This window comes from Dipteris shenzhenensis, chromosome 4 (assembly GCF_047967505.1).
Source record: "Dipteris shenzhenensis isolate YYH24624 ecotype China chromosome 4, Dip_SZ_1.0, whole genome shotgun sequence".
NCBI classification, from domain to species: Eukaryota; Viridiplantae; Streptophyta; class Polypodiopsida; order Gleicheniales; family Dipteridaceae; genus Dipteris; species Dipteris shenzhenensis.
This window is the reverse complement of record NC_141599.1, coordinates 25,836,333-25,977,801: the sequence shown is the minus strand read 5'-3', so window position 1 is coordinate 25,977,801 and position 141,469 is coordinate 25,836,333. Positions and strand designations below refer to the sequence as shown.

Below are 141,469 nucleotides of genomic sequence, written 5' to 3'. Positions count from 1 at the left end.
GCAATGGAGGAGGAGCAGTCGTTCTCCCCCACGGTCCTCTTTGTTAAGCTCCTTCTTCACCTCCAGCTAATGCAAAATTATCAACTACATAAGAAGTGACAGAAAGACCATATCCTCCTTGTTTTGATACCCCACCTCATCTCCTATCTATGAAGTGTACCATGGAAGAGCAATCAGCAAAGATAGATCATCGAATTGGTTTCGGCCTCCAAGAATTTTGAAGTATCAGCTTCGAAAACTTTGAGGTACTGTTTTCAAGATTGTACCATCCCCCTTCCGCCAGTTGGGAAAGGACTTTGTATGCATCCACGGAATCTGTTCTCCTTACCGCACCCAACACAATTCGCACATTCCATGAGGGATTTCCTATACAATGCTCAATCACCTGTAAGAATTTGAGCGAACCAAGTACACATCAAAATCAATACAGTGGCCTTGAAGAATTTGAAGACCAACTTGTACTTTAAAGATCGCACGTCTCCTCGCTCCCTAAATCATTTCATCGTGCAAATCTTTGCCTCAACTTTGTTACTTTACAGCTTAGTTCAAGGTCATTTTTGTGACCATTACAGTTCAATTCAAGCCGCTCATCACATGAAACACTGCTACCCAAACAAGAGCAAGATTTGTGAGCTAATTTCAGCATTTGTAGGGATTCACAGACGGGTCCTTTGCCTCATTGATTCGTCTGGCTTCAATCATTCTCATCACCAGCGGGGCAAAGTTGAAAGGGGATGAGCGACAGGCATATGCAATAAATAAGCCCGAGCTATTGTTGTGTTTTGGAGGCCAATCTGACCCATTTGGTGCCAATGGACATAGAGAATTCCATTTACGTGGAGGCAACCAGTTCATTGTAGGCATGTGCCATCATAATTTAGGCATGAAATTTTGAAAGGTCAGTGGTTGTACGTAGCCTACATACTCATTAATCTTCAACATTCTTCATTCACTTTTATTAACGAGACAGTTGCTAATGATTGATAGCATTTATCTAACAGATCTACTTATTTGTCCCATGTATAGTAGATCACAAAAAGGAGGAGATGTTTCTGTCAGATTAAGAAAATCAACATCACAGTAGATCCATGGCATTTGCAAACACTGGCAACAATTTGTTATGGATCTAGTGCAAGGCTTGCAATGCATGCTTCCTAGAGCCATGGCCGATCTTCAACCCTCCACATACCATAACCTCTCCTGCACTAGCAAGCTTTGCGATGAATACTACTCCGATGGTAAAAGTTGCATGATGTTGGTTACACCGAGGGAGACATGGCAGTGGAGGGCTTGACGTTGAATGCAATGACTGGATCGTAGGAGGCACATCAATGATTTCGTGTTCAGCCATGATCACAATAACATTATTTTTGAACCGAGAATACTGGGACTTGGGCGAGCTCTGCCATCGCAACTTGGTAACCTCATCAACAAAAAAATATTCTATTGTCTCATTCCCTGGAATCAATCATCCAAAACAAGTCTCTTGATCTTTGGAAATGCATCCTCACTTTGCAAGGAAAGCTAGAGAGAAGTTCACTCCAATCCTCTACCAAAGATTCTACTACGTAGGGGTCGAGTGGATTAGCGTCGAAGGTAAGCTTCTCAACTTCTCGAGTAATATTTTTAACGTTGGCCCGAATAGCAACGGGGGTGTTATCGTTGATTCAGGATCGCCACCTTGGCTCACACTCTGGCTTGCACTACTACACACGGATCTTATTGCGATGTTTAAGTACCAACTTTTAGCACATGCGGGGTGCTAATCGTCGGTATTAGAAGCGCGTTCCACAAAGCGTCGCTATATAGCGACTTTAGGCAAACATCTCTATATAGCGACGATTACAAAAGTCGCTATATAGTGACTTTTAAGTGTTGCTATACAGCGACACTTATAGCGATGTTTTCCAAAGAGGTTTTTTACTCATATAGTCCTTAAAAGTTAGTTTTGTCCAATGACAAATTTTTTTAAATTTTCATACATGTTTGATCTTTTTGAGAGAATAAAAGTATGAGAACATGTACATCAAGCCTTTGAAGCTCATATATTCATGTCCAAGTTTGAGATGAAAAAAATCAATGAAGAGCATTTACATCAACTGTTTCATCTTGAGCCAAGTCTAAGGCACAAAACAAGTCTATTTCTAACTCTATACCGAGTTGATCTCCTATATCATCATCGTACTCTAGCATCGTACATTCACCTAAAAGTACTTGATCATCATCTTCAATAAAGTGTGGTGATTCTTGATGATCATTGTCTTCTTCCTCAATATCGTGATCTCCATCTTCCTCCCGTGCGATGTCATTATGCGCATCTTCCTCTTGGCTCATATTGTGATCTTCATCTTCTTCGCTAGATTCATCGGGATCAATTGGATCCAGCATTGGTAGTGGCATCTCCATATCCACATCTCTATCTTCAAAAATTTGCTTACTTCGTGGTGCAACTTGGATCACGTACCACCATCTTGGATCAGAACGATCCGGATGAAAAACCACCTATATTGAAGATGGGTGCCAGATGTCGTCAATTATATATATGAAATTATGCTCAAGTACATGTATCAATGGATCTTTAAAAACGAAAGCTTCGATTAATTAAATCATTAGTATGCACCTGCTCACAGTGCTCGGGAAGAACAAAAGTATCACTTTCATCGGTCCAATGTTTGGTGGAGTCTATTGCAAAGAAACTGCTACTATCTTTTCTCACTGTCGCATGGGGACCGTTGTAAATAGTTCTAAACCATTTTAAATCAAGAATGAAAATACTAAATCATCTGAAATCAACTTCATAGATTTCGCGTATGGTTCCACAATAATCCAACTGTGAGGAGAGAAGATTGGTATCCGAAGCACTTGCTTGGCTATTTTGTGTGAAGTTAGCCACGACTCCACAATCATACGTGACTCTCTTTGAATCGATGCGTTCCACGTGAAAATGTCGTCCATATGACCATAATGCACTGTACTTTTTGTACTGTAAAAGAGCATCATTAAAACAATGAAGATGCATCTATTTTATAGCGTATATTGCCACAAATAATTACTTAATTACGTCGAGGTAAGAAACTTACATGCATCATACATCCAAATGATAACTCTTGCTCACACTCATTTATTGTCTTTCCATCGCGTTTGGCTTTACGTAGAGCCAGTTGTAGCCAATCAAGTGACATGTGAGTGGGGAGAAGAGCCAGATCCCGTGGATATGGTTGCGATCGCCTGTACATTACTCTGAATCTCATCCTTGCATTTATTCTTTCTGCTTTGGCCACTTCATATCTCTCAATCCACTTCTGCATCTCAGGGCTATTGAGGATACAAAACTTATAGAATTTCTCCATTTGCTCTTCGCTCATCTTTCTTTCAATCCCTTTTCCTTGGGGAACCTCGCCAATGATGCGATCATCATCCTTGTTATGCCAAGCTTGCGGCATATCGGGATCCGTGGATGCAAGAAACTCTGTGATATATACTAATGACTCTTGCACAAGCCATCCCTTTGTCATGCTTGCTTCTGGTCTTCCTCTTTGTCTTATAAATCCCTTCAAAGTTTTCATAAACTGCTCGAGAAAAAACATCCATCGACTATGAACGGTACCTACAATAGCCACCTCATCAACTATGTGCACAAGCAAGTGGACTTGAGTTGTCATAATGCTCGAGGGAAAGTGCTTCTCAAGCAAGCACACGGCTTTGATGGATTCGACCCTAGCCTTCTCGATGCTTGATATGGAGATCTCTTTTTGAGATATCCACCTATTTCACATGTCCATGTAAGATATTTTCATAATCAGTCCCTCTTCCCTTTCCCTCTTTCCTTTCCCTCTTCTTCTCTCTTTCCCCTCTTCCAATCTCTTTTCCTTTCCCTCTTCTTCCTCTTTTCCTCTTCTTCTCTCTTCTTTCCCTCTTTCCTTTCCCTCTTCTTCTCTCTTTCCCCTCTTCCAATCTCTTTTCCTTTCCCTCTTCTTCCTCTTTTCCTCCCTCTTTTCCCCCCTCTTTCCCCTCTTTCATGCTCATGCTCTTATGCTCATGCATAAGCATAAGCATAAGCATGAATATATGTCTCTTTCTCTTATGCTCATGCATACGTCTCCTTCTCTTATGCTTATGCTTATGCTCACGCATAAGAGGAGACATATGCTCATGCATAAGCATAAGCATAAATATAAGAGAAGGAGACATATGCTCATGCTTATGCTCTTCTTCCTCTTTTCCTCTTCTTCTCTCTTTTCCCTCTTCTCTTATGCTCATGCATAAGCAAAAGCATGAGCATATGTCTCCTTCTCTTATGCTTATGCATAAGCATTTTATGCATAAGCATAAGCATAAGCATAAGAGAAGGAGACATATGCTCATGCTTTTGCTTATGCTTATGCATGAGCATATGTCTCTTTTTCTCTCTTTCCTTTCCCTCCTCTTTTCCTCTTCTTCCTCTTTTCCTCTTCTTCCTCTTTTCCCTCTTCTTCTCTCTTCTTTCCCTCTTTCCTTTTCCTCTTCTTCTCTCTTTCCCCTCTTCCAATCTCTCTTTCCTTTCCTTTCTCTCCTCTTCTTCTCTCTTTCCCCTCTTCCAATCTCTTTTCCTTTCCCTCTTCTTCCTCTTTTCCTCTTCTTCCTCTTTTCCCTCTTCTTCTCTCCTTCCCCTCTTCCAATCTCTTTTCCTTTCCCTCTTCCTCTTTTCCTCTTCTTCCTCTTTTCCCTCTTCTTCCTCTTCTTTCCCTCTTCCTCTTCTTTCCCTCTTCTTTCCCTCTTCTTCTCTCTTTCCCCTCTTCCAATCTCTTTTCCTTTCCCTCTTCTTCCTCTTTTCCTCTTCTTCCTCTTTTCCCTCTTCTTCCTCTTCTTTCCCTCTTCTTCTCTCTTTCTCCTCTTCCAATCTCTTTTCCTTTCCCTCTTCCTCTTCTTCCCTCTTCCTCTTTTCCTCTTCTTCCTCTTTTCCCTCTTCTTCCTCTTCCTTCCCTCTTCTTTCCCTCTTTTCCCTCTTCTTTAGCTCTTTTTCCTCTTCTTCCTCTTTTCCTTTTCCTCTTCTTCCTCTTTTCCTTTGCCTATGCCTATGCTTACGTTTGTTTTTTGTTTTTTGTTTTCATGTTTGTGTCTATGTTAGACATGGGATCACGTCGCACGTTTGACGAGGACGGACAGCCTCGTAGGAGGAGACATCATGATCTCTATGCTCCAGAGGACTTTGATTCCTCTCAGGCGACACCTGAGGGTCCGACTCCTCTCGGACGTAGCACTGCGACTACCCCTGCGACTCCTCTCGGACCTAGAACTGCGAGACTCCTCTCAGACATAGCACTGCGACTACCCCTCGGGGAACTCCTTTGCTAGGAGCACATGGCTTTGTCAGGAGTCCCGACGAGTTTGTAGCGCAGATGACCAATGAGGAGGCAGCAAGATTCTTCTCTCTGCTATCTCAGAGGACCTCAGTAATTCCCTCCCCTACACCGACGACTGGACCTACTGCCCAACCATCCCCTCGTGCCCTTTCGACCGAGGGGTCATCACAAGGAAGAGTAGGAGGGATCGCTTATGTTGTGCTGACTCGGGAGATGTAGACGAGTCAACACACTCACATCCCTACAGGTCTCCACTTGGTCCAGAGACACAGTATCAGTCAGGTCCCTTGCCCTCTCCTACTCCCACTGCTACTCCTCGCTCCAGAAGCACTCACATAGCTTCCACTCCTTCTAACTCTGCCACTACCATCAGTCCTCCTTACTCAGTCGATGACCTCTCCTATCAAATCACGGCTACCGAAGAGATAATAGAAGATAGAAAGGGCAAAGCAATGATGGCCACCATGAGGCGGTTGATGAGCCATCACTTCAAGAGTGGCATTGCTACTGATTAAAGATGACTAAAAGAAGCAAGCGGTCATCGATGAATTAAAACAAAAATCCCTAACCCACCAAATTGGGAGTTTAATGAGAATTATATGCGAGAGCGCATGGGTTTGGTCTTAAAGCATCGTAGATCAACCTTGCGTACTTCCATCGCAAAGGGGATGGCTAAACCAGCTAGGCAGACAAAGCTGATTGGAAGTTCTTCAAGAAGCAGAATAGGAACCACCCCGAAATGTTCGAGGGGCAGAGGAGGGCTGCGAAGAGACGGCTGGACACCGTAGGTACTTCGCACTTTGGTGCAAGTGGACGGTTGGCGTTCGAGGCAACCGTGGTAAGTCTACTTCTTCTCATTTAATATATTGTTCTATTTGTTTTACTACATATTACATGCACTTTATCTAACTCTAACTCTTGTAAATTGGATCCACAGCAAGCTGCGATGGGTCGTCTTCCTACAGATGCAGAGACGCGATGTGTGTTTCGCATAGGAACAAAGCCATGGTTTATTGAGCAAGAGGCGCAAGGAGCGACGGTCGATTGGGCTAAGGTGGCTGCTCGCATGGTATAAGTCTACTCCTACTTATAATCTCATTTTTTAAATTGTTTTATTCTTTAAGTTCCAATCTAATTTTCAATTTATATGGTTCACTCTTAGGGTCAAAGCTCGAGCGTCCCATCACTAATGACGGTTCTTTTTCGATGATTTTAATGACTTTAATAACGATGTTTGCGCCCGTTAAAAAAAATTAATGTAAAAAGCATCAGTATTTTCATCAAAAAAGGGCCTATGCCTTGTAGTGTTGGTAGATTCGACGATCTTCCACATTAATTTTTCACGTTCAGAAACGATCATAGCATTGGGTTCATTGTTGCGATGAAGAGTTCAATTTAGATTAGAAAGTGGTGCAGAGCTTGGAAGAGACAGTTGTCGTGTCAAGGCGGATAGTTTTACCATATGACTAAATTATCACAAACATTTAAGCTCTCTAGCTTCCCATATTTGCTGAGTTCTTCAAAAATATCTTCGTAGAAATCCTGCAAATCAACTGCCTCTTCTTTAGAAAACGAATGCACAAAAAGCATACCATAAGGTTATGAGAGAGAGGACTCAATGGAACAAATGAATACCGAATTAAACCGTGTCAAGTATAACATGTAGCAAAATATCTATATGTCCTCTCCTCTTCAGTATATTTCTCTATACGTCCTTTCCTCTTCAAAAAAATTCATCATTGGGCTACATAAGAGAAATCAAATTACTTGACCTGGATCCCCGCCTCCTTGGAATTGTTTTCAACTTGGTGAAAAGTGAAGCTATTCAAAGCCAAAGCAACCGGTGATGCATGGGCATCCTGCAAAGTCACATATTGTCGTCGTTGCTTGGTAAATGATTATCTTCTGTGACACGACAATCGATCAAGGGGAAGACATGAGTCTGAGTGTTCATCGTTCTGATGCGGATAATGTCATTAAGATTCAATTTGTTGAGCAGTGTGGCAGCATAGATTAGACAAGAAAGCAATGAAATCACAGAAATTTGATGAAGTAACAAGCGAATTGGGAAGCACTAAGGAGATGCAGCCGGGATGGTGCACGAAAAAAGCGATGGAAATGTGGAGATGGAGGGTGGGAGCTTCATGCTTAGGCCTCAAGATCTTTAATCTTCATCTCTCTATTGTTTTTTGAAGAGCTAGTTTCAATCAGCCACAAGCTAAAGCCTCATCGATTATTGTTTATGATGAACCCGCTTTTCAGGTGATCTCCGCTATCTTGTAGAAAAGATTAAACAAAAGAGAAAGTAGATAAATAGAGAAAAACAAGGCCTTTTCCTCCTCTTGTAAATTTTAAGGGGCATGGGACACTTGCATAGTTTGGAGTGTTCCACATGTACATCAAACCATGGAACACAGTGGAGACTCGAGAGAGATTAGTCCATGCCAGAATTGAGAGACATATATGTTTATGACCTTGCCTCGAAAATGTCGTTAACATTCCAACACTACATGTAGCAATTTATATATTAAATTTTGATAAAAGCTAGACTAATGATTTATTGTTCAATAATACTGTATTTTAATACTGTTTCAATTTCAGACGTGTTTTTTGCATCTTTTCAGAAACTGAAGCATACGTACATACTTGGTGCATATATGAATTTGGATGTTTAACTTGGAATACAAACATGCCCATTGAGATTTAGGTAATGTGTTAGTCTCTTACATATTCACAATACTCAATCTCGACGCTAATATTCTCGGCGATTCTAATCTCGATGCACGAGGAAGGGCCCATTCCCTCAGATTATAACTCTTTAGGGAAGGAAGCATGCCGCCTCCCCACCCACACTATGTGTGGTCATATAAAGTATATTATATATATGTATATATATGTTTTGAATTTTACCTTATTTCTTCACTTTTGCTTTTGCATATTCTAAATTCTTATATGTTTCTGTGTTGAGGTACTCGCAAGAAGGGAACGCTTAAACACACACGACATTTGCTCGGACCTACTATTGCTTGCTTAGTTTATAGTAAGGTATTTTCCTTTCTTGACTTTCAAAACTTACAGAAATCATATTCTTCGGTTTTCTTCCATCTCCTTCAGTCATGTGTAATGAATATGAGCCCCTAGATTGATTTTAGCCCTTACAAATATGAGCCCTTAGATTGATTTAGATTAATATCAGCTTACTTTTTTCATTTCAATTTAAAACATTGTTGATTTAAATCGACTTATTATAAGTTTCGTAATTCATTCCGCCTTTTCCCTTAGGCGGCCTACGGCACTCAATTTCCACTCATTTTTTAATTTGAATGCAGATTTCCATGGGTATTTTCAATAATCAAATTCTCCCGGATAGAGCTTGACGAGGCACTTAGAATCTAAATCCCGAATCGGTTCTTGTGTAAAAACACGGCCACACTTTTGCACTCTAGCTTTACACCTCACTGCTCATATCTTTTGTTCTATCTCAAGAGAGCGAGTGTGGCTTTCTCCAAGACATCGACGTGCATAAGCAAGTTGCAGATGCATAAGCAAGTGCAGATAAGTAACGTCTCCCATACCTTTCTTCTCATAAATCTTCATTTCCATACCGGTCTTCCTCATAAATCTTCATTTTCCTTAGGCCTTCATATTCGTTTGTCCAAGCGCTGTTTACGGATGATGTGCGTTTTTCACTTTTGAGTGCTACACGTTACGGAGATGCTCTAGCCAGAACCTTTTTCTGCGTGCGCCTTAGATGCTTGCACGGCTGGCACGGAACACAGTCCAGATGCTCTTTCATTTCTGGACTCTATATAAGCTCCTTGGCCCGATCGATTTAATTTTATGATCGTTTTTGCTTCAAGGCAACGTAAAGGGTCCTGTGATAAGCGCTACAAACTGAGGGTAGAAGCAAGCGAAAATTATGGCAAACGCAAGGAACGTGGGGGTTGCTCTGGATTTTTCGGCCAGCAGCAAGAGCGCCCTCAAATGGGCGGTCGAAAACCTGGTGAGAAATGGAGACAGTGTTTACGTGATAATCGTGCAGCCGAAGGGCTCTGAGCAAGCAGGAGCAGCCCATGTGAAGATGCTCTGGACTGAGAGCGGTTCACGTAAGAATTCTGGCTCATATTAAACCATCGTTTGTTTATTATATATATGAAGCGATGTAGCCATCATTAAGATCAGACCCATATGCCGTATGGTATTCGTTCTGTTGTCATTCTTGTAAGGTACTCACGGGTTCGGTTCGTGGCTTTGATGACAGCACTAATCCCATACCTCGAGTTTAAGGACAAGAAAATCCTTAAGGACTATGGAATTTCGCATGACACGGATGTTCTTGGCGTTCTCGATCATCTGAATCTCCAGAAGGATGTAACGTCTTTCTTTAAGCGTAGCTCTGCACCCATAAGTGATATTGCATTCAACTACGGCTCAGCCAAATCGCGCAATCGCTGATCATAGTAAAATTGATTTGAGGGATGCAGGTGACGATTTATGTGAAAATCTACTGGGGAGACCCAAAGGAGAAGATCGGCGAGGCAGCATCGAAGATCCCGCTACACGCACTCGTAATGGGTCACAGGGGACAAGGGGCGGTGAAACGGTAAGAATCGAGGTGCCAAAACTGTGACGAAAGCTTCAATTCATGTTGCAAGGTGCAGCAATCTTTACTGGCGAGAAATTTCGTGAGGGTGCCAAGGCTCCGATTTATTTGTGTTGAACCATGCAGGGCGTTGCTGGGGAGCGTGAGTAACTATGCAGTCAACAATGTGGAATGTCCCGTGACAGTTGTCAAGGAGTAGCAAGCTATAAGTTATGTAGCGTGTAGAAATCTATGGTCGAAAGTTGTCAAGGAGTAGCAAGCTGTAAGTTATGTAGCGTGTAGAAATCTATGGTTTTCAACCACAGGAAACTAGATCCGCACTAGGCAGACACTTTTAAATTATACTGTTGGACAAATGAACACTCATTTCTCGAAATGCTTTTTTGTTTTAAAAAATTATGATTAATGTAGGTAAATCATAACAAAAATAGTCCAAAGTAGCTGAATGTATTGATATCCGCTCAATGTTTTTGTACATGATTTCAAAAGGAGTAACGAAAATGTATAGTTGCGAGGGAGTTGCTCCAAAAACGGAGGCTACATTCGAGGCCAAAAAAGATGCAATTAAATAAGACTCCTCCGCTTTAAGTAGTAATACTTCCTAAGACTTGCTGGGTTTCCTTTTATGTTATTGTAACCCCTTGAGATTGATGTTGTTCCTAGGCGTAGAATGTGCTAACACTCCAAGATATTTGTCTCCTTTTTGCTTCAAGTTGACGCTAGTATGTCCATCTTAAAGTGGCTTTCAAATGGGGCGTACCATTGTGTACATCATTAAGCATTTTTAGCTGGTGGGTTAGTCTTGTGTTGTTGTAGTCACTTTACGGTGTTTGTAGTTTGGCCAATGTATTCCTTTCCGTTGTCAAGACAGTCAAGACAATTGATACAATAGATAAAATTCATTACCGAAGTCTCCTTTTCAGTTGTTGCGCTGTGGTCTGTCTCTGCAAGGTAGGCATGTTTACTTTGAAATAGCGAAGCCAAAATGTAAAAGCATATAGGTTTACCTCTTTTGCGCTAGCCATTTTAGATTGGGGGAGGATGACCCGCATTGGGGGTGCTCTCTATGTTTGATGTCATTGCTCTGTCATTGCAAGTGTCCAAGATGTCAAATTTTAGGATTAGATGACCAAATCATGGAATACATTTTGTTGACAATGTTGGATACATTGAAAGACACAAAACAGTCCATTTATGATTTGCCTCCTAACAAGAAGCCTTCCCGATGAGGCTGTGAAGCTTGGTTCAAACTTAGCTCTGGTGTTGCATGCAGTTGTTGAAGTCAAGGCCTTAGAGCCTGAGTTCTGCAGCCTGTTGTTGGAGCTTTGCTCTGTTGAAGGTAGATCTCCCTAAGGAAGAATCTCTCTCAAAGATCTCTCTCCCACTCTATCACACAACCTCACAAGAGAATATGGAGAAGTCTTCTCTCAAAACTCTCTCAAACCTAGAACTCTATCATAATGCATAAGAACACACGGAAATGAACATATCTCAAGCTCCAGCAAGCGGATTCCTAAGCTTTTTGATGCAAATCGCAGAGAAGGGCTTACAAGAAGAGCTAGGTGAGAGATGAAGATGCATCAATGAAGAAGGGATGGTGCCTCGGCTAAGCAAGGGCTTACACCTTAATGAAGCAAGGGCTTGACTCTCTCCCTACAGAAAACTCTCTCAATGGAAGATGCCGCACAAAAGGAGGGCTTGACACTCATGGAGTGGGAGCACCTGGTGCTCTGATACCATGATAGCATAATTGAGAGTGGGAGAGAGAGAGAGGAGTGCACACAATATAGCTACCTGTACACTAAGTGTGTTGACAATGAACATGAAGATATAGATGTGAACCCCTTAGGGTTAGGGTTTTTCCCTATGTCCTCAACACCATTATCTGGGAGGTCACATCATGCTCTTCCACAGTAAATAATCACCACAAGGGCCTATAGAGATGCTAAAGTGCAAGGCATTATCGTTGTTGAGCATTCCAACATCACTCAAAATGTCAACAATGTCATTTTGATCCACTGTGTGGCTAGCGTCAATGCATTTGTCTCAAACATTCATGGCATGGCATTGACAAGAAATCACTATGTCCTTGGTGGCAAGAGACAATATCCTTATGGTGTTTCTACCATGTTTACATCTAAGAATCTACACGGGGATTTAAAGACCCCTATTTTGGATGTTTTGGAATTAGCTAAGAAGAGAGACGGGCTATGAGGCCTCTTTGTAATATAATTTTCTATATTAACATCTATTTTTGATAATCTTATCATTTATATATTCTCATGGATAAATGTCTTTTGTATGTAAATCTACTAGTTTTCCTTCTTTTGTGTTACAGTTCTGTTTAAAATCATCATTGTTCTTGATATTATCTATTGTTATGTCGTATTCCATGCAATGTTTAAATCATATTCCATCCAATTAATTGTTGTTAATTTTGCATACATTATTTTAAATTCAAATTAAGGAATTAATATGTAATTTCAAAATCAATAAAATGCTTTCAGCACACTCGAATGATCATTTCTGATAAATCTACAAGGAATTTGACCATGTCACAGAGGGCAAAGTTGATCGGGATAGCGTGCTCTATTTGAAAATACTAAACTCACCATGGCATGAATTTGGGAATTTGGAGAACCTCCAAATGTCAAAATTTGCACTGTGTTAGATTTAGGTGTTTTCAGGCGGATTACATCTTCTTGATCAACTTTGTTTCTAAGGCATGGTGAGATTCCTTCTAGATTTATCAAAAATTATACCACCATGGTGAAATTCCTTCATTTATCCCTTCAAATTTTTCTTTTTTATGAAAAAGCATCAAATGCATCATATTCAACAGCTCTCTTTGATCACTAGTTGCTAGTTGTTTGTCACTTTGTTGCCACATGTTGCTTGTTTGTTACTGCTAGTAGAAGCTTTGTCACTTTCTTTGCCACATGTTACTTGCTTGCTTGCTTTTGCTAGTAGAAGCTTTATCACTTCCTTTATCTTATTGTTCTTTGGTTTCATGGTATTGTCATTGCTTGTTAGCCTTTGATTCACTCTGGTGCTATGTTGAGCTAGCCACTCTTCGCTGAGCTGCTGACGTTGTGCTAAACACTCTACACTAAGCTCATTTGAATGCTTTGCTCCATGTTTTGCTACCATCTTTTGCTCTACAGTGCTGTTACTGCTTTCGTCCAATCAACATAATTCCATTATATAGGAAGCTCCATATGGGGGTGCATTCAAACTCAAATAAAAGATATACCATATGCCATCGCCATTTAGCTTCAATGCCATACACAACTTTGCAATGTGAAAATAAAGTAATAGCTTAATGAGTGGTAAGCCTACAAACGGAGGGCTAATAACAGGCTCAAGCCTTTTTGGCTCCCTATGGAAATGGAAGTTGAAGTAAAAGCTTGGTCTAAGCCAACACTGTTAAAAGGCACTCAACCCATTTGATGACATGGTCTTAGGTGATGGCCTTTGTAATGCCGTGTCCTTCAATAATCAATGGGTTGAATAGGCTAATCAAGTTGGATTTGACCAGGTGGTCAATGTGATAGTGACCAATTGAAAATGTAAGTCAAACTTGAGTTGCTACTACTCACGGGGCAATCAAGTCAAGATCAAAGGTTGAGGTCGAGCTACCCAAAATGGATGGCACTAAGGCATCAAAATTAACACCCATTGTTGGGGTCTAGCTATGTTGTGGCCACTAGTTGAATCAATGGTCACTATTGCCCTTGATGTCATAGTAGGGCCATTCATAATGTCAATATTGATGTTGTTGTTATAGTTGAGCTGAGCATTCTTAAAGGCATAATTATGACATTTGTAGACAGGCTACACTTGGCCCCTTATGACTTTTGACTTTAACGATGACATGGAATATAATTTTGGTATATACGTATATTTGTAACATATGTGACTTTACATTTGGGACTTATGTTTTGTTTAGTTGCATGAAAATATTCATGAGTATTTTCAAAGTTGGATCAATATATATGGCAAACCTTCCTTGATAAACTTATAATGGGAGTGTATCTATGAAAGATGGATTTGTATATATGGAAAATTTTCAATAATAAACTTAGAACAGGAGTAAAATTTTCAAGCGAATGACTAAGGAGTAATGAGAAAAGATGATCTACATTTAGTGTTGAGCCTAATCGCTGGGGTCACTCTTGTGCTAAGAACCTATACTATGATTTTAAGTTATATGTGCATATGTTGTCACAAATGGCTTAATACCAAATAGTCCTTGTGGCTATGATTTTTCACAAACCGGCGTTGCTCATGTTATAATACAACATAATCTAAAGAGGGATATTAATGAGTATTTGTAAAATATAATCAATAGATATCACAAACTTTATCCAATCACTTCGTAGTGTGAGTGTAATTTCCAACATGGAACTAACAAGTTGACTTACATTTCATGTGAACTGATTGCATGGGCCCTTGCTATGATGAGAAACTGTACTATGCTTCTAAGTTATACATGCATATGCTATCATGAATGCCTTAATATCTTGTATTGCTTGTTCATGTTGTGTAGCATAATATAAAGTGGAACTTGCTCTTGAAACTAACTGAAGGTATATGGATATGACTTTTATAGCATGACTAAATAGGGCTCCCCAGCAAGAAAAACCTTGCTATTAATTAATTTGTGGATGGGGGGGGGGGGGGTGCAAAGAATTAAGCTAAGGCATGTCAAAGTATTAAATGGACTAAACGTAAGGCGAGATATAGAAGTTTCATTTTGGAACTTTCGTTTGGGATGCGAGCGCCTATATAAAGAGGGGAGGGATATGCTTGGAGCAATGGAGGATGAGAGGGGGAAGAGTGGGAGAGGGAGTGGAGTGAGCAATAGACACAGGCAAAGGAAGAGGAGAGGAGGGAGTGAGAGGAAAGGGGAGGGGGACTGAGGTAGTGCAGACAGAGCGTAGTGAGAGAGGGGAGGAAGGGAGGCTGAGGGAGAGGAAAGGGAGGAGGTAGAGACAGGGAGGGAGTGGAGGAGGGGAAAGAAGGAAAGGCGAGAGGCAACGCGACGAGAGGGTGGCAGGAGGTGGAGGGAAGTGAGAGCGACGAGAGGGTGGCAAGAGGTGGAGGGAAGTGACAATGACGACGAGATCAGAGGAAAGCAAGAGGCGGAGAGAAGCAAAGTAAATAAACAACTTAATACTTTCGAATTGCCTTAGGTTAATTCGATAATGGAAGAGAGATGATTCCAAGCGAACTAATTAATTAATCGAAATAGGTGCAAATGCGAATAGCAGAGGCAGCAAATGATCCTTGGACCGAGCAAATCTTGGCAGCCACACAAGAGCAGAGGCCTGGCCTAGACACCAATGTAAAGATAGTAGGCAGAGTTGATGTTGTAGGGGCTAAAGTAGGAGGAGGTGCAGAAGCATAAACACCAGTGAGAATAGGGATGCATGGCAATAGTAGCATAGGTAGTAATAGGGGCAATGGAGGCAGCGGTACTAGGTGTGGCAGTAGATGAGATCCTTGGACCGCCGAGCAAGTCTTGGTGGTCACACAAGAGCCGAGGCTGGCCCAGACACCAATGTAAATATAGCAGGTAGGGTTGATGTTACAGTGGCTGAAGTAGGAGGAGGTGCAGAGGCACAAACACCAGCGAGAGTTAAGGGGCACTGTGGGCCAAGGGTCCTGGATAGAGGCGAAGTAATATCGAATCATACAAAGATCAGGGCCAATTTTTTTATGGGCTTGCCCCTTAGGCACTTTTTGGAGATCTTGATGAGATGCCTTTGTAAACAACTATCTGGCTAGAGAGATACCTTGCTATGATATACACCTTCTTAGGATTAACTACCTAGTACAAGTCCTAACTATAATGATGACATGCCTAGGGCTCTAATGTTTATGTATACTTGCTAAAATATTTGACTTTATATATAGAAGTACTGGGACTTATGGTGTGTGTGTGTGTGTGTTCAAGTGCCTAGTATTTTCACTCCTATAATAGGTAGCATATATCTAGAATGTACAAATGCATTTTGATTAAAACAATTGGTACAAGCAGTAAACATGAATAATTATTCAACCAATGTTCTTGAAGCTACTCCAAGGTAACTCTTTAGGGAGAGAACCAGTCAACCGGTTTTATGCAAGTTCCAAAATCGCGTTTGTGGAGCAATTCGATGAGAGTGAGGGATTTGACCTTTGAGATCGGTCCCATACAAGATTAAAACTTGCAACTGAGCAAGCTCGGATAGGATGACCCCTGCCAGCCATTTCTAAACATGGAGAGATAAGTAAGGCATGTGCAATTGCCAAGTGACTTTGGGAGAATGATGGATTGAATAAGGCTGAGATTGCCGAGGGAATGAGGAAGAACACTGGCAAGTGAGTTATAGATAAGGTTAAGTGTGGCAAGGGAGGGGAAAAGGCCAAACTGAGGAAGGACAAGACCCATGAGGTGGTTGTTGGAGAGGTCCAAGATTGAGAGAGAAGGGAGCATGCCAGTGTGCGAGGGGGAGAAGGAGCCTCATAGAGATTGAGGGAGGAGACTCAGGCAGTGTAGGGTGGCATTGGACGTCTTGCCATGCATAGACATTAGAGATGTTAGGGATGTTCCAGGAGTGGATGAGGGCGAGGGGATCACTTGTACTCGCAGGAGCTAGGGGCGATGTCTGGACCATTGGTATAAAAATTCCAAAGGAAGAGAGTATGCCCTTCATGTGCTCGCAGAAAATACAAAGTACTTATACTTGAGGAACAATTGATCTTGAGATTGATTAATAAGTTGTGGAAGAAAATTCAAACAAACACAATGAAAGTCTTGATGATGTAGAAGTCCAAATCCTAAGGATGGATTTGAGAGAGCAGATTTAAAGAGATCAAATGCATAGGTTTTACTTGCACCTTTGTATATATGGACAATGGTTAATTGTTTAATGACTTATTGCATGTGCAAATGGAATTGTATGATCTCTGAGATAAGTTGAAACCTCTAAAAATGAAGCAACAGAAAGAGAAAGGAAGAGTTGACAAGATAAGGTGCCTCAAATAGAAGAGAGAGAAGCACTTGTTTTCTTTGTAGAGGGCAGAGAGGAGAATTTATCTTGCAAGAGTTGCTGACATGCGGTATGAGGCTCTCTCTAATACATTGAAGCAATGATTTAAAAAATGGAATCCGACAGATTGTCAAATGAAAACAACATGCTTAGTTAAACTATCGGTATGGATCAAATCACTGAGGTAAAATTAGAGACATCCAATTAGGCATTGAGCAGCACAATGCTCTTTTTCAGCCTCGCAAGATTTGAATGTGCATCTAAAGTGATGGTTTATCCCATGTTTATTGTAATTGTAAGTGACAAACCGTCTAAAACAGCTGCAAAAGCTGATGAATTACAATTAATAGCATGGAACTATCCCATCTAAAGTGATGGACTATAGACCTTCGTAGAGCTACATTGAACCAGAAGATATATGCTTGTTGGCTAGAGGGCAGCGTGAAGATGGCTGGAGATGGTAGCATGGAGATGGATAGAGAGGACTATGTCATTGAATTTATCTAAATATGTGGCTGCAAAAAGGGTTCCTTCTGGCAAGGTGTTTAATGGCGAATGTATCCTCCAAGTTTTTGTTAGCACTACCCCTAAAAGGGGCAGGCTATAGCATCGATTCAGATGCCCTTTGAAATCAGATTATTAGCCACTTGGCAACCATGTACTTGGTGAGACTCCACTTTGCCGGAAGACATGCCAATTTAGTTTTCCTGGACTTTGTATGCAATTCACGTTCAAGCATCGTGTACTCAAAAGAGCATGTTTCGTCTTTCTTTCTGATTGTGACCTGCTTCTTAGTATCGAGGTTCGATGAATTGTGCCCTGCTTCTAAGTATCGAGGTGTGGCTTCAGCAAGACTCTAGAGTGCATGTAGTACGGCAACTTATGGTATCCTTCTTCTGCAGTTTCTGCTAAGAAATTGAGGCTATTCAATCCTGGTGACATCTCGTATTGTTTGTGTGAACAAAAAACGAACTGTAGGGAATCACAATAGCTTCAACAAATACGACCGCCCTCATCAATAGCCTGCAATACAATACACTTTGCGAACTGGTAAGCAAAGTATTGAGATTGAAGGGATCCTAAAACTAACTGCCTTCACACTATTGATGAGTGACTCTTTACCTTTTGAGATGAATTTTCTACGCTAATCTTGGGATTTAGGAAGTACAGAGGCTTCGGGTTGCAAGATTTCTTGTCAATTTTGTCATAGGCGGAGCATTAAAAAGTGCTTGATTAAAAATGAACTCTAGATGAACCCATCACGCCTCCAGACTCTCGAGTCGAGTCTGCTTGCACTGTGAGCAACTCAGCTTGCAGTAGCATACCCTTCGATCAATAGCTTCTCTCTTTCTCTTTCCTATTGGCTCTCTCACTACTACTTGAGCGAGGCTCAAAAGTTTGTGTCTTCATGATGCATGCGTCTCAAATTTCACTTCCTTGCATATTCTCTCGTGAATTACAAGAAGTCAAGAGATTAGACTTTGTAGAGAGCCCAAATTTTCTACAGCTTGGTAAATCCCCAGCTACCCTCTTGAATCCTAATGGCTTCTATTTTATCTGGAACCACTTCAAGCCCTATGCTGGCAATGGGATGGCAAGGCTGTAGACACTTTTCTATTTCCACAAGTAGCGCATTCGAAGAAGCGAGAACATAGAACTGATACTCATAAACAATTTCGAAATGAACAGAACTCGAAAAAAGTGAAGCCTCCCCAAATCGTTACATCAATCTTGATGAAGCTTGCTCATGTGGCTCAGACTCAGAAGATCTTGCCGACCAATAGCATAATTGACCTTATGGCAATTCTTTGACGTCTTCTTATGTCCCATTTGTAAGTGGATAAAAAATGCCAATATATTCTCTTCCTAGAGTCAAATCACTTTTGGAAATAACATTACATCCATAGAATCTTCTTTAGGTGCACAAATTGAAATACAATTTGCAAATTCAACACGTGATCACTACTAGCATCTTCCATGATAAAAAAATTCCACTCACCTTTGGGAAATGGGCATCTCTTATAATTTTTGGCCCCCTTAAATGTACCTATAGATTTTGCAAAATGAGCTCATGTATACTTTGCTCATATCGAATGTGGCAGAAAATGTATACTTTGTCCAAATTCTATGTGGTTAGCTCATGTATACTTTGGCTTCAAAGATCCATTGAACGAATGCTCAGCTATAGATGCGATCGAGTTGCTACAAGACGTTCCAGTTGTATCCAGGCATGTGGCACGAGGTAACGTTCGGGGAGCTAGATGACAACACGGAGAGGGTACTTCGTGATGTCACGAATTAGCTCAATGAGAGGTCGAGTGATGGGTCAAAAACATTCCCAGAGCTCTTGACGCGGGGGGCAATCTCGTGTAGCTCAGCTTGGCAAATAACGGCCTTAATGGAAGTATACCCACGCTATTACAAAGTTACCCCAGCTCTAGTTTATTAGGCAATGTACAACTCTACAGTCCTCCCCTCATCGCAGCTTGCCCCAATCCGGCGCTTCCTCCTCCCATTCCAAGTTTTCTTGCCTCCGCTGCAAGTCCTCCTCCTCCCATGCAAGGTATTCCCTCTCCATCGCGGTGCAAGTCCACGCAGCTTGGTACCCTTGACATTGTGCTGATAGTTCTGGCAGGCGCTGCAGTTCTCGTGCTTATTACCACGTGCTGTCAACAAACTCTAATAGATTTCCTCCCAAGCTTCCATGACGCGTTATAGAACATAGTCAATGGGGCAGTGCTGTCGGGCACCCAAATTGTGCGCCCTTGTTTCGAATCCATAATTAATGTCTAGGTTTTGCAAGCCCTCTGCCAAATTTGAATTTTAGGACCCTCATGTGCTTTGCTCATTTTCTAATTGTAAGCACAAGTTAAGATGCGAGTCATCAGGGAGATGTGAGATTTATGCCAATATAGAGAAACCAAGAATTGGTATTTGGATAACGAGCTAAATGCAACTAGCAATCACCATCTACTGTCATCAACAAAAGAGTAGTGGTGATTTTGTTGACATTTGGCTACGATTACGACTATTGACATTTAGGTAATATGCCAGTATCTTATCCATTCGCGAGACTTATTCTCGACACTAATGTTCTCGCTGTTTATATTCTCGGTGCACGGGGAAGAGCCCATTCCCTCGGATTATAACTCTTTGGGGAAGGAAGCGCGCCACCTCCCACCCACACTATGTGTGGTTATAATAAGTATGTATTATATATTATCATATAAATAATTTCAATTGCTCGTCCATTCAAAATTGCTTCTTTTCCATCTAAATTCTTTCAACATTCCTCTCTTTTGATGCATGTTCTCGATGCAAGGGAGCAACGAAAGCCAAGCTCGATGGAAGATCGAAAGATATCAACATCCTTATTCATACGATTGTAGTCCATGTGACAATATTGTATAGACTACAATGAGGATCGGTTATGAGCTCTTGTGAGCATCGCCCTATTCATGTATTTGTTGGGCTTCAACTCTCAAAACGCACAAACAATATGGCCAAGTCAATAATATATCACCACCCCTGACATTAGTAGGGAGGATCGAGTCCTAATGAACCTTGTGTCATGTCTCGTGTCCACATTTTTACTCATTCACTTTTTTCCTTAAAATTTTGATAAAATGCTAGAATTTAATGATGATGGAAAGGCTGCCTACCGCAACCTAGTTTTCTTCAAGATCATGGTAGAAGTATGAGCTTGAGTTGTAGTGCCTTGAATCAAGACTCTTCCTTAGTGCATGTCAATTCAACCCACTATTGTCTTCTTGTTAATGTCTTCCTTCACTTTGTTTGCTTATCAATTTGACTTGGCTGATTAGTGTCACATGAATGGAGAAATCTTCAATTGGCCATGTGCTTGCAACTTCTCAAAATACGGATTCTAAGAGTGTAGAGAAGGGCCAGATGAAGGAAAGTCATGGAGCATGTAAGAGCTGGTTCCTACTCATCGCCGCTTTAGTATAAATGCCACAAAGTGGCATTTTTTCTCTACACTAGAAACATTCCCACGAGTGGCCTCGATTAACTGCCATTTTAGCTTGTTGCAGCCAATCCTTTTGCAGCTTTTTTTATGTAGATGTGGGCCTATTGAAAGTTTTTTTGTCAGAGATGGGCGAGGAGTTGTTCACGGGAACCATTGTTCACCGCCGGCCACAAATGCTTGAGAATGCTTCTTGAGCATTCTGGAGTGGTGACCCCTAAGGACTATTATTATGCTACAAGGACCCGAGGGGTTGACGATTTAAGAGATGTGTTCATAAGAGCTTGTTCATGTCAAAGGCTTGAATTGCAAACCATAGAGCATGGTTTGTAATTGAACACGTGGAGCTATTGGGTTGCAAGTTAGAAAGTAACCCTACTTGCAAGGAGGGCTCACAAAAAAACCAAGGGTAATGAATACTTTTAACTAGCTGCAAACGATTAATTTTTGCAATTTAGTGTTTGGGCTACACAATTTTGTGCCTATGTAGGGAAACTAGTTGCAGCCCTCGAAAATTTGTTGGAAACCGTTGGAGTGTGAACTGAAATGAAATTGCAACCTAGTTTTCGGTGAGCAAAGATATTCGAAACCAAGTTTCAAACCAGCCTCTCTGGGTGAAGAGGCTCTTAAGAGTCTGTTCACGCGAGATGGGTGGTTTGCAAAAACGACTGTGGCGTTGTCCAGTAGGTTGACTTAGAGCCGGTTTGGTTTTTCTACTGGACCCTACAGTAGAGCAGGGGGCGAGAAGCAACTAAAACCACCCTATCGTCGCTGTCGAGGCTAATTTGGAACTGTTTTTTGTTCCGCTGGACCGAGTGGAGAGGAGGGGCGCAACTAAGATTTCCAAAAGAAACTAGGCAGGGATGTGGTTTGCAAACCAGGGCCTGTGATTTAAAAGGGCCAACCGGAGATCTCTTAAGTCTTAAATCTTAAACCCTCAAGCCCTCAATGATTTATTGCAAAAGCTTACAACCTACTTTTTTTCCCATGAAGACACCATAGAATTTGTTTCTGTTGATTTTACCACCATGCCTTCCGAGCTCTCTCTCCAAGCAGTCAAGCGTCTTGCCACTCAACTCCTCGCTTCTCGATCTCACATCAATCATGCTCCTTTGCTTCTCTCCATCCTTTCCAATTCTCTCAATTCATCTTCCTTCTCTAATCCCGAATGCCTTCTCGAAGCCTCGCTTTCTTTGCAGGCTTTTTTCGTTCCCCTCCTAAGCAGTGGAGAGCTCTCCCTTTCGGTCTCGAGGAAGGCTCAGGTAAGCTTGCAAGCAAAGACTGCAGCAAGCAGTGAAGTTGGGACTCCAGTCGACGCGGATGCTATCTATAAGAGCTGGCTTTGGGACAAATACAACGAGTTTTTGGATATCTTGCTCCAATTTATCAGCAAAGCTGAAAGCCCGCCGTCGCTCCAGGTTTGTGTGAATTGTAATGTTCGTATTGCTCCACCATTCGGTTTCTTGCAAGAGTATGGATCGCTACTTCCGCTTTCTAGCTGGTCATATTCCCATAGTCAATGCTCGCCGGTATTGACGCGTGTAAAACATTGATTGATTCATTTCTACAAGTTTGTGATTCCCGTCATTCTTTACACTCCAGACTGCAGGAGTAGATGCGTTAATGGAATTCAGCCGCAATGAAAAGCAAGGAGCGTTCAGCAACAGGGTCTATAGCAAAGTGTGTTCTACGTTGGTGAGTCACCCCTTCCGACAGTTCTAGACAAGTATCGAATGGGCAACTCATGCTTCGTGCAGCTTCCTTGGAATAGATGCCCAATATGTACTATAGTCGAGCGACTCTTTTGAGTAGACGATCAACCGATAGCTTATTACGTATGATCTCATTAAATATTTCCCTCGATTGAAGATTTTCTTAATTACTGACTGTGGACTAGACGGGGGTACTTTAAAAAAAAATTTAACTTGATGCTCAAGCTAAAACGATGGCGGTTTGGCATTACAGTGGAACAAGGAATTTTCCTAGCAGCACTAATATAATTTTCGTGGAAAGGAAAGTCAATACATTAATGCTGCTCTAAAGAATCCACATCGAAAGGTGTAGGTTAGGCAAGGTTTGATGTGATCTATAAAGCAAGCAGGCTAGAGGAAGATATATGGTGTACCAAAGGACTGCATGTCTGCATTCAGATCATCTGTTGGGGAATGCAGAGGAGGTGGCCCAATTGTTTTGCCTACAAATGTTTTAGTAATGGCACATGAAGCCCCTTGGAACGGGTGGCAACTCCAAGTGATATGCCAAATCTCCAATCTTGCCTATAGTCCTGCGTGGCCCAAAATACTTAGCTCGTCTTGTTATCTACTTACAAAAGTCCATGGCACTGTGCAGGTGTTCTCTGAAGGTCTCAATAGCAATGTTCTTGAGCTTCTTGCAGCAAAATATTTCAAAAATTTTGATGTCTGGTAACGTCTGTATAGCTCTTAAGCCATACTTGAATAATGATATGCTATAGTTATTGTTATGGTCTTGCATAAACATCTGGAATTAGTTGATAAAAGCTTATTGGATATTCATTTGTTGTTGCTGTGATGAGATATTTGTTATACTGTTTTGTGTGGTATACAGTGGGAAATCTTTTGTCATTGTATACGTCAATCATGTTATGCTTTCACTCTTTCTAGTCATTAGAACCATCGTAATTAAATATTTTATAAACTTTTAAATTTCACTATCTGATCAGCTTATTGATCAAGTTTACTGATCACATCCCAGTATACCGCTCAATTAAGAGTGGATTCTTGATTGCAGTTGTTATACTTGTGTCAACTTGAGGAAGCTGGCTGTCAAATGTCAAGGCCAAGAACAGACAGGTATGTTTAGTAGACTCACGTCAAGAACATGATAGGCTTTTGCTGCTAATACATATGATAAGGTACAATTGTACAAGGGGGCTTGATTTACAGGTAATGGAATATGTGGACCTTTTGTGTCCTTGTGGCTGAGCTGCCCACACTAAAGGTGCGCGATGTAGGTTATAATTGACAGTGCACTCGTCGTCTACAGGCAAGGCGATGATCTCAAGTGACATTTCTACCTCAGAGATAAGGTGAAGATCTCTGTCAGAGAAAATTTTATTACAAAAGAGAATGGTCATATATCATAACATGATGGAGGGCTAGATGAATAGAATTGTCAAGAAGCCAAAATCACATCTTTCTCTATAATCAAACTTGTGGTACCATGAAATTTATTGACACCTTGTCCTGACAGTATCATAATAGGATTCTTCTGTTTGTTGCCTCGTGGAACCTTGTTTTATAACATGTATTTGTGCATGCAACACTTTTATCAATATGGCAACTGAGAATCTGATCTGGATTCCAGTTTGCAGTCAATCACATGCAACATATATGATATTCTTGCTCGTTTGAACTCTCCAAAAGTGAGTGACAAGGATTCCGAAAATATCATGGAGACTTGGAGCAAGCATAACGGCAAGCACCTTATCCATCTCAAATTAGTCATTTTCTAAATGTTTCCTTGATTTATGAACTAATTTCACTATTCCTATACTATTACAGCAGAGAAAGACTAACATTCTCGTCTTCAGTCTCTTTTTGCCTCACCTTTTAAACCCTAAGTCTTTGGTTGTCCCACGTTATCAGTTTTTTTTCATTGTTTTGCTTCACCTTTGCATTCGTGGTTAAGAACAAAGTCTTTATTTTATTAATAGGCCGATTTATTTTGAGAATACTTTTCAAAATGCTGGATAATTGTGAGGAGCAAAATGAAAGGAAGGTTTATTAAAGTCCCCAAGAGACCAAAATGGCCTATGAGACAAATTATGGTGCTGATATATGGTGCAATATAACTCATGTAGGCTGAGGTCAGCCCTGATCAGCCGATACAATGGATATTTATCCAGCCGATTTGCCTCTGGAGGCATCTCCTATGTATATCGAGGATTGTAGAGTGTAGAGCTGATGGATTGAGTGGAAAAGGTTTGACCTCGCTTTGTCTCTGGAGCATGTCCATGATGTGCTGTTGTTGACTGGTGACCCTCTCTCAGTGGTGAGTTCGTGCGCATCTGGCTGCTGCTAGTCTCTGTGGTGCATTGATCCTTACCCATTTAGTCGGATGACTCATGAATATGGACTGGCCATGTATATGATAACTGAGGTTTGACTTGGTCTGTCTAGTCTGTTGTATTAGAGAATAGGGGGGACGAGCATTTTCTGAGCGAAATCTTCCGAGCGTCTGAGCGAAGGAAAAAAAAAGCTTCCAACTATGCATAAATATGGCAAAAATCGATCAGAAGAAAACATAGTTTCACTTAGAAATATGCAAAGTATTATAGCAATGCCTATTTTATACAAAAATCTTTAGGTGAATCTGTAGGAATGGTGAGAGCATAATGGGATGGCTTTTGAAGAAACCCACATGTAGAGTAGACTTCTCTATGAAAATTCCCTTATGATCCTTCTTACAACTTTTACTTAATAGGGGGTGACATTGAAAACCCTCTCTCAACCTATCTTCATGAAAGAGTTTCTTCAAAGAAAACTCATTGAAGCAAGCCATCCAGGTAGTTTCGCCAGCGAAACCCCTTTGAAGCAAGTCTCCCAAGGTAGTTTCGCTGGCGAAACTACCTTGGACAGCACTTTTAAAAGTGACATAACTTTCATATCCAATGTCCAAATATAGTCATTCAACCACTCAAATTGATCGGAACACCCCATTTGAGCACATATATGAAGTTATATTTTGGAAAATCTTCCATATATAGTATTAAATATTACATGTATTTTATGAGAGTGATATATAAGCCCAAGTTAATACTTATTTATAGTAATTTAAACTTCTTTAGAAACATGTCCATAAATATGCTATAAAAACACTAAAAAGATATTGCCATATGATATAAATGTGTTAATAAGTAATTATATATGCATAGTATTATTACATTGAGAGTGATTATGAGGAATGTTTCTTAAAGGAATCAACACTTTTTAAAGGTAATAACACGGGTACAAAGGGATGTCTCTAAATAAGAAAATTATGTTGTGTAAAAATGAATGAGTGACTAGTCTGTATATTTTTATGATAAAGGGATCTAGTTCTAGTGAAAATAAAAGTGTAAAAACCATGTTTCCTAAAGAAAAACATTTTTAAAAATCTCTTGAAAAACACGCTCGGATAAACCTGCTCATAGGTTTTTGCTCGTAAAATTGACGCATCCGAGAATAGGGAAGCATGTCTCTACCTACTCCTGCAGAGGAAGATGTGGCCCCAGGGAACTCTCAGATCCAACTGAACACATGGACACAATGTTGGAGAAAGAGAAGCTATGCATGTACCAAATTTACCAAATGTTGATCTGAAACCATGATAGAATCACAGGGACCTCATAGCCTAGACCTAATCGGAAGACTTTTGCCAGACTCAAGCTTCACCTAGGCTCACTCACAGTTGAATTATAACTCAAACGCAAACACTCAGATCCGAAGAAGTATTCACAGCAAATAGCTCCCTCAGGTGACGTAAAATCACCCCCTCCTCTGCTCAGAATCTGCTGCATGCTCTAGTGAACTTTAGTGGCTTCTTGCTCCTCCAAGGGCCCAAGTACCCCTTTATAGGGGGAGGGGCCAGTCTGCTGCGCCCCCCCCCCCCCCCCCCCCTTCTAGATGGCCAATTTGGCCTTTCGAGCTGGTTGACCCAGTCTGTTCATTGTAGATGGCTGACTGCCACAGATTGGCCGACCTATATCTGGTCCATGTCATTACAAAGGGCTTTTGCTGGGATTTTTCCCACTTGGAGGGCAGGTGGTTGCCCCCCTAGGAGCCCATTTGCAGGGCTGTGTGCCCAGCCCTAGGTGCTGCAGTCGGCCCGCCTACCAGCAGGGGTCAGCCCTGGTCTACCAGCTGACTAGGGAGGGGGTGGGGGCTATTTATAGGCCCCCCCTCAGTCTTCATTTCTCATCTCATTGTGGAGGCTGTTGAGCAGTTGTGCCCAGCTCTTGTGCAGCCTGTTGTGCAGAGGTTTTCCCCCCAGGTGTAGAGGGCTTTTGCCAGAGATTACTTGCAGTCCAGCCTGGTGTCCCATACCACCAGGTGGCACTGTGAAGCCTGGGATCTGTCACTGGGCCTTGGGCTACGCTAAGATGCAGGCGCGCGTCCGCGACTCAATCCAGGATCAGACCTAGCACCTGGGAACGAAACTTGCTCCCATCGGCTCTCTGAGAACTGAACCCCCTGGGCCCCTTTTATAGACTTGGGCCCCAGCGCCAAAAATAGCGAAGACCTATAAATGGTTCGTACCCTTGCCAGTCAACCCGAGAATCAAGCCTGCCTAGCTCTAAGCCTCCCCAGGCTACCTGAGCTAGTCTTGTGTACCCAGTACACGTCAGATACCAATCCATGCACATGACATACTCCCCCTCCTCTAAGAACTCACTCCTGAGTTCGCTAAAAAACTCGGAAATGTTCTCTGGAGGTTTTGTAATGTCTCCCATGTTGCATCCTCCTCAACACGATCCTTCCACTTGATCTTGTATTCCGTGATAGATCGATTACGAATCTGTCTGTCACGAAATTCAAGAGTACACTCAGGTTCGTGTGGAATAAAAGTCAAATCTGTAACTTCTATTATCTCGTGAGGAGAAACAAGTTGATCATCCGCACCCAAGACTTCTTTCAGTCTACTGACATGAAAGACTGGATGTACTTTAACATCAGGAGGCAATTCTAGTCGATATGCAATTGGTCCAATTCTTTTAATGACCTTGAAGGGACCACAGTATCTGGGGGATAATTTCGGAACCAAACCAGTACTTAAGCTCTTGGATTCCTTAGGAATTCGCAAATATACCATCGTTCCTTCAGAGAACTCTCTAGGCGAACGATGTCTATGAGCATAAAATCTGTCCCGATCTTGGGCACTTCTAATAGACTCCTTGGCAAACTGCAACATTTCCTGCATGTCTAGCAAGAAGTTCTTAGCAGCATCATTTTGAATCGCTTTTAACCCAACCATTACTGGTGACTTAGGTTGAAACCCGTACATAAGCATAAAAGGACTGTAACCAGTACTAGAATGCTTTGCACTGTTGTAAGCAAATTCTATCATAGGTAGATAATCCTCCCATGAAGACTGTCTCTTAGATACATATGCCCGAAACATGTCTTCAACCAACTGGTTAACCTTCTCTGTACTGCCATCGGATTGTGCATGATCTGAGGAACTCATACTTAGAGTAGTTTCTAACTTCTCAAAAACAAGTGTCCAAAAGTTACTTGTAAACTTTGAGTCCCTGTCACTGACTATGTCAGATGGCAAACCATACAGCTTAAACAAGTGGTCCACAAACTCGTGAGCCAGCTGAACAGCTGAAATAGTTGTTCTAGTAGGTAAGAATCTAGCCATTTTTGTCTAACGGTCAACTATGACCCAAATGGAGTCATGACCCTTGCGCGTTCGAGGCAAACCAGTAATAAAATCCATGGAAATACTTTCCCATTTATTATCTGGAATCTGTAATGGCTGTAATAACCCCGTGCTTCTAAGGCGTTCTGCCTTAGTAACCTGACAAATCCGGCAACCTACTACATAGTTTTCAATAAATGCACGCATCTTAGGCCAATAAAAGGTATGCTTCACAAGAGACAGAGTCCTATGTATACCCGGATGTCCAGCACTAGGAGCATCATGACACTCCCAGAGAATCTTGGATTTAAGGTCCAGAACATCAGGCACACAAATCTTTTCATTCCGGAACAGCAAGCCGTTCCTAATCATCCACTGACCTCCCGCCGCCTGTATCGTAGGTGGCACAATCCCTGAGTCCTGGTCAAGCATGGAGCTCCCATCCTGGACTCTCTGCCAATAAGAATTGAAATGACTATCAGTTGCGTATAGCCCTCTCAAGGATTGAAATAGGTCTGAGGATATTTCCGTAAATGACAGAGCATTTACAAACTTAACTCGACTTAAGGCATCCGCCACACTATTCAACGAACCCTTACGATAACGTATTTCAAAATCAAAATCTTGCATTAATTCTATCCATCTAGCTTTCCTTCCCCTCAATTCAGATCCATCACACACATACTTAATTGACTGATGATCAGTCAATACAAGGAACTTTGAACCATACAAGTAGTGTCTCCAAACCTTAAGGGCATACACTACAGCATAAAGTTCCTTTTCTAGTGTGGGCCAACGATATTGGGTGTCGTCTAGCTTCTTACTCTCGAAAGCTACAGGTCTGCCCTCTTGGAATAGAGCTGCCCCAATCGCATAATCACTCGCATCGGCCTCTAAAACATAAGGCCGGGTAGGATCGGGTAATGCAAGAACGGGTGCTTCCTTGATAGAAAACTTCAAGGTTTCAAAAGCCTTGTTCAATGCATCATTCCAAGCGATCGGCTGGGTAGACCTGCGTCCACGACCTTTCAATATGTTTGTCAGTGGTGCCGTGATATGTGAATAATCACGCACAGACTTCCATAGAAATACCGTAAATCCTAGGAAAGAACGAAGTTGTTTCACAGTCTGAGGAATAGGCCATTCTAAAACCTTCTGAATACGATCCAGATCAATGCTAATACCTTCAGAAGAAATCTTGTGTCCTAAGTAAATGATCTCCTTCATAAAGAAGTCACATTTACTCATCTTGGCATAGAGCTTATGCTGTCTTAGAATAACTAAGATAATCCGGAGGTGTCCAATGTGATCCTCAAGCGTTCGACTATATACCAAGATGTCATCTAAGAACATTACAACAAATTTGCCCAGATAATCCCGAAACAAATCGTTCATCATCTGCTGAAAGGTGGCAGGAGCATTGGTCAAACCAAAAGGTAATACAAGGAACTCGTAGTGACCATACCTAGTTCGGAATGCGGTTCTATCTATGTGTTTAGCATAGATACGGATTTGGTGATAACCCGTACGCAAATCAATCTTAGTGAAATACTTCGCTCCGGCCAAACGGTCTATCAGATCATCGGAACGAGGGAGAGGGTATCGATTCTTAATTGTCACTTTATTTAATCGTTTATAATCTATACACATCCTCCATGTAGAATCTTTCTTCTTTCTTAAGAGGACAGGTGCACCCCAAGGTGATTTACTTGGGCGTATATAGCCCATATTCAGGTAATCCTGTAGCTGGGTAGCTAACTCATCCTCCTCTAGTTGGCTCATCCTATAAGGTGGTACACTGATGGGTTGAGCCCCTGGGACTAAGTCTATGCGATGATCTACTGCCCGTTCTGGAGATAAACCTTCCGGCAGTTGAGCAGGGAATACATCCTTAAAACTATCTAACAACATTCTCAATTCACGGTGTTCAAACACACTTAAATCATTCTTGTTAATTACAGAGACAACAAATGAAGAAAGCGGAATCAAAACACACTGATAGACATCATAATGAGAAGTGTTTAAGATATTCCGAAGCTGCATCGCAGATACAATAGGTCCCTGGGAAGAGGGAATTTTATCACACTGAATACAAAATTGGGTGTCCTTATCTACAAAAGAAAGTGTATGCTCCGTCCATCCAATCTGAATATTGTGGGTTTTAAACCACTCTATTCCGATTAACAAGTCTACATGCTCCAGGTGCATAACATAACACGTAAGAGCCCTTGTGTAAGCTTGAATCCGGATAGGAAGCGCTTCAACCTTGCGATCCCAAAAGTGCTTCTCAGCTGGAAGCTGCACCTCATAGGTGTGATCGCTAGGTACTGTGGACAGCCCCATCTTCTGCACAAATTTGTAATTAACAAAGTTGTGAGAGCTGCCCGGATCAAAGAGAATGTGAACCTGTTGGTCCATAACTTCTCCATAAACTCGGAAAAGATCATGGGAACCAAACAACGAAGTATTGAAAGTGCAATTACAATAAGTGGGCAGGTAATGACATTTACAGAAATACCTGTCATCGAAACTTGGTTCGCTCCCTTGGCTTTGGTACCTGGACCCGCCTGGAGCTTCGGTCCAAGCACTAACTTTTGATTCTTGCGCTTTGGACATTCATTCTTGGTGTGGCCCCGCTCCTCGCAATAGAAGCAACGTCCTTCCTTCTTGAGCTTCAATGTGCGAAGGAAACGGGCTCGACCATTCTTTGCCTGAGTCAAGTTTTTCTTGGAGGCGTTGTCCGTAGACTTCGTCTCCCCGGTACCAGTCGTATGTTGAAAGAACTTGTGTTTGTTCTTTCCACTCGTGTCGGAAACTGTAGTTGCTTTTGCACCGGCCATGGTATCATGCAGGTCAAAATTTGCATAGATACCATGAGGGATATTTCCAAGATGCATGATGGTGGTGACATTGAAAACCTACAGAAGATACTTGCGGGCAGCAAGGACGTGGATTGTAATGCTATGCTGCAAAACATGGGTACCTCCATGGAAGAGGAAATGAACAAATGGAAGTCATAAATACGCGCGTAGTTCATGGCCTCTTGCAACGTTGTGCATTTGTTGTTCTTTATTTGCAACTTGTACGAATCTGGCAAACCATCCACAAAGAAACCTAACAAGGTCACTGGATCCATCTTTGTGGCCCTGGTCTGCAGATCTCGAAACCTTTGAAGATAAACTTCAAATGACAAGTTCAGCTTTGACATATCGAGGGCTTTAAGCTTGCCAACGATATCATAATCGTCCTCCTTCTTCAGGAACTCCTTCCTGAAGACCCCTTCGAAGTCTATCCATGTATCCGGCTTAGGCTGGAGTTCCTTCCACCATAGCAGAGCCTTACCTGACATGAAACCGGTTGCAAGCTGAATTTTCTTCTCATCTGGGTACGGGTGGAACTGGAAGTGTACCTGCCACTTGTGTAACCAAGTGTCAACCACCTCCTTAGTTCGAGACTTTTGATCTACCGTCCCAAGAGATGCTGACGGAAGAAGATGCTGAAAACTGGTGAACCGCGGGCGCAATAAACCCGGAGTCTTCCTCTAGCTGAATTCGCTGCAGGCTGCAGTGTACGGAATCCTCCTGCTGACCGTACATGTGATGCAAACTGGACGTGGCTGTACGGCTGCTGACGCGATCCGTACGGTTGCTGACGTGGGCGTACGATAGCTGACGCAGGTATACGGCCGATGACGCGGGCTGTACGGCAGCCTGTCGCAGGCTGTCCCGAATCCCTATGGCGCAATCAAGACGTTGGGCAAAGAGGGCTCTTCACGCAAGGCTTGTGGCTGAGCTTGGAACCTTGCCTAGCTATATAGGGAATAGGGCAGCCAAATTAGGAAGCCCTGCTTCCCAGAAAGGCTCACCCTCCCAACTTTGGAGGGTGGTGCTTTTTCGAAAAAAGCAGCACCTCCCATAGGGTGGCCGCACCCTGTTCCAGCCCCTTGCGCATCTCCTTGCCCTGGCCGAAACTCCTTCCAGCCATGGTGCACCAACACAGCCTCACGCCTCGGCGTTCTCCCACGCAGCCCCGATCAGCCTCGATCTACATGCCTGCACTCAGCTACTCTATCGCATCTCCTTCCTGCACCTCCGCTCTCTCCCAGGTACGCTCATCCTTCTCTCTCCTAAACCCTTCAGTAAATTCGAAACACTCTCCTTCTTCCTCCTACCTTTTCCCTACATCCTGACCACCCCTGATAACCCATGAACCAAGTAGAATTTGCAGCAGCAAATTTCGAATTTTAGGGCATACCTGGAGGAAGAAATCGTCCAAAGTTTCCGCATCAGAAATTCCTACCTCAGGAGCTGGCTCTGATACCAACTGACACGTCCCAGCACTCCTGAAACCTCTGATCTGCAAACACACACACACACAACGTGAGAAACTGAGCAGGCTGCTCACCACCCAACCATGACATCTACGGGATGTGATCCCGAATCAGGAGATGTCCCCTCCGAGCCACAAGCTGAGCTACTGGCACGAACTCCCAACCAGATCCAAACCAGCCTGGTGTCCCATACCACCAGGTGGCGCTGTGAAGCCTGGGATCTGCCACTGGGCCTTGGGCTACGCTAAGATGCAGGCGCGCGTCCGCGACTCAATCCAGGATCAGACCTAGCACCTGGGAACGAAACTTGCTCCCATCGGCTCTCTGAGAACTGAACCCCCTGGGCCCCTTTTATAGACTTGGGCCCCAGCGCCAAAAATAGCGAAGACCTATAAATGGTTCGTACCCTTGCCACTCAACCCGAGAATCAAGCCTGCCTAGCTCTAAGCCTCCCCAGGCTACCTGAGCTAGTCTTGTGTACCCAGTACACGTCAGATACCAATCCATGCACATGACAGTTCTCCTGTTTCCTTCTCTCCCTCTCAGTGTGGTGTTCTCCCCCCCTCTCTCTCTCTCTCTCTCTCTCTCTCTCTCTCTCTCTCTTTCTGTTCATTTGCGCTGCACTTCTCACAGCCTCACAGGTGGGCCAGTGACCCTTCTACGTCAAGACACCTCTTTGCTGCTGGGCTCTTCCATAGCCCTACCATGGGCCTTGTTGTGCTGCAGATATGAGAGCTGTCCTCATTCATGCCTATCCAGTCCTTGCACACGATTCCATAACCAGCCCAGGTGGCTGATCATTATGTTGCCCATGTGGCAGCCCCACTGTCACTCCTGTGGGCAGGCCCTCCGATTTGATGAGCGTGGAGGGAAGGATCCCTAATGTGATCTGAGCCTCAGTGCACCGACAAGTCTGGTGTGTCTCTAGCTCTGGTCTAGGTCTTTGAAGCCTCCGTCTCAGTGAGTCCTGCTGGTTACTCACATGAAGAGGATAAAGATGAACAAGGAAGGTCTCAATAAATGCTGCCTTACCAAGTAGCCATGCTCTCCCTACTGTATTTAGTAGCCTTGAAAGCTCCTTCCTAAGGTGGGATAGGAGATGAATAGCCAAACTATGGAAACTGCCAAGTGAGACTTGCAACTCCACCCTTTGGCAGAAGGTTTCTGACAGGATGCAGCCGAAGTGGGGGCTCTAGGACAGGTCCAAGACATCCATTAATGGTATGATATATCTTTGTACTCCCTAGGCAGGCCGAGAGGAGAGTGATTGGAAACCTTGGAAGATGATGTTTTGTTTCCATGTCATCCACTGTAAACCCATGGTACTACTATGAATTTGAACCACTTGTGAGCCTTAATAGATAGGGCTTTGCTGTAGCAGGAAGTGTTGGGCAGGTGTTCATGAGGTAATTTTGGAGAAAGAAAGAAAGTTTATTAAAGTCTTTGAAAGACCGATGGGTCTATGAGACTGTGAAACATCCTGATACAAACAAGCTGTGTGGGTGGAGCTACTAAACGAGCATCCACTCCAATGTAGAATGCAAAATGATAAGTGCTGAGTCATGTCAGAATGATGATCGTCTATGCAACACTAACATCCTCATCATCAAAGCGTCAAGGGGGATGAGGTAGTAAGGGCATAAAGTCAGAGATAGAGTGCTGGTGGCTGCCCGTGGACGTGGTCCTGTGTCGTCTCCTGGTCATAGCTTGCGTCTAACAAGGGCTACTGTAACCCCTATCGGTAGAGCCCCAACTTTGAACAAGGAAGGAATATCCCCAAGTGTAATCTGTGCATCCACCCTCTGTCTGAGCTGCCGCGTCGTTGGCTCTGTGTCACGATCATGACGAGGCTTCGTGGTATGAGAGTCCGCATGGTCTGGCTGGAAGAAATCAGTGATCGAGCTCTGAGAAGAGTCTATCAAGGAGGTCTGCTCCTATGCCTGTGATCGAAGTAGACGCTCCCGGTGTCTGACTTCCTCGTGAATGAAGGTGGCTAGGGATATCTGGTTTGGAAAGGAGAGAAAGCTGGACAATATCCCTGAACTATATCTAAAGAGGCAATAGAAGCGTCCTCATATCTCATAGTATACTGGGCATCTGAAAATGAAATGCTCCTCCGACTCAATCTCCTGTGTGTCACATAATGTACATAAGCGCCTCTCCCTGAGCAAACTCTCAGCCCTGCCACCATGGATGTTTTTATCGAAGCTATGCTTATATATTAATATAAAATCTTGGAGAAAGTTTATCAAGCTCATTTTTTAAGTTTCACAATATTGATGGAATGTAGTGGACTTTTATATATTTTCTTTTTAATTTTGAAGTGAAAAATGTAAATCCTAGCGAAACTTTTAAATTTTTTGCATAAAAGGTTCAAATCCTGGCGAATGTTTCAAATGTTTATTTCTATTAGGGCATACAAACTTTCGGCGCCAAGATAAAAGTCTAGCTTCTTAACGAAAATAACTTGAAAAAATCATCCATGCCTGCCACTCTCAATGCGAAGTCTATGCGAAGACACCCGAAACTGCCCAATAGAGATCCTCAGTGAGTGGGGTAGGTGGATCTGCGTATATCCTAAAACCCTCCGCTGTGATATGTAAACAATGATCCTGTAGAAGCCGAGATTCACTGGAAGCTTGCTCGGTCCAAACCAGGTCCTGAAAGTGTGTGTAGCAACAAAGGATCCTCACAAATGACCTGGTTGACCTCATGAGACAAGAGAGGGGAAAAAGGCGCATCAATGCTATACTGGAAGGGGGGGAGTCTATCCATGTGGAGTCCCAGTCGTCAAACCATCTTTGTGTGCGTGCAAACCAGCAGCTCTGATCACTTGCTGCTGATAATGCCATAGAGGAGGACAATGCTAGCCACAGTAATCTACTGCATCCAGAAGTGCAATCTCCGTACCCCCTAACCCGATATAGGTAGGTGATAACTTGAAATGCTCAAACTCAGCCTGAATGATTTGGTGAGGAATTGACGGCTTACTACGAATCATTCGTGATAGCATAAGAATCTGTAGGCACTCCACTCAAGCCCACTCTGTATCTAATAGATGCGGTCCCCAACTAGGGCTGCCATACATCCCCACTGGGAAGACCAAGGAGTCAAAAAGCAAGCGTTTGGTCCGAGGTCCTGGAAATGTGAACGGAAGCACTGCCTCTCTAGTCTGGCCGATGAAGCGTATCCTCGGCTCAGTCGGGCCTGCATCGTCGGTCTCATAGTAAAGATAGGTCCAAAGAAGAGAACTCCTAGGTATGTATATGACAAAACAATGTCAACCGGCGACCCGTCGAACGTGGTGCATAGTAGCTCGGGATGTGTTGAAGATCATGACCTTGGTTTTACCAAGGTTGACCTTCAAATCATGGGAATCACAAAAGGACTGTAGTGCATCTAGGTGTCTCTAGAGACCCTCTGCTGAGGAAGATAAGAGTGCCACGTCATCTGCGTATAACAAGATCTAAATCAGAGTGCCAGCGAGAGAGCATCCCTCCCCCCCAATGTCTGCATAATTGTCTCAAGCTCATCAATGTAGAGGCCAAACAAGGTTGGTGATAAAGGACACCCTTGTTTGACTCCAATAGTACTCGTGATCTCATTGAAGGAAGACCACTCTCCCATAGATGATGACCCCTTGGATGTGGTCTCTTTCTAGTACTAAACTCACATGGACCCAATCTTGAACCTTAAGGCATGTGGTGTGAGACCAAGGATGTATCCCTGTTAGAAAATTCACTGCCCCACCTGTGAGCCCCTGTTTTGAGGGGACAAGGGGGCAGGAGACTATAGGGGGGTAGGGGAAGCAAAAGGGCAGAGAACCCACCTAGTTGGAACTCGCGCAGCAAGGAAGAGTGGCGCGGCTTTCTAGGCGACTCATGGAGCAGATATTGGCGGGGCCTACGGACTGCATCAGCAGCCCATGTGCTGGGCACATGGGCCTATTTACAGGCCTGGCCGAAGCCGGCCAATACAGCCTCCAAAGGCCGACCAGCCTGGTCGGTGGAGGGGCTCATAAAATTGGTGCTGCAAGCAGGAGGCCGACCCCCTGCTAAAGGTTTTCTTCAGCCCAGCAATGGGCCTATAAAAAGCCCCCTCCCCCCCTCATTTCTCATCATCTGCACAGACAAGCCTTGCACAGGCAAGCGCACAGGGAGAGGAGTAGGCTCAGCATCTTGGACAGCTTCTGTTGGCTGTTGTACATGCTCATCTTTTGAGCTTTTGTTTGCCCACTATTGTGGAAGAATATATTTGAGTTTGTGCTATCTCTCTCTCCGTCTCTTTGAGTGTTGTATGAGCTAGATCGGGAGTGAGGTGTGAGTGATTCTATCCTCTATTTCCAACAGCTCTAGATCGGAGTACCTCAGCAAGTAGATCACTCCAATCGACACTCAGGTTTGCTGCGTGGTCAAGTTCTCCATTGCAAATTCAGTTTTCAGTTTGCTGTTCTTTATTACAGCAAGGATGGAGGACAAGGATTCTATTGTTGCCCCTTCAGCCCCTTCTCTTCCTTCCTCCTCCAGATTTCTCTCATTCACCATCCCGAACTTCGGAGAGTCAGGGAAGCTAGACGAGTCGAACTACCCGATTTGGAAGTAAAATCCGAAGCCATTTAGTGGCTCGAAAGTTATTGAAGTTGACAACCGGAGTGGAGGCAAAGCTGGAAGATATGATGGATAGCAAGGGGAAGATTCTCATTCTAGTAGATGGAGAAGAGCTTGAGAAGTGGGAAGAGAGAGATGCCCACTCCCTAGCATTAATCATTGGGACCACGGCGGACTCTGTTCTTCCGCACATGCAAATGGTCGATACGTCTGTAGAGGCGTGGGCTATCCTGAAGGATCTGTATGAAACAGACAACGCATCTTGTATTCTGATGCTCCAACATCAACTGTACAATCTGGACACAATGTTCATGACCATATGACAAAAGTCAAGGTGGTAAGGGACCAGCTCGCGGTAGTTGGTTAGAAGGTAGACTCAAGTCACCTAGCATTGTTGACATTACACAAGATACCTCGCAGTTTTAAGAGTTTCGTGACTATGGTCACTGCAAGATAGAGGACCAAGCCTCTCACCTTCGAGGAGCTTGGCCCTTTGCTATTGTAGGAAGAGGCTTGGGAAAAACGATTTACTCAATCGGACGAGAAGGCTCTCGTGGCAAGGGACAAGCCTGACAAGGGTAAGTTCAAAGACTCCAAGAACAAAAGTAAGACCGTAGGATAAAGAGAAAAAGAGGCAGATGAAGTGCTTCTACTGTGAGAAGCTTGGTCATTTTGCTAAAGAGTGCCGCAAGAAGAAGGTGGATCTCGTTGCTGAGAGGAAGCACAGGACCATCACAGAGACATGGTATTCAGCAACTGAGCAATCCCCAATTTACGGGGCAATCAAATGGCTCACAGGCCAGTCAAAATGCCAGCTCTCTCAGTCAAACAAATGGCCAGAAAGTCCAGCTGGTCTGGCCGACCAGTTGGCCGACCAGCTGGCAGGCCCACCGACCAGCTGGCAGGCCCAACCGACCAGCTGGCCGACCAGCTGGCAGGCCCACCGACCAGCTGGCCGACCAGCTAGGTCTGGCCTATAAAAGGCCTCTGCCCTCACACTTCAGGGACAGGACAGGACCTGCAGCTGCTCCTCATCTCCTCCATCTTTTGCTGCAGGCCCGCCTGCTCCATCTACCTCTCCTCTCCACTTCTGCCTCCTCTGCTGCCTCCTCTTCTGCCTCTCCTTCCTGCCTCCTGGCTGCTTCATCCTCTCCTCCAGATCTCTCTCCTTCTGCTCCTCTTCTCCAGATCAGCTCCTTCTGCTCCAGATCTGTCCCATCTTACTCCAGATCTGTCCCCTTCTGCTCCTCTGCTACAGATCAGCTCCTCCTGCCCCAGATCAGCTCCTTTTCTTCATCATATTGCTATTCCAGATAGCCTGAAGGTTCCTTCCTCAGAGCATGCTGGTTTCAGCCATTTCCTAGGGCAGCTCCAGCTCCCATCATCCTCGTCATCATTGAGCTACATGGAGGACTGCGTTACGCTCCCTCTGCTGCTATCTTTTCTACTGTCTCTCTACATGGAATCATCTTTCTGATTCACCTCAGCCACGGTCCTTCAGACACGACGGCTTGAGGTTCTTGTATTCAGTTTTTCATATTACCAACAGGCACTATGTTTTCTGAGTTCCGTTCTTCAGTTGTATCTGAGTATTGTCTATTTTCTGATCGCTCCACTGCAAACCCTATGGTTTCTCTATCGTTTCTCTATATGGTATCAGAGCCATGGTGATCTAAAGACCCCAGATCTCAGGTGATCTAAAGATCCTGCTTCTTCATGGAGGCCATAGGTACAGGGAGCATCACTTCTATGAACATATCAGTTTCCTCTTCATTCCGCTGCGCACTAAGGGAGAGAACTCCATCTTCTACTCCCATCCCTCCCTCCCTTTCAGAACTCCATCTTCTACTCCCATTCCTCCCTCCCTTTCTTACCTCCATCTTCTACTACCATCCCTCCCTCCTTTTATAGGTTTCTGGCTTGACACTCCCCATTCCTTCGAAAGAGGGGGTCATGATACTTCACCTCTACCTCCATCGGCATCGACTTCCAGGATCTACAAGTTCTCCCTAGGCGGGATCCTTTTTGTTCACATGTGTCTAGATGTCTGTTGCTTCGAATCTTCTACCTGCATGGAGGCGGGGATAGACTCCTCTCTCCCGAGGTCCAAGATCGGACACACACTGGCTCACTGTTCAGCTCCGACCTCTTTGGATTATCAGTACTGCTGCGACAAATTTGTTCTTTCCCTTTGCACTTTCCTCCACCTTTTCGGCGGTGAGAGGGGGTGGCTTATTCTCTCAAGCTTCACAGTGTTCTTATTTCTATCTGGTATCATACATGTAACTACGACACTTGAGGAAGTGAACAATTCCCTTGCAAGGGCACTCCTCTTGTGATCTTCTATTGGGCATTTCACAGGGATAGCCAGCACTACCATCGACATCCCTACACGAAGCTCCAAGCACACGATGTTTGCCCCTCAAAATTGGCAATTGAGAGGGGGTATTCAGCAACTGAGCAATCCCCAATTTACGGGGCAATCAAATGGCTCACAGGCCAGTCAAAATGCCAGCTCTCTCAGTCAAACAAATGGCCAGAAAGTCCAGCTGGTCTGGCCGACCAGTTGGCCGACCAGCTGGCAGGCCCACCGACCAGCTGGCAGGCCCAACCGACCAGCTGGCCGACCAGCTGGCAGGCCCACCGACCAGCTGGCCGACCAGCTAGGTCTGGCCTATAAAAGGCCTCTGCCCTCACACTTCAGGGACAGGACAGGACCTGCAGCTGCTCCTCATCTCCTCCATCTTTTGCTGCAGGCCCGCCTGCTCCATCTACCTCTCCTCTCCACTTCTGCCTCCTCTGCTGCCTCCTCTTCTGCCTCTCCTTCCTGCCTCCTGGCTGCTTCATCCTCTCCTCCAGATCTCTCTCCTTCTGCTCCTCTTCTCCAGATCAGCTCCTTCTGCTCCAGATCTGTCCCATCTTACTCCAGATCTGTCCCCTTCTGCTCCTCTGCTACAGATCAGCTCCTCCTGCCCCAGATCAGCTCCTTTTCTTCATCATATTGCTATTCCAGATAGCCTGAAGGTTCCTTCCTCAGAGCATGCTGGTTTCAGCCATTTCCTAGGGCAGCTCCAGCTCCCATCATCCTCGTCATCATTGAGCTACATGGAGGACTGCGTTACGCTCCCTCTGCTGCTATCTTTTCTACTGTCTCTCTACATGGAATCATCTTTCTGATTCACCTCAGCCACGGTCCTTCAGACACGACGGCTTGAGGTTCTTGTATTCAGTTTTTCATATTACCAACAGGCACTATGTTTTCTGAGTTCCGTTCTTCAGTTGTATCTGAGTATTGTCTATATTCTGATCGCTCCACTGCAAACCCTATGGTTTCTCTATCGTTTCTCTATACATGGTTGACCATGTTGCGAGGGAGGAATCTCTCGAAAGCTTATTGGGGTGAAGCCGTGAACATTGCCGTTCACATCATCAACAGAACCAAGACCAAGGCTGTTGATGACAAGACTCCATATGAATCTTACTATGGTAAGAAGCCCACAATATCTCATTTACGGGTTTTCGGTTCTAATGCATTTGTGCATGTGCATAAAGATGAGCGGATGAAGCTTGATTCCCATAGCCGAAGATGTATCTTTGTGGGATACAGTGAAGAATCCAATGCCTATCGCCTTTTTGACCCGGAAAAGAAGAAGATCCTTATCAGCAGCAGGGATGTGACCTTTAAGGAGTTCGAGCCACAGCCTACAGAAGAGGTTCTTGAACTTTCGGCATTACCCCTACCCAAGGTCACCATCCAAGAGGTGGAGCCGATTGAAGATCCCAAGGAGGAGGAGGAGCATGCCATTCTAGAGCCAGCTCCCAAGGCAACTCCATCAAAGGCACCTCCATCAGAGAAGAAGCTACCTCAATGGTATTTGAAGACTTGAGCAGACTCACGGGTCACGGACATTCCTGAGAGCGGTTCCGGAGTGCGGCGGTCTCAACGAAACATGAAGACTCCCTCCGTGAACTACGCTTTGGTGGCTCAGCTTGCGGACCCCGTTCCTTCCAGGAAGCGAAGGATATTCCAGAATGGCAGGAAGCCATGCAGGCAGAGATGGATGCCATTTTGAAAAATGACACTTGGGATTTAGTGCCCGAACTAACCAAACGGAAGGTCATTGGGACTAAATGGGTGTACAAGCTTTAGTTCAAGTCAAATGGGAGCTTGGACAAGTACAAAGCAAGAGTGGTGGTGAAAGGCTAAGCACAGTCATAAGGACTTGACTTTGACGAGACCTTCGCCCCCACAGCTAGGATGGTGACTATTCGGACAGTCATTGCCTTGGCTGCTCATCACAGTTGGCCTATTTTTCATATGGATGTCAAGTCTGCATTTTTGATTGGTACCCTGGAGGAGGAGGTATATGTGGCACAGCCACCAGGATTTCAGATTCCAGGATCCCCATCAAAAGTTTGCAAACTGAAGAAGGCCTTATACGGGCTGAAACAGGCCCCCAGAGCTTGGTACCAGCGGATAGATGTTTTCTTTCAAAAGATCGGCGGGCTTCAGCAGAGTCCATCAGAGGCAAATCTTTATCTCGACACAGAGGGGGATTTGCGGCTGGTATTGATTCTATATTTGGATGACCTCATCATTACTGGGGATCATACGAAGAAGATTGCTTAGGTCAAGAGACTTCTCATGGAGGAGTTCAAGATGACTGACTTAGGCATACTTCACTACTTTCTTGGGATTGAGGTGAAGCAGGGAAAGAGCAGTATCTTTATTTCATAGGAGAAATATTGCAGGGAACTACTCAAACGCTTTGAGATGGAAAATTGCAAAGCAGCAGTGACTCCCATGGAAACTGGTCTGAAGCTGAGTTGTGCGTGATCCATCTCAGCCGGTTGATTCATCACTGTATCGATGCTTGGTGGGGAGTTTGCTTTACCGCACCAATACTCGACCGGATGTTTCCTACGCAGTTGGATTGCTTTGTTAGTTCTCCGCCACACCCAAGAAGGCCCATTGGGACGCTGGTATGAGGGTGCTAAGGTACTTGAAGGGTACCTGCACCTACGGCATCACTTATACGAGAGGCATTGAGTTGGGAGGTTTCTGTGATAGTGACTGGGCAGGTGACATTGATATCCAGAGATCGACCTTTGGATATTGTTTCTTACTCTCAGAGCTGTGTCATGGCTGAGTAAGAAACAACCTACTGTCGCCCTTTCATCTACAGAGACGGAGTACAGGGCTGCCTGTACATCGGCATGTTAATCATTGTGGCTCAGGTGGATCTTGGAGGACATGAATGTGGCCCAAGAAGATGCGACTGTGGTTATGTGCGACAACCAGAGTTGCATAGCGATCGCCAACAACCCCGTGTTTCACGCACGGATGAAGCGCATCGAGGTCCACTACCACTTTGTTCGAGAACTCATCGACGAAGAAGTCATAGAGTTGATGTACTGCCTGACCAACGACGACATCTCAGATGTCTTCACGAAGGCGCTTCCTAGGGAGCAGATGGAACACCTCATTCGACGCATGGGGATCGGCTCACAGTTGTGCCATTGAGAGGGGGTGTTAGAAAAGTCAGTACCCCACTTGTGAGCCCCTGTTTTGAGGGGACAAGGGTGCTGGAGACTATAGGGGGGTAGGGGAAGCAAAAGGGCAGAGAACTTACCTGGCTGGAACCCGCGCAGCAAGGAAGAGTGGCGCGGCTTTCTAGGCGACTCATGGAGTAGATATTGGTGGGGCCTACGGACTGTATCAGCAGCCCATGTGCTGGGCACATGGGCCTATTTATAGGCTTGGCTAAAGTCGGCCAGTACAGCCTCAACGGTTGACCAGCCTGGTCGGTGGAGGGGCTCATGAAGTTGGTGCTGCAAGCAGGGGGCCGACCCCCCAGCACATGGGCCTATTTATAGGCTTGGCTAAAGTCGGCCAGTACAGCCTCAACGGTTGACCAGCCTGGTCGGTGGAGGGGCTCATAAAGTTGGTGCTGCAAGCAGGGGGCCGACCCCCTGCTGGTCAGTTTTCTTCAGCCCAGCAATGGGCCTATAAAAGGCCCCCTCTCCCCCCCTCATTTCTCATCACCTGCACAGACAAGCCTTGCACAGGCAAGCGCGCAGGGAGAGGTGTAGGCTCAGCATCTTGGACAGCTTCTGTTGGCTGTTGTACATGCTCATCTTTTGAGCTTTTGTCTGCCTACTATTGTGGAAGAATATGTCATGGGGGCGTGAAATTCTAAGTACTTTAATGTACTACAAAACCGTGACAACTTTGGTTTTAAAAGTCCAAGCATGGGCTTAATAATGTGTAATTAAACGCGGCATGGTGCCTATCACATAAGCGTAATTAATCCCTAGGCCCAAAGGCATTCCAAGGAATTAAAAGAGTGGTTGTTGGGAAATGATTGTACCTTCAGTGGCCCCCCTAGAGTTCCAGGTGGCTCTAGTGCCTTCTACATGCTCCTTTGCCATTCCTGGACCTTCCTGGGCCTTCTAAACTTCACATGTGTGGTTTTCTCTCTCATCTTCTCCCTTTGTTGAGATTTTGGACTGGTTTTTCAGCCTCCTTCAGCTGAATTCCGTTTTTCTTCATAACTCCTCACCCGTTTGGATTCCTCGACACCCGTTTGGCCCGATGGCTTCCCCTCTGCCTCCCCTTCGTAGTGATATGCTTTTCCCTTCGTGCGTTTGGTAGAACGGGCAGAGCTGAGCACTTCTTTTGCTGGTCGAATTTGCAAAAGTGGCCTTTTTGCTTCTACTGCCTCCTGGGCCTCTCCTCTTGCAAAGCTACAGCTTTTTGTTGAATTTCGAGTGGTTCCACGCGTTGGTTGACTAGTTTTTCTCAGTTTTGGAGGACTTTCCGGCGATGAAACTTTTCCAAAACCTTCTCAATGCATTCCTCTCTGAAGCACGCTTCTTTTGAGCCCAATAACTCCCATTTCTTTACGATAGAAGTGCTTCTTGTCGGATTTTTTAGTGGAATTCTTGCTGGTCGGCTCTTGTAAATGCTCTTTCTTTATGCTTTTGCACTCCTCTTTAGCTGAGAATGCAATTGGGCATTGGCTACTATGTCCTCTTGGCGATTGAGGACTTGGTTCGAGTTTTCAGGGCTTGGTGAGTTGTGATTTTGCTGCTCCAATTTCTTTTTGCCATAAGCTATTGGTTGGCCTCGTGTGCCGCCTCTTTCTTGGCTCACAGGTGCCCAGGCAGTGCTACATGAGTCATTCTTTGGTTGGGTACTTTGCTGATTTTATTTTGGAGCTTTGAAAAGCTTTGTGAATGCCATCTGGAAACCACTCAAAGAGAGTGCAGCTGGGGTGCAGTGTGATTGCATCTGGACAGCCAATGGAATTGCACTCGGAAAAGAGAATGCCTTTGGATTGAGCCTATGGGTTAAGTGCACTTATGTGATGGTGTTCTATGCTTGAAAGCCTTGCGAAGGCTTAGTGAATTGGGGCTGCGTGCTCAGTTGCAGGGAAGGTCTTCCAGATGCAACTTGTAATCATTTCACTATGAAATATAAAGAAATACCGAAAGGGGCGCCACAGTGTTTGGGGCCAATCGGGTGTACTTGTCTATGTTTGTTGAGCAGGGGCATTCTAGCCTCCATCCCTTTTTTAGTGGTTTTGTTTGTGAACAAATGGGTAAATGCCAAATGGTGATCATGCAATGGTTAATGGTTGTGATATATGCTTTGTGAGCTGTAAATAAGTGCTGAAGTGATTAAAGGTTTAGTTCCACTGCCCTCTGAGTGATTAGAGGCCGGTTTCACATAGATTTTGAGCAGTGTATATGGATGGATGCATGCCTCTCCTAGTCATATTTTGACTGTCTCTGTATACTATAGCTGCGGCTTTCTTGTATACTCTTTCATGCTATATTTCATGCTCACTTTTGTATTTTGGGGCAGCAAACTGTGGTTTGCTGTTTCAAGAGAGGGGTATGTCACGGGGGCGTGAAATTCTAAGTACTTTAATGTACTATAAGATCGTGACAACTTTGGTTTTAAAAGTCCAAGCATGGGCTTAATAATGTGTAATTAAACGCGGCATGGTGCCTAGCACATAAGCGTAATTAATCCCTAGGCCCAAAGGCATTCCAAGGAATTAAAAAAGTGGTTGTTGGGAAATGATGATGTGGCATTTTTAATGGGCCCCCTAGAGGGCCATGTACCTTCAGTGGCCCCCCTAGAGTTCCAGGTGGCTCTAGTGCCTTCTACATGCTCCTTTGCCATTCTTGGGCCTTCTAAACTTCACATGTGTGGTTTTCTCTCTCATCTTCTCCCTTTGTTAAGATTTTGGACTGGTTTTTCAGCCTCCTTCAGCTGAATTCCGTTTTTCTTCATAACTCCTCACCTGTTTGGATTCCTCGACTTTCGTTTGGTCCGATGGCTTCCCCTCTGCCTCCCCTTCGTAGTGATATGCTTTTCCCTCCGTGCGTTTGGTAGAACGGGCAGAGCTGAGCACTTCTTTTGCTGGTCGAATTTGCAGAAGTGGCTTTTTCTGGACCTTTTTGCTTCTACCGCCTCCTGGGCCTCTCCTCTTGCAAAGCTACAGCTTTTTGTTGAATTTCGAGTGGTTCCACGCGCTGGTTGACTGGTTTTTCTCAGTTTTGGAGGACTTTCCGACGATGAAACTTCTCCAATGTATTCCTCTCTTAAGCACGCTTCTTTTGAGCCCAAGAACTCTCATTTCTTCGCGACAGAAGTGCTTCTTTTCACATTTTTCAGTGGAATTCTTGCTGGTCGGCTCTTGTGAATGCTCTTTCTTCATGCTTTTGCACTCCTCTTTGGCTGAGAATGCAATTGGGTATTGGCTACTATGTCCTCTTGGCGATTGAGGACTTGGTTCGAGTTTTCAGGGCTTGGTGAGTTGTGATTTTGCTGCTCCAATTTCTTTTTGCCATAAGCTATTGGTTGGCCTCGTGTGCCGCCTCTTTCTTGGCTCACAGGTGCCCAGGCAGTGCTACATGAGTCATTCTTTGGTTGGGTACTTTGCTGATTTTATTTTGGAGCTTTGAGAAGCTTTGTGAATGCCATCTGGAAACCACTCAAAGAGAGTGCAGCAGGGGTGCATGTGATGGTGTTCTATGCTTAAAAGCCTTGCGAAGGCTTAGTGAATTGGGGCTGCGTGCTCAGTTGCAGGGAAGGTCTCCCAGATGCAACTTGTAATCATTTCACTGTGAAATATAAAGAAATACCGAAAGGGGCGTCACGGTGTTTGGGGCCAATCGGGTGCACTTGTCTATGTTTGTTGAGCAGGGGCATTCTAGCCTCCATCCCTTTTTCAGTGGTTTTGTTTGTGAACAAATGGGTAAATGCCAAATGGTGATCATGCAATGGTTAATGGTTGTGATATATGCTTTGTGAGCTGTAAATAAGTGCTGAAGTGATTAAAGGTTTAGTTCCACTGCCCTCTGAGTGATTAGAGGCCGGTTTCAGAATATATCTGAGTTTGTGCTATCTCTCTCTCCGTCTCTTTGAGTGTTGTATGAGCTAGATTGGGAGTGAGGTGTGAGTGATTCTATCCTCTATTTCCAACAGTCCCATCACTGCTCCAGCTTGAAGTCCTTCGACAACGTGCTCTCATGTTTGTCTTTGGGTGACAGGGCATCACTCTCTTCTTCAGTGCACCTGGGCTGCCCAAAGCACTGGGGTATTTCCAAGCTGATCAACAGCACTTTGCTGTTCTGGCACCCCTGTATAATAGCCAGCCTACATAAGTCCTACTTCCCCTGTTGTCTGGGTTAGCTTGATGTTGACTTTTTCTACAACCCTTCTAATTTCATTCACGTCTTTGCCATCTCTCCCTCACCTTACTTCCTATCCCCCATCCTTCTATCTCTATTCTTTCTACTCCCTTTTGCTATTCAATTCCCTTTCTACATCTGTCCCCTTCCCCATTATGGACAACTACTTCACCTTCAAGGTGAGCATGATACACCTATCACTCCTCTCTTTAATTTTATGTGGTTGGAGCAATTGGTTCTGAGCATGATAATGCCCAAGTGTTTCTTGTGATTTTGTTTTTTCTAGTAGTAGATCATAGGATAGAATCACTGCAAGAATAGTTCTGGTTGCTTTGAGTCCAATGTGATGATGTACAAGAGGTGTGGGAGCTTTGATTTGAATACGATGGAGGCTTGGTCATGTGCCTGAGAGCTCTTTTACAAGAACCTAGAGGCCTAAGCTGTAGGAACTCGGGTACTTGCTCGCCACAAGGCTATAGCCAGGAGACCACAGTGGACCACACGTGTCGACAGTTGCCAGTGACCTATCACAGGTTACATGCCATCACAGCAGCCTCACACATCCAAACATGCAGATTCCTGAATCACAGCAAGGCTGAAGGGAAAAATCGGTTGTATAGAAAGCCGATCCTTCTTGATCTATAGGAATTAGAGAAGGTTTTCAAACTGCGTATCATATGATCTATGGATTGGAAGAATTTTCTCTTGATATTTCAAGGAGTCATTTGTGTATTCTCTTCTGGACAAAATCCACAGATTCTTTTTGAATTTCAGGAGTTTTTCAAACTGCTTATCATACGATCTATGGATTGGAAGTGTCATCTTTTGATATTGAAAGGACTCAATTGTTATTTTCTTCAGGACAAAATTTATAGATTATTTTTGAAATTCAGGTGGCACACATTATAAAATACTAGATTCTTCCAAAACAAAAGAGCAGCAACCAGAGGAGGCTATGTATGACAACTCTTCTGAGAAGGCAAGGAACTAACTTTTTATAATCATAAATCTGTGACCATAAATCATAAATTGTTTCTGGCTTTTTGTGTTTGGTTGGCATTTGAACCACATCTTTTTTCCTTCTTGTTATGGCTGTGGTGTTGATAGGTAAAGCTCACTCAAAAGGATGCAAGGAACTTGAAGTCAAAGATTACTAAAGCGTGGCTAGATTTTTTCCGGCTTCCTCTTTCCCTAGTGACTTATGAAAAGGTTTGAATAGCACATAATTGTTGAGAAAGATGATATTATCAATAGCTCATGTTTCTATCTATTAACAATCTATTTTGGGAAAATTAATTCTTGAAGAACTAGAGTTTGTTCTGTAAAGACACAAATATGCATTACCTAGACATGCAGATAATGCTGACTTTCTCACTAGATTCATCATTGCACACTTAGCACGAAAATGAAAATCTCTCCCTCTTCCTCTCCATCTCCGTCTCTTCTTGCGTAGGGGGAGGATTGATAGGCCTGCTCTCAGTGGATCTCCCTCTTCTTCTTTGATGACCTCACACTGTTTCCTTGCAGGGCAGCCTCTTCATGAGGTCTTTTGAGAGTTGGGCCTTGGAACTATGTGGACATCCTCCCAACTATCCCCATAGTTTCTCAATTATAGTCATTTGCATTCGCCCTAGGAAGGGGGATGTGTTGAGTGCCTCAGGCAGCAAGTTGGCCTAGGTGTTTTGTTTACAGGGCGGTCTGTGCAAAGTTCTGATTAGATTTTTAGGGATCAGATGATGTCTTTTATGAGACGTTGGCTGGGACACACAGGACACACAATGTGGATCACGTATAGGGATAATGTGAAGTACAGGGATAATGTGAAGGGCCAATGACGTTCTTCCCTGTCATGCCCGTTATGGGCAGATTGTTGATTGCCGCGAGAGTGGATGGTGCCCTATTCTTAGGCTTCATCGAAGGCAACTACTGACCCCTAGCTACCTGATTGGGTGTCTCTTATCCAGATTTACTGACTTGGGCCCACACATTTAGGTGTGTCGTCTGTGATGCCCCTTTTAAGGCAGTGGATGATTGGGCTTAATCGCCCTACCTCCCCATGGGTTGGACTATAGCGAGTTGGGACATGCATGCCTTCCAACGACTGTAGCAAGTTCTTGTTGGGCGATCAGTGGATGTTTTGATGCTTTAGGAGCACATAATCTCATCTATGGACATCAAGAAACGTAGCTGTTAACCAACCATACACATCAGCAATCCTGAGGCGTTGATTGTGTGAAAATGACGAGGAAACTGGATGCCACCCAACATGTCTTCAGAGAACCCACCTCACTGCCTAGGGAATCTCTGGAAATAGGGGTTACAACGAGGTTGGGGGATTATACGTCGAGGGAATGCATTGCTCTGTGAATACATAAAAGTCTCGTGCAAGCCAAGCCTTGAGGAAACGCACCCGCCTCTCGACGGTCAGCCTAGATCCCGATGCCCTGCGCTCCCAAATGGCGCGCAGGGTATAGATGATGTCTTGCCAAATGGCGACTAAGGTAGCTGTGGGGAAACCTCATGGCCTTGCATCACCAAGCTGCAACATGCGACACAGATGCTCCAAGTAGTGATGTTGGGCACCATCTCCCAAACACTAGTTCTGGGGAGGAAACAAGGCATTTTGGAGAAGGGGAAGCTGCATTCTGTACCTCTATCTGGAAGAGTATCTGTCTCTGGATCCTATAAGATGAGGTGACAATGTAGATGGAGAAGGCGTGGCCCTCCTTTGTCAACTAGGCTGCCATACCCAGGTAAAATTCTGCCTGCAGCCTGTCCGTCTGAGCCATTATCCAAAGGCCCCCTGCCAAATCCTCTGTGCTGCAGGGTACCTCTAGAGATAGTGAGGGATCGTCTCAAGGTTTCCTTCCATGCAACGGTGGCACCTCCCATCAACACGCATCTGTTCCAACGATTGGCCAATGGGTAAACCCCCATGGCCAACCCTCCAAAAGAAGTAATTAATCTTTCGTGGCCAGCGGCTAGCCTATAAGCGTGACCGAAATCTAGAAATGACCTTGGGGGCACCTGTTGCTTAGTCCAGTGCTGCTCTTTTGAAGGAGTCCAGGTAGCTACCTTGAACTAGGTGACGACCGATGCGTGAGGTACAAGAGAAAAAGGGCAACTCCTCACAGCCCTACTCTAGATGCCCAAAACCACTTGCCAGGATCCCACTATACCTCCTGAAGGGTCTGATCCTCTCACTACCGATGGCATCATTGTGACCCATCCTACAACCGGTGCTGGGTCTATGGTCCACTCCTTGCCCAAGCGGCCCACAACTCAAATCCTCTTCTAGTCAAGCAAGTCTAGGGTCCCATCCATCTCCTAAGCTCCATCAAACACTAGCGTTGAATCCTCAGGGGCACCCCTATTTTGGAGAACTGTCCATACGAACGCGGGGGGTTGAGGGTCTGTGTAGCTTGACTCTCCAAGACTCAGGGATGGTGGAGTCTATCTCTAGCATGTGTGTGCTTGCCCCGCTAGGTGGGAGAGGGCTCTTGCACGTGCCTCTGCCTCAGTGGGAAGACACCTTGAAGGCCCAAAAGGACTAGTCGGGCCAATGTCCCAGTGCACCCAGCCGATGTGCATTCCGCTGCCCTACCATGAGGCCATCCTGATCCCGAACCTCTAGGTTACAAAACGAGGGGCTAGCGCTCAAACTCTCGGCATCAGGAGCTGATCTAGATGAGTCCTCCTGATAGTTGTTGCTGCACCCTATTTAAAGTCCTCATCAGGTGAACCCTACCCAGTGAGAAGGGCCTTTGAGAATATCCATCAAGGAGATTACTGCCACTGACCACATGCACATGGGGTATTCCTGAGAAGCCCTCGGTGAAGTAAGGGCTTATAGGGCTTTGAGCCTGGAGTGAGCCCGCACACTACAAGGTTGCCCAAGAGGGCTCTGCTGTGCACGCCCGGGTCAATGATGCCAAGTCCTCCCTTTGCCTGGGGCAAGATCACCGTCTGTCAGGTCCCTTGGCTCTAGTGTTTCTCATGCCATTTGATCTCGCACAAGAGTTGCGTACTGAGCGCCTGATCTGTCCCATGTTCCTATGTGAAAACACCATCATGAGGCTATGTATTAGGCCGGGTCCAAAAGAAAGGGCCCGCCCTGTTAGGGAGAGTCGAGCTCCAATATAAAAGCTTGCGCCGCACACTCTCTAGCATGGGGGTGATGTACTACTCCACCAAACTGTTAATGCCCACCTTGCAACATAAGTCGCAAGATCCAATGAAAGCCAAGAGAAGCTCCCCAAGTCCACAAAATCCTTAAACTCTCAGTTGTTGGAAGAAAACCGAACTGATTTGGCCAAGTTGTTCCTAGCCCTAGATGCTTGATAATACAGGTTCGAGGCACCTTGGACTCCCTCTAGGCTGTCTATCGTGCTATCCACAAAAATTGCCCTGTCGTATACAATCTCCAAATCTAGAAGCTTGTTCTCTTGGTGGATTGGTAAATACATCTTTGTGAGGCTAGTCGATTGAGCGCACAGAAAGTAACCCAAGGCCTCTGCACGAAGAGGAAAATAAATGGAGCTAGAGGGTCGCCTTGACGCACTGAGTGTGAGAGAGAGAAGGCCTCCCATATGTGTTTCCCGATAAGCGTTTGACTGGCACTCCCCATGTACATGGTGACAACTCCCTGGATTAGTGCTCTGAGAAACCCATCCTTCTCAGGCCACTCCATCTTGTCATAAGCCTTCTTGAAATCTAAAAGGGCTGCGATAGGCCAAGACTCCTCCCGCGCCCAATCCACGGCCTCTCAAAAGGTGAAGATGTTGAGGATGCTGTGCTCTTGGACAAACCTGTTTGCTTGTCGTGGATAATGTTAGCAAGATGGGGACATAACCACAAGCTCAAGACCTTGGCTAAACTCTTAAAAGGCGGTGTCCAAAAGGGTGATCGGGTGCCATTGGCGGATATTAGATCTTTCTCCCCCTTTCAGGAACAAGCAAATCCAGCCTCGAAGCGTATCGGAATCAAAGATCTCCTAAAAGGCCAACTGCAGGGGAGCATGAATGCACTCCCAAAAGTACCTGAAGAAAGTCGTGGTTAGGCCATCCTCTCCTTGGCCCTTCTAAGGGGGGGCTTTGAGGGCCTCCTCAAGCTCCTCATGTGTGAATGAGGCATCCACTGTTTGCTCATGCCTTGCAAGACCACGAGAGGGGTGTGAGCCCCCGCGTATTCTTAGTGTGGGGACCTGTGGGGTCTTCAACCATTGACGATAGAAGGGCATGGTCAGCTCTAGAATTGTCAGAGGTTCTGAGAGGATTTGCCCACTCTTGTCCGGTAGTCGCTGGAGGTGGGTCTTGTAGACCGTGGGCCAATGCTATGAAAGAATTACCTAGTCATCCTATCCCCTTGCTGGACCCAGTGTGCCTTGGAGGAGTATTGCTAGCTCATGAGTTCTACTTGGAGGCCCTCTTGATCCTTGGCTGTCATTTTGTAAAATTTCTCAATGGCCTCTTTTAGACAAATTGGGTTGAAGAGTGGTATTGGTATTGCGCGGGATGTCTTCTAGGATGGGCACAAATTGGTGAGGAACGTCGTAGATTGTGTCTGTATAAGCTTTCAAAAGTCTAGGGTCCTTGATAGGACTAAAGGCAAAATGGGCATTGAGGCCTTTTTGTTGAAGAGCATGAGGTAATTTCCCCTTCCGAAGATGAAGATGGAAGTGGATTATGGAGGGACTGAGCTCCCCTCCAACCTAGCCTCAGCCACCAAATCTAGACAGACATCGAACCGTGTGAAGTGGACGTCGATTGATGGGACTACTTGTTCGCATGAAGATCTTCGTGATGCAAACTACAGCTCCATCAGCTTTGTCCCAGAAAGGTTGGCTGATGAAAGAAATTTTCGTTTCCCAAGCTTCACTTAGAACAAGGAACTCTTCTCACATCTGAATTTCCCACCCCACCTTGGACAGAAAGAGTTCTACAATGGAGGAGCAACTCTCGGAGCGCCGATGGCACGGAGGACAGCGAGCTCCAACCAGGAGTAGAAATACTTGGGAAGAAGGCAGAGGAACCTCAGATAAGACTACACGGTCCTTGTACTCGGGCGTGGTTTAAGAGTTCAAGGGAGGTCTTTTTACCCTCCCATTCGGACACAATTATCCTTGCATTGCTAGTGGAGACTAGAGGGTCAGACGAGACGCCTCAGGAAATAGAGACTTCCTCTTCTCCTACTACAGAGCAGACAATCTTGAGGGAAACCTAATACTCGCGCTCTCAGAGCGGTCAGAAGAAAATGCTGAACAAGAGAGGCGCTAAAACAGATACTGAAGCCCAAGTAAAATCTCAAGTCCCATCGGAACAAAAAGTGGTGCAGGACAACGGCTCCTCTGCCACTAATTCCGGAAGAAGCCCCTCTGGAGCAAGAAACCCAGGGAAACGATGAGAAGCCAGCCGGGAGCCTCAACTGGATGCAGAATAGATTACTCCATTAATGGAACCAATCCAGGAGGATCGCCAAACGTTCCGGGTTGCCCTCAATCACACCAGTAGACACACAAGCATTTCAATAGACGGGCAAAGACTCTTGGGATGAAGAGAGGTCATTTGCGGTAATTATGCCCCTCTTGCAGCAAATAATGCCTATGAGTCATTGATTGATCAAGAGACAGAGAGGTGGATTCAAGAAAATGCCATGGATGAAGATGAATTCAGAGCAGGATGGTCAAAGGAGTTTGAAAAGGAGATCAATCAATCATGAGTGCTTTTGATGTAGGGGAGTCAGAAGAAGAACTGCTAGGACAGTCACAAAGAGTATAGAAAGATTTTACAGTGCAAGGCAAGCCACATGCCATTGTACAAAATAAGAGGAGAATTTCCCAAGTCAAAGGACAAGGAGCCCCTCATACAAGCCCTCCCCCAAAGGCTGAAAAGGGGAAAAACATGAATGGTCAGTAAACCTATTTCATTCCTCAAGCTTAATGTGTGTGGGCTCACTGACTCATAAAGGAGTCAGGAACTAAGCAGATGGCTAAAGGAGAATTCCCTCTCCCCAACCTTCTTAGCTATTCAAGAGGTAAAGGTAATTGGCTCTAGATTGGAGAACATACTGAAATTCATTGGTAAAAGAAGAACGTGGTTCTACTCCGCTCACGAGGAAGGTAGGGGTGGTATTGCCTTGGGTGTACTTTCTCTTCACCAAGCCAACATTAGGTAAGATACCAATCAAAGGTGGATTTCTTTAATTACAGCAACAGAAACATATTCTTCACAATTGCATCTGTTTATGCTCCTACTGGGGTACAGTCCAGAAAGCTTACGTGGCAATCTGTCCAGGAGCTGGACTGCAACTGTGTGATACTAGGTGATTTTAACATGGTTGAAATGGGTGAAGACAGATGGCTACAGAAAGGCTCAATATTAAGGGGTTTAGAATTTTTCTGTTGGGAGGAACTTAAAGAAAGTCATGCTGGGGTTTTCACTTGGTGTAATCGACAGATTGGAGAGTTCAGAAGGGAAGCCAAACTAGACAGTCTATATCTCCCAAGCCATCCTAGATCTTCTATTCATATTGCCCAGAAACGCCGTTTTTGGGCCACCGAAACGGAACGGTGTTTTTGTGACGTTTCCAAAAACGGAAACGGCGTTTCCGGGGGGCAGTTTTTGCACCAAATTTTTTTACTTACTGCGCGGCGCCATTTCCTGCTGCTCCGCTCCCGCGTGCTGCTCCTTAACCCTCGCAGCCCTCTCACAGCTCACCCTCTCAGCCCTCACCTCTCTCTCCTCTCCGCCCTCTCACCCCACTCTCAGGCTCTCCTCTCCTCCTTGCTCTCCTCTCCAAAGTGGGTACTACTCCCGTTGAAGTGGCTGCAGTGTCTTCTTTACCCGAGTCCCTCTCTCTCTCTCTCTCATCAGCCCTACATCCATTGTTCACGCTCAACCCTCTGTCCATCATTCAGCCCTACGTCCATTGTTCTCTCTCTCTCTCTCTCTCTCTCTCTCTCTCTCTCTCTCTCATCAGAGCCCTCCGTCGATCAGCCCTCCGTTCTCTCTCTCTCTCTGTTCTCTCCGTCGATCAGCCCTCTGTTTTCTTGGTCTTGAATTTGCTCCATCTCACTCCGTCGATCAGCCCTCCGTCGATCAGCCATCTCTCTCCGTTCTCTCCGTCAATCAGCCCTCCGTTTGTCCGTCGTTCACGCTCAACCCTCTGTCCATCATTCAGCCCTACGTCCATTGTTCGACGTTCAATTACTCTCTCTCTCTCTCCCATCGCTCCTCGCTAGCCGTCACTCTCCCTACGCTCTCCCGCTGGCCCCCGCTCTCCCTACGCTCTCGCTAGCCATCGCTCCCGTATGCTCTCCCGCTAGCCAGCGCTCTCCTATGCTCTCCCGCTAGCCTCTCAGCCTACGCTCCCCTACGCTCTCCCGCTAGCCTCTCAGCCCACGCCAGCCTACTCTCTCTCCCGCTTGCCTCTCTACACGCAGCCTACGCCCCCCCTACACGCCTACGCCATCGCTCAGCCTCCGCTCAGCTTGGTTAGACTAACTCTAGTTAGACTAACTCTAGGTAGTCTGGTTAGTGTAACCCAATAGTCACTCACCCAGTTACTCCACCCCCTCTCCCCCAAAAAAAAAAAAAAAAAGGGGGGGTGTCACCTGTCATTTTCTGTCTGTCAGAGACAATCTGTACCTGTCAGAAAACAACAGAAAAATCAGAGAAAATCCTCCATTCCCCTCCACATTCACCCATTCTCCTCTGCCCCAACCTACAGCCCCACCTTTTGTCCCCTCCATTGAGTTCTCCCGCTTCTCGCCTTTTTTCATCCCCTTAGGGGTACCTCCCGTCATGGGGGGGGGCTCATGCTCCCGCTCCTGCACTAAGACCTGCACCGAACATGGGTCAGTCAAACGAAATGGGGAAAGGTGGCAAAGATATGGATAAAGCCACCAAGAAAGATGACAACAAAGCCAAGAAACAAAAACAGTTGAAACTCGAGGATGTGAACACACGCTACAACCGTAGTGGACTCGGAGTTGACAACAAAGCAAAGGCAGGGTCCACCTCTGCCTCAGCTTCAGTTCCAGCTTCAGTCTCAACTTCGATCTCAGCTACATCCTCATCCTCAGCTTCAGCGCCAGTCTCAGTGTCAGCTCCAGTTCCAGTTTCAGCTCCACTTCCGTCCACAGCCTCTACAGTTACAGCTACTGGCTTTGATATACCCCTACCCATGACATTGATTGCTCCACCCTCCCCTAAGATAGATGGGTTGTCACTGACACCATCTCTTTCATCTCTCCCTTCCTCTCTCGCTACAGTTCTCTCTTCGATTATGACACCTACTTTGGAATGGTCATACACTGTTCCGCACTACTCGACCTTTTTCTCCCCTCTGCCTCTCAGTCAGCCCACGTTCCCACACCCTACTGGGATCGCCTTCTCCAAGCCACTATCATCTCCATACCGCATCCATCTCACCCAATCAATGTCACCCAGCCTCCAGTCTCATCCTCACACTTTCGTGCCACGGTCCTTTCAGTTTCCGCCAGAGCACGAACGAGTTGACCCATCAGAGGCTTGGGAGAACTTGCTGATGGAGGTTCATAGCATCCGAGAGCTCGAGAGGGAGTTGTCACGCTTCGCACAGGAGCAGACACGCTTCACCCAGGAGTAGGCGCGTCTCATACAGGAGCAGTATCAGGCTATCCAAGACCAGGCTGATCTTATTCATGGGCTTAGACAGGAGATCTCGCAGCTCCGACAGGTCACTGCTATACGTACAGTCCTAGGGAGCACCCTAGTTGTGGAGGCACAGATTGCCAGCATTCAATCTGCCATCGAGGAGAGTCCAGATGGGTCGACGTAGCCAAACGAGAATCTGCAAGGGTAACCGTTTCGGTTACCCTCCTGGAGCAGCAGGAGAGAGCCAGCAAGGCTCTCAACATCAGAGTACGTGGGATCCCACGCACTGAGGCTACATCGATGGCAAATGCGACGGCCTTCGTGGCCAATACTCTAGGGGCGACTAAGCACAGGATTGAGAGAGCATGGCGGGTTGGAAGGGACACCAACTGAGAGCAGCCCCTTATCATACGGTTCCATGACGCTCAGGCACGACTTTTGGTTTTACGTCGTAGGTTAGCCTTACGAGACCAGCCAGCGATCTCCATGGATGAGGACCTCACTTCACTACAGGTTGAGGAGAGGCGCTTTCTGTTGCAACAGCGGGATCAGGCCCGCAAGGTGGGGAAGTGGGGAGTAGTACGAGATGGACGACACTAGGGGGGGGATAAAGGATGCTGTAATGAAACTTCATAATGGCCGAGTGAAGGATCATGAGGGACTATGCACCGAGTTCATTGCATATGGGATTAACCTCCTAGCCCCGATCTTAGCAAAGCTATTCAATGAAGCTGTTTGCTTGGGGTTTCCATGCACCTGGACCATTAACACTATCTCACCCATTCACAGGGCAGGGGATCCCATGAGCCCGGAGAACTACAGGACCATTATGATTGGACATGTCATGTCCAAGATTTATGCATCAGTACTTGATTCTGAGGTCAGCAGATTTGCGGAGTGTCGAGGACTTAGAGCAGCAGGACAGGCCCGTTTCAGGTTGAATCATGGGATCATGGACTACATTCTCGCGCTCAGATGTATCATCGAGGAGGAAAGGGCACGGAAGCAGAGGGTTTATTGTTGCTTTGTGGATTTCCGCAAGGCATTTGACATGGTTCCAAGAGGCCGCCTCATACGACGCCTACAGAATTTGGGTTACGACCAAGAGATCATTTGGGCTGTCATGGCACTTTATGAGCGAGTTTCAGTCAGAGTTTAGACAGGATCTGGATGGACAGACGAGATCATGAGCACTATCGGGGTCAAACAAGGGTGTCCATTATCACCTACCTTGTTTCGCCTCTACATTGACGAGCTTGAGACAGTGATGCAGACACAGGGGGGTAGGTTGCTCTCTCGCGGGCACGTTGATCTAGATACTGCTTTACGCAAATGACGTGGCTCTCTTGTCTTCCTCAGCAGAGGGGCTCCAAAGACACCTTGACGCACTACAGTCCTTTTGTGAGTCTCATGATTTGAAGGTCAACCTGGGTAAAACCAAGCTTATGATCTTCAATACGTCTCAAACCGTCATGCGCCAGGAGGAGTTCGCATTTGATGGGTCCCCTGTTGAGGTAGTTTCATCATACACTTATCTTGGGGTCGTCTTTTTGGACCCATCTTCACTATGAGACCCGCGATGCATGCACATCTGAGCAGAGGATATGCTTCATTGGCTAGACTAGAGAGGCAGTGCTTCCGCTCTCACTTTCAGGATCCACAGACCAAAGGATTGCTTTTTGACTCCTTGGTTCGCCTAGCAAGGATGTATGGCAGTCCATGCTGGGGGCTAGACTTGTCGAATACAGAGTGGGCTAGGGTGGAGCGGCTACAGGTTCTCATGTTATCACACATGATCCGTGGTAAGCCATCCGTTCCTCACCAGATCATTCGGACGGAGTTTGGGTCACCCCCATTACAGCTAGATGCTACATTTCAAGTCATCACATACCTATACCGAGTCAGGGAGTATGGGGATTACACCTCTAGGCGTAGCAGGATACCATGGCTAGCACTGTCCTCTTCTATGGCACTTGCAGCAGGGGGAGACCAGAATTGCTAGTATGCATGCACAGAGAGATGGTTTGAGGGGCTAGGGCTCCACATGAACAGACTACCTCCATTCCAGTACAACATGGATGCTCCGTTCTCTTCCTTCCTATCACACGAGGTCAACCAGGTTATTCGTGAGGACCTACTACAGCTACACACATTCCAGACTTGGTTGGGCTCGAGTGATCTTCCAGTGAAGCTGGGCTTCTACAGAGATCACTTCTTAGAGATCACAGCGGAGGGTTTCATTGATCCACCAAGATACACGCAGATTCACCTACCCTACTCGCTGCGGATCTCTCTTGGGCAGTTTCGGGCCTCTTCACATAGACTTCGTATTGAGAGCGGCAGAGCAAAGCAGAGCGGTTACTCAGGGAGAGGCGCATATGCACACTGTGTGACATGCAGGAGGTTGAGACAGAGGAGCATTTCATCTTCAGGTGTCCTGTTTACTATGAGATCCGAGGGCGTTTCTACTGCCTCTTCAGAGATAGTTATGGGGTTTTGGCCCGTCTCCTCTCCTGCCCAGACCAGCGTTGTTTGGCTGGTTTCATTCATGAGGTGCTTAGACACCGCGAGAGGATACTCCGAGCACGGAGACAGGAGCAGACTTCTTCCTCGACTGATATCTCTCAGAGCTCTATCACGGAGTTCTTTCAGCCAGATCACATAGACCCCCACGAGACGAGACCTCGACATGACCGTGACCCGGAGCTTGTCACCCGACAGCTCAGACAAAGGGTTGACGAGATTTGAGGCATTTATCCCCAAAGGCACTGTCAATCTGTCCTTGCTCTTGTGACTGTGTTTGCATCTGTTTTGGCCCCTTGTTTAGGTATTCGTTGAATTGGCACAGAAACTCAAGGAAAATCATGTTCATGTGCTGAAGATGAATGCCAATATCGATAACAAATAGTAGCAGATGCTACTGGAAATAATCAAGTACAACTGTGCCTCAACTTGAGATATGGAACAGATTTCCTTGACTTAATTGCTCAGGCAAAGCCTCCACATCACGCTGCTCCAAATTTTTGAAGACAGAAGAGAATCAAAGTGAGAAGGCAGAATGGATGTAGTAGAACCAAAAAAAACATGGCAATATACCCAAGTGCCTTCACAAGGAAAGGTAAGTTTCCAAGCATTGAAACCCCATATTAAAGACTTGCAGGAAAGTTTTTCACTTGATGAATACCACTTTGGGGATTCAAGTAGCCTGTCAGGGACGAAAATCCTCTGGCTGCTGCCACTATGTACAGCAAAGTCAAACAGAGCCACATCTTGGATGTTTTCCTTGAATGCTTGCATGAAGCAAGAGAGAAGAAGAAGGTGGGAGCTCTGCTATGCATGATGACATCCCATATAGATGGTGCTTGGATGCAGAGCATGTGTGGGAACAATGATAGGATATGGGTCTAGGAAGAGATGTATTGCTTTCTCTCTTTCTTTCTGTCTATGCTAGTTCCACTGCAAGCATGTTCGTAATGTCAAACCTTTTATTGAACAGCTGGTTTATGAATTTTGATGGTGTGTTCTTGATTTCATAGACCTTCTGGGTTTCAAGACATGTCTGAAAATTGTTTTTTCTTAGCTTCAAACTGGTTGCATAACCCAAAAAAAAAAGAAAAAGGAAATAATAATAATAATAATAATAATTATATGTGTGTGTGTGTAAATATAAATATAAATATAAAACAAGCAGAGTTGGACTATGACAAGTGCCCAGATAAGCACATGAAAATTTTGTGCCTGTGTTTAGTTTTCCTCTTTATTATTTAGATTGTGTTTACCAAGTCTACTTTGTATGCTTATCTGTATACAGGTCCTGGCACAGCTAGACAAGACAGTAATTCCCAACCTTACAAATCCTATTCTTCTCAGGTATGGCCTTGTAGCTTAGGATATTTTAAATTCTTTGGAGAAATGTCTACTCAAAGCATGGGACCCTCAACCAATGAGGCGGTTTAGCTTAGGATAGTTTAAATTCTTTGTAAAGTGTCTAGAGGACTTTGATGACCTTACTTTTCATGTGCTCATCCAGTGACTTCCTCACCAATTCTTACAATAAAGGGGGTGTAATAAGTGTCATGGCTCTGAGTGGTCTCTTTGTACTTATCACTCAACATGGGCTGGAATACCCTGGGTTCTACAACAAATTGTATGCATTGTTGGAGCCCTCAATTTTTGTGGCTAAATATCGAGCTCGCTTCTTTGAGGTATGGCTGGTTGCTTTAAAGTTGCACTCTCATGAAGTTACGTATCCTGTGGCTTACCTTAGTTGAATGGCATAGCTCATCTGAGATCCATGTGAAAAAATCCATTTTTCATGTAACTTCCTTGACATGTGAATTTTCTTGCAGTTGTTGGATGTATGCTTGAAGTCCCAACTTTTGCCATCATATTTGGCTGCTGCTTTTGCTAAAAAGCTTGGTCGAATGGCACTTATATCTCCACCTGGTGGTGTACTTATTGTTATTGCAATTGTGCATAATCTGCTTCGGCGCCATCCTTCCATCAACTGCCTAGTACATCAGGTAAGCTGCTCAATATGGTGCCAATAAGTACGTGCATATTCAGTTAAAATTCTATTGACGTAATGCAGATCATTAAGTAAGTTAGATTAATCGGTGAATTACCAGGTCTACTCTCACAATGTGTAGCATGCATGTGAGTGATGAGGGCTCAGAGAGCCTCAGTAGGTGCAAGTTGCAACTGCTGCCCTTCACAGGAAAAGTGTTACAACTATTGGTGAAGGCTGAGAGCCTTCCTGTAGGGAGGAGTGGAAAGAGGCAAACAACTTTTCTTTACTGGACACTCTTGCTTTAAATCCTCATTGAATTGTGGAGGCTTGAAGCTGAAGGTACAGTGAGAAGAGATAGTGTAGGTACGAAGGAGTCGAAGTAGAACAGCCGTCACGTCAAAGTCTTAGATAGATGAAAACCACACAAGTACAAAGTACTTGTACCTAGACCTAGGACTAAGTGTCCTAGGTGCCACATAGGACTAAGTGTCCTATGTGGCCTAAAAGGCACTAACACTATAAGTGCCTACACTTATGCCTACAAGGCACATATAATGGCCTATAGGGCATCACTAGAACCATCAGAAGATGGCCTACAAACCCCCCTCCATGGGATGGGCTGAAGTACTCTGGAAACGTCTCAGAATACCTGGTAGTTTCTGGTCATGGTGGCACATGTTCATCTGTGGGAAGATAGGACAACTCTATGTCTCCTGCTGACAACCGCGCCTGAACATAATGATAGTGAACTTCAATATGCTTGGTACGCGCATGAAACACTGGGTTACGCGCAATGGCCAAAGCACTCTGGCTGTCAGTGTAGACAATAGTGGAGGATGTCTGGCAAATACCAAGATCTGTAAGTAACTGTCGAAGCCAAACACACTCTACTGTAGCGGTGAAAGCTGCCCTGTACTCAGCCTCACAGCTAGACGTGGCAACTGTCGGTTGCTTCTTGGTGAGCCAAGAAATACATGAATTGCCAAGCAAAAAACAATTGCTAGTATGTGACACTCTGGTGTCGGAACATCCTGCCCAGTCACTATCCGTGTAAGCATGCATGGTAAGTGAACCCTGATCACCATAGAAGAGGGCTAAATCTTGAGTGCCTCTGAGATATCTGAAGACTCTCTTCACTGCCTGCCAATGCTGTGACCTGGGCATGTGCATGAATCTGCTGAGCTGAGATACTGCATACTGCAAGTCAGGTCTGGTGTGACATAAATAAATAAGGCATCCAACAGCCTGCTGATAAAGAGTGATATCACATGGTGGGCTCCCATCATGAGCTGAGAATTTGAAGCCAGGGTCCAGTGGAGTAGAGATTGGCTTGCAATCCTCAAACTGAAAACGATCAAGGAGCTGTCCAATATACTTGGACTGAGATATCATGATACCCCCCTCAACATGAGCAACCTGAATGCCCAAATAATAATAGAGTTGTCCCATGTCTGACATGTCAAAAATCTGCTGCAAATCAGCCTTGAAAGCTGCAATTTGCTGAGTATCTGGGCCCGTTATGAGCATATCATCCACATATAAAATCAGCACTAAAAAATCAGATCCACTCCCACGGACATAAAGAGTGGGTTCTGTGGGACTATTCTGAAAACCAAGGGATAGTAAGTGTGCATGAATTTTGGCATACCATGCCCTGGGTGCCTGCTTCAAACCATAAAGGGATTTTCTAAGCCGGCATACCTTATTTTTAGAATTAACAACCTCAAAGCCAGGAGGTTGTGTGACATAGACTTCTTCCTGTAGATCCCCATGAAGAAAAGCGGTCTTGATGTCAAGTTGGTGCACTTGCCAATGATGATGGGCTGCAATGGCAATGACACATCGAATGGTAGTAATCCTAGATGTGGGAGCAAATGTCTCCTCAAAGTCAATGCCTTGTTGTTGGGCATACCCTTTTGCAACAAGACGGTGTATCGATCTATGCTGCCATCAGATTTCCTTTTTAATTTGTAGACCCACCGCGTTCCAATGGCATGCTTGCCAAGTGGGAGATCTACTAATTCCCATGTGTCATTTTTGGCAATAGATTGTAACTCAGCTTTCATTGCATCCATCCACTCTTTGCTGTCAAAAACATCTTTATGGCACAAAGGCTCTTCATTGCAAGCTGTAGCAAGGAGTGCAAACTCAAGAAAGTGACCATGCTGTCTATTCCCTGATCTTGTCCGGGCAGCAAAAGGCTGATCTTGTTTGCTGTCCCTCAATGTATCAAGAAGCCATCTGGGAACTTGCCTGTGCTGTCTATTGACACAGCTTTCTTCAATGACTGCATCATGAGTAGTGGGATCATTTTGTGCTGGAAGAGAAACCTACAAATCAGCATGAGGTTGAGGCTGATTATTGCTTAGTGGAGGGCCTGCAGGAGGCTCATGTTGCTGCTCAAAATCCTCTTCTGATGATGGCAGAGGTAACCAAGATTTAAAGGCATCAAACATGTCAACATCTGGCTTTGCTTTGCAGTCCACAAGAGGAGAAGCTGAATGTTCAGCAAAGATCACATCTCTACTGACAATAATCTTCCCAGTATTTGGTTGATATAACCTATACCCTTTGCTCTCCTGGCTGTAACCAATGAATATGCATTTGATTGCCTTATCATCAAGCTTATGTCTTAGCTGAGATGGTACATGAACATATGCAAGAGACCCAAAAACTTTCATGTGTGAAAGTGAAGGCTTCCTGCCTTTCCATGCTTCATAAGGTGTAATAGTCTTCAATGCCCGTGTAGGTGATCTATTCAGCACATAGTTGGCACACATTACTGCATCAAGCCAAAATTTATTGGGCAAAGACTTGGCCTTAAGCATGCATCTGGCCATCTCCATTGTGGACTTGTTTTTCCTTTCAGAAACAGGATTCTGCTGAGGAGTGTAAGGAGTAATGCATGAGTGAATAATGCCCCGTGAGGATAGAAATGCATCAAACTCCTTTGACATATACTCACCCCCCCTATCTGTGTTGAGGGTGACAAGCTTGTTTCCTGATTCATTCTCAACCATATTCAGCCATCTCTGAAAGCATAAGAAAACTTCAGATTTGGCCTTTAAAGGATATACCCAGCAATACCTTGTGAAATCATCAATGAGAGTCATGAAATACTTGTATCCTCCAATGGCATTTGTCCTGGGCCACAGAGATCACTGTGTACTAGCTACAATTTCCTTTGTGAGAGTTTTGGACAATTCTTTTGAAAAGGAAATCGATGCATTTTACCCAAAAGACAACCCTCACACACATGTTTGGAAACTGTGTGAGTCTGAGGTACATCATTTGCCATCTGCTGTGAATGTAGCTTTGCAAGAGCTCTATAATTGAGATGGCCCATTCTCTCATGCCAAAGATGAGTTTCAGCAAGTTGTGAATTTGAAATAGCCAATGCTTCAATAGAAAGTGCAGCTGGATGATGATCAAGGTGATAAAGCCCCTTTTGCAAAGTGCCAGTGAGAACTATGGCATTGTCATCACGAAGATCATATACTAGGCATCTGTAGCCATCAAAAATTACTATGAAACCTGAAGTAGCAATTGCTGAAATTGAAATCAAGTTGACTTCAATACCGGGCACAAAAAGGACATTTGTTAGAGTGACAGGATGGCTGGAAATGGATGTGAGCTGCACATCTCCAACTCCTTTTACAGCATATGAAGCATTATTAGCACATGTAACAGTCCCCCCTCGAGGTGCATCAGCTAGAGAATGAAACAACTGTCTGCAAGATGTGACATGCTTGGAAGCACCACTATCAAAGTACCAGGACTGAGCATCATTAGCAGTAAAGAGTGCATCAGCTTTGGAGGGATCAAATGAGCAATGGACAGCCCATGCCCAATCATCCTGAAGAGCATGTGCATGTGAAGCATCTGCTGGCTCATGGGATTCAATAGCATGTGAGGCATTAACTGTCAATCCTGCTTTCTTTTTCTCCGAAGCAATGCGCTTCCTGCATTCTGAAATGTCATGTCCAGGCTTGCGACAATAGTTGCATCTTTTCTTCTTTGCCTTATCTGCTGTATTTTTAGATGCATGGGAGGAATTGCAGCTGCTATTCACAGAGGAATTGCAGCTGCTATGCGCAGTTTTTGGCTTGTCCATAGGCTTGGAAGCCTTGCCTCTTCCTGTCTGCTGTGAAGGGAATAATGGCTTGTCTGTTAGCTCTACTTTGCTCTTCCTGCAAAAGCAAAGTAACTAGCTGATCAAAAGAATAGAGGTCAGGATTACCCATGGCCACTAATCGAAGGGTTGTAGCAAACCCTTGATATGTATCTGGCAGTCCATTCAATGTGGTACTGACAAGCTGTGAATTTGGCACCACCTCATCAATGTTGGCAAGCTGTTCCATGAGGTCCTTGACCTTTGTCAAGTATGCATCCATTGACTCACCTTCATTCATATTGACTTCCTGTAATTGCCTTCTCAAATATGCAACACGAGCTTCATTGCGAATCTGATAGAGAGAAGCCAATTTGTCCCAAGCATCCTTTGCTGTCCTGGAAGACCGGATGTGTGGAATAATGATTCTCTTGCATGATAAAGCAATGCATGAATGTGCATTTGCATCTCTTGCATCCCATCTTGACTGTTCTTGAGTTGGAAGAGCAGCAGCAGGAGTGCTAGAGAAAGAGGCATCAGGAGGAGTACCCCCTGCAGAAGGACCAATAGTAGAGGCAACCACTGTAGCATTGGCTGGCCTCAGATCAGCCCCAGAAACAATATTCCACAAATGCTTTGCAACAAGAATATGTTTCATGAGATAAGACCACATCGGATAGTTGGTGCCATCCAACTTATCATCTTCACGAAGAACTCCAAATAAACCTTGATTGTTCCCAGCCATAGCAAATGTGATACCCTGAAAAAGACCTGAAAACCCAAAAGCCTCAAGGCTATCACTGCAAAAAGCTGGCTGTCCCAAAAATGACAGCAAATATCTGCAAATTTCAGACCCAAATCAAAGGGCAAATGCAAATCTGACCCAAATGTGACTGTGACAGGCAATGTTCACTGCAAAAAACAGCAAATTTGGCAAAAGCCCCAAATTTATTGAGGGCAAATAGGCCAAAAAGAGGGCAAATGCAGAAAAGCCCCAAGTTTTGCTGAGATTTTGCAAATGTGACCCAATTTATTGCAATCTGACTCAATGACCTGCAAAAGTGACTCAATGTTCTGTAAAATGACTCAATGTCCTGCAAATGTGACTCAATGTACTGCAATCAAAAAGAAATTGCAGACCAAATCCCGAATCTCTCCTGAAGGTATTGAAAGCCCCAAATTTTGCCAAAGTCCTGCAAGAGACTTCACACGTGCAACACCTGTATTGCAGTCTCGAGAGAAGTACCAGCTGTACGGACAGCTCAAGTACAGTGTACGGCTGTACGGTCAGCTCAAGTACAGCTGTACGGTGAGCTCAAGTACGACTGTATGGCTGTACGGTGTACGGTTGTATGACCGTACGTTGTATGGGAATCTGTAGTACTGAAGTTGTACGGAGGCTCCCACATGCAGGTATGGCGATGTACGTGTACGACGTACGGCGATGCAGATGTACGACGACGCGCAAGTACGGCGATGCGCGATGCAGTACGACGACCATTGAAGGTACGGTACGATATCCGTACGTGGTTGTACGGACATCCGTACTGTTGTACGGACAGTACGGACAAGAGGCACAGGAAGCAAAGTTGGGCTCTGATACCACTGAAGGTACGGTGAGAAGAGAGAGTGCAGGTACGAAGGAGTCGAAGTAGAACAGCCGTCACGTCAAAGTCTTAGATAGATGAAAAACACACAAGTACAAAGTACTTGTACCTAGACCTAGGACTAAGTGTCCTAGGTGTCACATAGGACTAAGTGTCCTATGTGGCCTAAAAGGCACTAACACTATAAGTGCCTACACTTATGCCTACAAGGCACATACCATGGCCTATAGGGCATCACTAGAACCATCAGAGGATGGCCTACAGAAGCTCTACTGTAGGGCTCAGAGCCTTGCGTTGGGGAAGGAGTGGAGAGAGGCAAACACCTTCTCTGTTACTACTTTACAGCTGCGGTACACGGGGGCACTCTTGCTTTAAATTCTCATTGAGCTGTGGAGGCTTGAAGCTCTGCTGTAGGGCTGAACTGTAGGCTGAAGTGCTGCGGAATGATGCTGGCAGAATAAGGGGAATGGACCCTTTCATAGCGTGGAAGGAATTGTCTGCAACTGCCATTTTACAGATTGGTCTGTCACTGCCTTTTCACAGACTGAACAGTTTGTAAATGCCATTTCACAGACTGGCCTGGTCTGTAAGTTTACAGATCAGATGTACGGCAGATATGAGCCCTTAAAACGCCCCTTCCCTTGTAAACTACTCGGTGCTTTCTATCAACTCAGACAACGGATTTTGCAGAGGCATTTGAATGAGATGATTGCAAGTTGCCAAACATATATACTTGAACTTAAGAGTTTGCAATTAAGCTGGAATTAAGACTTATACAGCTTAAACACAAAGTGACATCATTGGAAAATGCAATATGATTGAGGGGCCAAGACGGCCCCCCCCCCTTATCCAGGCTCACTTTATTCTTGAAAATGGAGATACAAAACCAAGGTGCAATGCACCTTCCAAACTGATGAACTCAGTGAAAAACCTAGGACCTAGATACAAGACTCAAGAGCATATGTACAAGGTAGATAACAAAAAAAGAGGACTCCAAGCTCAGGTTTCAACTCTTGGCTTGCCCAATCCACAAGGAAGAAGCCTGCACAATCACCACTTACATCCAACATTAGAGGCAAGCACTAGTTTCTAGAAAGATAGTAGAAACAACATGAAATAGTGCTGTAAATGAGATAAACTTGACAATACAAGCTCCCTTCGTGACTTGACCCTTTTGTAGATGAGTCCTTGATGCCTCTGAAGCTACCTTGGGTGAGGAGAGTGTGGAAATGGGGCTGGAATGAGAACAGCTTAGAAAAACAGCCTGTAGGCTAGAGAGAGAAAGCTTTTATGGAGTGATAGCTGTAGAGAGAGAGTGCCAATGCTGATCCCAAGGGAAGGAATGTAAGAGAGGAGTTGCTGTTGTTCCAGAGGTGCACAGAAAGGCAGATTTCTGCAAGGGAAATGGGCTGGAACAGTAGAGAGAGAAATTCTGCAGTAGAGAGAGAAAGACTGCAGCAGGAGAGAGAAAGGGGCTGTGGCTACTCTAGGCTAGGAGAAGGAGAGAGGATGCTGCTGCTGTTCCAGAAGAGCTGAGAGGGGGCAGATTTCTGGAGAGGAGGGGCTGGAACTGTAGAGAGAGAATGTGCTGTTGTAGAGAGAGAAAGTGCTGCTGAGGTGAGAGAATGGCCTGGGGAGAAGCTGGCTGCACCCAAGGAGCTGGAGAGGTTCTGTTGCATCATCCGAAAGGAGGGAGAAGAAAAGTGACGAGATTTTCATGTGTGGAATGAAGGGGAGAGGCCTTCTTTTATAGGCTCAGCCCCCCCCCTAGGCCTAGAGTGGAAGGTGGACACTTGTCCCAGATTTTTGGTGGGCTGCAGTCCCAAAGAGGACAGCCCACAACCTGCCCCAAATCTACCAGATTTGGGGCCAAACACTTGGCCTGCATGCCCTGCCACTTGCCATGCATGCTGCCACATGTGTGGGACAGGTGGACTGACCTGCCAGCTCAGATTCCATGTGGCAGTCTGCCACGTGTCAGCTGCCACGTCACTCCCAAAAACCCTAAAATTTTCAAGTTGTCAGAATTTAATTCTGATCGCACCCACGGGTTCCTAACAGCTTAGACTATCTATTGACGTACTCTAAGGTCATAACTGAGCCATACTGAGCTCATTTGTTTGTCGTCTTATCTTGTATCTCCATTACTCTTGGCATGCTGCCAGGCCCACACCCAAAGCTCAGGGAACATTCTCTTGAATGGTTCCTAGGTCGGTATGCAATCTGTGCATTTGATTGGTCCCATGTTTGGGTACTCAGGTGGGGTCTGGTTTCCAGATGTCCCTCTCAAAGAGAGGCCATCACTCTTGTGGGTCACTAATGCCCATAACCCCAAGCAAGGGGGTCCACCCTCAAATGCTAGACCTAGTCCCCATTGTCCGTAACTGAACAGTAGGAAAACATTTCATTTCTTAATAAGCATACTATTGAAAAACAAAAAGAAATAGTACCAAGCAAGTGGATACATGTTGAAGCAGGATGACATCCCTGCTCTGAACACTGCTGGAGTTTTGTGCAAGGCATTGATGTTAGAAATAATGACAACAGACGGTATACGCAGCTGAAGACTAAAGACTAATAGAGCCCAAGAGCAGACAGTGGTATTTACATGTGGAATCCAAAGCTTCTTTCCTTATGTGTACTTAGCATAGATTTGCAGCAAGTAAATAGACAATGCACAGGAGAGATGTACAACCAACAAAACTTGTATTTCCGTCCACAACGGGCACAATACAAAAGCAATCAGAGTGCTATCTAGATGTGAACCCCTGTACATAAAGCATGGCCGAGCCTACCTTCCTCCTCTTCACATTCTCTCTATCCTCGAGTTGGGCTAAACCCCCAACCCAACCCGGGGGTTAGGTTAAGCCAGGGGGGTTCATCATACCTCCAACTATGGATTGGCCTACCCTCTCCTCCAAGTCCCCCTCAACCCCCTCAACTCCTTCAACATCCACTAGGACTCGGTACTCTACAGTTGCAGCCATGACACCCTCTCCATACGCATGGAATTACCAACAAGAAGGCTCAAAACGGCCCATCCTCGGGCAATAGGATCAGATTTTTTATCTGCAGCAGGCAGTGAGAGAGCTACGATTGGAGCTAGCAGAAGTAAAGGCCCGACTTCACATCTTGGAAGGGCTTGGTAAGCAAGCAGTAATTGATGAGGCTGTAAAATCTTGTAAGGATCCCCCCCTACCCCGCAGCTAGTCTCTACAGTCAAAGATCTTGTTCACACTGAAGTACAAACTGCTAGGAAGGAGATGTGATAATGCGCTGAAGATTAGAATAGGGGGGCTCCCAAAAGATTGGTACAAAGAGGAGGATACATATAGTGAAATATTGACAAAGATCAAATCAAGTTTGCCCAACATCGAATGGGTGAATGATGATGAGCAGGATGATGACGACTCCAGGCCAGCTTCTATTTTACACTATAGAGGTCATGCAATCCTTACACTGAAGTCAAAAGATATGCGGATCAAGCTTCTTCGACAATCTTACAAGTTGAAGGGCACCAAAGTATGGATAGCAGAGGAGCTTACACAAACCCAACTCAAGATTAAGGCAACTGAATTAGCTAAAGTCAGGGCTGCCAGAAAGGATGGAAAATGGGCAGTTTACCGTGAAGGGGTAGCACTAATCAGAGAGTTTAAATCAAAACCAAAAGACTCTCAGTCTTAAACTGATGTATGGCTGTTTACTCTCCAGAATATCATGTAGGTACTCTAAATAATTGGGATTGCTTTTTGCACTCCTTGGGAGCTGCCATGTGCCCTCCGTAAAGCAGATGTACTAGAGGGTTTCTTGCTGTCCCATAGACCTTTTGGTCTCCAGTGGACGTTAATAGACTTTCTTTCTTTCTTTCTTTCTACATAGCTCTACAATTGGTGTACTCTGTCAATTCTCCACCAAGCCAAGGGAGGATCACATGAAACTTGGATTCAGTGTTCTTAAGTACCTCAAAGGCACAACCAGCTATGGAATCACGTATCGCCTTGATAGCGATCTTGGAGGATTGTGTGATTCTAGAGATTGGGGATACACGGCTCAACTTCAGGTTACTGCTTCATGTTTGTAAAGGGTGCGATATCTTGGCTAAGCAAGAAGCAACCTATAGCTGGGCTATCTTCTACGGAGGCTGAATATAGGGCAGCTTGGTTGGTAGCATGCGAGTCTGTTTGGGTCAGATGGATATTGGAGGACATGAGAGTTCTTGAGGAGGAGGCGACGGTGATCATGTGTGACAACATGAGTTGTATAGTGATTGCAAAGAACCCGCTGTTCCATGCGCGTAAAAAGTATATTGAGGTTCAATATCACTTCATTCAGGAGACGAGATCGTGGATGTGCTTTATTGCCCAACAGAGGAAAACATCTTTGATATTTTTAACAAGGCTTGTCCTAGAGAGCAGCTTGAGCATCTCATCAAATGCATCGGCATTGTCCCACAGTCGAGTCATGGTGAGGGGGTGTTAATGTCACTAACCCCCGTATGAAGAGGACAAGGGGTTAGGGCACTTAGGAGGGTGTCTAACTTGGACAGAATGTTTGCGCATGATTTGTAGTAGGTTTGATGGACTGGAAGTACCTGGAAGAGAAGCTAGAGTAGTTGCATGTCCATGTGGCAGGTCTGGTTGGAGCAGGGCAGTAAAAAGAGCTTGGTTATTGGGCTGCCAGGGCCTATCTATAGCCCAGATGGTAGGCGCCTACTCATCCAACCCAACCAGGTCGGGATCCAGTCAGCTAGATCCATAGACCCAGTCGGGTTTCTACAGCAGACTAAGTTGGGTATTTTGGGTAGACTCCAGGGTCCAAACTTTCCATAAATAGGTGACTATTTTTGTGTCATTCGTACACAGCAAGTGAAGCCTCCTAAGGCCCCGCAGATTGTGTAGAGTGTGAAAGATCTTCTATTCTATAGTTCTTAGTAGGTGGCAACCGCCCTTGACTTATATTTTTCCCAGCCATAGTTGCACACCGAAATGGGAACGGGGGATTTGGAAACGGTAGAACAGAGTTTTCTGGCCAAGCCGAAACGGCAAAACGAGAAACATCAATATGGTACAATTTATGTGTAAACATAAATTTATGAGGAAAAGGGGGAGGGAGACTATGAGGAGTAGGAGGAGGAGGACTCAAGGAGGAGGGTGGAGAGGAGAAGGAGGAGGAGGAGAAGGAGCAGTAGGAAGAGTATGAGGAGGGGGGGAGAGTATGCGGAGAAAAAGGAGGGAGAGCAAGAGAATGAGGAGAGGAGCAGGAGGATGGAGAGGCTAGAGTAGGAGCGTGTAGAAGAGAGGAGAGGGTAGGAGGTTGGAGAGGCTAGAGGAGGAGGATGGAGAGGGTAGGGGAGTGGAGAGGCTAGAGTAGGAGAGTGGAGAGGGTAGAGGAGAATGGAGAGGCTCAAGGGTGTTTTAGAAAAGCCCAAAAAATTTAATTTTTCAATTAAAAAAAAAAAAGCAACCAGAAACGCCGTTTCGGAAATGGCTGGCGTTTCCATTTCTGCCGCAAGAAACAGCGTTTCGTGCAACTATGTCCCCAACACCATTGGCTGGATGTACTTGGCTCTTCCCGAGCAGTTTTCCCATGCTTCGTGGATGATTATACTGAGTTACTCTTCTCTCTCTACTTGCTGTATTGTCTGACTGAACTTCGATGCTTATCCTTCTTCTTTAGTGCTAGCCTTCGTCATGCTTAGTCTGCCCTTCACTTTTGGAGTGCCGAAAGAAACTCAGTACAAAGACTTTGTATGAATGGATGCTCAAGTATGTGTACGTGTGTGGATTTCTATGTGTGAGAGCATATGTTTATACTATGGTCTACACCCACTGTTGGCTGCTGATGACGTCAGTGGGGATGTCAGTAGCTAGTCCCTGCTATGCGTGTTGGAGTTTATGGTTTTCAACCTTATGAGTGACTATCATGAGATTGAAACTGCACTATGTTGTGTTTTTAGAGGATGAGTTTGGGCATCCTCCTGGATTCATCTAGATATTTGCTGTATTGTCTGAGTGAATTTCAATTAGTAAGTGCTGCTGTTTCTAATTAGGCTTCTTAATCCCTTTGTGCATGTTTAAAATACAAGGGACGAAATTAGATGTGGTAACTTTTTGTTCTGAATAAGCACAATGACCATGATGGATATTTTTCCCAAACTAAAAAATATCTTTTGAATTGGTTGGAATGTAAGTTCTTGTCAGGTAAACTAATTTGCTAGGGTGTCTTAATATCTCTTTTGAGGCAGATCAAGGAGTGAAGCATGTTGTGGAACAGGTTTGAGATGAAAAAAAGTAAGAAGATCATGGTGATTTATGGGATCATGTTGTGTGATTTAAACTGCAGCAGGATGCTGCTGGTGCAGAGTTCCAAGCCCCTGATTCCTACGAATTAATTGAATCTGCGGTAAATGAAGGCCCAGACATGCAACAGGCAGGAAAAAGGCTAGGGGTTGATCCATTTATTGCTTCTGAACTGGATCCAGCCAATTGCAATGCCCTAAGTAGGTGCAGTAATCCTTTGGTCTATTACATAGATGGGCAGGGTGACTCTTTGATGCTCATTGAATGGCCCTGATCTTTGTTATACAGAGTGACTCAATCCATGACTTTAAAATTGTTTTTTTTTCCCCTTACTGGAATTAGAGAGCTCTCTATGGGAGATGGAGGCAATTCGTCGGCATTATTGTCCAGCTGTATCCAGGTACCTTGATTGGTTCCTAGTTTCCTAGTTTGTTGGTATTTTTCTAATCTTTCTATTTGCAGTGCTCAATGCTGATAGTTTTGGTTGTTTAAAAATAAATCCTTTCTGCATTTAATTACAATAATGTGGATGGTTATGCATGTTAAGAGTTGAGGGCCTACTGGAGAAGTAACCTACGCAGCAGAATAAACTCAACCTCTCCCTAATCTCTCCCACACTGTTGGTGCACACACGCTGATCCCATACTTAAAGAAATGACACAGAATATAGAGAGGAACTTTGACTTTATTCATCCACAAGCGGGGGAACACCACGTAGAGAAGTGCAAGAGACATCCAGCAGAGATCACAGTCAGTGCAACTGTATTGCTAAGATCTACAAGGAGCCTAGATGCTCAATCAGTCCTCCTGTGTTGCATGTATGCTCTAGTAGCAAAGATGGATTCTGGGTGGAAGCATGTAAATGTGCTACGCTTTTTGTGCTTGTTAGTAGTAGTAGCGTTTGCCCTCGGCTTAGGCCAATAGGTAGACTTACCAACACAGATGCAAGAGCAGGTGAACCCCATGATTGGCGATTAGGTGAACCATCTCATTAGTTAACTTTTGAATGGCGAGCATTAAAACAAGCGGTGATCATTAGTTAACTTCTTAATGGCGAGCATCAGTAGTAGGAAGCGGTGACCCCGCGTCTGAAGCAAGGCAATCTAGAACTAAGGGGGGTAGACCAATTGCGAGCATTGGTCTGTTAGAATTATTGGCATATTCTAGGCAGTTGCCAATGTAATTCATAAGTGAGTTAGGGGCACTTTTCCCTCATTAGAGGTTTTTTCCCCTAACCACAGTTAGTGGGTTAGTATGGTTTCGTCACTTGGACAAAACCATCTCTTCACTTGTACTCACCTTATCTTGTCTATTGCATTCTATGTTTTGCTTTGCTCTCTAGCTCACTCTTGCTTCTTGCTCCCTCTTTTCAACATTTGGTATTAGAGCCTCGTTGAGCTCTTGCTCCAGCCCAAGCTCCATGAGTCCGTTCCGCTCGTGCTTGTGCTGCTGCTGGTCGTCCGTACAACGTACGGAATTCTGTACCTTGTTGCATTCCGTCCGTACGCTGTACTACTCTAGCCCTTTCGTATAGTCGCCATTCCGTACCAGCTCGCCGTCAAACGTCGGCCGTACAACTGTACGGCTCTTGCTCTAGCTTCGTGTACTTTGCTGTACACAATCCATACAAGTCTGCTCCATACAGTCCGTACGTTTCCAGCACAGACCGTTTGTACAAGCTATCTGCACGTGGGAGCTGTACCTACACCGTACTGCGCATCTCTCATCCGTACAAGCTGCATCCCGTCAGTTCCATGCATTCGACGTACAGGCTGTACATCCGTACATTTGCAGCACTTTTGCCGTACACTTGCCATGCATTTCATTCGGTCAGTTCCGTACATTGTGTAGGCGTCCGTACAATTTGCAGATTTTTCTTTGCAGGGCCTTCTTGAAGGATTACTTTGTAGGTTTTCCTTTGCAGGTGCATTTGCAGATAGCCATTGTTTGGCTTAAATTTTGGAAGCACATTTGGGGCATCTTATTTGTTGCAGGCATTGCAATCAGGTTGTAGAATCTGCTCCAAAAATTTGGGGCTTTTTGGTTCTGCTTGCAATCTTGTAGACAAAATTTGAGGCTTTTGCAGATAATTGCAAAAGTTGGGGCTTTTAGTCAATCTGCCCTCTTTCAGTTGCAATTTCTTGCAAGAATTTGGGGCTTTTGCACTTTGGATGCAATTTGGCAGTGGACAGATTATTTGGAGCTTTGCAAGCAGTTTTGGACTTAGTTTGAGTCACATTGCAGACATTTGTCATTTTTTGCAGATTTTGGGCATTTGCAGAGCATTTTGGTGCATTTCAAGCCTTTGATAGGCTGCGACAGCAATTGCCATTTTGGGCGGATTTTTTGCAGACTTTGGTTGTGCATCTTACATCCCAAGAAGGGATTTCACTTGTCTACTTTGCTGCATTTTTGAGTTGTTTGGCAGATATGGCTCAGAACAATCCCAATGAAATCTTTGGAGTCCTCACACATGAGGATAAGTTGGATGGCACCAACTACTCCTTGTGGAGTTTTATGGTTCACAACATCTTGGTTGGCAAACATCTATGGGATTATGTCAATGGAGATAAATCAAGGCCTGAAACTGTGGCTGCACCTATCACTCCCACTCAAGGTGGAGGTTGGGGTAGAGGTCAAGGTGCAGGACAAGTGATAGGAGCAACAGATGCTACTTTGGTGGCTCCCACAATAGAACAGAAAAGGTGGGGTTCACAGGATGCACAAGCTCTTTCAGTTATTTCCCTTTCTGTCAAGAGGTTATCGTTCCTCACATTCGGTCATGCAAGACGACCTCGAAGGCAGCTTGGGATATTTTAGAGAGCATGTTTGCAGCAAGAAATGATGCCAGAGTATCATTCCTGAAGAGAGAGCTATTATTTTGGATTCAGAGATGATTACCACCACTCTGAATTCTCTTCTGGAGTCCTATCTCGGTTTCCATACCTGGCTTAATTTGTCATTGAGGGGGGGTAGCAATCCTGTTTCTTTTCATGAGTTGGTAGGACTCTTGTTGCAGGAAGAGCAAACAAGAAAGAACATGGCCACACGGGTTGGCGAGCATGCCATGCTTTCAAAGTTCAGGCCCAAAGGGAAAGGGCAGCAAAAGCAACATGGAAATCAGCCCACACATCAGCATAAAGCTGACTTTGGACATCCCTCTCATAAGGCTAAAGGTGATGCAGAGAAACCAAAGAGGAAGGGCATTTGTCACTACTGCAAGAAGCTAGGTCACTACATTGGTGAATGCAAGAAGCGAATAGCTAAGGAGAAGAAAAAGGATTCGGATTTGGCTGTCTCAGATGCATCAGCTCCTAATGCACATGAAGAAGGGGATGCTACAGCCAACTTTATGGAAGAGGATTATGCCTTTTTGTCTTGCATTTCAGATTTTCCAGTGGTTGGTCCAGATACTACAGCCACTCTTATAGATGACTCATATGCTTTCTTGACTTGCAGCTATGACCCTTCAAAGGATACATGCTCTTTCAGTGTCAATGAGACACTGAACACATGGTATTTTGATAGTGGTGCTTCCAAGCACATCAATTCAAGGAAGAGTCTTTTTGCATCTCTGCATGCACCACCCGCTAAAAAGAAGGTGACATGTGCAAACAATTCTTCTTATTCAGTGTGTGGAGTGGGTGACATAATACTTACATCCACGGATGGCAAAGATTTCAGAATTACTGATGTTCTTTGTGCCAGGTATAAAGAAGAATTTACTTTCAGGTCCTCTCTCAATCGAGGAGGATTTCAGGTCATATTTGATGATGTTAAGTGTGTAGTTCGAGACAAAGAGAATGATTATGCTTTGATGTTGTGTGGCACTTTGTAACAGGGTCTTTTTCAGCTTGATATTTATGAGAAAAGATCCGATCTTGCACTTGCAGTAAGCACTCCCACTGCTGCCATGCAGAATGTGGAGTTATGGCATGCCAGATATGGGCACATGAGCTATGGCAGCTTGATGACACTTCAGAAGCATGCTATGGTTGATGCATTGCCTCCTTTGGAGTCACCTCCTCTTCATGCCTGTGAGGGATGCATCCTTGGTAAGATGCATAGATTTCCCTTTAAAAAGGATGGTGCAGTATGAGCTACTCGAAAATTACAGCTGATACACAGTGATGTCTGCGGTCCCATGAGGACACCTGCTTTTGGTGGTTATCTGTATTATGTTACATTTATAGATGACTACACCAATTATACTTGGGTCTATGGCTTGAAGAAAAAATCAGTTGTGTTTATGCATTTCAAACACTTTGTGGCCATGGTTGAAAATGAGACAGGACTCAAGGTGCATACACTTCGCACTGATAGAGGGGAGGAGTATATGTCTCATGAATTTGAGGCATTTTTGAAGGAGAAAGGCATCGCACATCAGCTTACAGTGAGGCTTACCCCTCAGCAAAATGGCAAAGCTAAGTGAAAAAATCGCACTCTCATGGAGATGGATAGATGCATGCTTACTAGCAAGAAGTTGCCTCACAGATTTTGACTCGAAGGCCTCATGTGTGCCAATTATGTTTTGAATCGGGCTCCCACTAAGGCTTTGAAGACAATCACTCCCTATGAGGCTTGGCATGGGAGAAAGCCTTCAGGGATTACTTTCGTGTTTTTGGATGTGTTGCATATGCTCACGTGCTTGTGGAGTTTCGACATAAGTTATCAGATAAGGCACTAAAGTGTATCTTTGTTGGGTATAGTGCACAAAGCAAAGGCTATCGTCTCCACAATCCTGCCACATGCAAGATTTTTGTGAGTAGAGATGTTATTTTTTCAGAGAATTCAGCACATACACACGCTGAATTCACTATTCCAGCTTCTTCAGATGATGTTTTTGAGGAGATGCTTCCTAAAGCTTTTGGTTCCCCAACTGAAGCTCATGCTGAAAATCAGAATTTACAGCAACCTCCACCTGGTCCACATGCCCCGATTCAGCCACATGCTGATTTTGTTCCTCCACAGGCAGTGGATGATGTTGTCAGGCAAGCGATTCAAGAGATACATGTAGCAAAAAAACAGTTCCGAACTGGTTGCTACAGACTCTCAGGGAGAGTAGACTTGAAGCACCTTTGTCTGGTAGGACTTGTAGCGCAGTAAGACACGCAAGGGGGCTTTTTCTGTTGAGACAGCTGATGCCTGTGGAGAGTGTGTTGGGGCTGCATTACATCAAAATGGACATGTGTAGCATACGAAAGCCGAAGATTGCATAGTGCTGAGAGATATCTGGGAATCTATGAAAAGGAATTGTTGGCTGTAGTTCATGCTGTGAACACATGGAAGCATTATCTTTTGGGTGCAGATTTTACTGTTAAAACAGATCACCAAAGTCTGAGATATTTTTTAACTCAGACAAAACTTTCCGAGAAGCATATGAAATGGGCAAATATGCTGTCAATGTATCATTTTCAGATTGTCCATACTCCAGGAATTCGGAACAGAGTGGCAGATGCCTTGTCCCGAAGACCCCAGGTCAACAATATGACCATTGCTTAACATCAGGACCTGGAAGGCATGAGGGAGCAATATGCTAATGATGCAGATTTTGGTGAGATATTACAGCAAATGCAAGAGAGGCAGTCCACCAGTCACTTTTCCCTGAAACATGGGTATTTAATGAAATATGACTGCCTATGCATCACCAAGGAGATGAGGAAAAAGATTTTGGAAGAATGCCATGCACCTCCCTATGCTGGACATAGAGGAATTACAGCAACAACTCTAGCACACTAGAGGTATTTCTTTTGGCCAAGGATGCGAAAAGATATACATCAGTTTGTTACTGAATGCCTTACGTGTCAGAAAGGGAAGAATGATAGAGGGAAGGCGCCTGGCCTACTTATGCCTCTTCCTGTGCCTCAGGCACCGTGGGAAAGTATTACAATGGACTTCATTTTTGATTTGCCAAGATCAAAGTCAGGGAATGATGGGATTTGGACTATCATTGATAGATTCAGCAAGCAAGCTCATTTCATTCCGGTTTGAAAAACCATAAGGTAGATCATATGGCTAAGCTTTTCATGGCACAGATCTTTAAGCATCATGGTATGCCCAAGTCCATTGTCAATGATCGAGATCCCAGAATGAATGACCAGTCTATTCTGGAGAGCTTTATTTGATAATATGGGGACGAATCTGAATTTTTCTTCTTCTTTCCATCCCCAGACAGATGGTCAAAGTGAAGTAGCAAATTCTGCTGAGATGGTTCAGGGGAGGTGTGGAGATGTCAGAGGAGGTGATCAGAGATAGACACGGGCCACTTGGACAGATTGCTACCACCAGATTACTGATCATGAGAGCTATTCCTCAGCAGTGGAGGGATATACTTACAGATCCAGCCTATGTTCACCCTATCTCTACTTGGTCAGGTTGTTTTAGTGAGGCTGGGCTATGCATTGGAGTTCGTTTAGGACCGGCACCGTTTATTTATTTTGAGACGGACTCCTCTCACAGATTGTATCCCACTCAGCCCCTGGATCGACAGGAGCTCCTTTGGCAGAGAGTCAGGGTCATTGGTTGCCTGGGTAAGGAATGGGCCACAGATCCTTCCAGGTTGACCATTGCAGAGGATACTAGATGGAGACTTTGGATTTTTCAGGGTCGACCTCTTGCGGAGCTTGACTGGGACCCAGGTGAGTGGGCATGGCCTACTCCGGTGGCAGGCGATCGTTGTCTTTCCTTTTTCCAGTACTCGACGAGGGCAGGTTACAGGCTTCAACAGAGAGACTCTCATCACCTACCATCTGCCTCCCAGCATTGGCACGCACAGGGACTTGCTGCAGAGCTCTTGCTGAGCTACTGGACTCACTTTTGGGGCATCAGTAGAGCCAGGAAAGTCTCCTACTTTCTTTGGCTCACTATACATAGGGGCATACCTGTGGGTACTTGGCTTCAGCAGATGGGTAGACCCTCCTTGTGTATGCGTTGTCAGCTTGCAGAGGAATCTAGCAAGCATTGTTTATGGAGCTGCCCCAGCTCTAGAGTGGTCTGGACAGGTATCTTCAGGTTGTTCTCACATGTTACATCCGAGTCCTTTCTGATGACATGGGGCGCTGCCCTTTGGGGGAGAGGATCTGGAGCCTTTACTCTCTTTGAGTCAGAGCCAGGAGACCACGGTTTCTTCATGCAGTGTCGCCAGAGACGGGGTCCCACAGAGGCCAGCATCATGGAGCCGCCGGATTTGCTTTTGGTACCTGTACTAGCTCAGGATTCCCTGCTTACTTCAGCTGCAGGGTCAGCCTGGGAGGTGATTTCCAGCATTACCCTATGGCGGATATGGTGTTCGCGATGTTCTTTTGTCCTTGGGGGCAGGCTGACACTCTCGCTTCCATTTGGGCGGAGATTATCTTCACTCTCAGGAGTCAGTGGGAGCGGTGTACAGGCACCTCTTTGGCAGCTCGTGGGAGACTTATATCCTTCATGAGGACATGGGACTGCTCATTATTTTTTCATTTGACCCCTTTTGGGTCGTGGCATTTTAGACCACCACCATGGCTTTTTTGCCACATTGTTGAGGCTAGGGATAGAGTACTTTCTCTCCCACCTATTGTATGATTCGTTTTGAATGGAATATATTTTGAGTCGTTGTGGAGAGGTAGAGACACAACAATACATAAAATTTGCGATAAAAAAAGCAAACACTACTCAGATTGAACATCCACACAGCAAGATAATGATAGATCACAAGGTAGAATATATGACTGAAAATATGTAAACATGATCATGTGCTACATATACATATCATGTCTTTTATGCTTGCAGAAGATCGTCCATACATTTGATCCAAAAACATGGAAACAGAACCAACTATGTCAAAAGAAAAAAAACACATTTTCATCATAAGGATTAATTTTGCTTAGTGAAAATACCTATGTAATCTGGACAATACCATGCTTTAAAAAACTTAGGGAGCCAAAAAAGGATTTTAGCCCTCCATTAAACTCAATACGTGACCACAAACTCAAGCATAAGAGGAGCATGATTCAAGTGAAATAAGTGGCAAAGACACTCTGTAACTAGTATCCTGCTGCATCTAACGGAAAATATGCACCAGGCATTAACAAGCTTCTATTTCCACCCCTATAAGCAAACTCGTATCCTGTAGTATGAAAAACTTTAAGGAAAACATTGCACTTAATGCATCAATTAAGCCAATGACCACTCATCAGGCACAATCGAACAATCATCAAGGAAAGTATAGTCAAGCATCTATTCGGATCTATGCCGTGGTGTATCCGCCAACCATGAGTAGTAAAAGAACCTATGAAAAAAGCAAAATAGGGATTATGCCACTCTACCATGATCACTTCCATGCTACAAATAAGGGAATACATAGTCGTTTTAGGGTACTTTTAGGGTTCATTCCCAACCACTAAAAGGAGAGCCAATGCTATCTATTTGTATTCATAAAATCTTTATGAACATTATCATGTTCAATATAAGGATAGGAGCCAGCTCAATGGATAGTCTTAAACAAATATAAATACTATTCGAATTTTAACCTTATGCAAACGCTTTTTTTTAAACACAAAGTAAAACTTGATTATACATATGGATGGGAATCAGGTCACCATTGTAAGTATGTATTTAGTAATTAAGTTGAAAATATTCCCTTAGGAAAGGGTCATGGCTCAATCAACATAGTACCCATATTATATATCCAAAATTTACAAGATCTCATTCATACCATTAGAATGTTTTCATCACTTGTCATAAGTACTAACCTCAATTGGCATTATGTATTTGGGTCAGAATAGTTTTTAGTATAGGATATAATGGAGCAATACATTTATGTAATATCTAGTGATCATAGTTTCTAATATAGGATAAAATGGAGCATAGAGTAATGTTGTCATTCAAAAATGATAATACACCTTCTTTGACCATATACAAGTATCATGCATTCATAAAAAAAGTTAGTCATAAACTGCAATATAATGTGCCCATAATGCATGTACATTAAATCTTCACATGTAAGAATGTGAGAAAGAGAATAATTTAACTATGAAATCAGGGATCAATGTAGGAAATGGTCTTCTATGCACACATGTATGCTAAGGGTCCATCTAATACAATATTGGAAATTGATGTGAGTATAAGTGTATGCATCCATCGGTGATGTATATGAGTGTATGCATCCATTTGTGATGTATATTGTTGTACTAATCCATGGTGCTTTACGGCTTGAGTTGTTTGTAGCGCAATTAATCACAACAATGTTGTATTTTAAAAAAGAAAAATGCCATAAAAATTTCATGCTGCAAAACACACACAAAAAAAGGCATTTGTAGCATTAATCCAAGCATTTCCTGCAAGCAATCTCCATCCCTCCCTTTCCTGCTTACTCTTTCGGCCACCTCCACCCTCTTGTTGCCCTTCAAGACTGCCTCTTGCCTCCTCGCCTCCTTGCTTCCTCACCTCCTCACCTCCTTACGTCTTTGCCTTCTCACCTCCTTGCATCATGCTTGTTGTTGGCAATTCCAAGGCTGTCCCTCCCCTCATTGGCCAGCTCCTCTACTCCTCACGTCATCCTTCCCCTCATTTTGGTGTCTCCAATGAATAGCTTGGGGGTCTTGTTTTTGGAGGGGGGAAGCATAAGAATGGCAACACGTTAATGCACTGTCATTTTTCATGCTTTTGCCACCCAAAAACAAGACCTGCAAAGCCCTTGCTTAAGCTTGAATGAGCCTCTTGATTTTGAGCGTGTTAAGCCATTTTTGACCATTATACCCCCAAAATCAAGAGGCTCATTCAAGCTTAAGCAAGGGCTTTGCAAGCATTGCAAGTCCAGTAAATAAAATCAATCAGATTAGGAATTGGCAAACTCGATTTGGGAATGGTCAGAAATACTTTGTCTTTGAATAATGGGATGGGGTCCCATAAACCTGTTGCCTATGATGACGAATGGTTCTGCCCTCGACTAAAGGTGACGTGTGTAGTAGTAAAAGGATAGCCCTCATGGAATCTCTAAGGGGTCTTGATTTTGGCCATGATTTGCACATTCTAGCACTTGAGCCATACATCAATTTCCAACACTTGAGACATATAGTGGCTTTGCCCACGCAACGTTTCCAGGTGCAATCCAAGCATCAAGCAATCTCATATTCTGTATCCAGAGACATCATGAGAGGTAGAGCCTCTTTTTGGTAGTCTCACTAGCAATATGTATTGATAAAAAAATGTATTCAATTATTATATTCTTCCTTGCTCTTAATGCATCCAAATTGTAGAACTACTGCAATACTACTTCTTAGTTATATTGTATAATAACCTCCATATGTGTGCTCGTGAGACAACAAAAAAGAGACCTGGCAACCTAAAAATGACAGCATTGACGCGCTGCCATTTTTGGGATACCAAGCCTCTTTTTTAATGTCTCACGAACATAAGAACAAGCACTTGTGTTCCTTACCTTTCTTTCCAATGGGGGTCTTGATATTGGGAGTGTATGCCAAAAATTGATAAAAAACATTATTTGATGCATATAGTTTTATTAAATAGATAAAATAGGCATGAAAACATCTAAATTGGCTCTTGCCATTCGAGTTGATGTATGACATGACCCCATTTGGATTTGTAATTCCAAAGATACGGGGTCTTACTTTTAGGGCTTGAATGCTTGAAATCGGCAGCACGTCAACGCGCTACCTATTTCATACATTTAGGCCTCAAAAGTAGGACCCCATGTAGGACCAAATGAGGTCCTACTTTTGAGGCCTAAATGCATGAAATAGGCAGCACATTAACAAGCTACCTATTTCAGGAATTCAGGCCTTAAAAGTAGGACCCCATATCTTTGGACTTATAAATCCCAATGGGATCATGTCCTATATCAAATCGAACGGCAAGAGCCAATTTAGATGGTTTTCATGCCTATTTTCTCCATCAATCAAAACTGTATGCATGAATATATACATCAAGATATATACATATGTATATATTGATGCATATCTTGATGTATATATTCATGCATACAGTTTTGATTGATGGAGAAAATAGGCATGAAAACCATCTAAATTGGCTCTTGCCGTTCGATTTGATATGTGTGTGTGTGTGTATATATAGATAGATAGATACATACATACATATGTGTGTGTACACACACACACACACACACACACACACACATATATATATATATGTATGTATATACATACATATATACATACTTACATACATACAGCAAAATTAGGGCCTCATTGGTTGCCTATTTCATGCATTTTGTTGTCTCATGAGCATAAGATCAAGCACTTGTGTTCCTTACCTTTCTTTGCAATGGGGGTCTTGATTTTGGGGGGGGGTATGCCAAAAATTGATAAACAACATTATTTGATGAATATAGTTTTAGTTGATGGAGAAAATGGACATGAAAACCATCTAAATTGGATCTTGCCATTCGATTTGATATATGACATGACCCCATTCGGATATGCAAGTCCAAAGATACGAGGTCCTACTTTTAGGGCCTGAATGCATGAAATAGGCAGCGCGTTAACGCGCTGCCTATTTCGGGCATTCGGGACGCGTTACCTATTTCATGCATTTAGGCCTCAAAAGTAGGACCCCAGTTAACGCGTTGCCTATTTCAGGCATTCAGACCCTTAAAGTAGGACCCCGTATCTTTGGACTTGCATATCCGAATGGGGTCATGTCATATATCAAATCAAACGGCAAGAGCCAATTTAGATGATTTTCATGTCCATTTTCTCCATATATCAAAATTGTGTGCATCAATATATACATATATGCATCAACATATACATACATACATACATATAAACATCAAAAGTAAGACCCCATTGGTTTCCCATGTCATGCGTTTTGTTGTCTCATGAGCATAAGAACAAGCACTTGTGTTCTTTACCTTTCTTTGCAATGGGAGTCTTGATTTTGGTGGGGTATGCCAAAAATTGATCAACAACATTATTTGATGAATATAGTTTTAGTTGATGGAGAAAATGGACAGGAAAACCATCTAAATTGGATCTTGCCGTTCGATTTGATATATGACATGACCCCATTTGGATATGCAAGTCCAAAGATACGGGGTACTACTTTTAGGGCGTGAATGCCTGAAATAGGCAACACGTTAACGCGCTGTCTATTTCATGCATTCAGGCCTCAAAACTAGGACCCCATTGTGTTGCCAATGGGGTCCTACTTTTAAGGCCTAAATGCATGAAATAGGTAGCGCGTTAACGCGTTGCCTATTTTAGGGAAGGTCTCTTTCTGACTTCGTCCTTTAAACAGTGTGGAATCGTAGATTAATTCATAAAGGAAAACCCCAAAAGTCCACCAATCTACTGCAAAACCATGCCCAAAACCGCGTAGAATTTCCGTTGCAATATACTCTTCTCTTCCCACAAAATAGATGGTGCCTAAAGATTTAGCACGGGTGTCTGTTATGTTAGTGTCGAGGGAAGTGATAACTATATTGAACCTTAAAGGAAGATTTGATGATGATGTAGTCATTTTACTAAGATTGATGAAATTTCAGGGAAGTTCGGCAACGTATCCGACATAGTTATAAAAGTACAAACAAACAAGAGATTGCAGACCAAACTCCAAAGTCCCAATGCTCTTGCAAGAAATTGCAACCAAAGAAGGTGAAAAGAACTGGAAGCCCCAAGAAATACCAATGTCCTGAATATGACCTTGTACGTGCAAAACCTATATGGAGATCTCGAAATAAGTACTAGTTGTACGGACAGCTCAAGTATAATGTATAGTGACTGTACGGATCAAGTCCACCGTACGATGTACGGTCGTACGGAAGAAATACAGGGTACGTTGTACGGAACCCTGGAGTATGGCAGTTGTACGGAGGATATTAATTTTCATTAAATTTGAGACATGTTAGATATAACTTCATAAAATCCTAAGTCATGAAATTAATACATTACAAGTTCAAGCATAAATAATAGTCGTGAAATTAATGCATTAAATATTCAAGCCTAAAGAAGCATTAATCAAGACCTTACGTTTGGCCCACTTTTGGCGAAAAAATTTTATTCTAAAGAATAGGTGGAGTGAAATTGTGTTTGATAAATACAAATCAATGCTCAAGTTTGGACATAAATAAAGGTATCCTTTTGAAGATATTGGAACACATGAGAGAAATAATATTGAAGATACATGAATTTTTAGACATACTATTAAATATAAATGAACATATAATGGATGGAATCCTATTGATGATACATGAATTTTCAATAGAACTGTCATTCAAAAGATTTGATGGATTGAATGTAGCTTTAATACATTATCCCTTTTACAAGGGTGTTTGAGTTTGAGGCTTGAAACATAAGAATGAATCTGTGTTGAAGCCTAGTGGTTTGTTAAGGATATGTGAAACTTATAGTAAAAGTACTTACAATGGAAGGGATTATATCAAGATCCTATTAAGGACATGTGAACATATAGTAGAATAATTCTACATAAAATCAGTGGATCAAACTTAATGGCTCAAAAGCAAAAAAGGATGATGGTGCAACCTAGGGGCTACTCTACGGCACTATGGCAGCAATCTTTGTAGTTACTATCAAAGGTAGTGTAACTTTTTTATCAAGGAAAGAGACACGAACCACTCCACATGAGCTAGATCTGTATTGCCTAGGTTGCACCGACTTGTTTCTTTCATGGATAAAAAGTGACCCTTAGGTGATGCTATAGCACTCTCTTTTTTGATCCATTATTATAGCACAATTGGGGCCTTTTGACCTAATACTAGCTACCCATCAAATATTTGTTGTAGATGTTAGGGGTACTTACCAAACTACTAGTGGTAGTTTTGTCACTACCATTAGTAATTTTATTAGAGTGTTCCTTAATGGTAGTTCTCCTACTACTACATACAAATTATCAATAGTAGTCCTAATCCCAATGATAGTACACATAATATTATTACGACTGTCCAACTTTAATCATCATTATATCTATGAATGCATATATATAGGTCTATCTATATCTATACCTATTTATTTCTTATCCAATACGTTTGCATTTATTTTTGGTGCTTTGCTTGCTTTGAAACTAAAGATAATGTGATTTCATTATTGTTTGCATTCTTGTCAAACATGAGGAGCTGGAATGCATAAGAGTTGGGAGGCACATTATAATTTTTGTGCAGATCTGAGCCATTGAATAGCCTATTGATTCTGATTGTTTTCTTTCTTATTAAATCCTTAATTTGGTTATTTCACACCGAACATCGCCATATCAATTCATATTTTTTTTGTTCTAGTAATGTCCTATCGCAGCATAGTCCAGGGTTGATCATACAAGATAAATGGGTGCTCACATTTAATATATTTTTGAGAGTCAGAGGATAGTGGTTGTAGACTACAAAATCATCACTTTGAATAAATTTGGCAAGATTCTTCTGATAGAAGGAATAATTTTTATTGCACTAACGATGAAAGAAAATTATTGAAAGGCTGATACAAGGCTCAAAATCACACTGGTGCTACTAGGCTTAATAGTCGTAGGCTAGTAGTAGTACTAGTGTATTTACTAAGTAGTGTGCGTGCCTCTCCTCATTAAAATTCATAGTCTTCAAAAATATATAATATATAAGTCAGAATATTCTAATTAGTTTTATCATCCTAATGTTGAAACTGACTTAAATTCATAGTCTTAAAAAAGGTATAATACATAAGTCAAAATATTCCAATTAGTTTTATTATCCTCATGTTGAAACTGACTTTCTCTTCCTTCGTCTCCTATGAGCTTCAAACCTTCAATCCATTAATCTCTCAAATAGTAAGAATGGTCTTGTATTAAGAGGCGATGATATCTAAAGTGATCTACAAATACTAAGAATGGTCTTATATTAAGAGGTGATGATATCTCAAGTGTTATACAAATCGTAAGAATGGTTTTGTAGTAAGAGGTGATGATATCTCAAGTGTTCTACAAATAGTAAGAATGGTTCAAGTGTTCTACAAAAGTATTAGGTACCTCTTAGTGGCTGAAGGGAAGGAGTGATGATATCTCAAGTGTTCTACAAATAGTAAGAATGGTCTTGTATTAAGAGGTGATGATATCTCAAGTGTTCTACAAATAGTAATAATGGTTTGGTATTAGGAGGTGATGATATCTCAAGTGTTCTATAAAACTATTAGATACCTCTTAGTGGTTGAAGGGAAGGGGTTGGAAGTATGGGCAAAATCTCTAGGAACTACAGGATGGTTGCAAGAACAATTTTGAATGTCATAAATGACACTTGAGTTTTTCAACATATTAAACATTCACTTTTTTTATGGTTGATAACACTTTTAATAAGAAGAACCATTTTGAATGTCATAAGTGTTGATGCAATCCCATGCTATGAAGTCTACGGACAGTTTTTTTTCCCCGCATATGGGTGAAGTGATATTTACGTTACTAAGTTCAACATATCAAGCAACGCATTTGTTTTGATTATTGAAGGAGTTTGATAATAAGACCCATTTCAAATGCAAAAGAATTGTTGTATCAGTAATGGAATTTGCTTTGGAGTGGAAATTCGGTTTCTTTCAAACCCACATACTATTGTTGCATAATGTGAGTATGGCTCCAATTGGAAGTTAAGGTAGACTATAATTCGCAATGTTGGTATAGTTACACATAGTAACATAAGTTTTATTTTCGAGAATCTTCCCAAATAGTGGTTTCCACAAAGCTATGTTGAGTACCTCGATAAGGAAATTGTGGAAAAGCTCGCTCACTTTTTTGGGCCCGCTCGCTTTTCCTCGCTCGCTCTATCGACTGCCTCCTTGCTCCCTCTTTTCAACGTGGTCTAGCGAATCAAGTGCACGAGCTTTAGTTCGTTCGTTCAATAGTCTTACTACCTAGTAGAAGAAGCATTGCAATAGGGAGCAGAGAAGAGCCGAGTGACATTATGTGGCTCACGCACTCTCTCTCACCTGGCTTGCTAGGTTAGGAGTTTGCTATTGAGTGCTCAGTTCAAGCCGAGGCAGCTTGGTTATAATAGACTTCTTTACTACAAAGTGTGCCTTTTACTTCAATTGGTCGATTTTGGTTTTATTCTATTTGTTCAACTGTTAAAAACTCCATCACCCGCCGTCATATGGTTTTTCCTTCAGCAGCAACCCTGACCTCCGAGTTGTTTTGTTGGCATCTGCTTCCATCACATCCGAGCACGCATGTACACAGCTCACAAAGGATTGCAAGAGCGAGCATCTTCATCCAAGCATTGGACAGGGTTTGGTTAACAGTTCACGAGCAATGTACACAAAGCACTCGTAAGTTAACCATTGGGGAGTGAGCAAAGCAAAGCATCATCTTTTGGCGATCTTGCTGGGGAAGGGTTAGTTGAATTTGCGAGTAGACGTGCTGTTAGTTAGGGGTATTGAGTGGATTGAGTATAATAAGCCTAGGATTGAGTGCACAGTCATTGAGAGAGGTTCATGCTGACCAGCGACGAGTTGAAGCAGTTGTTGGGTGTCGTGAGCTACTACAAGAAATTTCTCCGAGCTTCACAATGGCTTACTTTACTAGGCAAAAGCCTAGGTTTAAGAGCCTATTCTCTAGGGATGGAGCAGTTTTAGTTGCCTGTCTTGCTGGATGACTGATTTTGCTCTTACAAATTTTCTTTTTAAATGGTCTCCCTGGATTGTAGGCAAGCAGAGCTGTAAGAAATGTTTTTTGTAGGGCCAATTGGTCAATTAATAGCTGTGTATTTTAATGTAACGTTTGTCATGGCTGAACCTGCTGTCCATATGTGAGAAGTGATGGACATGGGTTGAGCTGATCTGTGTCTGAGTAGTTAAACACTGCCGGATGTATTATTGTCCTACACATTGCGAAGCTGATTGTGCAATTAGTATGCCGTGTTTGTTGTTTGAAGGTTCATTTGTGCACTGTTATGCTTGGATTTCCCATGAATTGAGATCTTATGAAAATCTTTTCTTGTAGGCTTACATGGAAATATACTCTTTTTTGAAGCTTTAAGAGAGTACACTATTTGTTTAAAGTCTTCCAACACTGAGATTTGGAATTGATCAAGCTCGACTTCCATTAATATTATATGATTATAGGCCTTGTTAAAAAAAGGTCATCCATAGCTTTTATGCTTCATTCAATGCACAATCTTGAATTTGCAGGCTTGTAGCATCACTTGAGACAGATTTGACAGTGAGAGCAAAAACAACAGAATTGGAAATCAAAGATTTCAGTTCAGGATCGTATGCAACAATCTTTGCTGCAGAGGTATCCTAAATATGTCTGAGCTTCAGTCTTGGGGTTTATTTTTGAAATAAATCTAGATGTACACTGCATTGAAATTTTGATTCTTTCTTTTGGTGTTGTGTGTGTTTGTTGGGGGGTGGTTGTTGGGCTACACAGGTTGGCAAAAGGATGAAGCAGGTACCACTTGCGTTCTACAGCTCCACTCCAACAACGCTCTTTCCAAATTGGCAAAGTCAATCTCCAGGAGAACCTGATTTTCCAGGTTGGAGCTTTAGTTGTGGACAGAATGATAGAAGTGCTGGAGAGGATGACATTGATAAGGGTTGTGATGTCCAACTTGAATTTGATACATCAGCTATCGAAAGGAATGGCAGGAAAAATAAGCTTGATGATGCTGGTAAAGATCTGCAAGAGAATTATGGAGAAGATGAGCATAACAAGAAAAGTGAAATTTCCTTGCCCCGTAAAAAAAGAAAGAGCCATTGAAGGGTGTATCGACATTAATCCCAGTCAATTTAAAGGAAGTTGAGATATATTTGGATCCAAGTTTTAACATGTAACGTTTTAAGATGAAAAGACAACTGCTGTGTATGTTGGTATCTGCTTGGGATCCCTCCTTTCCTTTTGTATCCACCATTTGAGGAAAGATGCGCTCCTTGTCAGTAGTGCACTTAGGTGGAGGTATTCTTTACAACTTTGAAGGCTGCCTTTCCTTTCATGTGCATGCAGTATGCTGGCCTTGGACATGTGTATACTTGTCTTCAATATGATTCAATCCATGAGAATATAATAAAGCTGGGACAAAACCAATGAGAGTTTTTATACAATCCTCTATATTTTATGTTCGGTAACTTAAATCTATGAGCCTTGCAATGTAGCAAAGTTGATGTCTCCGTGGTCTTAATTAACAAAACTGAATGATAAGGCTTTATCTATTATCAATAAGGATATACTCACCTAAAAGGAATTCTTATTGATGGTTGAGCAAATCCATTCTGTTTTGAAGAAGTAGCAATCTTATTTGTTTTGTTTAACTATGAAGAAGGATATAATGTGTTAGATTGAGGAAACTTAATTGAATGTTGTATTGCATGTGCACAAATAACTGCATCGGATTAGTAATTTTCATGGTCGAGAACATTTGAGTCGTTAGTTTGATATTTTTTGTCCATATGATGCAGTTTTTGCATTTATTTCATGAACGCGCATGAAACTTTTGAAATTTGCACTTGTTCCTGCTTGTCTTACTGCTACCAAGCTCTCTCCCCCTGCCTCCTGTGTCTACTTCTCCAACCTTTCCCTTCGCCTCTTCTCCCTAGCTTCCGCTCCTCCCTTCAGTCTCCTTCCTAGCTTCCACTCCTCCCTAGAGTCTCTCCGCTCCTCTACTCTACCATCTATCCCCTGTCTGGGCTGCGGATAGTAGCTCCATGTTGTGAGTGGCTACCCCTTTCTTTGCTTTTCCCCACTCACTCCTCTCCTCTAATGTCCCCACCCTCCTCGTTTCCTCCTCCAATGAGGTGCACAGGTGCCCCTCGGCCGCTCTTTCGGATTGCCTCCTACAGCCTTCTAGCTGGTTCTCTCCCCTTGGCTCATCAACGGCCCTTCCTATCCCCCTCTTCTTCGCTTCCTTTCTTCGTTTTCCTTCAATTCCTCTCCTATCTTGTTTTTTTTCTCTCGCGCTCTCTCCCTTCCTTCCTTCCCTTCCCTGCCCCACTCCTGCCCTCCTTTCTTCCCCACTCCTTCCCTTCTTTCATATTCCTCTCTGTTGGGAACACTTTGCATCCAAGTTTTTGTGTTGTAGATAAAATGATCCTTGCAGGTGAGGCTAGAGGAGCTCAAATGGTAGCATCTTGAACTCCCACCTCTTGCCACATCACACTTTCCCTAGAGATAACTAGGTTGAGATTGCAGTACATGAGCTCAATGATAGAGCAATCATTGGGTATCTATTGGGCCTTACTTCGAGTTTTGAGAGTAGATTCAAGCAAGCTTCTCTCTAGGTGGTGTATTCAAAGTGTGATCATATATTGACATGGGGTTTAGATGTCGACTCGAGAGACAGTTCATATACTTGTCCAAGTTTTCCCACATGCCTCAAAACAATTTTGATCTTCATACTTTGATACCACGGATTCATTCTTGATGCCTTTGCACATTGAAAAGGCATAAGATGGTTGATGCCTTAGATCCAGTAGAATCACGAATGTCTTTTTGTGAGCACTGTGTGGATGGAAGATGCATATACTTTCATTTATAAAGTATGATTGAGGGCTATAGATCCCCTTGATCTTATGCAAGTCTTGTCGGCCTATGAATACAGCTTCATTTGGCAGCAAGAGTCCTAACTTTCATTGAAGAGTACTCTTGAAAAGTTTGCACGTATAATCTCAACAAGCAATCAGAAACTTTCTCAAAATTGAGAGAGTTTATGGAGAATTTAGGAGATTAACAAGATATTGAGAGTTAGCAAGAAGAAAATATCAACACATAATTCTCGTTCATGACTTCTTGTGATCATAGTAGAATGGAATTGTTGCTGAAAGGCATCTCATAGACAACTATGTGTATATGCCTATGTGTAAGTTGAAAGAAATGGGTATACATAATGTTGAAAGAAAGGCATCTCGTAGAGACAACTATGTGAATGCCTTTGGAATTGTTGCAGAGTTGAATCTCGTAGAGATAGCTATGCATATGCTGAAAGAATTGGGTGTATCTAATGTGCTTTTGACTAAGGCAATGTCTATGGTTGACTGCTACCTATGTTATCACCTCGCAGTGGTAAGGACCATGACATCCCCATATGCTTGGCCAAGCAAGAAGTCTAGTGTGTTTATGAGTTTTTTAATGCATATGTTATGTCATGTGCAAAAGCGTTGATGATAAGGCAAGCAACACTTCTCTCTCCTTTCCTCCCCTGCAAGCTCTCTACCTGCGTTGTCTTATCTTACAAGATCTTGCTCAGGAGGTTGCCCGCCTTGCTCGTTACAATAAGAATCAGATCTCGAGAGATTCAAATCACTGTCACTCGTATTTCTTTCTTTGTCAGCTAAACATTGGATTTTTTGTTCTTGATTGATAATTCAGAATGACACTATGAAGGTGGCATGTAGTTATCCAAGTTTATGTTTCTTTTATGCAGGTGTGTCTAACGTATTTGTCTTCAGCAACAAAGGATGTCAATGCAGGATGCTCACGAACAAGAACAAGAGGTAAACTTTGTCAAAAATTATGAGGCTGCGAAGGAAAGAAAGCATCGACAAAAAGCAAGGCAGAAGCAAACAATGGTAGTCAGGCTAATGTTGTAGTCGACGTGAACAAGAGGCGAACGATAGCGAATGAGGTTGTGTCGTTCTTTTAGAAATAAGCAAGCCGAATGGAATCAGTAGTAGCCAAAAAGGATATCTTTGAACAAATCGTTTTTCATCCCAGTGTCAAGCATTTGCACAATGGCAACGACGAAGTTCTACCATGAAGATGGTGATGAATTCTGATGGACCAAAAATTCAACATTACAAAGGCGTTAAGCTTTTGGGTGTCCATAAAAGGAAATTTTACTTTGCAAAATCTCGTTTGTTCATCAAACATCAAGGAATGTTGTTGCTATCCTCGTATTGGAGACAACAACGACGATATAGTTACATTACAAAAGAGGTTCAGGATATTGTCTTTGCATTTTGGACTCAGGAAACAAGAGTGTTCCTTAATGAGAAAGATGTTTGTCGAAAGAGGATAGGCAAAAAAAGCTATGTGAAGCACCCTGTCCATCTTTTTGAGGAACCTTAGGTTTGGTGCACTCACTGCTTTGACTTTCATAGTGCTTGTATTGGGTACTTCCAATAGGCACAACACTGCTTTAGACATTCATTGTCCCCCCATGAATTCTATGACTTTTTGGATTGCTTTGGATTGAGATGCTTTTTGACTGCTTTGAAAATGTTTTGTGGCCACTAGGGGCCATAATGAAGAGCACATGCAATAAAGCTACTAGGTGCTTTTTGGCTGCTTTGTAACAGCTTTTTTACTCCCCAAGCAATAAAAACACCAAGTAAAATTTTTTTTGGGACTGTTTGAGAGTGCTTTGAGAATGCTTTGTGGCTGGAGCCATGATAAAGTGCTTTGAGACTCTTTGATACTACTTTGAGAATGCTTTGTTTGAGACTGCTTCGAGACTGATGATGCCTGCTTTCAGACTACTTTCAGACTACCTTATTGTTTGAGAATTCTTTCAGATTTCTTTTTGATTGTTAGGAGCCATGATGGACTACTTTGACCATGCTTTGTGATGCTTTGTGATTGGTTAGAGTCATGATGAACTGCTTTGATAATTATTTTGCACTACTTCCTCACTGGCTGGAGCCATCATGAACTGCTTTGAGACTGCTTTTTGACAGTTGGAGCAATGTGTAACTGCTTTGAGACTGCTCTGTGAGTGCTTCTCAAACGGTTGGAGCCATCATGAAATGCTTTAAGACTGCTTTGAGATTACTTTCTGACTCGTTGGGGCAATGAGTAACGGCTTTCTGACTAGATGGAGCAATGAGTATTTGCTTTTGGACTGCTTTCTAACTGGTTGGAACAATGAGTAATTGCTTTCACATTGCTTTGTGATTGGTTGGAGCCATAGTGAGCTGCTTGAGTTGTTTTAGACTGCTTCTTGACTGGTTGGGCCCAAGATTACAAGAACCAAGGTTGCCTCTATGCCCACCATTCATTGTCGCCAAGTCCAACTTTCTTGCCAGCCACAGTAGATATTGGAGTAAGGACTCACAACGTTCGAAGTGATATTACAGTTTTGGCCACAAAGAAAGCTATGGGATGGTATCAATGTTGGACTTGGCAGCAATGAATCGTGGCTAGATGCAACCTTGGTTCTTGTAAAGTGGGTGAGTTTGTTATGAGAGTAATGTTGTTATTATATAATGAGAGCACAATGTAGGTGACTTTTTTTGAAAGTAGAGTAATGTCAGTTTGTGTTACTACTTCTGAGAGTTCCTTTGCTCTGTACGTCACCATAGCTTGAGCTCTTTGAGTGATTCAAGGACACCTTTCCAGAGATCAAAATTCAACAACACTTGTTTGATGCTTGAAGTCCCATTTCGTGAGAAAGCTGAAGGACATGTACACATGCTGTTGCATTTATCATGTGCAGATGGTTTTTCTCAAGGATGCAGTCAATCAACTAAGGACCCAGAGTTTTGGTCTTCATGGAGCATCTTGTAGCTATAACTATGAGATATGCAACGGTGAGGGTGGTTGCAAAGCTTTTGAATGTGCTTACAAGGGCGTTAGGGCTCTTTGGGATTTTGTGGTGTTCCCCCAACCTATTGGAGCACCATTCCACTATTGTCAATGTCTATTAAGTGAATGCAATAAAATGTGGTCCAAAGAAAATGTCATGTTGACCTCACGAGATAAATGAAGTTTCAAAAAAGGTGATGGTGAAGGTCTTTTGGAATGTCAAATCGGGCACCACTATGCACGGAAAAAGAAGCAAGGGAAAGACCTTGTGAGCAAGGAGATACATTGTAGTGATCTTATGCGGTTAATGAAGACTCACCTCAAAATGTTCATGAAGCACAATTACACTTGTAAGTGGTAGGTTAAAGAGTGCGTGCTGAGGTTTCTTGAAGATGTAGTAGTTTCAGTGGTGGACTTTGTAGAAAACTACTCTTTGAAGGAGAAAAATGAGATTCAGTCTCTTCATTGGCACTCCATCCAAGATACAATTTTTGTGCATGTAACATACGTTCGTATCGGAACTGAGGTAAAGAAGACATTTCACTTCTTTATTTCGGATGACAAGGTGCATGACACCCTCTTTGTCCATCATTGTTTTATGATGCATCATGGATGGTTGAGGGATCAAGGGTTGGAGCTTACCAAGCATTGGATTTGGTCAGCAGATGGAACAACCTCCCAATTCAAGGCTAGAAGACCTTTCTATTTCATTTCTAGATTTGAACAACACATAGGTTTGCAAATGACATGAAATTTCTTTAGATCTAGGCATGGCAAGGGCGAGCATGATGGGGATGGGGATGTTGTGAAGAGAGCACTGACACATGAACACTAAAGAAAAATAGATCCACCTTAAAATGTGCAACTGATGTTGTGGGTTTCTTGAGGACCAACTTGTCTCATGGGGCTACCACAAGCTATGCATCTAAGGAAAGGAGTGTAGGATGAGTGTTATGGGAGATAAAGGGACGATAGACCTATCCAGTGGGATTGTCAACCTATGGCCAAGATACAATCTATGCATTGTGTTAGAGGAGCTACACAATGGCCTAGAAGGAAATGGCAATGAAAATGTTGTCATGCTACTGCAATGCTTGTATCCAAGAGTCTTGGAGAAACTACAGTATTAAAAAACCACGTGTCCACCTGGGAATACCACATCATTGTTCCTAATAATCCATATGATTTAGGTAGTGATGAGGAGCTCATTGATGAGCCTATGTATGCAGTTCATCATGATGCAATTAGTGATGCTCTTTGCGTGGGGGATAATTTTGCAGCATTGAATACAAAGGTAGACAATGAAGAAGGTGTAGGCTTCTACATTTCAAAGTGTACCAAAGCTAAAGAGTGGAGCAAAAAGGCTATACAAGATTGTTGGGGCAACATAATAGCAAAAGGCTCCTATGTTGTGAAGGGTTTATTCTATGGCCATCAAGGTCACCGTCGCTATAAGGTGCTTGATAATCAACCTGAGGTCTTATTATACTCCCTAGCTTGTAAGGTCAATCAAGTTTCCACTAGAAGCCATTGAGGGAGAGGGAAACTTGTACTTGCTTTCACGTGAAGTGTACAAAGCAGTCTACAATAGTATGCCTTATGATCTTTAATAGATTTATTTCCCTACCTTGCTTTCATTTCTAACAATGTTTCTTTCTTGCAATATGTTGGACACGGATGTTGGCTGGTCTTTCTTTCTTGCAATATGTTTCTAACAATGTTTCTTTCTTGAAATATGCTGGACAAGGATGTTGGCTGGTCTCTTTGCTAGTGTATATAGTGTCTGTGGACATGCAGTGTCATAACAATGAGAGCTATGTCAGTGGACATACTCTTGGGAACCTACCTTTGGCCCAATTGAAGTTATAAATGCTATGTGAGTGCTTTGAGACTACTATGTGAGGGCTTGGTTAGTGCTTTGTGAGTATTATAACACTGCTGCATAGTGCTTTGTGATTGCTATGAGACTTTTTGGAAGTGCTTTGTGACTACTTGGAAGTGCTTTGTGATAGCAGTTATGTGAGAGAGACTTTTTGTGACTGTTTGGAAGTGCTTTGTGATTTCTATGAGACATTTTGGAATTGCTTTATGTGACAGGAGTTATGTGAGTGCTTTGTGACTTATATGGCTGTAACAAATAGTCTCATAACAGTGAAAGCTATGTGATTGTTTGGTCAGTACTTTGACACTGCTATGTGATTGCTTGGTGAGTGCTTTTTGACTGTGATGAAATTGCTTGGTAGTGCTTTGTGGCTGCTATGAGGCTTTTGGAAGTGCTATGTGACTGCTTGAAATTGCTTTATGACAGTTAAGTGAGTGCTTCATGATTTATATAACTATACCAAATAGTCTTATAACAGTGAAAGCTGTGTGAGTGCTTGGATTATGCCCTTTATACAGACAACTATTTCTCAATGTGTTAGTCAATATGACCCTTGAGGTGTGCCCTTTAGGGGCAGACCAACCCATCATAGACATTTGTCAATGTGTTTTCAAGGGCCATATTGACAAACACATTGACAAACATTTATCTCTAGAAAAGAGCACAATTTACTATTGTTTATTTGGTTTGAAAGAATGTCATTGCTTTTTAAAGGTAAATTTGTTGATGCAAGAGCTTGGTAGTGCTTTGTTACTATGAAAATGAAAGGGGACAGCACACCCAATTATAAATAAATAAAATATAGTGATAACCTCAAGATGGAAGTGCTTTGTGATAGTTAAGTGAAATATTTTTTACTTATATGGTTGTAATTGCTACAAAATAAATAGTAGCAACCAGTAAGTTTTCTTTACTCAACCTAGCCCCATTTATTGACTTAAGAGGCATTTCAAAGCTAAGATACTTCCAGCAACCTTGCTACTATGTGACTCGTTATGTGACTTTGTGACTACCACTCATGTGTTGGACAATATTCAACCATGGGGACTTCATGTCAAACATAGTTATAATGGACAACAATATGTTTTGTTTTGTTGAGATGAACATAATATTTTTTAAGTCTGATAACAATTTAATTATGACATCTGGGCAGTGCTTTAGGATGGAGGATGACCAATATCTAAAACTATTGATAGCCAATAATTAGGCATTCATTTGTTGAATTTCTAATTCAAACTGTGAAGAGACACACCAAGCTATCAACATAAGTGGAATACATATTAACCTATAAATGGTACATGAACCCTAAAACCTAAATAATTACATTTCATGACCCGTTCACAAAGTACATGATACAATCATAGATCATTCAAAAGTACATGCTCCAAGCCTTCAGAGACTATTATGATCCAAAGGCTGAATAATTATAGTTCATGGGTCGATTCAAAAGTACTTTATCCAAGGTCTTAATAAATGCATTTCATACATGACAATACATAGATAACATCATTAAGTACTACCCCCGCTAGGGTCCGACATATCTCTGGGTTCTTTCAGCAACAACAAACATCTTGGCTTGCACCCATTCTGGATGTTTAGCAAACTTTTTTGTGACTTGTAGGCTATCCTAGTCTGCCCAAGCCCCAAAGAGCTCTCCAAAAGCAACTTGGTGATGATACTCTGACAACAACCATTTCCATAGCCATGATGCTACCTGTTTATCAAAAAATTGTAGCGCGTCATCAATAAGTATGGTACAGCCAGCTCCTTAAAATACCATAGGTGCTTTCTCACCTAGAAAGGTGAAATGTGCACAATACTTTAGAGCCAAAGAGTAACATGGTGCTCGTTGAGCCCTTGGAGGATAAATCTAACCAGACAATGGATCAAGGCCAACAATAATGGTGGTGATGTGTTCATAGAAATGGAATGTGTGGTTCTCTTTGCGAATTGAAATAATGGTAAAGGTAATGAAAAAGCTCTCAATTCTGGAGTGTGAAAGGCCACATGTGATGATGTGTGGAACATGATTAGATTGCATAGGCAATTGATGCAAAGAAGTAGACAAAAATTACTACCATGAAGACCTCAATGGCATCAAGTGAATCATACCCCAAGGTATCAATGAAAGATTTGATATCATGTAAATTCTTCAATTCTAGACCCACTCCAAAGTCTATAATAGAAGTAGTCTAAAGAGGAAAATAAAGGTAGATATGACTTATGGGAGGACCTTTATTAATTGAACATCAATATGATGCTCAAATAATTTCCTTTTGTTATTTTTGGATATAGAGAAGCCTTGGTGATACATCTTTCAGAAGACACCTAAAGTCTAGGTTGAATCCTTCAAGAGCAATCGCAGAGAGGATATTGATTCAAAGCCATGAAAGTGGGCATGGAGGTAGAGCAAGCAATTCTTTTCAAGTGTAAGTGATGCCAAATTAAGATCATGCAACTTTGGAGGTGGATGTCTATATCATAGCTTGAATACATCCATGAGTCAAGAAACATCCATCGGGAAGTATCTATCTTATGTACATGTATTTGATGGGTAAGATACTCTAAATAGGACTTGATATTACTTACTTTAAGGCCTACGCAAAGTACCATACTCATCAGATATCATTTGCATGGTTGGGCATGCATTTTTTCTTGTTTCTCATGAATGTAAAAAAACACACATCGGGGTGCATCTATCCTATGTGCATCTCTTTGATGGCTATGCTATTTTGTAGGGGGTTTAATACTATAAATTTTGATGCTTGTGCAAAGCACCATACCCATTAGATATCATATACATGGTCTGGCATGCACATTTTCTTGTTTCTCACCACGCGTCATGCATGAGTGTCAAAAAAATTTGTGTCTATCATATGTATGTCTATTACGAGAAAAATACTCTAAATAGGGCTTACGACCTATTGGTTTACTATTTAAAACATGTGGTTCACTACAGATGAGCCAAGAAGAGATGGAATGGGACCATCAGAAACAACCTTGTATGACACTGACTCTACAACTATTAAGGCTGCCACTTATTCTAGTAAAGTTAATACTTGAATAATTTTTTAAATTCATTTATTATAACAACCTTGCTAAATATTGTTCTAGATGCCTCCTGAAAAGGAGTTAGGCATCACTAATATAGAATTGGCCAGAAGATGGCAAATCAAAGACATGCCAAGTTAATTTGGCTTGTCCAAGGGTTGGAAGATAGGTGGCTAGTATGAACTTTTAAAAGACAAATGATATTTCAAGATCATATGCCATGCTACTAGGTCATCATTGGCTCTAGTAGTAGGCAAAGATAAAGCATAACTAGACTAATTACCAATCCATGATGAAGAAGGTAAAAATAAGAGAAAGGTGCAAGTGTCCACCCTTAGAAAGGACAATTGTGCCATAAGGCCCATGTATGTAGACGGCCTCAAGTGGTCAAATGGAATTGGAGATGATGATGAGGATGAGATCATGATGTCTAATCTATCTTTAGCCTTATCTTTGAGGTTGATGCTCCTTCTTCTTCTCAGGTAACAATCCTCGACGCTAGAATTCTTCTCATCCCAGTTGCTATGAGATCCATCGTTTTAGAAATGAATTTTTTATATGAATAAAAGATATATTTCAAATAAATTGCAAATTCAGTTCTCTATTAACCAGGATAGAACCACTACCTGTTTCCAGGAGTGAATTCCTAGTCTCTCTCACACACACACACACACACACACACACACACACACACACACACACACACACACACACACACACACACACACACACACACACACACACACACACACACACACACACACACAGAGTTATGGATAAGGGCCCAGGGTTGAGGTGGCAGGGTATGACCATGTGCCACCCTTCCACATACGAGGACCCATAGGGGTGTTGTACATAATCCATGGTAGTAATATTATAAAATGTTGAGGTGGCATGGTTCCTCCATGTGCCACCCCTCCACCTAGGCAGTTCCATGCCTGCATTTAGTGAGACATGGCCCAAAGACCATGGAAAAAGTAATATAAATTAGGTGGAGATGGATATTATATTGGATTATTCCCTCCATGTAGGATAGGCCCATGTGGGGGGGGGTTAGATAGTCCAAGAATGCAAGTTAAATAATGGGGAAAGTAGGATGAGATGGCAAGATTCCTTGTGCCAACCCTCCACTTGTCCTCCTATATGTTTGAACATATAATAAAATTGAGAAGGGACCTAGGGAGTATCTTAGACTTGGGATATGGTGTTTGATTTATGTGGAAAAATGAGGCAAAAGGTTGTCGCACACAATTGAGAGTGTGTACCTACCTAGCCCACATGGGAGATTCCTCCACACACACCATGCATGTGGGAGGATACATTTATTGGGAGAGACCCCCTCTCTTGGCTATAAAAGGAGGGGGCTATTCCTTGATGTGACACTCTCAATCTTGTATAGCCACCATGCTAGTATTTTGATTTCCCCCATCCTTCCTTTCAAATAAAGCATGACTCTCTTCCCTTGATGTCTCCATCTCTACATTCCACCTCCCATCATGTACATGCTCCTCTTCCCCCTCTCCCTTCCCCCTTGTGCCATAGTCTCCCTCTTCATTCCCACCCCTCTTAATCCCTTTTTTCCACCCATGTTTACGATTCTCCCCTCACCTGCCCTATCCCCCATGGCCCTCGAGTGTCGCCATGTCTAGCGTCTAGCCTCGTGCCTAGATTTCTTTTCTAGTTAATAGAAATAGTGTGGCTGTTGGGATACGAATCTCCATGTATGAGGATCATGCCACCTTTAACAACTTGGTAGTTCTCTTGTGCAAATGCTCTCTTCCCACCCCCTCTCCCTCTCATTGTCTCTCTCTGTAGTCCTCCCTCTAGTCCCTTTTTTCCGCCACCTCTTTTTCTCCCTCTATTTGTCTCTCCTCTCTCTCTCTCTCTCCTCTCTCTAAAAAAGTTGACTCTCTCTCTCTCTCTCTCTCTCTCTCTCTCTCTCTCTCTCTCACTCACATTCTCTCCATCCGCGCCTTGCCACCTGCGCCTATCGTCACCACCATCGGGCACCGTGCCTCATGCCTCACCATCTGTGCTGCGGCCATTGCACTGCCATCGATCTTGCTGTTGCAATTGCCTGTGCCTCCATGCCACCACTGATCCTACTGCTACCTTCACCTGTGCTACCACCTCCGTGCTCCATGCACCGTGTTTGCCTGCCTCACTATCCACTCCTCCCTCATGCTTTGTGCCCACCGCCTCCTCCTCCCTACTTTGCATCCTACATCCTCTATGGCAACAAAGCTTCCGGGGGCCGTATCTTTTTGCCGAGGTGGAATTTCTCAGAAGTGTTCAATTCTCCGAGCTCTTCACAACTAGCTGGTTAGAATAAGAAATTATTCCTCCTAGGTGAAGAAGACGCATGGAAAGTGAGTCTCTTCTAGCGAATTCTCTCAAGCGGCCAACAAAATGCCAGAATCTAGTTGTTCATCTAACTCTATCCCTTTGAAGGTCAAGAAGAAAAGAGTGTTCAAGGAAAAGGTTAAGGTGTAGGAAAAGCCAAGGAGCTATTACTATGATTATGCCAAGGAGCTAGGGTTCTCATAACTCTTATGTAATAACATGCATTTATATGGTTAAGATGTTCCATCCTCGGAACCCGTTTGTTCCTAATCAACCTTTTGTTCAGCATCATGAACTTCATGTGGTAATTCTGTTTGGACACAAAGTGAATTTTCAACAGAAAATTGAGAGGTTGTTCAGGCCAGAATGCCTTGTTGAGGTTTTGGCTTCCCCTCATCCACTCATCCTCCCAATCCTAGATTATCGGGACACTTGGGACGTACGTGTCTTGGTGCTCATATGATGTCATCTTGGGTCTTACACTTTGATGGTGCTTATAGACCTTCGACAAAAGTGGCAGGGGTGGGTGTGACATTGACTTCACCCGACGGATAAAAGTTTTTGTACGGCAGCCTCGTGGCAGTATGGAATATCGCACCACTCCCAATACTCCATTTTTAGCTTACATTTGCTTTCTAGACTCATCCTGCACTTTCATTTTAAAATTTCACTCTCTATTGTCAATACATAATCTTCTATTTTCTTACGTCCTCCACTGTATTCTTCAATCCCCTCCTCTTTTCCAAGCATGGTTGACATTCCCGTGTTCTGTGGTCGGGTTGAAGAAAATCCAAACGAGTATCTTGTGGCCTTCAAACGCCATTGTGTTTCTCTCAATTTTCTTACTGAAGATAGATGGTTGTTGGTTCTTCCCACATTTCTAGAGGGTTTGGCTCAAGTGTGGTATGAGAAGCAAGCCGAGGACGTTCGCCAAAGTTGGCCGAGGTTGACAGCGGCTATGATCGAGTATTTCAACAAAGAAGAGGAGCCAGAGAATGTGTACCTACAGGTGGCAACAGTCAAAAGGTGAGACGGCGCGTCGATATGTGGATCGAGCGGCCGTGCTCCTGGACCGGTTAATTGCCATGCAGGAGGACAATGCCAGATTTTGAGCTGGAATGACTTAGCATGTGCTGGGCTACCTCGTAGTAGGAGCAAGTGATGAATTCCACCTCAAGCTTAAATGGGAGAATCCAGAGAGCATGATGTGAGTACAAGAGATTGCTCAAAAGTTTGACAAAGTTCAATCCGACTCCGCTTTAAAGAAGACAGCTGTCCCTCCCCAACCCCCTCAATTCTTGCAACAACAACTTGGGGGGTCCAACACAGGGGCACACCCCCACCCCCCATTAGGGATGTATCCACTGCCTCCACCTGAAATGTATGGTCCTCCCTTAGATGCTTACCCCCAACAATGCGCCACCCCTCTGCCTGGAAGATTTCCCCAGCCTCGTCCCCGAGCCCCCCTCCTTCCTACTCCCTTGGCCCCTCCTACTAAAGAACCCGGAGTCAATGACCTTGCCAAGGCCCTGAATGATCTTCAGCTTGAGATGGTGGGCATCAGAAATCAAGCCAATCGCCCTCCAAGAGAATGTGCCAATGTTGTATGTTACGAGTTCCACCAGAAGGGACATTATTGCACCGAATGTCCTAATATCCCAAGGGTGAATCTCATAGGTGAATCAGGCATCGAGGATTTTGACATGGAGGTCCTTGACCTTGGGAAGAGAAGTTGTACCACCTTGGACCCCTCTCCAAACCATGGACTGTGGGCCCAGGAAGAAGGTGTCCTTCTCAGAGCCCCCAAATGCTGAGATGATAGACCCACCACCAGAGAAGGCTAAAAGATCTCGCAGGAGTAAGTGGTCACCCTCAGATTTCCCTATTGGCTCAAGGCAAGAGGACTATTCGATCATTCAGGACCTTACTCATCGGTCTTTGAGCATCATGCTGCCTCAACTAATAGCATTAAGCCCTAACTGAGACATGAGTTGCAGCAAGGGCTCTCAACACGAAGGAGCAAGAAAAAGGAAAAAATACGAGAGATTTCTTCTATCTCCGAAGATGTTGATCCGGCAACCGCATATAGTAGATGTCATCATAGATAATTGCCGCATCAAAAGTGTGTGTGTTGATGGGGGAGCCGCATGTAATATCATGGTGCCCCGTATCATGAAGAAGTTGAATTTGAAATGCACAAGGCATTCCTCCACTCGAATCAAAGTAGCAGATGGTCGACGACTCGCTACCGTGAAAGTCATTGAGGATTTGCCCATCACTGTCAATGGGTTGACCACCACCATCAATTTCTATGTAGTGGACATTGAAGATACAAGCAAGAGTTTGCCCAGCCATACTCGGGAGACCGTGGTTGAGAAAGATTGATGCAGTCAGTTATTGGAAGATGGGTGAATCTGAGGGATCTTTGTTTGTGGAGGTGACCTCAAAGGCTGTGGCTTCCATGAAGATGAGCCAACCTTAGTTACAGTTGTGATGCCGAATGATCAGTGGAGTTATGTGGTGTCCTAATAGAGGGCGAGTTTGCTGATGGGTTGGCTGCTATGGATGGAGTACTTCAGAGTAGGGTGTCATTATTGAGATAGCACAAAAGGCTCTTGTTTGGTGATTCCCTATAATAGCTTTTCGTAGTTATGGCCGTCTTTTTGAGCTATGCCTTGTCCATGTTGGGGAAGGCATTGTGTCACTTGGATTGATACACTATGTGGCAGCGTTTATGTTTAGATCTTGTTGTTTCTATTATTGTCCGTGGCGGGCAGCATGCATGGGGGCTAGTGGGGCCTTGATTCTTTGGATGATTTCTTTTACAGTGGATGGCAACTTTGTAACTTTTGTTTTTGATATAGGTTGATGGGCCTTTTTTGGGAGGTTGAGCCCATGCAACTGTTAATGTGTTGCGCACTCCGCAGCTGGGTGGGAATATATTATGTGAGAATCTATTTCATGGCCTTTGGGGTGGTTTGCAGCTTTAGTGACGCTGGTGGTGAGAGGCTATACTGGGTTTTTGTAAACTCACCTCTATGAGTCTAGAGGGACGTAGAGAGTCTCACAGGCTTCTGAATGAGATTCGTTTCGTGTGAAATGGGTCACCTGAGCCCAAGTTATGTCATAATGTGTCAAGCAAGGTCAAGCTCCCATGGGGGGTAGAATGGCTAGGTTGATGAAGGGTTTAGGTGTAGTGTAAATTAAAAAAGAAGGGTCTAGTGGATAAGGGGGGAAGAATTCTAGAGAGAGAAGGGAGGTGTGAAAGGGGGGAGGCGGTGGATATGGAAAGGGAGTCCTTTTGCTGTTTGGTATTGGGAGAAGGATCTCATGTTAAAAAAAGGGCTCAGAATTGTACAGAGTGTTTTTGGGCATTCGAATGGAAGGACAGCTTTTGGGGTGTGTCGCTTTCCTCCCTCCTTTCTTGGATCTTGCATACGAAATAGGCACAACACGTTGATAAATAAATTTGGCTTCAAATTAAATAAGTTGTAGCATGTGCTGGTTCATGCCTTCTTGTGACATTGTAAACACGTCACTAACTATATCAGGATACATGTAAAATACAATTCAGGGGAAATATGGGAAGCGCTACAGGTACCCCTAGCTCTTAACGTTGCTTCAGTCTGGGCAATCAATGGCCAACTCTTAAGTACATTGGGGTATGTAGACTTGAAATTGATTGTTGTTCGCCAGGTGGTAGAGATTCATTTTTATGTTCTTCCCACAAAGATGATCGACAACAAATGATATTGGGAAGGACTTGGTGCTATGTCGTGGACTGCCAAATCGACTGGAGAGCTAGAACCGCAACTCTCACGTACGGGGGGAGAACAACAGTAATTATGTTTCGTAAAGTTCATTCCACTTCCCCCACAATATGACCACCTGCAAGAGGCAAGGAAATTTTATATGAAGGAAATTTTAAAGTTCCAAAAGCCTCTAGTTCCCCTTGGTACGATCCTTGAAAGGAAATCCATAAAAATGCAACTTGAAGTCCTAATCTTGATAAAGGAAAACCCTTGCCGCAAACTAGTCTCCCACCTCTACTTTTCATGCCCAATGCTAGTGGCCCTACCCAAAAATTTTGCGAACAATAGGTGCATGAAGCCATCCTTTGTGCACAATGCCACTTCAAAAGAGAGCAGCAACCCTAGAAGACCAAAGTCATGGTGGAAGTGTTTCTGACCCCTTCTTGTCCCTCGCCAACATAGGCAATCCCCATCAAGGAGCGGGGCTCGATGTCTCCAATTGCCTCGCCTACAAGGACAAACTCCAACACTCCATAGATAGAAGTTTCACAAGTGTTGGGTTGCGATAAGGCTCTTGGAAGACTAGGGATACTATCAAGGCGAGCGATACATTTGGATTCCAAAACTTCTAACAACATCGAATATGCAACCTCAACTCGCTGGGATTCATAAGGTAGTAACACAAGAACCTGCGTCAATATGACATGCAGTCCCATAAGAACCTACCCTCAAGCCCAACACGATGAACAATTCTGCGAGCCCAAGGGATGTCATGATTCCGCGTATAGTGCAACTCAATGATAAATCCGCCAAGGTCATCGAGGAAGCAACACAAGAACCTATCCCTAAAAGTGGGTTAGTTACACAAGAACCTTCCTCTAGGCCCGTGCACATGATGAATTGGACACGTCATTAGTTTCCTAAAGGAATAGATAGTTACAAAGGACAATTAAACGTTATCATTCCAGAAATTTTAGGCAAGCACTTGCATAAACTCTGTGTTTTCTTCTTTGAAGCATTTTTTGTTACCAATTGGAACTGGGAATTGATTTCTTCCTGCACTTAGCAAGCTACATGTCTCTGTAACTGTGAATGCTGAAAATGCATGGCTAAAATGGTAGTTGAGCTTTGCATGGGAAGTGTTTATACCTTGCTACATACACCTTTTGGTCTACTGAAGGGCCATCGTGCGTCACTGATGTCTGTGAAGGCATGGTTTGGAGGAAGCAGTTGTCCAGTGATTTGTATACTTTCAAAAAAAATGTGCAGAAAGATCATATTTTTCTACCTTCATGCCATGATCAGCTGATGTGGGTGCGAAGGTCTCTGTATCTGTGTGTATATGGTTTTTTGGATAGCTGATTGTGCCAGTTTAAGCATGTGAGGAGGGCTGAAAATATTGGGTGGAGTGATTCATGACCTATTCATAGTCATACAAGAAAATGGATGGAAATGGGAAATTCATGCATACTTGGGAAGAGGAATAGGAATGAGACTGCAGATCACGTGTAACACCGTCTATGAATCATTTGATGAAATTTTGTTTCTCTTCAAAATTAATAGTTGATGCATCATACAAGTTCTTTTGACTCTTATTCAGGCTTCTTGTCACGAGGGCATGATTTCTAGCACATGCATGTTGGCCTACAGGTGGGCAGGACCTTGGGAAAACAAGGAGCGAGGTCAAGGGTTAGTTGATGTGCTAGAACCCCTAGCATTATTGCTTTGGGGGAAAATGAAAGGTCTAGGGCCAAGAGGGGCCCAAAGAACCTTGGTATGGTCTCCATACAAGGGGCAAGGGGCAAATGTACCTTAAGTTGGTCATTGGTATTGACCAAATAGAAGGCTTGGGGGCAAACCAAGACGTGGCTTGCCAAGTGGCATGCCCATGCAAAACCATTTTGGCAAGGAGGACCTTGGAAGCCTCCAGGCAAGGAAAATGGATGGAAGTCAACGGGATCACGGGGATGAAAGGCAAGCTTGGGTTGCTGGTATGAATTCCGGACCGGTATGAGTTATTGCGCAAGAGCTGCACGCACTAGTACGTTCTGTACAATTGTACGAATGATCACTGCTTGTTGCTGACGTTCCGTACAATCGGACAGCGGTGAATGGAGAGTTAGGCCTGTCTTTTAGTTGCTTTGTACAGGCTTGTGGAGGTTGCCTTGGGTTGTGTTCACAGGCAGGAGAGCCAAGGTTGTACGAGCAGTGTGGTTGGAAAGCTCTCCGGGTGTATGCATTAGCTCGTGATTGAGCTTGGTTTGAGCTCCGAGCTGGTTAAAAGTTTACTCATGCTTAACTGTGATTGCATTGGTCTATGAACTGTGTTTGGAGAGGTCTAGTTGGCAGAGAGATGCAGTGTGGATTTTTGCAGTTCAAATTCATGCTTTTGAAGTTTGTGGGCAGGCCAGCTATGCTCTCACCCAATTGCTTGGGTATCTCAGTGAGGCAGTAGACACCTGTGGCAATTTGGGGAGTTGTGTGACCCCGTTTGGGATGCTAGCAACAACTCCAGGTTCTTATGCAGGTGTTTGTAATATGTATTGATGTGGATGCCTGTTGTCACTGGGGTGTGAGAGCAGGGCTAGTGTTTGGGATACTGATGCCTATTGAAAGTGCAAAGAGCATTGAATGCAAGTGAGATCGAATTCATAGCGAATCCTATTTGCTAGCTTTGGTAAGTAACATGTTCCATGTGGGAATATGTTTTTGGTTTCTCTAGGAGATGGGTCACTTGTAGGCAGTGGTTGCTAGGCATGCATGGCACATCTTTGGTACAGCCTCGTGGCTGAGTAGGCAGGGGTCGGAAATCCATGCTTGGAATGGGAAGTATTCCTCGAACCCTGAGAGGGATGGTACAGGTGTGACTGCCATAGTGTTTGCTATGTTGTGAAGCCAGTTCTCTTATGGTTATCAAGTTGATGTATCAGGATATGTGCGACTCATAGGGTGAGAGACTATTGGTCATTGCAGTCCTGGTCAGAGGAGAAAGCTTGTGTATGCTTTCCCTTTCTGCTTTGAGCAGATAGATGGCTAATATGGCACCGGTAATAGCTATGGGGAACTGTATGGCCAAGTGTGGTACTAGTGACAGTTCCAGGCTGTGTGCAAGCGTCCTGGTCTAGGGATGGAGACCTACTGCTGGGAGTAGTGAGAGCGGTGAACAGAAAGGGCTATGCAGGGTAGGTGGATGCCCACTGGGATGTGGAAGGACTGTATCCTTTATGTAGCCTGGATTTCAAGGCCTCTCACTTATTAAAGAAATACTGGAAGGGGCGTCAAGTTTTGGGGCCAATCTGTGTCTTTTTCTCGGTGCAGGGGTACTCTAGCTCCCAATCTGTACTTTTGCTGAATTGTTAATGTAACAGTGTACTCGTTAGTTTTACTGCCCTTTGACTTATTGAAGGCCGGTTTCACTTCTCCTGATTCTTGGGTTTTAGCAGCTAACATGGGGTCAGGGATGCATGACCCTAGAGGTGGGGTCCATTAGCTAAGGGAGAGGGCTGTGAGGCTAAGGATGAAAGTTGGTTGGACAAGATGAAGCTACCATGCCATATTTACCTCGGCCTTCGGCTATAGATAGCAAGAGGAATTGGGTTGCATACATTTAGTGCTTGGATATTGGCCTTGACAACATGCATGCCATCTGGCAAGGCTAGTATGCATGTTGTAGGGTTCCTTGTATCTCTGGTTTGGGGCATGAGCACTTATCGAGCTGTGACCAAGGTTAGACCATGGGTCTTACCCTTAACCTCGGCGCCTGAGGCTTTATCCCATGGCTCTCGAGTTTGGTTGGTGAGTTCTACAGTGTGTTCTTAGAAGCTGTGTGTCAGTCTTTGAATTTTTTATATTTGCTCCTAAATTAACTTATAGTAAGGGTAGAATTACAACATTTGATCTAAGTAGCTGTTGATGATATAGTGTTTCTATTCTTTAGATGCCAACTAGCTGAACATTGTAGTCCCTACCAGTAAGAACAATGAAGGCTTCTGTCTGCTCCGATGTTGTGTGCTGCTAGCGGCTGCTGCACCCAAGGCTAGGTTTATGGTGCACAATAATGGCCGATGTGCTAGTGCTTCAGATCTGCTTAAGATGACTGATCAGAAACCATTGCATTGTATAGCTGCTATCTGGACCTTCAAATGCTGCTGTAAATCTGTATACACGTGCTATTGCTGAGTATGTGCCTCAAAGAACTACAGGATTGCCCCAGCTAGATAGTCCAATGGCTGAGGGCTACCTGGCCAACTTCATCAGTTGTCTGTGTAGCGATCCAGCTGGGCAGTACATGTGGTGCTCAGGGCGTCCATATGGTTGTTCCATTTAGCTGGTACACCTCTGCCGTGAGAGTGCTTAACTGCTGGAGCTAGCTCTATGTTCACATGCTATATCTAAAATTAATGTTTATATTTGGACATTCTTATGTCTTGGGATCTATTGATGGGATACAAATAACATGATCAATGGATTTGAAAGTTATCGAAGAACACTCTCTTCAGTCTATATAAATGAACTGTCTCAGAAGAGGTAGATATAATTTAGTAAAGGCTCAAGCAAACATGATTTATAATAACTACTCTTTTATAAAAATAGAAATGAAATTGCAAATGTGGAAAATGTGATATTTAACATGCTGTATTTCGACACTTTAACACTTGCTTTAATTTTGCAGGTGGTTCAGGAGATGAATTGGAGATGTCCAAAACTTGCATGTTAATGAATTGATTGCTCAAGTTTATTTTCTCTGTTTTGTTGCTCACTGACTACAAAATTTGAGAATCATTTGTTGTTTGCAAGCTCACTAGGTCAACTGAAAGGACATCATTGTGTGCAAATACTTTAAATGCCAATTTGCAAATACAACAAAGACGTTATTCTTAATTTTTAAAATGAGGTATTTAGTAAAAACTAGCAACTTCCAAGATAGTTATGACAATACATATGGTAGGTTGCTTTAAGAGCACTTGCGCACAAGAAGATTGGTTTTTGGAAACACAGAAGAATAGTGGTGTGAGACGATAATCCACATAAAAACTTTATCAAGTATTCCAATTTCTATTGATTTAAGATATCTTTATATACTAGGGCATGTTCTTATGGGACAAGTTTAACTCAAAAGTTTTGTATGTGAAGTAGTTTAGACAATCTTTTTGACATCTTGACCAAGTAGCATTAATGTTGTTCAAATAATGTTCCAAGATTTACATAGTTATGCATCAAGTCAAGGACTTGCTCTTGCATGATATAAATTGAGGATCACATAGATGTATTTCTTAAAGCAGAAGTCAATATGTTGAAGCCCAAGTAGTGAACTAGAGAAACTTATCAAAAGCCTAAGATTTGCCAATGGAGAAGAGTGCAAAATAACATTTGTAGACATAATTACAATACAATTGGCTTTACATCTTAGGAGGTTGGAGGTTTATGGCCAATGGCCAGCTATACAATAATTGGAATGGGTAGATCTACTTGGTTGTCTTCTGAGGGGCACATCTCGTATTTGGGCTTGGCATTATTGAAGTAAAGAATGTAAGGAGCCTTGAAATATAAAATTTTAACTATATTATCATTGAATTGAGGGAATGTATATAAAATGAGGAGCATATATCTTTGTCGAGCAATAACTAAAATCGAAAAAGAAACAATGTTGTAACCAATCAAGGGGAACGAAATGTGAAGTGAATCTTTGCTTTGGTCTTTAGACTAAATAATCCTATCGCATTCTATCTCCAGACTATGTGAATATGTGAGTATTAGTACATGTGACACAAGAAGTCTAGTATCACTACATACTATTTATATAACATAGTAAATATGGATTGTTTACAACTACTCTTCTTTTTAGTTGTTTGTGAAAATTTCTTCTTCGACTCTTGTCATTGCATGCAAGGTGCTTGCTAGTCTCATTTGTAAGAGGCAATATTTAGATGTTTGATCCATTCATTACATTCATTGCTAGTCTCATTTGTAAGAGGCGATATTTAGATGTTTGATCCATTCATTACATTCAAAGCACACTAAGAAAACAAATGGATTTTGAAGCTAAAGTAAGGACATCATATAATTTCATTAGTTGTCTTATATATGTGCTTGTATTCTTCAATGCAAGAAGTGGCTTTGTATCTCTCAACGCTGTCATTTGAATTGTACTTTACTTTTAAATCCACTTGTCTGCAATTGCCTTCTTTCTTGATGTCAAGTCACATAAATGCTAAGTGTTCTTTTACAAGACATCCATTTCTCCATTCATAGTAGTTTGTCATTTTGGCTTGTCAACTATGTCCTTGAAGTATAGAAGCATATACTGGTAGTTATGAGTACATAGTTGGTACTTTGAACTTGGATAGTTTTGCTTTTTCGAGCATATTTATAACTTGAATGGTGACCTTCATTCTCATGTAGACTATTTGAGTTGTTGCTCTTCTAGGGGATCTGTTGACAATGCTGCTTGCTCTTTATTAGCTTTCTCTAGATGTGATTGAGTTTTTGGTGTGATTATCTCTTGTATATTTGATGAAATCCATTTGTACTCTGCATCAAACACTACATCTCTAGAGAAAATGAACTTTCGGTTGGTGGGATCATATAATTTTCTGTCTTTACTTGTCAACCATGATGCATTTGTTTTTACATCCAACTTTATGTGGTGATTATCATGTATGTGAGCATATACTATGCATCTAAAAAGATGTCCAATCCTTGGCTTGCATTCAATGAATATCTCATAAGGTATCATAACTTGAATGCGTTCGATCGGAAGCTGATCAAGTAAGCAATTCATAATGTTGATTGTTTTTCTGACTTGGAAGATGCTTCTTACTGAGCATTGCTCTAGTACTACTGATAAGTACAGTTCTTCCTTTTAGTGCTATAGGGTACCTTGTTGGGAAGTGTTTGCATATGTGGATTGTCTTTGAACTTCTTGATCTTTATAAAAGTTCAGGAATGCAGAAGAAATGAATTTACCTCCTTGATTTGGTTTGAGAACTTTGATTTTTCTTCTTGTTGGTTCTCTACAATGTGTTTGCACTCTTGAAACTTGGTAAAAACTTTAGATTTCTCTTTGAGAAAATAGAGTAGAAATATCTCTTGTAGTTGTCAATGAAATTCAGATAACATATTGAACCATTTATGGTACCGGTTTGTGCATAGTAGTTGAATGAATCAAATTAAGAGTACTGTTGACCTAGAGGTGCTTCTTCCCAAAGTTTCTTTGTCAAAGTAGCATGCTTTGTAACTTTTTTGAGAAGTGTAAGTTTTGGAATGCCGATTATCATATTTTCATTTCCCAAGTACATTAAACTTTTAAAATTGACTTGTCCATAATCTCTTGTATCATATTGAGAAAAGCGGCACAGGTTGATACTCAATTGACATGGCGTGTAGCTTTGATTGTAAGAAACCATCTAATCTTCTTTGGATTGTATACTCATCCCTAACAAAGATGACTTTAAAGTTATGTTCTATCATTTGTCCAACTCAAAAAAGATTCTTGTTGAGTTTCGAAATATACCTTTCTTTCCCATGATATTATCCATATGGGCTACACCTTTTCCTTGCACAAGGTGGGTGGGGGTACCTTCCATGTGAGCATCTTTGCCAAATATCTCTCAGTCGGTGGGTGTGGTGAGTGATCCTTAGCCTCATTTTTTACATAAATCAAGATCTTATCTCGTTGGTTACAGTGGGGATGACCCTTTTCGTTGGACCTTTTCCTTATTTTCATGTGCACACAAAGCATCTTAGAGGACAAGGGGAGGATGCTTTCCATCTCATCCTTCCCTTATAATATACTAATATACTTAGACTATGCAGAACCATCCTATCCACTTTACACATGTAGCCATCCACATGGAGGCGTTGGCACATGAGTAAGCTTGTTACCTTGACCATGGGTCCCTAGCCCTCTTATTCTATATTATGCATGTCACTTCATATTACACTCATTAAAATTAATGACAGTTACATTGGTCTTTTTTGACCATTAACAACACCAAACTGAGAGCATTTCCTTTCAATGAGAAAATCACTTACCTTGCCCTTGGTACTAGAATCGCCATGTCCTTCTTCCTTTTATTGACAAACAAAAGTAAAAAGTGGGCAATAAAGTTCACCCTCCACTTTTGGAAGGGATCTATGGAAATTATAGGATGATGTTGTCCCATGTTCGAGGCACCTTTTGCCAAGAATCGACAAAACTCACCTGTCTTGCAATGGGCAGTTGCATCCTTGAGAAGAGTGGGTCAATAGTATTATGCTTGATCTTTATACTAGTATAGTAAATAACAACATAATGTCCTCCACAAAACCCTCTTGATTATCCACTAGACTGTCTCTGTATTAATTGCTAGTCTCAAAATTCCTTCAATCCCTTGATGATAGAAAATGACCTCCATAATTGTGCAGTGCCTCGTTGTCTTTTCGGATCTTTTTGTAGTTATGATTGGAACAAAGTATTCGGGGGAAAGAGAAGGTGGTAAAAGGAAGAATTATCCCCATTTGGATCATCGTCTAGATCAATTAATGCATTTTTAAAATTGTAAGGTCCACTCCTTTATACTTTTCATACTCTTATAGCATACTCAACCACTTAGCCAATGTTCCCATGGGATTTGGGGATTGAAAAACCTATTAGCATGACCATCAATTGTGATAATTATAAAATTCAAACTGTTACATAATGCTTGAACTTTTCTATGCAAAATATCAAAGAGAGTACATGCTTGCTAGCCACAAGCTACCTCATCTCTGTATCCAACACTTTCTTAGAAGAGAAATTGATTGGATTCCACTTGTTGCCAATGAATTCTTGAAAAGCTTTGAACTTTGAAACTAGGATTAGCAAAATTTTAGGGGATGAAGATTGTTCGTATTACATTGATTTTTCCCCTTTACTGAGGCTTTAGCACACTCTTATGATCATGACCACATCATCAATATATATGGTAATGAAGGTTACGTATCAACTCTCTTAATGCAATGATGTCTTTAGCGACCTTGATGGCTCTAATAAATCCCTCAATGTTTCAATGAAAAATTGTTACAAAAAGAAATAAATATCTAGTAATCATTGCACAAATCCTTTGGAAGCTCTAATTTCTTTGAAAAAAGAAAAATTTTAATATGTTTTTATAATTTGACATTTTTTACACAAAAAATGAGCTCAGAAGGCTAAAAAACCCTAGAAATGGCTACAAACACAAGTACCTTTGGACAATTTTTCAAAATCCCAAATGGGAAAAGAGTGCACCTGGTAGGGGCTTGCTAGAGTCTGCGCCGGACTCGTGTGGTTTTTGGGCCTTTTGAGCTCATTTTGGGTGTTGAAAAGGCCAAATTATGTATGTATCAAAAGTTTTTTTTTTCTTTTTGGCAAGGGATTTGGAGTACATATAGATTTTTAAATCTTATATCCTATCGTTGATATCTCAACCATGGAGTATATGGAGTAATTGATATATATACACATAAATGTATATAGGATTTATGTAGATAAATTTAATATCAATGTATGGAGATAAATTGATATATACACAAAAATGCATATTGGATTTATGTAGACAAATTGAATCTCAATATATGGAGATAAATTGATATATGGATAAATTGATACATACACATAAATGTATCTAGGATTTATGTAGATAAATTGAATCTCAATGTAATCCATAGATATGGCTAAGACCTACCTACAAATGTATGGGAATTTTTTTCCGTAGTTTTCAGGATGCCAAAAAAGTTGACGGAAAGTTTTCCTTTCATGTAGGATTTTTTGTTGTTTTGGAGTTTAATCCATACCTAAAAAGAGTCATTAGGGGTGTGTGTGTGTGTGTGTGTGTGATGGGGGGTGAGTTAAGGATTGTATGAGAAGGGTTAGCATTGCCATGTTAGCAATTACCATATCAGCTAACCATAGCGTCATAGGCCATGGCAACAACCACATCATCATTGACATGTCAATAAGCCATGCCATCATGCCATATCAGCAAGTCCAAATCATCATGCCATGTCATCTTTGCCATCTAAGCACATAGTATCATATAGGCACATTATTATAAGAAACATATGAATACACATTGCCACATCATCACACAATGCCATAGCATCGTTTTTAACCACTCTCTGGACAAAGTTTGGCACAATTTCCAAATGTCCATAGCTTTGATCCTAAAGGATTTTGTAATACTGTTAAAAATAAAAATGATCAACAGATCATGCTCTATGCATTGAGCACTATTCTAACATTTCTACAGGTCTGAATCATTTAATTCTCATTATCGAAACCACTTCTCGATCCATTGCAGGCACCCAACACACAAAGTGAACAAAGATAAAAAATTATTGTTTCCTTAATGATCGACGTGTACTAGAGCTATAATCTAGCATAGTTGTAGAGAAGATTGAACTCCACCAATCCAAGTGAACCATTGCCTAAAGCACCCCATTAGTTCCCACCAGTCTCAATCCATTTGGATCTATTGCGGTACTCATTCACACATTTGACACCAGCTCAGTATCTTGGTAGTTTGGCACTTCATCATTGGCACTTCATCACATCTTGTAAAGATTTGTGACACGGCAAAGTTCTCTCTCAGGACAGTTTCATACATCTTGCAGACACATGCCACCCATGTATGGTTACATTTATTGACTACTTTTTGGCATTGGTTCTAGCATGCCTAGTATAGCCTCTTGCCTATTCCCAAAATTTTTTAATCATCATTTTGTTATACGACGATACGTGTGGGCTCAACCACTCTTTTTACTAGTATAGTATTGTAATCGCTCTTAAGAGATGACCACCATTATTGCCCTTGAGTTATCAATTTGCAAAAAGAAAATATGCATGTTGGACCTATTGGATATTATATGCCTAAAAATAACAATCATTTGTGTCAACATAAATTGTAGCTGTCCTAATCTCTACAATAGTAGTCAATAATAGTGCTCTATCTGGGATTCTTGAGACATGATTCAAATCCCACACATTGTAACTCACACAATTTCAAACATAGCAAGGATATGTAGTCCAAGAAAAATAAGAAGCCCACATTAGGGCAATAGATACACAGTTGAGAAAGGGAGGGAATAGACACACAATCAATGAATATGAGAGGTGACACAAAAATGAGATTCTTAACCTTTCACCTTGAGGCAGACATAAGATCTCTGTGCAATCACTCTTTACCCTCCAGATGAGGCTATACCATATTTCTCTAATATCATGTTGTTAAAGTTGTACGAGAGAAAGGGCCAGTAGGAAAAGCCATGACTAGTGCCTTGGTTCATGTTACTCAGATCTCTAGTAGGGCGAAAGGTAGACACTAATCTTGCACAACTTGAAGGGAGGACACATATATCACTATGTACTCAATTTGCCAACATGTGTTCTTTCCATATGCAGTTCCCTTTAATAGCACTAACAATTCATGAACCATTGGGCAAGGGAGTGGAAGGCAAGGTATATCGAGTGTAGGTTGTGGGGTTGCCAAGTCTCAGACCTACTGTGTCATATGCTAGCAAGAGAAGTAAGCTCGATGGTACACAATGCCATATTTCAAATAAAGATAGAGTTAGCGATGACTATGACACATAGAGCTATATGTTGAGCTATAGGCTTTTCACATAACAAGGAGATTTGGTGTGTCAGTCTAGATGTTCTTTAAGAGAGGTAGTATCCACAACATGCTCTTGTGTCTCCCTCACTCCTTTGCATCATATACCAAATGGATACAAAGTTTGAATCTAAAGAAGAGCCCAGCTTAGAATGACATTCTCCTTTCACCAAGTTGCAATCAAATTGTTTTTTAAGAATGCTTTGCCTATCATTGTAGTTATTGTTAGTGCATTCAGAGTAGTGCAAGAGAGAAACTTTACACACATAGATTTGAATGCCTACAATACATGTTGGATTTCATGCGGATGATAGATTGGTGCAGGTAGGAATCATTGATTGGGGAAAGATTTTAAATTAGACTTAGAGTAAGCACAAGAAAGATCTGACGTATTGTCCCTCGACCAAATTTCCTTGGTTTGCGCCAAAGCTATATGGAAAACTAGGTGTACATCCAAAACCCAAGGGCACACGATTGAGCCAGCTCAAGTGATGGGATATCAAGCCAAATAGTCTCCAACAATAGAGATCCTTCACAGCAACTCATAGGCACGAGTAGCCACCTAGCCAACTAAGAGGCTTCCTTCAACGTAGCCTCTCTAGATCCATGAGCAAGGCTTTGGGGATGTAGTGCCTACCACTAGCTATGACAGACGGCTGCTCAATGGACTGTTGCGCCTTCAGCTATCAGCCCTCCATCATCGACAGCTCCCAAATGGGACCCCTCAGTGAAGGCCTGTCCACATCCAGTCTCCCCATCTGCTCCAGCGTGAGCAGCTTCAACTTCAGCCTCTCTCACCGGCATTGCCTCAAGGCTCATTATCGTAGCCTCCTTTGTCGTCGTTGTTGAAGCTCCACACATTGGCAGAAGTGCAAGCTCCTTGTAGCTCACCTCCACCAATACTTAACGACTCACGAGCTCCTGACACCTTCATGACAGAAATGCTGCTCCAAAAGGATTGAAGAGCTAGTTGTGCACAACACTTCTAGCGAAACTCCATCCCCAAAAACTGCCTGATTTCCTCTGAAGTTCCACGCTAATCTCTTCACCAGCTACTTGCCTATCTATCCTGGTGGCCAAATACGGTTCCTTGTTGGGCGCATTTGTCTGGCATTCGATCACTATATCGTGCACAATTATTGACTCATCAAACTGTGCTTAGATGCAGAAATACTTCTTCCCAAACACATGCTCCCTTGAAGGAATCGGGTTGCTTCTACCCCCCCTTCCAAAGCTGCAGAACTCTATGGAAAGCTCTCCATGAGATGAGATGCCAATCGTTCTAGCAAACATCAAATAGAGAGTCTCTTCTCACTTCTCTCGGATCGAGCACCATGAAGCACAACGTTGCCTAGAAGCAAACCTCCACCATTGCAAAACCTTGCTGTGATACAGTTGATGGGAGCAAGGAGAGGAAGCAAGAAGAAAGAAAGAATAAGGATGGAGAGAAAGCTAAAGAGAGCACAAGTTTTGTGGGAAGAAAAAGTCTCTAATGACTTCCCTTATTGCCTTTTTTATATAAAGAAGAGGATAAGGTGATGACGTGGCACATTGACATGGCAGTACCACTTATACAAGGGATAGCACATTGTGTCTTTATCCCCAACATGTTTTGCTGCTTGTGAAACAGTGTGGTTGAGGAGGATCTTATGGCACATGGGAGTGCAAGAGGATGAGGCAACTATGCTGAGGTGCGACAATCAAAGTTGCATGGCCATTGTGAAAAATCCAGTGTTTCATGCGTGCACAAAACATATAGAGATTCAGTATCACTATGTGCATGATTTGATCGAGGACGGGATAGTGAAATTGGTCTACTATCCAACAGAGCAAAATGGAGCAGATATCTTCACCAAGGCACTCAGGAAGGATCAGCTTCAGGGTCATCTTCAGAGACTCGGCATTGGGCCGAGAAGGTAGTTCACCTACAGGTGGACATTGAGGGGGGGTGTCAAATATGCTCAATGCCCCACCCTCCTGGTAACCACCAGTGGTCCAAGGTGCTCAAGTTGTAATGCCTCCATATGAGGAGAAGCCATGTGTGAGCCTGGGACACTGGATGGATCCTGACTTGCATGTCAAATGAGGTCTATCAATGAGACCGTTGACCTTAGAAAGATGATTGACGGTATAGGGAATATTCTCTGAATATTCCATGAACGACTAGTCGGTTCCACCAGCTAGGTTGACTGGTCGGCTTCACTGACTAGGTTGACTGGTGGGTTCCACCGACTACATTGATCTGACTACCGCCCTCATAGCTATAAAGAGGTGACCTCCCCAGTCCATTGCACCAGATCAGATCTTCCAACAGAGATCTTCCAGCTAGTAGCCCTTCACCTAGTATCTATCTAGATCACCATCTAAGCTCCATTGTGGGAGTGCACGGGTGGACGGAGCCATCATCTGTACTACATCAGTATCGAAGGAAAATTTTGTTCATCTCTAGTTTGCTGTGTACTCTCTATTCTTTGTTCAGTTTCTGTTTCGCTGCGCCATGTAATTTAACAGAGAAGGGTGTGGAAATTGATGAGATCTCTCTGGTTGTGAAGATGACCACACTTAGATGTATACTTAGACTTGTGGCAGCAGAGAATATGGAGCTTATGCAGATGGATGTCAAGACAATTTTCTTGCATGGGGATCTGCATGAGGAAATTTACATGGTACATCTCGAAGGTTTTGAAGAAAAGGGCAAAGAGCATTTGGTTTGCAGACTGAACAAGATTCTCTATGGCCTTAAGCAAGCTCCTAGAGAATGGTATTAGAAGTTTGATGCTTTCATTCAGTCCCAGGGTTCCAAAAGAAGTGAGATTGATTACTGCCTCTACACTAAAAGGGCTAAGGATAATAGCCTGATACTGCTGGCACTTTATGTGGATGATATGCTATTAGCTAGCAAGAACACTTACGATATGGATGCATTGAAGGCCAAGTTGCATGAGGCCTTTGACATGAAGGATTTGGGACCTGCAGGTCATATTCTTGGTATGCGCATCACGCGTGACCGGAGTAGGAGGGGGGGAAGGCTATAAGTGCTCCATTGCCTCCATATGTGAAATTGAGTTAGGAAGATAGTACCAAACCAGTTGAGGAGAGGGCCTTGATGGACAAGGTTCCTTATGCATCAGCAGTCGTTAAGTGCATCATGATGTAGATGAAGGGTACCAAGGAGATGTGCATCTTCTTTGGTAGAGGAGAGATGCTGTACTTGGGTACACAGACTCAGACTATGCAGGACATGTAGATAGTAGGAGATCCACTTTTGGTTATGTGTTCACCTTTGCAGGTGGTGTAGTGTCGTGGATGTCTCGCACATAGAAGTGCGTTGCTTTGTCTACCATAGAGGTCGAGTATGTTGCAGCCATAGAGGGTTGTAGGGGGGCTATATGGCTTGATCAGCTAGTGGGAGATTTGGGGATTGATACAGGTGTACCGACATTGCGGAGTGATTCCATGAGTGCTATTCGGCTAGCATAGAATCTAGTATTTTATGCAAAGACCAAACACATTGAGGTCAGGTACCATTTCATTAGGTAGGTACTTGAGGACAAGCACATAGAGCTTGTCAAGGTTCATACAAATGATAACCTTGCAGATATGTTGACGAAGAGTCTACCTAGTCAGTGGTTTGAGTATTGTCGTGTATTGATGGCAATTGGATGGTATGATCACTGGTTGTTCTTCCTTAAAGGCACATTGACCTTTAAGTGGGAGGTTGTGGGAGTTAAAGGCCATTGTGCCTTAACCTCGGTTATTTACAATACTCAAACACACATATATATATGGAGGACATAGAACATTAGGGTGTTTTGAACTTGTGTGACTCTCTTTTCTCTCTCTCTCTCTAGAACATTAGGGTGTTTTGAACTTGTGTGACTCTCTTCTCTCTCTCTCTCTAGAACATTAGGGTGTTATGAACTTGTATGACTCTCTTCTCTCTCTCTCTCTCTCTCTCTCTCTCTCTCTCTCTCACCCTCTTCCATTTTACTTTCATTGAGAGCACTCTCATGAAGCACTCAGGGTTCCTTCACTAGGCGAGAAGATCTCATTCGTTTACGTGTCTAGTTGTGTAAGCTCCATCAAAGGCAATTACTATGTTAAAGGCTCATAGCTCATGCACATAGAATGCCTTGCCTAGCTCTACACAACTCACAGTGCCACCTGAACTCTAGAACCGTCAGTCATGACCCGGTTTGCTCTTGATCAGAGCCTCATCAGAGCATTCTCTTATCTTCCTTCTAACTTTTGTTGGCATAGGGGCTGCTTGAGCCTCCAAGCTCCTCGATGACCTTGCAGATCTCCATCATTACTCACACCAAAACTCTTACTACTTCTATAGCTCCTTTAGTGGCTAGTTTCCTCATGGGATTCTTGCAACTTAGTTCAAACCCCGAGCTATGTAGCTGCCTGACTTCGTCTCTTGCACAAGATGGAAGTGGTAAGTTGAACATTGAACCCTCCCTTAACCTCTAAAAACCTTGTCCGTCCCTGCTATATGCAAGCGACCATCCCACCTCATCTATAGCCCGCTATTGATGTTCTACTACGATCGGCATAAGTGTTTTAGCAAGCTCTTCTTGCTCATTCACCTCCTCCCGGGTTGATGAAGTACTTATGTCGAGGGCATGAGTGCCTTCTCAAGCCCTTCGATGACACTGGTCATGGGCAAGGCTTTGAGGAAGATTCTAGCCTTGGTGTAGAATGACTACACACTCCCTTTACTGGCCTCCTTGGTTAGTAAGCCAACTTAAATTCAGCTCTCCTCGCCCCCCCCCCCTTTTGTGACAATAAAATATTAAAAGGTTGAAGCTTAACCATATGATTTACCCTCTAGAACACCTCTACTTCCTTGCTTATGATTGTTTGATATGTTCATTGTCTTGACAAGCTATAATAACTTGAGTCCTAGCTAAACGACAACAACATGAATATGGTTATTAACTCTAACCTTTCTTGGTGATGGACTGGATCTAGAATGTTGAGGATCATATCGAGCAATGCGATTGACTATACTTTGATTCATGGAAATAATTCAATCAGTCTGTGCGATGGAGCGATCTCCCTTTATAGTTAAATGCTTTACTACAATTGCAAGGATTGACATTGCTGCAAGTTGGCTACATTTTTATTGGTAAATTTCATTTTATTACAATTTGAAATTTGGATAAGTAGAGACATCATAGCCTCATTGTATGTAATAGTAGGGAGACAATCTGCAAACAATATTTTATTTTATTTTTATGGAGTCTGAAACATGGGATTGGCTACTAGTTTGGTACATGGGATTGATTACTAGCTTTCTATTAGAAGCCCCTTTATGGGTGAAAAAGATTTTTAGAAGGGAAATTTATTTTATTTTATTCTTAATGCAAACTCCTCCTCCTTTATATTCGAATATTGGGAATGACAGGGATAACAACCATGGCTGGGCATTGAAGCCTTTGGTTACAAGTGTAAGACAATAATTCTAACTCCTATTTTACCATGATTGACGCAGGTAAGTTTGGCCAATTTTCCTACCATTTTTATGCTTGAGGAGGAGACAGGAGCACAACCTCCATGGAAATACCTCACTATCTTGCTGTACTTTATGGCCTTAGTAGCACCTTTGTTTAGTGTTTTCTAGTTCAGTAGAAATAGGATCACTAGATGGTTTTTGAAAAAACTGGTTTTTTGACTTTACTCTATAAGAAGTGACATATGGAATGAGGTATTTGTAATTAGAAATGAAGGGAACATGAATTTTATGTGATGATAGTATTGAAATTTTGAAAAGGATGACTTGGAAGTATATATTTAATGAAGGACATGATATGCTTAACTTTACCCTACTTGAACTTGAGCAAATTAATCTCAATGGATAACCCAAGTCAAGTTTGATGTTTCTTGCACATTGAAATATAAGGAATGAGTATTAAAAAAACCCCCCCTTGATCATTAGCTATAGATTCAACTACTTGAATGTAGCAAACTTTGTAGGGGACAAATTAACAATGGGTCCTTGTGAATCTGTTATTATTTTTTGCATTCAAGTTTAATCATGGTCTTGGGCAAAAAGGGATGCCAAAGGGGATTATTATCTTATTTTATGTTATCTTATTTTTATCAAATAAGAAGTGACAAAAAATGTGTGAAGATGTAGTTTGATTAATTGAAATAGTAGGCAACACACACACACACACACACACACACACACACACACACACACACACACACACACATACACACACACACACACACACACACACACACACACACACACACACACACACCTTCGTCTCTTTTATATATAGACCCTGGCCCCATGCTAGCTCTTTCTCTCTCTCTCTCTCTCTCTCTCTGTGACGCACACACACACACACACACACTCACACACACTCTCTTCATACAATTTCCACTCTTTTTGTTAGACCTTGACCCCCTTGTCTCTCTCTCTCTCTCTCTCTCTCTTTGGTTTTTTATTAATGTCTCCTTAATTTCTCCTTAATTTGTCTTTGTATTTTCATTGAATTTCCTTTTTTCCTCTTAATTATTTCATAAAATTTTCTAATTATTTTATTTTTTTCTATTTTTTTAAAATTTTCTCTCTATTTATTTTATGATGTTTTCTATATTTTTTTTCTAATTTTCCTATTTATTTCTTCTCTTTCCTAATTTTTTCATAGTTTCTTATTTTCCTAATTATCCCCCCTCCTATTTTTTCACAATATTTTTATCGTTAACTTTTCCTCGCCCCCTTCCTTTTTTCCAATTTTCCCTTGTCTTGCTAATTATTTTTGCTAGATTATTTTTCATTTTTTAACTCCCTTTAAAATATGTTTCCTATTTACCCTCCCTCTTTAGAATGTGTGTTATATATTTAAAAGCTCTCTAACTAAAACTACAAACACTCTACCCTAACCAACCCTCTTCTTCTCTTGAGCTATTTCTTCTTCATATTTTTCTTCGTAACTTCTCCTAATTCCTCTCTCTCTCTCTCTCTCTCTCTCTCTCTCTCTCTCTCCCCCTCTCCCCTAATCTTTCCTATTTTTCCCTAATTTTTCCTAATTATTCGTAATCTTTCCTATTTCCCCCTAAAACTTCTTAATTTTCTCTCTAACCCCTCCTCCCCGACCCCTTGGTTTATTTTCTATCGTTCTTTTTTCTCTTTTTTATTTAAAACCATCTAAGCCTATCTAAAGTATTTAACTTTTATCTATCTTATCGGCGGTAATACAAATCCCCTCCCTGCACTTTCTAGTAACCCACCGACACGCATTTTTATGCTCCTAGCCAACCCGCCTCCCTAAAAACTATCTATGTCCACCATTGATCCAAATCTACCTCAGGCCTCGACCCCCTATCCTACTCGACCCTCCCGACTACTCTTATCTCACCCTATAAAAACCCTTCTACTAAGTACCCCTACTCTAAGCTCTCCACTCAATGCCTACTGCTGCCGCGCTGCTCAAGTCTACCCCCTGCTAAGTCTGTGCTGCTCATCACCGCTTGTGCTACCATCCATGGGCTTTAATGCCTTGTACTGCCCCTCAAGGTCGCGCCTTATTTAGGCTACCTTAATGAACCTCGCTGCCTTGCGCCTCTCGACTGCTGCACTGCTTCCTGGTCCCCTCAGTGATCACTACGGCTCCGAATAACCTGCTGCACTGCTGCTCCGAATGACCTGCTGCACTGTTGCTCTGAATGACCTGCTGTAGACTACCCCTAATGATCAGCGCAGACTCGCTTCTCCTAAAACCGCCGCCACACGTGCTATTTCATTGGCTGCCAGTCTTTATCGTGCCTTTACACACGTCCCGTGTCTTGAAGATCATCATCGCACGACTCTCAGGTGCTGTAAACATACCATCACACACGTAATCAATTTTTTCTTGCTTTGGTTACTAGGCTGAGTCTAGTATACTTAGTTAAATCCCCCCCCCCCTCTCCTTCATTTACTCTTTTCCCTAAGTATTAAATTTTGTCCCTCCCCACCCCCCAGCTAAGTATATATATTCCTTAGTATAGATATTCATTAAATTTTCTTTCCCCCCCATCTCTAAATTATATTTATTCTTGTTTACCCCCCCTCTCTAAATATATATATATATTGTAATAACCCCCACTAATTATATGTATATATTTCCCTCCCCAACCCCCTCTCTAATTATAGATATCCCCCCTTTTTCCCCCCTCCTTTGCACTCAATCTTCCCCCCCCCCCCCTCTCTCCCTCTCTTGTTTCTCCCCTCTAAATTCCCATTAGCTTTATCATTACGTTACACACAACCCTCTTATCACTCCTCTAATTCACTCTTTTTTTACATGGGTTTCCTCCCCTTGTTATTTAATTTCTTTTCCTTCTTTCCATATGAATTAATCCCCAAACTTTTTTAATTTTTCATTACTTGTTATAATAAACGTCTTTAAATTGATTTCCCCTCTTTTTTTACTCGTACTCCCTCTCCCCCTTCCCCTTCTCTATATACAATCTCCCCCTCTTCCCTTGTTTTTTCTTCACGTCCCCTTTAAATTGCCTTTATCCTAACCTTCCTTTTCGTCTATAATCCTTTCCCCCCCCCTTTGTTGTGTTTTCTTTATAACTAAAATATTTCCTATACTGTTCCTTCCCTAAATATGCAACCTAACTCTTTACTTGATTTACTCTACTAGATCCACACTCGAATATAACCATCCTTTTACACTTGGGTTCTTCTTATACATTATGCTGTTAAAGTTTTGACTAAGTTTCTAATTTACTGTAATTCCGATAACAAGGGAGGAGTGTCTATGACACCTGTCTTCCCAACTTAAGTTAACCTAGTTCTCATCATGTTTACTTGTTGGATGGTGGCAGGTATGCAGATTCTCCTCTTCAATAAGTAAGATGCTTGTCAAGACTGCACTGGTGTTATAATTTTTTACACTTTGTATGAACAACCATGTAATAAACAATTTTTTATCGGCCCTTATCTGAGCTTCATGTGTCGTGTTGATAAAAGGTTTTTTATTTTAAACACACACACACACACACACTCACACACACACACACACACACACACACACACCACGTTTGTCTTAATCATATGCAGTCATGAGGGGCACATAGTCTCCTATGCCCTATTTTATCTTCTTTCCCCCCCTTTTTTTAATTTTATATATATACATTTTATGATTTATGAAGATATACATTTATCTTGTATAGAAGCGCATTGTGTTTAGGAGCTTTACATTTATTTGCTAAGCATTCTCTTTTGGAAGAATTGTTTTTTTTGAACCCTCAATTTGTTCTCTTACATGCTTATACGAGTCTTTCTAGACTTGTACACACACTCACAAACACATACACACACACACACGACCTCCATTACACTTAATCCTTATCATTAATTGACTATAAACGTTTACAAACATACACAAGGACATGGTATTCATGGAACCCCCCCTTTTTTTCATGCACACTCACACATTCTCTCACACACACTTATTACAAACTCGTCGACACATACACATACATAGAGTACCTCACACCCTCTCACCCTCACTTGTCCCTAACCCCCTACCCTTTACCCCCAATAAACCATCCCGACTACAACCATTTTGCACCGCCACCCTTCCTTGTAAATTTGTCGTGGCACCACCATGCACATGAGAAGCATCATACTTGTGCAAACTCTATGCTCCCTCTACTAACCTCTTTACAAGAAGAACAGAGACCTTGTTGCTTCTCCATTCCTGTGTCTCCTTTTCCCTCTACTCCGGTCGACTTTTACCTCTACTCCATTGTGTTCCTTCATATGATCCACGTTAGCCTCCTTGTTGACAACTTTGAGTGCCTTTCCATGATCACCTTTGTTGATTGTGGTCTCCTTTCGACTATCCCTACTTTGTAGGTCCACTTTCATCAATAGCACCTCCTCCGCCTGGCTCGCTTTCTTCCCTATTGATTGGCCCAATCTCCTCCTCACTGTTCTTCGTCTCTACTTGTTGTCTTCTGCTTTCTGGAGCACTTATTTTCATTGCAGTGGCTCCACACTGGCATCTATTTATTGAGGTCATTGGTTTTGCATGAGGTCTTCTTTGATGTTCGGTTTTATCGGGTTTACTTCTTTAGATACTCTAAACGAAGCTCTTGGCATATGTTATATGTGCTCAAGAGACTTTCTACAACACCTAAGACTTACGACTATGTATTGAACTTACTTGAGTACTTTAAATGTGGCCACGATTGGCTTGTTGTGTTCTTTGAGCTTGTTGTGTTCTTTGACTCTAGAAAGACTAGCATGCAATCATATTTGAGATGAAACTAACTTAGAGGCCCTTACGTAGCCAAGAGGGAGTTGTGGTCTTTGATTTTGTGACTTCTCCTCTGAAGTGTAGCTGAGTAGCACTTTACATACCCACCTCTTTCTTCAAAGGCATGCCTTCGCTCACCTACAATTTATATATAGTTGTATATATTGCATTATTGCTTGTACAGTTCAATTTCTCTTCTCATTTACACTTTCGTTTCTATCTTTTAATGCAATTTTCAGTTGGTTATTCTTTACTTACAGCTATTTATCTTTTGATTATTTGCATTTACATACTTATATATATCTTGTATACATACTTATATATGTCTTATATATTTTCTTGTTAGGTCATTGCCTTTATTTTAATGTTTTGCTTATCATTTATTGCATTCCCTTAGTTATATTTATGACTTTTTATTGCCCTTTTTCCTTACTTTTTCCTCTATGTTAATCTTCTTTATTTAATTTCTCTTTAATAATAGCCCTTATGATATTACTTATGTCTACATTTTTTGTCATTTTTTTACACAAGCTCCAAACTTTATTTCACTTTACTTAATCTTCTAGTTTATTTCATTCAATTGTCTTTAAACTTTGCACACTTTCATGGTACCAAAGTTTTTAATTTTTAAAGTTAATTTTTGCCTTTTTCGAGTCTTATTTTCCATTATTTTTTCTCCTTAATTTCGAAGAATTTCTTTCCTTCTTTAGTTAACTCTTAATGTCCTTTGTTAATTTGTATTGGCATTCCTAAACTGATTCCTTTACTTGTAGCTTTTTTTACTTAGTGGTATCTTTATTTAAATTTATTCATTTCCTATTACTTATTTAAGTTAGCTTGAATTCATAATTATTATCAATTAATCTTTATTAAAAAAAATAATCATATTGTTTAGATGGAATTTCAATTAACGGAGCAAGATACCCCTTTCTCTTTAGGGATTAGCCTAGTTGAAGAAACTCTATGCAATTGTGTCTTAGCCTTGGATTTCATTGTCTTTATAGTAAGTATGATTTCATTATAACTGCTTCCATTATTTAAAGATTTATGATTAATAGTCTCACTTGGGTGTGGAGTACCCCCCACAATTGCATGCTATTTTATTAAGAAGGTGATTCATCCCTAGGTGAGTCTAGTATCAATTTCTTATCAATTGTTGTAGACTTGGTCTTTTAAATATGTTATTATTCCTATTTGGTTTATAAAACAAAAAGTTGAGATTAACTAGCTCAAGGGAGTGGATTATCCCCCACTTCAATTTTTATTTTAAGGGTGGGGTCTACCCCCCTTAGTGTCTCACACACGTTGGTGGCAGACTAGTGATGGAATTGTGACACAAATTGTACATTTAACACAGTATTTGCAAAAAATTGATATTTGTGAATCTAGATGGATGTTTTTGTTCCTAGGTAAAGCAATAACACACTAGGGAATACAAGCATTACCTGTCTACCCAATTGAAACTATGATGTTCTAACACCTAGTTTTTCTTGGATGGTGGCAGGTAAGTGGACCCTGACCTCAGAGCCTAGACTACCTGATAGATTCGACACTTTTGTACTAATTCTTTGCTCAAATTTGTAAAATTAAAATAAAAAAAATTTCTATTGCCAATCTTGTTGCTGAGATCCTTATCAAAAAATTGTTTGGATTGCAATATTGTCAAAAGTTACTTCAATTTAGGTTTCTTTAAAAATTTCAATCCATGTATCATATGCAACTATTTATAATTATCCAAATGATTGAATTAATTGTATGGTTCATTTATTGATGGGATTATTAAATCTAAACACACACATAGATCTCCGAACTACGGGCTAGTACAATATAATTAATTCATAATGATTGGACCAAATTATATTGGGAATATATAATTGATAGTGTACCAGGGACATGAGATTATGACTTCAAATAATCTTTCAATAGGATTGAAATAGGGCCACTTTGATTTTGTTTGATAAGGCTAGAAGGAGCCTTTTAAGGTAAAGTATGAACTTCTTAAAGTCTCTATCACAAACTTTTTATTTATGATGAGGCAGAGTGGGCCTTATAGAGCAAATATTTTATGTTTTAAAGGGTTTTTATCCTTTAAATTATTGTTCCCATAGCCGCTATAGATTTACTACTTTGAACTTTTATAGCATGTTGATATACCCACTTGTGGGAAGATTTGGGTAGAATATAGAGCGTAATAGATTTGCCCACTTTTGCCCCTCTCAGGAACTCTACCTCACTTTGATGTATATAGATTTAATTGTAATACTGAGAAATGGAAAATCCAAATAGGAAAAATGGAAACTCCCAATAGGAGATCAAGGGAAGATATATGTACACCGAGGTTGTACTTGGACTTTTGACCTTGGACATTCCCTAGGACTTGGATGAAACAGCCAATTTTATGATTCACTTGAGATTTCCAGTTATTACTTGGATTAATCTAGCATTTTATAAGCATTTGTTTACTTGGATTCATCTACCATTTTATAAACACTTCATTTACCATTTTACTTGAATTCATCTACCATTTTGTAAACACTTCTTTAACATTATAAATGCCAACTGCTTCAAGAATGCCAAGGTTTTATTAATGCTAATCTTGATTGAGTGATAGGGATAACAACTGTGTGCCAGTATTGAAGCCTGGCTTCCATATAAAAAATATATTGTCCTAACTTTCATTTTTGTTGTGATGGTTCTAGGTGAGTCGACATACCTCTCCATCAGGTTTGCATTGAAAAGTCTAAGGCATGAAGATATGGTGTTGGAAACTTTGAGGCATACTCTACAGTGGATTATCTCCAAGTACTGATAGATAATATTGAACATTCTATTGGAGACTAGTCATTAGTATTGCTGTACTTTTTCCAATGTACTGACATGAATGTGAGTATAAAAATTGACTCCCACTTTGACACTTTGTCAGAAGGAATGGTATGATATGGATTTTTCACACTTATGCAGTATTAAGAGGTTGGTTACTAATGGACTACTCTCACTAGGTGTTTGAAAAGGGCAATAGCGAATGTTTGCAATTGGTTTACTTTGACATTGGAAACTGGACCAGTAGTGTAGTAGGATAGATTGTTTAATAGGACAAACACACACGATGTTTGTCTTAATCATATGCACTCATGAGGGGCACATGGTCTCCTATGCCCTGTTTTATCTTCTTTCCTCCCCTTTTTTTTGTTTTATATATATACATTTTATGATTTATGAAGATATACATTTATCTTATATAGAAGCGCATTGCGTTTAGGAGCTTTACATTTATTTGCTAAGCATTCTCTTTTGGAAGAATTGTTTTTTTTAAACCCTCAATTTGTTCTCTTACATGCTTATACAAGTCTTTCCAAACTTGTACACACTCACAAACACATACACACACACATGACCCTCTATTACACTTAATCCTTATCATTAATTGACTCGGAACATTTACAAACATACACAAGGACATGGTATCCATGGAAACCCCCCTTTTTTTCATGCACACTCACACATTCTCTCACACACACCTACAACACACTCATCGACACATATACATACACAGAGTACTCCCTCATACCCTCTCACCCTCACTTGTCCCTAACCCCCTCAACTTTACCCAACAAACCATCCCAACTATAACCGTTTTGCACCGCCACCCTTTTGCAAACCCTACATGAAAAATAATTCACAAGACTTTAGATACAATGCTTCAATAAAATAACCAATAAGGCATTAAAGTACAAACTAAAAGACAATATATTTTTCCCATCATACTGTAATGTGCCCAAGTTGAAAGACAATGCATTTTGCCCATCATATTGTAATGTGCCCAAGCTATAATGTGTCCATTGATACAATTAAGTGTGTGTCCATTTAACAAAATCTTTGAATGGATGATAAAAAATAGCCCTAAAGGCTTTACAAGGCTCAATATATATACATAAATTAAAAAATAATAGCCAATAAGAATTTACAATGAGATGAGCAAAAATAAAACTATGATCCATCATTAAGAATTACATTGTGTCCACTAAAACTTTGCCCACTGAGACTCTGACTCTGATGTGTCATCTGTCATCTGAAACTTTGCTCATATGGTGGTGTTATGAGTGTGAACCGATTAAGAACTAGTTGGGAATTTTTGAGCATGGCTTTGATTGGTTGTTTTGGAGTTCTCTCCTCTATGGATAAACTAATCTATGCTAATCTAAGCTATACCGACCATCGAATCGAAGAAAATGCAAGAAATAATTTCTTTTTCATATTCATTTTGATAGGTTACCTGCAAGACGAGTTATAAACAAATTTTGATTCTTTTCACATATAATTAAAGTATATTTAATTTAACAAAATATTTTAAACTAAATTAAATATACTTTTAATGTAAAATGAATTAAAAATAAGAGATTAAATAAAAATTACAAACTCATGAAATAGAGAGTATGTAAACACGTAAATTATAAACTAAGGTAAAATAATTAAAAATAAAATGATAAAATGATAGACTTAAAAAAAATTCTTCATTTTTTTTCTCTTATATATATATATATATGTATATACATATATATTCATATACATATATATATATATATATGTATGTATGTATATATATATATATATATGTATATATATATATGCTCCACTTTGCAAGCATGTAAATGTCACTTAGGTTGAGGCACGTGCAAAGTATTGTGCCCATCGGATAGACTTTGCATTGTCAATCAAGCATTAAACTCCGTTTTTGCCTCAATGTGATGCACATGCGTCAAAAAACACGCTCATAGGTGTGCTATCCAAACAAGTACTTATTGGATGGGCGCACCACTTTGCATGCTGGTATTAGAACCCTCGAAGTGTATACACATGGGGAGGATGTTTGGTGTGGATTGAACAGGTGGAAATAAGGCAGCAATCTATCATAGATCTATGCCCCCCGAAATGGTCTTTCGACCTTCGTTTAATCCCGACAGCTCAAACCCTCTTCTGCAGAAAGCAATTCTAATAGCCGCCCTAGTAGCAAGCCATCAAATTCACATAGTACGAGATTTTACCAGCGTGCACTCTGCCTTCGAATGGAGGAAGATTGCAAAAGTCTTTATAGACATCCGTCGCTACATCTCCCCTAAATGACTCGTTGGTGCTTCTGATTTCACGGAGAATAGCCCTCCTTGTCTCGTCGTTCCAAAAATACCAGTTTTCTAGAAGCTTCTGGTTCATGTCTTTCATCAAAAGGTGTTATTCTGTGATGCATCTTCGGAAATTCCCCTGCCAACCCAAGCAAACATTCAAATGTTATTCTGTGATGCATCTTCGAAAATTCCCCTGCCAACCCAAGCAAACATTCAAAAATCTATCCTACATTCATTCATGGAGGTACTCCTAAGGGACTTGGTATCATATCTATTGGCGCCTCCAACACGCAACAAGTAGCAAAAGGCTAGGAGTTTGAGATTCCTCTTGAAAACATAATCCCAGCGGTTCCCCCGGCGTGGGGGAAGTGTGTAATCCTAGCGGAGCTAAGATCACAGCGCGTGATGTTGCGAGGAAGCCTTTTTTCACTTCGAGCCCAAGTTATTCCTTTTATTATTATTACTATCTCTCCCTTTTCCAGTTGGAAACATATTAGTACGAGGAAGCCCATCGTCCTCGCGGTGCTTTCACTTCTTGCCTATCGAAGTGATGTTCTTTCACTTGGTAGGAGAACTTGTTTAGAGAAGGATTTCCTGCTTAGATGCTTTCAGCGGTTCTTCCCTACCAACTTAGCTACCCGGCGCTGTTATTGGCATAACAACCAGAACACCGTTCTTGATCGATGATATCATCGACCTAACATGAGGACGCATGCTTTTCCCTCTAGGAATTTTCAAAAAATCGTCAAAAGGTATCCGTGTTTGCAGTCATTTTTAGGGTTTTGGGGCCTTCCAAGCTCAATTCTGCTGTTGAATCTACAAAAATTTTACCTTTTTTCTCAAATAATCTAGAGCTTTCAAAGGTTTTGGCTCACTCAGTCAATGATATCATTGACCAAGCATATAGCTTGGTTGCATAAAGCAAGCAAGGTAGAGCTTGGTAGATGATATCATTGACTCAGCAATGGGGTTAGATATTTTGATATGTGCATTTCAATTTAGACAAGCAGGGCAATTGCCAAAGGCGACACAATACATAACATTATCCCGAAAGATTCCAAAGACAATGATTAGATGCAGTGCATAAGTTAAAGCCAAGACATGCCATGCAAGAAAGAGGGTGGCATCTCAACTTGGCTAGGTTGACTCAGAGAATGTTCTAGTGGATATTTTGGAGGAGGAAGGCTCTTACAACTTTAGCTCTAGTGCATTTGAAGGTATAGGATTCGAAGATGAGTACTATTCTTTATAGAATCAATGGCATGGATATTTGTGAAGCAATGTAATTTCTAGCATATTAGATTTTTGAAATATGTCATGCCATGGTCCTTTTATTTGCATTGGATGCATAGGTCCATATTGTAATGGTTTTGAGACATTATTGTATTTTATGTGGATTTTGTATTCTAAGTAAAGATTTTCATGCTTGTTTTATGAAAAACCATTGTTGAAATTTTTTCAAAAAAAGATGGTTTTTATGTCTTTTGTCAAAAGACATTGTACAAAATGGCCATCTTTTTAAAAAATATGTAAAATTCACATGAAAAGAAGAGAATCTTTGAAAGATTCCTCTAAAGTTCTCATTTTGAGGTTACAATTCTCGAATTAGATGGTACACTGTTACAACTCTAACTCGCTCCCAGGTGTGTTATGCGAACAAGAACTTATGGGATGGGTGTGTCACTTTGCATGAAAGTAAATACCACCTAGGTTGAGGCACGTGCAAAGTATTGTGCCCATCGATATGCCTAGCTACAAGCCAAGCTTTGTCCCTTCAGACGTGGATCATTTCAATGAACTCAAGTACATAAGTGACATCTTATCAAGAGTGGAGGAGTTCATTGATATTGAGAAAGATAAAGAATTCAAAAGCAATGCGTGCTCTGGAGTGGATGAATTCTTGCATATTGAGAAAGGAAAAGGCACCAAAAGTGTTGTCTCTTCAGAATTAGATGATTTCAATGCAATCCTCTATAGAAGTGACATCTTATCAGGAGTGGATGAGTTTAGTGGTACTGTGAAGGCAAAAGACTTCAGGATCGATGTATTATCAGGAGTTGATGGATTGATGCACGTCGAGAAAGATAAAGATATCATCGGTGAGTTCTATGGTATTGTGAAGGCAAAAGACTACACAAGCGATGCCTTATCTGGAGTCAATGAATTTACGCACATTGAGAAAGATAAAGATATCATTTGTGTTGTCTCCTCAAACTTGGATGATTTCAATGCACTTAACTATAGAAGTGATATCTTGTCGGGAGTGGATGAGTTTATTGGTACCATTAAAGCAAAAGGTTTCAGAAGTGATGTCTCATCTGGAGTGGTTGGATGAATTCATACACATTGTCAAGGAGTGTAAAGAGTTTGAAAGTGTTGGCTTATAAAAAATGGATGACATGGATATTGACTCAAATGGTTCGAAGATTACTTCAAGGGCAAGAATGAAATCCACAAAGGACTATTTGATATTTGACTTTGACAGATATAAGATAAATGATGCAACATCCCATGAAAACACGGTGATAAATAAATTCAACGGGGAGAAGTGTAAAATTTCAAAAACTTGGAAGTACAGAAGAAACCAACATAAGACTATTCGGTATTTGAGTTTGATTGAATAAGATGAAGGATGCAACATCCCATGAAAATAAAGTGATAAATAAATTTGATAAGGAGAAGTGTACAAACGTACAGAAGAAACGGACATACATATGCATGAAAAGAAAGTGAGTCCAAGCAGATGTAGAAAAGCAACCAAAGAGAATAAGAGTATTGAATGAAGATGTTATGCTAAAAGCAATGCGATCTACATGTTGCAAGCGAAGTTGTATGCATTTTATTAACTTACTTGACATCAAGGGATGTAGAGGACAGGTGTGGCAAAGAAGAGGGAGCAAAAGAAATGAATACCTACTCACAAGGCTCTCTTGCTTTCTGGTAAATGACATGAAAGAGCCAAATTTTGAACAATAGATAAAGCCTCGTATAAATGAAAAAAGTATTTACAATAATGCATATCGCATTACTACAGGATTATCACATGGCACATACTGGGATTTGGCAAATAAAGCAAAGTATGGAGCAAAGATTAACATTCATGGAAACACAGGAAGGCCCAAAACAAGAGCCTCAACAGTCTCGGCAACAACAATTTTAAAAGACTACATTCATGGAAATGCTTTACCTCAACCCCATCTATCTGAAATGCATCTTCTGATAGGTTTGACAAAAAAATAAGTGTTTAAGTCTATTGGAGAAACACGGAGGCAAAGAGGGCATGCTCTGACATCTTTTCACAATTTGTATACTCTTTGGAAGAAGAGCTTTGTACATGTTAAAATCCCAAAAGGGTAAAAAATGTCAAATTGCAGTGATTGTGATGATCTAAAGCGAGCACTTGAGAGTGCAACGTCTCCAAAACAAAGAGAATCATACAAAAAAAAAAGAGAATTTCATCATGCATTGGTTCGGCATTCTAGACTAAGATATGCATTTTGGAAGGAGAAAGCTATTTCTCATCCAAATGAGTACATGTGCCTTATTGTAGATGGTATGGATCAGAACACAACAACATTTCCTCGATTCATAAATACTCCACCTAAGCTACAAGGAAAATACTTTTTGAAGACACATCTATGTGGAGTGTTAGTGCATGGATTTAAGTTTTTTGCAGACATATAGATTGATTCCTTGCATCTACATGATAGCAATCAAGTTGTAACGTCAATTATGAAGGCAATTCACAGTGTACATGCAGAAAAAGGTCACCTACTAGCAAATTTGAGAATATAGGCAGACAATTGTGGATGAGAGAATAAGAATGTACTCTTTTTTGCATTTTGCTCAATGCTAATCGCTCATCTAATCTTCAATGCGATTGAAGTTGGGTTTCTGTTGGTTGGACACACACATGAGGATATCGATCAGGTTTTTAGCACAGTCTCAAGAGAGCTAAAACACAAGGACATAGAGACGATGGATAACTTGATAAGAAAATGTGGGAGGCAAGTTGGTGGCCGCAAGGAAGGTACAGTATGCTCCATGGTTGAAAGGATGTATGATTGGAAGAGCTTTATTCTACCTTTCACACAAAAAGGTGGTGACACCCTGATTGGTCATAGCGCTCCACACTACTTTCGCTTTTCCTTAAAGGATGAAAAACTAGTGATGCAATGGCAACACTATTCTCATGATACAACATGGGAACCCGAAGAACCTTACTGTCTCTTAACTTCGATCCCGAGCAAAAAAATGCATCTAGTATGGACTCCTATAAAAGATTTCAGCGAGAAATCTAAAGGTGAAATAGAAGGCTTAAAATCTTTTATTACATACAAAGAGAAAATGCTTCGTAGATTTCTTGATTGGAAGCCCTCTTGGAAGGAGCACACTGCTGTTGTAATTAAGAAGACCTATCAATTGATAAAGGACCTTGAGAAAATGCGAGCAGATGATGCCAAGGCAAAACGGCCTTTATTTTGGCCAAATGTTGGTAACGACTTGCGCCCATCGTTTGATGTTTTTGAAAATGAGTTTGATTCGCTACTCCCATGTCCATATTGTGGTCCGAGGAAGAGAGAGTTTATGCCAGAAGTAGACATATAGATCCACTGTTTTGTTGTAGTTTGACCATCGGACGATGAGCATGAGAATGTTAAGTTCTAGGTTGCAAAAGTGGTGGACGTGAGCATGGATGACAAGGGAAAAGTTGTAACATTTACAGCACTATGGTATGAGCCAAGGGGTAGGAAGGAGAACCACGATAAAAATACACTCTATGTTGGTTGTTTGAAAAAGGATGAGGTTCCAAACCATGAAGCAATTTCAGAGCTTTCCACAGCATAGTATCTTGGAAATCAAGGACAAAGAAAACAAGGAAGCACATGGGATATGATGTAGAAGAAAAAATAAGAATACCGCTACCCATTATTTTGCACATTACAGAGTTTTTGAAGATGCTCGCTAAGGGGAAAGTAGAAGGAGATAGCGCAAATGAAGAATGCCCATGACAATACCATTCAGGCATCCAAGCAACAAGTGATGATGAATCGGACATTCAAACAAACTAGTTGCCTATTTGTACTTAACACATTTGTAAAGGTAGAATTGAGTTATTGAAAAGGCTGCGTGTCAGACTCCTTTGTACAAAGACTCATGGAGAGCAATATTTCTTGTAAACATATGACATTGTAAAATTGCAAGCATACTACTAATTATGGAGCACATTTAAAGAGTCTTCCATGCCTCTTGTCTATTTCAACCTTTAAATTTTTTGGGACTTCAAGAGTGTTATAGTTTTCTACATCAAATTTTAAGTGCATTCCTTTGGATTAAATAATATTAATAAGTCTTTATATTGAAAGTGATTTTTCATGGATTTAAATTAATAAACGTGAATAGGATTGTTAAAAACAAGAAGTACAAAAGTAGGATTTAATCAAAGTTTTTGCATTAGTAGTGCACCATTATAGAGATAGATTGTGAAATTTATTATGTGGAAATGATAGTGCCAAAAAGTAAACTTTTGATTCTCGAATGATATTTTCATAAAGTAAACTTTTCAAATGGGAAGGGTTTTTGGGATTAGTCCCAGAGTAGACATATGAGTTCAAAATTAATGAAATAAGTGTTTATTTTAAACACGTTGTTTAGTACTATTTGACCACAATAAGTAGTCTATGATTTACTAGATAAGCGCAACTACAACATGCACGATGGTTTTAGGATTAAATTAAAATTTAAATAAACATATTTCAACCAGGGATGGATTTAAACATTGATTTTTAATAACTATTAATTAAACTACAACCAATGCCAACCACCGGGCTAGTTCAACCATAGGTTAGTGGACCACCGGGCTAGTCCTAAACATTAATTTTAAACATTGTTCCAACCATTGGGCTAGTTTTAAACATTAATTTTAAGGATTAATTAAACTATAACAAGTTTCAACCTGTTACAAGAATTGGGATTATCCCATTATTCTTTAATATTTCAGTATTTAGTTGTGAGATCTAGCATTTTGTCGCATAGCTAATGCAGTGTGTGCTTGCTATTTGTATGAGTGTGTAGTAGAGTGCACACCACTTATGCGATGAGTATGTAGCAATATGTGCACCACTTATGCGATGAACGACGATATGTTAGTAGTGTGTGCAACATCCTTACGCATGGTTGGATACATGGCTATGATTTTATGAGGGTGTAGAAATGTGTGCACCACTTACGCGATGATGGTATGTATAGCAGTGTGTGCACCATGCAATGGTATGTGTCGCATGTGTGCACCATCCATCTATGATTTGTTGATTTTGCATTGCTTAAATGCTAAAAGATTGAATAATATTGGTGATTGATTCCAAGGTTTCATATGCTTGAAATATTTTCATTATTTATGGATGTTGTGAATTTAGGGGAAAGTAACTAATAAGAGATGGCTATTGGTGGCAAGCATGATTCATTATATTTTTGTGCATGTAAGGTGTAATCAGTGATGTGAGGAATAAACAAGGCTTACTTCAAAAAGCCTAGTTTTTGAGATTACAAATGCTCATGTACATACTTCAGTTTTTGGAACATTAGAGGCTTAGCCTAAGCATATTAACTAAAGTCAAAAAATCAAACTCTATTTCTAGAAAAGGCAAGCTATTTTAGAAGGTGTGTGTGTGGCTTATCTCTAGTTCGTGCAATGTACATGGGCTTGTATCAGTTGTTGCTCGAAAATATTGAATCAATCAAATACATAGGAATTGGAAGACGAGCACCATCCTATGGGGGGAGATTGCACCTTGTGCGGTTGTTATCTTTTCCATTTGTGAGTTTTGGAAGATCGTGCATATTTTTATGTATAGTTTTCGTTATGTGTTTGATGATTTACAGGTTCCTCAAGCGATTATTGTTGTACAACCATTGGCCTAGTTCAACCATGGATTGGTGGCATGATAAGGTTGGGCTAGTTTAAACAGCAGCATCGATTTAATATTGCCCAATGGCACACTAAGAACATAAATTAAAGCATTAAAAAATGCAAGTGTGGCCTATGGAGCTGGATAAGCAACAAAGAACGTGAATTAAACTATAACAAAGCACAATAGATGCAAAATAGATGGTTGTTTATTTTTGGCAGACCAGACCGTGAATGATGCCACCGAACATATATGGCACGTCAATATGGCCCTTTCCCATAAAGGGAACCCTTCAAGGGCCATAATGACTTTGGCCATATGCGAAACATAGTAGTGACAACACATGATGGTTGAGAGCCCACCAACCAGATCGGTGTAAAAAATGTTTTAAAGCCCTTGAATTAAGTTTAATTCTAGAAAGACATTTAGAGAAATCCTAAAGGTTAATAAGGATTGAATCCATATTATTATTAGGATTTTTCAAATAAGACCAATAAGTATTCATAAGACCCAAATTCAAAACACCTTTGTATATATTAACAAGTTTATATTACAAAAAGGTGTTTTGTCAATACAAGAATGAAGTATTCACAAGACCAAGATTCATAACCAGTTTATATGTATTAACAAGCTTACATTATAAAAAGGTATTCTATCAATAAAAGAATAGGTCTTAGTTGAGCAAGTGCATTACGGTTGCTCAACTTTACAAAAATACTATGCTCAACTAGTAAGCTACTCAACTCGACCTTCATGAAGATCAATCCGTTGCTTGGTGTTGCAAAAACTCTTGCAATATTATTTCTCTAGCCTAATCCACTGTGAATATGGTCCATATAGTATTCATAAATAAATTGAATTGTTGTGGGACTCCAAATACAAAAACATTTCATGTATAGCCCAATGAAGTAGGAGGTAGTGCACTCGAGC

The 141,469-nt window shown here is 42.4% G+C and overlaps 2 protein-coding genes across 4 annotated transcripts; both read left to right on the top strand.

Moving 5' to 3' along the window:
• Positions 1–8,973: 8,973 nt before the first annotated feature.
• On the top strand, positions 8,974–10,399 carry LOC147902647 (universal stress protein PHOS34-like). Of its 2 annotated transcripts, XM_087373331.1 has the most exons (5): positions 8,974–9,448; positions 9,604–9,713; positions 9,827–9,945; positions 10,072–10,164; positions 10,206–10,399. In XM_087373331.1, exons 1-4 carry the CDS (start codon positions 9,262–9,264, stop codon positions 10,142–10,144), a joined length of 489 nt encoding a protein of 162 aa, XP_087229457.1. In that variant the 5' UTR covers positions 8,974–9,261; the 3' UTR covers positions 10,145–10,164; positions 10,206–10,399. The 2 variants fall into 2 exon arrangements, with proteins under 2 accessions (XP_087229457.1, XP_087229456.1); XM_087373330.1 differs by having other exon boundaries at positions 8,976–9,448; positions 10,072–10,399.
• Positions 10,400–21,916: 11,517 nt separating this feature from the next.
• Positions 21,917–91,054, top strand: EMB2762 (CCAAT-binding factor). Of its 2 annotated transcripts, none has more exons than XM_087374017.1 (15): positions 21,917–22,385; positions 22,570–22,662; positions 23,317–23,390; positions 23,737–23,798; positions 23,992–24,034; positions 24,313–24,422; positions 47,889–47,974; positions 48,103–48,204; positions 60,442–60,500; positions 60,661–60,835; positions 60,980–61,153; positions 73,204–73,357; positions 73,500–73,557; positions 90,269–90,374; positions 90,510–91,054. In XM_087374017.1, the coding sequence occupies exons 1-15, from the start codon at positions 21,996–21,998 to the stop codon at positions 90,837–90,839; spliced, it is 2,016 nt and encodes a 671-aa protein (XP_087230143.1). In that variant the 5' UTR covers positions 21,917–21,995; the 3' UTR covers positions 90,840–91,054. The 2 variants fall into 2 exon arrangements, with proteins under 2 accessions (XP_087230143.1, XP_087230142.1); XM_087374016.1 differs by having other exon boundaries at positions 73,201–73,357.
• Positions 91,055–141,469: the final 50,415 nt, after the last annotated feature.

What these genes read in the sequence shown, in the direction of transcription:
- LOC147902647 (XM_087373331.1), top strand. Translation starts at nt 9,262, where the DNA reads ATGGCAAACGCAAGGAACGTGGGGGTTGCTCTGGATTTTTCGGCCAGC. An exon ending in CTGGACTGAGAGCGGTTCAC is followed by an intron (nt 9,449 to 9,603) that starts GTAAGAATTCTG and finishes CTTTGATGACAG; the next exon opens with CACTAATCCCATACCTCGAG. An exon ending in GGACAAGGGGCGGTGAAACG is followed by an intron (nt 9,946 to 10,071) that starts GTAAGAATCGAG and finishes TGAACCATGCAG; the next exon opens with GGCGTTGCTGGGGAGCGTGA.
- EMB2762 (XM_087374016.1), top strand. Translation starts at nt 21,996, where the DNA reads ATGCCTTCCGAGCTCTCTCTCCAAGCAGTCAAGCGTCTTGCCACTCAA. An exon ending in TTCAAAAATTTTGATGTCTG is followed by an intron (nt 23,391 to 23,736) that starts GTAACGTCTGTA and finishes TCTTGATTGCAG; the next exon opens with TTGTTATACTTGTGTCAACT. An exon ending in ATGACAACTCTTCTGAGAAG is followed by an intron (nt 47,975 to 48,102) that starts GCAAGGAACTAA and finishes TGGTGTTGATAG; the next exon opens with GTAAAGCTCACTCAAAAGGA.